This window comes from Panthera pardus, unplaced genomic scaffold (assembly GCF_024362965.1).
Source record: "Panthera pardus isolate Hobbes unplaced genomic scaffold, ASM2436296v1 HiC_scaffold_6, whole genome shotgun sequence".
Classification (NCBI taxonomy): domain Eukaryota; kingdom Metazoa; phylum Chordata; class Mammalia; order Carnivora; family Felidae; genus Panthera; species Panthera pardus.
Window position 1 is genome coordinate 23,456,876 of NW_026526991.1, and position 144,179 is coordinate 23,601,054.

Below are 144,179 nucleotides of genomic sequence, written 5' to 3' on the forward strand. Positions count from 1 at the left end.
CATGGGAAGCAGGAAGCTTGCCACTCAGGTACTCAGAGGATATTTTGTCTTGATAGGACCATCCCTGCTTTTTTCTAGCATCATTCTGAACTTTAGCAAGAATTATGGGGAAATGCTGGCAACAATGAACAGAAAGAAACATCTGTGGGGGCAGTGATTGGGAGTCCCAAGTCCTCCCTTTCCTGGGCAGGTTAGCCATTACAGGAAACAAGGAAGGGTGTGTGTGTGTGTGTGTGTGTGTGTGCGCGCGCGCGTGTAGGGGTGGTGTGGTGGTGGTGTTGGGCACTCCCTCTGATCTCAAACCTCTGAAGAGAAGTAGGAAAGACTCATATTGTATCACTGTATACAAAGCACTGAAGGTACATTTGGAGCTGAGAGACAATATCTTAATAACTGGCACACCTACTATGAGTCATGCCCTGGGTCTGAGGACGGACACTGGGGGTATAATGAGAATCTTGTGAAAAGCAGCCTAGTGACTCACAATTTCTCACTCAGTTCCCAAACCTGGAAAAAAAATTAAGATAAAATCCTCCTGGTAAGGTTGTTGAGAGGATGAACCAAGATATGGTAAAAGATATGGTCTGAGACAGGTTGTTAGTGGATTATTGTTTTCTTAGCTCCTCTGCACCTTGTCGGGGGAGAGAGTATGGAAATGAAATGGGAAGGAAGAGGCCATGAATGTCTTAAGAGAAGGTTATTTCTAGATGTGAGAGGGTATAGCTTCTGACAGATGTTGGGGGTCCAGCTGGCTTTAAGGATCTGGATTTGATAAAAATGAGAAAAGTATTTACTGAAATTATTTTCTGTAATCTAGGAATATGGATCAAGAAATACATATTTAAAATAAAAAAAATTGCAAAACCATATGTATTATGTGTGTATAGTCTGGTTTCTTTCAGCCGAGCCTACTCTCTGCCCTTTAATCTAAAATAAATTTGTTCTCCTGAACAATGGGAGTGGGATTCACCCACATGTATACATCTACACCATGCAACTATGGTGAACAACTATTAAATTCATTCATTCTAGTTCCCTTGAGAGGTCTCCTGTCAATTGAGTTATTTATTTCACCTGGGCTCTTACATTTTCTATAGAGCCATTAATGCCTATCAGTAAATAATAGTGTGTTCTCCATAAATAGTTTGGAATTTCAGACTTCTTGAATTTAGAGTAGGCACCAGGATAAGACATATATTTGTACACTAATGCTTTTTATGAGGACACAGTGTCCTATTTAAGTTGTCAATTGATTCATCCCTCAAGATGTGTCTGGAATTAAAGAGGGCTCTGTTAATTGTTCTTGTTTACCATGGATGTTAGCCACGGTTTGATCTTTAGCTATGGCATTCTCATAACAATTCAATTCATGAATAAAGTATGAACACCTTATCTGAAAGGAGATCTTATGAAGGCATATACACATGAGAAAAAAAAATGTATAGGGCCAGTTTTGAGGATCTCAAAGGAAAGGCAACGTATACTTCCAAATTTTTCATTAGTGTACATTTTTCTAAAAAGAAATGGGGGATTACGTGTGTTTGTCTGTGTAGATGTCTCCAGAGCTTTTTATAAATGTATATGCTGATTTGAATAGTCATTCCCACGAAGTCTCTAAGTGACAGTTTTGTGTCAGTTCCAGAGAAGCACAAGGTCTTATTTTTTGGTAAACAGACCAGCAATCTAATTGTTTCACCTGTATTCAAAGAAATGCAATGAATGCTGCTGGTTTCTTGGTTGCCTTGTAATTTTATGAAATTCAGAAAGAAGATAAATGTGAAGGAGCCAGATTGTGCAAGAGAGACTAAAATAAAAGATTCTAGAACAAGTTAACACAGCCAAGTAGAACAGGTAGTTCAACTTAAAAGTTATATCCTACACATCGTAAATATAGCTAATCTCTCAACATCAAGAGCTACTCTTGTGGACATTCTGACATTCATTTTAATAAGGAACAGGTAGCTCTGATGGTTCAGAGTTAGCATGGAGTACTCTGATGCCTATTAGTTGACTCATGGTTTTTAAATATTTTCAGGTGCTGACTCGAGAGCAGTCCTGGGTCCCTCACTCATAGCCTTGCTTACAACCACTGGAATGATCTTGGGACTTCATTTCCTCATATGTAGAATAGGGGAATTGAAAAGGATGATTTTTTTACTTCTCTTTCTAAAATAATTTATTTCAGGGGCACCTGGGCGGCTCGGTCTGTTAAGTGTCCAACTCCTGATTCCTGCTCAGGTCATGATTTTAGGGTCATGAGATCAAGCCCCATGGCAGGGTCCATGCTGACAGTGCAAAGACTGCTTAGAAGTCTCTCCCTTTTTCTCTGCCCCTCCCTCTCTCTCTTTCAAAATAAATAAATACAATTTAAAATAATTTATTTCATCCTAGAAATCCAGAACCAAAATTGAAAAAGTAAATATAGTACAATTTGAGACTCTCAGGAAGAATAAGGCAAAAGACCCAAGGGAGCAAGGGAATATGTCTAACCTGATAGAAATGGCATAATAGTGATTTTTAAGAAGTCCAACAAAAATTTTCTGACATCTACATTCTTCCAGGAGTGTGGACTGGCACAGCATGCCTGGAAAGGAATTTGGTAATGTATGTGATGAACAATAAAAATGTCCATAAACTTCTGATACTGTCATTCCATGATTAGGAATTTATCCTAGGGCACCTGGGTGGTTCAGTCGGTTGAAAATTGACTCGATTTTGGCTCAGGTCCTAGGGTCATGGGATTGAGCCCCATGTCGGGCTCCATGGTGAATGTGGAGCCTGCTTAAGATTCTCTCTTTCTCTCTCTCCACCTCTCTCTCCTGCTTGTGCTCTCTCTCAAAACAAAAACAAAAAAATTATTCTAACCAAGAACTGGCATAAAAGTCAAGGGCAGAGACGCACATAACATTATTATAAGGGGGGAAACTGGAAAAACAAAGCTACACATCTTATGAAAATACAATGCTTAAAGCATGGTTAATTCAGATGGTGAGACACAGAAGCGATTCTTTGTTATTATGATACATAATGTCTGTCTCTTAACACATAGATGGCTGGGGATGCCAGATAAGTCTTACCTCACTCAACAAATATTTGAGTGTCTACTATGCGCAGATACAATTCTAGGCTCTGGGGATAAGGCAGTCAACAAGAGACACAAATCAACCCCCTGGCCTCCTGGAGCTTCTGTTCTAGTGAGGAAAGATGATCAATCAATCACTATTTTAAAAGCAGGGAAATATGTTGTATATCAGATGATGAAAAGTGCCTTCTGTGGAGAAAGATGGATAAGAGTAGAATGGTCAGTGTCTGGAGGAGGAGGGGACTTATTTTATAGAGGACGGTCCTTGCAGGTCTCACTGATAAGGAGACTTTGAAGCGGAGACCTGAGGCGGTGAGAAGTGAGATATGTAAATATCCAAGAAGAGTGTTCTGAATAGAAGGAACAGCAATTCCAAAGGCTCTGAAGTAGGAGCACATTTGGTACATTCATGAAATGCCACAAGTCAGTGGGGCTGGAGTGGATGAATGACGGACAGGTGATGAGGTTGGAGAGGGGGAGGGAATCCAGGCATGTGGGGCCCTGTGGTTGATTGCAGACCTTGAATTTAATTAAGCAAGCCATTAAGTCATCAGTGTATTTTGAGCCTTTATTTTGTAACCTAATTTGGGGTGATGAATAAGTTGCTTATATATTCTCTACTCCAACATATTCCCAGAATATTTGTGTATCTCTTTCATGTGTTTAATGTTTCTTGGTTAGAAACGTGGCTAATGTTATTAACTTAAAACAAGTAATTTATTTTATATTCTTGACAAGGACTGATGGTGGAAAGAAAGGTAAGGAGGCCTGGCATCAGTGGCCTGAATCTCTGGATCATATGTCTTGGTGCCTGCTTTATGAAAGGCTGTGTGGGGAGAGCCATTCAGTAAAATCACGAGAGATCCTCTTAGACCCCATTCCACTCCACCCTTTTACCATCCTCGTTTCAAACCCAAGGACAGTCTAATCTAGAAGAACAGGGTCTGGGGCATCCCTTTCTGGAGATCTGATTCCGAGAATGGGTTTGGAGATGGGACACCTGAAGGCCATGACCAAGAGGGTCATGTTATGTGGTGCTCACTGAGTTCTGGGCTCTGCTCTCCTGTGCAGACACCACTGTGATCAAGAGCTGCTGGGTGGACCTCCCCCTTAGTCACGCCTTGCACATAGATGGGGGTGACTCTGGTGACAGAGGCAGGTGAGCAAGTGTGTGGGCCAGGGCCAGCCCGAGCCCATCCCCACTCTGGCAAAAACACCTCAGAAGACATGCCCACTTGGTGAGATTCGAATTGTGACTAGAAAGATTGGGCTTTGCTATTTGAACCATGGATTCAGAGTACCAGGGACCATCGGAAAAATGAGAGCATCATTCTGAGCTCTCTATCTCGCCTTCTAAGGAGGCCTCACAATTCCAACAATTGCAACATTTTGTGATTTGAATGTGTAAGACGATCTGGTTTGTCTTAAACTGCCCAAACCCAGATCCCACGAATGGTATCTTCTGTTGTTTAGGGTGATGCTGTTGGTGAAGGCTCTGACCAGGTGGAACTTCAGATGAGAACATGGAGGGAGAGGAAAGGAGAAGAACTGTTTGTCCCCTAATCATAATCTCACTCTTTGCTGGTGCTCCTGTCTCCTGCTTATCCATGACCACTGGCAAGACAGAGATGGGCTCGTTCACTTGCTGAGTGAGTGCAGCATCCTGTTCCACTGGCCAACATATTTATATGCACTTTACACAGACATCACTGTGAGATTTATTGCCAACCAATAACCCTGAAAAGGCCCATGTCTAGTGGCAGACTCAATATCCAGAGCTGTTGGGGGAGGCTGAGTCCTTCTCGAAGGCTACTACTACTGCCCAAGTGGCCTCGAGGTTCCATCAAGTGCCAGAGTTTAAATACAACCATACAAGGAAAGGAGGGGAGAAACTGAGCCAATACATGTCCACCCTTGAAATCATGGGCATGCTGGCAACTTAGACTTATGGCAACTTAGACTACCCCACATGGATAATAGCTGATTGCAGCCCACGGAGACTCTGCAGTAATTAACTAATCTAAGCAAGTGGGTCCATTAAAATCCACTATCTGCTTTTAATGGTACTTGTGAAGATATTTAGAAGTAAATATGTTCTCCAGGATAGAATACTTTGTACGTTGGAAAATTTTCCAAGAACCACTCACTTGAGCTTTTCATAAATTCCTGGATAAATTAATGTTTAAATCCCTGACTCTTGCCTATGGAAATCTGGCTGATGTTTTAAATCCTAACATGGATCTTACCCTGAATCTAGGGAACTTTCCTGCTCTGGATCCCTATGGTAATTCTGTTCATTACATTTTGTTCATTACATTTTATCTTGAATGACTTAGGAATATTTACTCTGCTACAGAATTAAACTCTCCTTCTTGCAGTTCACCCTTAACTATGTATGTGTGTTTACTCTATTTCCCTAACCATACAATATATTTCTTAGGGTGATGTGACCGTCTATTTCTTTATTTCCTTCCATCTTTCTCCTTCCCTCTTTCCCCATTCATTTATTCACAAATATTTGAATACCTACCTAATGTCCTTAAGCATCAGAGACATTACTAAGTTCTGGATAGATATATAGAGGTAAGCAATGGGGTTTAAAGAACAAATTTTGGGGCACCTGAGTGGCTCAGCCAGTTAAGCATCTAACTCTTGGTTTAGGCTCAGGTCATGATCTTACGGTTCATGGGTTTGAGCACCGTGTCAGGCTCTGTGTTGACAGTGGGGAACCTGCTTGGGATTCTCTCTTTCCCTCCCTCTCTGCCCTTCCCCTCCCCTGCTTACATCCTCAATCTCTCTCTCTCTCAAAAATAAATAAACTTAAGAGAATAAAGAAATATTCGGTCATAATAAAATAATTCTAGATACACATATGGTGTCACTGATTTGCACCATGTTCTATTTTTTACAGCATGTAATACACTTACATCATTCTACAACTTTTCTATTTTTAAAGTTTTGGCATTTGTGTACTTGTGAAGTCCTTTTCTTTATTCACAAGTATTCTACAGACTTTCATGATAAAGTCAAATGATAACTTCTATACGTTTAAAAGTTAAACCAGCACCAAAGTTACAACTAAACTGACAAATTTCCCCAAGTCCATTGATATGCAAATGCAGGGAGAATAAGGTTCTCTCTGCCTTGCCCTGGGCAGTTTCCAAGGAAAAGGCAGCATTTATCTTACAGGGGCAGCCCACACATTTTCAGAGCACAAGCTAAAATCCCATTGTGTGGAGGAAATGGAGAGGCAAAAGATAACACAAATAATCTTTATTAGAATTCTCATCGAAAAAAAATACAGAAAACCAGTAAAAAAGAGTATAGGTCAATAGTCAATATTAAAACAGATCAAGGAAAAATGTATGTACAGAAAAAAAGAAAAGTGAAATAGGTCAATCATCAACATTAACATAATTCATTTAGAAAAAAATGAAACTATGAACCCAACCAAGGCATTTAAGCCACATATGGAAAGGAGGTGCAACTTGATATTCTAGAAGAACTCTTTGCTCTCTCAAAGGTTCTGTTTTTGGACCAATGTCCAAAGGGAGGGGTGGGGAGGGGAGGGCAGGGGAAGGGGAGGGGGAGGAGAGTGGGAAGAAAGGGAAGAAAATAGAAAAACAAATCTCATGGGCTTTTTTTGTTGTTGTTGTTCGGACACGCTCAATAATTTGCCAGGTCCTGTATACATTTCTTCATTTAATCCTTACAACAACCTTGCCAGCCGTGTTACTTCTCCCAATCTTAAAGACAAAGAGTGAAAAGACTTGCCCCAGGGCTCCAAGTGGCAGAGAGGAGAACCTGACTCCACCCTGAAGCCCTCCTCCTTCTCCCACAGTGGGTGTTTCCCTACCGGAGCTACACGTGTACATGGAACTGGCCTGGTGGATTTATGGATCTGAGGAGGCGTTGATCTAGCCCATGCAATGTACACCTTTTTGGAGCTTGGGAGTAGAGCAATCTGGACCACATTTCCAAGAGGTCAAGTCTGACTTGACGATTCCTTCTTTGTGTCAGAATAAAGACTGCCACAGGAGAAAGAAGCCATGGGGGGACTGATCACTGCCTACCAGACTGGTGGGCTATTAACAGTTCTCCTAGAACGCATTGGATAATAGGACACGGAGAAAAATGTATGATAAACAGAAATGTGCAAACCCGAATGTGCATGTAAATCGATGATTACGAAGATGAATCAACTCTTGTAACCTAGATTCCTTAGCTGTCAAAAACCTAAGGATAAAGAAACTCAAAGAGACACCAAACATGTAGCAGAGCTATGCACTAAGTCATTTCTCCATCATGTTCACAGCTGCACAGGCTACCGTTTTCTATACTGATGGCCCCTTCTTAGTTGATGATTTTTCACAATGTATTTCATGGCTTCCATCCCTACATGAGACTTTATTACTATCACATAGGAATAAAAAGCCATAAAGCACTAGAGTGAATTTATCTTGGTCGGATGCAAAACTTATTTTCTTCACATGACTTCACAACCATTTCAAAGCTAACCAATCATTTCATGCTACATTAAGGAACATTTTAAACTACACATAAGTGACGGGAAGCACACTTAAATTGTGACATCACAAATTAACAAGAGTTTATCCTTCAACAACATTCTTAGCTACAAGGACCAGGAAACAAGACCAGAGACACTCAGCGACACTCAGCCATTGAATTCACCAAAAACAAAGGACACTGGGAAGAATTCCTGGAGAAAAGCTCATCACTTTGACATCAGACTTGGAAACACATGAGGAAAGACAGAAGACAGACAAATCACTGATACGAACTGAAACCAGGGGATTTATTTTAAGCCGCTTGCTTCACCTTCTTCCCCAGGAAGCTCTCTTCCATGCCCACTGCCAGCTTTCAGACTTTTCATTCTGGGGCAGGTGGAGAGGGGGAAACTTAGCACCTGCTCACACTAAGTCAGCATTAAGCCTTCTACACCTAAATAACAAAACAGAAAGAAAAAAAAAGAGAAAAAAACCCTACAACATACTAAGAGACCACAAGTGCTAACTGCCCATCTACAGACCTTCATGGAGGCTGACACCATCCCCCCACCCACATCTATAGAAGCCAGGGTCTATGCCAGAAACAATCCGGTGCACTAAATCTCCCAGGGATCTAAATACCTCAGGCCCAGAGCCCAAGAACGTTCTTTATGCTGCATTAAAGTGACATTGCTCTCAGAGTTATTAATATATTGATAAGTGACCACACTGAAACCCAATTCTCTGTGACCACTGATAAGTCAATGCCATAAGTTCGCATGGATTTTCCGGCCTTCCAAAAATAAACTCAGAATGCCTATTTACCAACTCCTAAAAGACTGTCCCAGACTAATAAGAACTTCCCTCTGCTTTTTAAAAAAATATCGTATGATTCAAATTCAAATAAAAGAAACAAGAACTTGAGTTCCTCATTAGGAGTAAGGTCTAGGCAAGTTATTTCCACCTGGAGGTTACTGTAATGAAATCTTGGTTTGTGTGAATCACAGGGAGGAGACTGGAAATAGTTAAATGATAGGAAGTGCATACATAAATTCAATTATCATGCATGAAACATGCAAATGATTTAAGCACTGCATCTGAAACTCTACTTTATATTCATTAATCTCAGGTTGCACTTTTGAAGGAGAAAGACATGCTAATTGGGTCCAGATTAATGCACTCCCAAACCTCTCCAATTTGTTTTTAGGTGAGGGTTAAATGATATGTATTAAAATAAACACAGCTGCTCATCTGCCTCCACCTTCCACCTCCCCCACTCCACCTCTACCTCTGCCCCCAGCTGCCTCCCCTCCCCTACCTCACCCACCCAGCTGCTTCCCCTCCCCCACCACACCTCTCTTCCTGTAGGAAAGGGATTACAAAGCCCTAGCATCTTCTTTTTGAAAAGACATGGAAGAACGAGCCTGTCTCTTGGCCTTTTCTATACTTGTCCTTTCTCTACAAGCCACCAAATTCCAGAAAAAGCATCAATGGAACATCAAATCCTGATGACGCCTAACTGTGGCATCCAGAATGTGCACAGATGGGCAAGCGGCCCAGCGTTTCCATGGACAGTGGGTTCTTTCTACAAGCTTGGGCCTGAGTCTCTGGTAGGTACTGAAGGGTAGTTTCAGACTGTCCCGGCATATGCTTGCTTGAAGCCAGAGCTGCTGCAGGTTGACATGGCGATCCTGTGACTCGGTTACGTGGGGAACTAGAGAACTGAGAGAAAGCTTGGGGTTTGGGGCTGCTGTTCTCCAATGTGGCTCACTCGGCTAGCAGAAACTGGCATAAAACAGAGGGCACTCAAAGGTCTTTGGAAAGGATCCCTCGCTTTCCCTTTTCCTCCTCCCTGGCAAAATTATCCTCAAAAGAAGAACATTATTTACATGTTTACTTATTTGTTTGTTTATTTATTTTTCTTTTTTGGAAACATAAGTGGGACACAAAGAAATAACATGTTTTGGGGAAAATCTTATCTTGTGAATAATGATGCTTTTATAGTAAAATATTCTTTTTTTTTTTTTTTTTTTTTTGGTTTCTTGGACCTGGTCTTTAGAAAAATAAAACAAAAGAAGAGGAACTATGGCCTACTGGGAACAGATTCGGGCACAGAGGCCGGATGGAAGGGTCCTCTCTGCAGGAGCAGCCACCATGGAGTTAAACCAGGCACGGGGGGAGAAAAAAAAAGAAGCCTTCAAACTAATTTCACACTGAAAGTGATGTTTAATTTGAATCATGCTCTTCCCAAAGGGAAAAGGTTAGTCTCATCACTGGGCTCATATCCTCCTCCCCCTTCTCCTTTCATATGAATTGAAAATTCAGATTGACCATTAATCATGATGTGACACATTCTTTTTTTCCTGGTCCAAAAATCAAATGAAAGCCTCAGACCACATCTGAGCAGGCATTGGCTGGCCAAACCTCCCAACCTATGGCACAACGGAGAGAAGACAAGAACAAGGGCACGTACACACACAGAGACAGAAATTACTGGACATCCACTCGCAAGCGAGACACACACACATACAGCGGTTAACAGTCGTTGGCTCCGGAGCGCCTCTCCGCCTAAATTGATTTTTGCATATCTGCACATGTAAAATTAGTCATAGTAAATAACAACAAGGACGAGACTGATATTAAATCTGTCAACATCCTGACGAATGCTCTGAGCACTCTTTAGTGAGGAAAGACACTGAGGATAGTCAACGCTCCTAAAAGAGAAAATGATTATACGCTAACCAAACCCTAAGTACAAGCTAAAGATATTCACTTCATGAAGCCATTCCTCAACTAGCCCCTTGGCACTTGCTGGAATTATTCGCAGCACGAGCTCTACTTTCTCATTTTCTGCTGACTCCATGTGGGTAATTTCTTTCTCATGATTAAAAGTGAGCTTGGCAGATCCTTCAAAGCGTGGCTCTAGGTGTGGTGGGGCTCCCGTGCGTCCTTTGTCTAAGGCACGTTGCTAATAATTCATCAGTGGATGGGCAGGCCAGGGGAACAGTCACGCACCTAAAATGATTTTTTTTTTAAGGCAAACTTTATAGATATCTTTACATAAACATATTTTTACATCGAAACGTGCAGCTGACGGATGAAATGAACTGTTTACCTTGGAAAAGAATAGGCAGGCTTTTCTCTCCCAAATAATCACTCCGGCCTTTCTGAATGTCATCCAAAAGCGATTCTGCTTCCTTCGACTTATCCAGCATCTGAGGCAGTGAGATAACCCTCCTAGCACTGGCCTCCTTCCCCGGCCCTTCATTATTAGCCTCCTGGTGGGTGAGATAGAATACAGTGAATGTAATAACCGTACTTCACACAACAGGCTCGCTCTCTCTTTTAAATTGAAAATCCCCTTATTACAAAACAAGGGGTGTTCTTTTTCTCCTACCTTTAAGTAGGACTGCCACATTCATTGCTTTTTACAAAAACGCAGCTGCTTTTTAAGCTACAGATAAATAGAATCTGCTAGGCGGTAATTCGACTCAGTCTGAATGCATTATTTTCTAAGACACTTTGGCGAGGGGCTTTTTATTATAAACTGGAAGGAACAAGGAAAGTCCTTTTCTCTTCTAATTATGAATGTGTTTTGTTCCCTACTATTAACCTACAAGGTCAGATTGATCTTCTTCATCTTCGTCTTCCTCTTCTTTTTCGGCAGTCAGTTCAATAAATCAACATTTTTTTTTTTTTCTGGAAAATTAGAGGGCTGATGATTAAGTCTTCATGAACTCCAATGACAAAAATAAAAATAGCACAAGGGATAAGCAAATGCAAATGCTGGAAGCACAAATAAAGACAATGAAGGGGCCCTCTGATGTCCAAGGTGATGAATCCTGTTTTGACACTAAGTTAACATAAAGGGGATTTACTTGTTAATTTCACTGTAATTAATGTAATTTTAAGAAAATTGAGCTTTCAAAGCATTTGTGTAAAGCTGATCTTAACATATTCATTCACTTAAAAAGGAAGAAGATATAATAAAAGGGTAACGTTTTCACATAGTGTGCCCAAACCTCTCGTGTTTCTTGTTTACTTGTCCATTACGTGGGGTACTTGGTAATTTTATCAGTCATCCCTCACCCCTGGAAGCAACCCGATGAAGAATTAAACAGAAGAGGAAACATCGTGATAAAGCATATTCAATTTGAATTTCTGCTGACATTGCTTTAACTCCAAAGATAAACACTGAGAAAAATGGTGTCTTCTTAATAATATCAAAAGCCAGTCTAGAAACTCCATTAGCCCAGGTGTTGGTTTAATTTTGATCCCCATGTTGATATTTCTGACTATACTATTACAGTAGACCACGGTGGCTATGCTCTATGTCTATATGGATATACTGTCTAGCCAAAGGGAGGAAATCCCACGGGGTATCCGTGGGGTTCCAATTAAGGAAAAATAAATACTGCCGCAACCCCAACAATAAGTGGAGATCGCCAGTATATCACAGAGGCACAGGCAGGTGCCCGCTACTAAATCTATAGATTTAAAGCTGATGCCATCATTTCCCTTCCCTCAGCAGTAATGGAAAGCAAAGTGTGGGAGATGAACTGTGTGTGGCAGAGAGTTTCGGAACAATTTATCCTTGTTTAGATTATTTTGATTTATTTAGATTTATTTCCAATAAGGATGATAGTGGGAATCGAAGGAGACCTGTGCAAACATAAAGATTTTCCTGGAAGAACTCTGGGCTGGGATCACATGCATATTCAAGAGACCTCAGAGAAAGAGAGAGAGAGAGAGCTTGAAATCATCTTTCCATCTAAAGCCATGCTGCTTTTCCTGTGGGGTTCTGTTTGAAATTTTAAAGGGGGCTATTTATTGCAAGTGAGATGCAGTCTGAATTTCCAGAACACCCACTCTAGGAAGAGATATATTTGCAGTGAACGGTGGTGACTGAGCTTTTGAGATTCTACCAGCCTGGTGAAGATTTGAGTCCTTTCTGTCTTCTGATATGCCTGGGAACAAAGGAGGCCCCATCAGGTGGCCAGCCTCAGTTTCAGGGACTACTCCATGCTGTGGCAACAGAAGCAGCCCAGTTTACCTGGAATAAATAACCAAGCTCCTTCCCCGAGAAACAAATTGGAGCGTATTAGTTATCACTGTAAGAGCGAAATTGAATCCTCGGGCATCGACATCTCCATCGAGCCAAGGCCACAATAACAAGCCTGCTTCGGCAATCATACATGTTTATTTTTGTAATATTGATATGTGAGGCAAATAGAAGAAGAAAAGAGACCTTAATTGAAGGAGTTCAATCCTGATTTAGAAACATAGTATTTGGAGAAACAGGTTTTGCTGGGCTACTCACAAAAATACCTTTGCGTCTCTGCCTCCCTCAATCCATTCTTTCACCCCGATAAATCATTAACTCGGACGAACGAACGGCAGATTAGGCGGGGCAGAATGTGAACTTGTGAGGACAGCCTGTAATCGCCATCTTCTGCCGTCTGTAGTACTCTTTTAAGGTAATAAAAATTACCTTATGTGAAAATGATAGAAGCCACTAGAGGCAGAACTCGGCGCCCTTTATCAAACTTTCAAAACAAGTAAGTAGCTGAACAGCAAGCACGAAAAGAAGAATGCGCTGTCGCAGGAGGCACAGTGGGATGGCGTTTCAGCAGCTGGGTCTCCTTTGATTCTCTCTTTGAGAAAAGAAAAAGGAGGAGAAGCCCTGCGAGAGGAGGAAGGAGGCGACAGAGGAGGGGGAAAGAGGAAGAGGAAAGGTCAAAGCCCACTGGGTACGAGTTATTTCCTTCCTTTCCGTGTAAAAACAACTCTCTTCATACAATGGCCCTGCCGCTCAGAAACAAACTCCGTTTCAACGGTCTCACGCCTCACTTTGCGCCCCCCCCCCCCGTAAACCGAGTAGTTAGCCCGTCTTCCCGGGGGGCCTCGGAAGAGCAAGGGTGGTTTTGAGCGATGCAGGCCACACCCAGGAAATAGCAGTTACCCAATAAGGAAGGACTAGTAATTAGTCTCCACCGCACTGCTAATCAGGCCTCTCATCCCCCTTACCCTCTCCACCTGGCAATTCCCCCTTCGTTCCCCAATCGCGCTCCAACTCTAAGACTACCCAGCAAAACAAAACAAGCCATGGCAAATGGAGCCCCGCGCTGCCTCATGCCTTTGTCCCACCACATTCAAGTCACTTTACACTTGCAGTGGAAGGGCTGGACACCGATTTTGTTCTACCTCCAGGTCCCGACGGTAGGAAAGATCTTAGAAACGGGAAACAGGAGGTGCCCACTGTACAATAATCTGAGCCCGCAGGCCGAGCCCCCTCTCTGTTCTGGGAGGGTTCCTGGGCAGAGCAAAGTCTGCAATCCACTGAGACCCTGAGGTCCCCAGGCAGAGCTGAGAAGCCACTTGGTTTTGGAGCTGCTTGGTGTCTTCCAATGCCACACTCAAGTTCGTGTGCACACCTTGGGCACCTCACACGCGCTTGCACGCGTGCACACAGGCATATGCGCACCTACATGAACCACCGTCAGGAGCACCACACAGTTCCATTCAAGCGACTGTCACCCTGGGAAGCCCTCACTCTGCCCCGGCTGGTGGTAAAAACACTGCCCTGCACGGCAAACAGTGGGTAAGTCTGACTTTGCAAAACTGCCCGAATACCTCGTCTTTACTGAACAAAATACCAGCTACCCACACCCAGGCTGTAAAGGGATAACATGAGGACTGTTGTCCCTTTCCAGGTCAACATCTAGTAGCAAGATGGATTGAGTTTCATATGACAAAATAGCAACTTCAAAAAACACCCATTCTTAAACATACTTTGTATCTTTTCTTTCAACTGTCACCAAGTCCATTATTTTTGTTTTGTCAAATGAAAAAAAAAAATAGGCTATATTATGAAGATGAGCTTTTGCATAAGTCTACTCACTTTCTTTTAAGAAAAAAAAAAACACATTGCTGCACGTGAGTGAAAAAAACCAGCCTGTTCTTCATCCTCTTCCCTCTAAACTTATTTTTTTTTAAACTTTTTTTCTGAATAGAGTTGTTTGAAATGATCTCATTTCTATAAAGCCAATTATCTTATGATGATCAAACTTGACAATTAGTGTACAAGCAAACACAGACTCTTAGAAGGGCAACTTCAAAAAGATTTCTTCCTCCTGGTGGCTATTTGCCCATGAACAGAGAGAGGCTCCAGAAAGAGGCTCCAAGCCCCACTGACCACAGGAACTTCCAGCCAAGATTCTAATCACCGCCGCAGAAGGCAGGGCGCAGGCGATGGGTGGGAACAACAGTGTGTGTTGAATTTGGAGGAACGAGGAAACGCTGGTAGCTCCCCAGAATCACAGCACGGAGATGCTCTAAATATGAAAAGTAAGACAAGATTTCTGAACTCCTTGTCAAGGCTTCCTGACATCCAACACTTTTGTGAGGTCAAGAAACGTGTCCCCAGCTTCTGTTCTCTGTTTTCCTTCAGGGAACATGGTGACGAAGGGGGCGGCCCAGCTGCCTTTTAGCGCGTCACACTTGGATGACTCCTGTCCTTACTGGGGGCGGGTGCAGGTTGCTGGTGAAGAGTATGCCCATTGCATTTGGACTCGCAGAAAAAAAAAATCAAAATTTAACACAAAAGAAATTCGCATAGGTTTGCCCCTTTAATATTCTACAGAGTGCCTGTGATATAGTTAAGTTGGAAAAGTTTCACACAATGAAGATTACTGAGGCATAAATCACGTAGGTAAAAACTGTGGTGTAGGACAGGGATGAAATCTACAAGCTAATTACATTCAACAAGGGCTTCCGAAAAGACAACATGCCCACTAACCTTCCCATGCCAATATTTTGTTTTTCAAGGGGCAGTAAGTGCAGAAGTTTGTCACGGTTGTAGATTCCACAGTGTGATCCTTTAGCAAAACCTGAGAAGGGGGAGAAAAGATTAGATGCATGGATTTCTGTGCTGCATGGATGCCAGAGCCAAGATGCAAAGAATAGATAAGTTAGAGATGTGGAGGAACTAAATTTGAAGCCAGCCAGTAAAACGGATTGAACCTTATTACCTCTAGTCACTGAGAAATTCCCGAGACAGTTGGATGCAATTTGAAAAGGTCAGAAAAATATTTCCTGCACAGCATTACTGCTTCATGGTTTAAGGGTGTACATTTGTGAGATGCCAGCTCTAATCATTTTTATTGACTTTGCTTTCCAGAGACAGACAGACAGTCTGGGAGGCAAGACCAATAGATAAGAGAAAGGCAATCTTACAAATGAAAATCTCTTATTTTGTTCTCTCACTTGTGACTGTGAACAATCCCAAATCTTGCCCATTTGAGGACAAATTACACGAACTTCACAGAAGAATGACAGAATGAAAAGAAAATCTAGGGAAATATTGCTGTAACTTTAGAGAGCCTGTCTCTTTTAATTGCTATTTATTTAGCCTCTACTCTATGCTGAGCAAAGGTAAAGGATGCTGCACTCGAATCCAAGTGTGAATACTTAAAATGAAACACCATAAAATATACCAAGGTATGGACATTAATTTACTGTCAGCATTTCCTTTGAGGGATGGCTTCATGAAGAAGGAAATCCACAGGAAATGGTAAAAAGTAAATGGAACATACAAATATAGACTCAGTGAAGGCTCTGTTGGGCTTCGAACCATTCCAAATACAAAGAAACAAAGATTTGTCTTTTTACTTTAAATGTGACTTGTGTGCAATAAGAACCTTTGTTAGCAAATACATTTGCAGGTTGGTTGGTTGGTTGGTTTTGGCATGCAATTAGAAGTCAAAACTGACTTTTTGATATGGAATGGCATGATCCACTCTAACCCTTCAAAGGCTTAATTAACATCTGACTTTTCTGTCTGTGAGGGGCGTGTGTTTTTGAGGCAAACGCAAGACTCTTGACTCTTCTCTTGTTTAGTAGTGAGGCTGAAACTTTTTAATGGCCTACAGACCTAACCGCAGGCTTTCTTACGATGTTCCGGCTCCACAAAGATGGCCTGGCAGCTCACTAGGACTTTTCCATCAGCAAGATGGCTTTTCTTATAGAAAGCCTTCGTCCTGATCCATGCCATGCCTCACAACCTTCAGGAGTTTCAAATTGTATCCTGCAATCAACAACCACCGCTACCAGCAACGGAAAAAGCCACTCACAAAATGGCTTTTCATACTCTCAGGTTCCCCAAAGACAAGTGAAAAGGCCAGTTTTATTAGCTGGACATTTGAATTCTTGGCCGGGAGGATAAAAATATCTATCTTCCAAGTGACTTGTTTTCCTATATTACCTGAATGTCTGGCATTGGTTAGATACAAGCAGTACCGTTTGCTTGGATTTAAAATTATTTTTACCTTGTGCAACATGGTAGATTTAACCACAAAAAGTGTTTACGGACACTTTGTGATGGTACAGAGGCTTCCGGTGAATCACCCTTGAAACTCGAGGTTTCCACATCTTCATTTCATAGCAAAAACACTATCTCACGTGTGTATCTCCTGACCCCCACTACCTAAGTTCTCTATGAGGAAAAATTCTGGACATTTCACCCAAACATTAATGTCATTAATAATAAGAAGAACAATCCTAAAAGTAGTATAACTAGTAAAAATAATAATGATAAAAGAAGTAGTGACCATTAGCTGAGCATTTACTAGGTGTGGGCACCACACACTCAATCTGCACAGCTAACTTAAATTTTTTTCCCCTTCCATATTACCCACGAGGAGCACGAGGCTCAAGGAGATCAAGAAACTCATCTGGGTCAGAAAACTAGAAGGTATTGATGTGGAACTCAACTCCAGGCTTATGTGATGCCAGTCCCTATTATTTGAAGCCTTGTGCTTTGAAGCATGCCCCATGAGCATTACAGGACCCAGGAATGCGACTCCTCGCAGGTCACACAGCATTTCTGGGGCGTTGTTGAACCAAGTTTCATTGCTAATACAGACTGAGTCATGCCCACCAAGTATTTGCTGACAGTCCACAAAATGCAGCCACCTTCCAGAGCTACAGGCTAACAGTTGTTGATAGATAGATCTCTTTCCTGTCCTTATGGAATTTAGTACATGAAGGGAATAAGATACTCAGAGCAGCCTCCTTAATCGCATTGCATGGTTCACCTCCACCTAATAAATTTTGGAGCCTAATTGCACACAAATTGCTTTTCTATTTGAGTTGTCTTTGAATTATGCTCAGAGAAGAGCGAGAAGAGAAAGTTTCTTCTTAGCTGGGGCTGCACTGAGGTCGAATCCTTCTTTGCACACAATCTTAGAAGGGGAGACGTGTGGCTATTTTGTTATAGTCATGGGCAAATAAGTGGCACGAGAAGAAAAGAATGAGGGGTCGCATAGGCTTATTAGCACATCAACTACGGTAGGTCTTTTATCTCATTAGAATGTACTGAACATAGCCAGGTTTCAACAAACTGTTGTTGTACCTTTAACTGACGATCATTTTTTCTAACCAGTTCACCAAATGTATCCCCAGCCCTGGTTCTCCCTGTTCACGGAGACGTGATGACTGTACATGGTGAAATGCTGGTTGCAGTCCTAGCACACGCTGCCCAGGTACCTGTCTACACCTGTCTTCAGTCGGGGCGCTCTGAGCACCCCCCTGTCTGGAGGAGAGCCGCGTTTGCTTGTCCGGCACCCTTGCAGAAGGAGACCTTTCTTCCCACCCTCAAAGGAAACTCTCCTCCTGACACAGCTGTCTTGGAGCTCAAGAGGCATTCACATGAGCCGAGAGGCAAAAGAGCAGCAGCTGAGGTGCCAGAATGAAGTCATTGTGGAGGCCTCCAAGTGAAAGCATTTAGAAAATAGAAATGAAATTAGGCGCAGCAACCGAGAGGTGGAGAGAAGAGCAGGTGAAGAGGGGGCTGGGGCACAAAATGAACTTAAGTCTGGAGTATGAAGCCCCCCCAGTGTTTGATTCTTTGGTTTCCTTAAGTGCTGAGCAGGACAGAGCACAATGCAGAGGTTGGGGAAACGGGGGGGGGGGGGGGGGGGGGGGGGGAGGGGTGCCTTTTCCTTGTGCCTCTGACAGTGCTTGTGGACAAGAGGGGTCTAATTCTTAACCAAGGGAGACATGTAAACTACCCTCCAAAGTGATCTAAGTTTTAATATCTCATGTTGAGAAATCATTTCTTTAGGCCTTGCTTATCTTCCAAAGAAAATGCCTGAAAAAATATTTTTAAGACAGGTTAATTGGTTAATTTCCTATGTTTTTTTTTTTTTTTTTTACAAAATTGCAACCTACTTTCAAAACAAAGTACAACAAAATACAAAAACAAAACACTGTAAAGAAAAAGCTGGAAGAAAACATCAAACTAGCTAATTATATGAAATTCCTCTTTTACCGGATTCTTTCTTTAAGCAGAAACTCAGCTTCAGGCATTAATATTATTAGAATGAACTTTCCAGCAATGATGCTAAGAAGTGATGACACACAATTAAAATATGGTATTTATAGCAGTAAAGCAGTTACACCTCAGATGCCAAGAGAATGAAAACAGCTTTTCCCTTTCTCGTCCCTGGATCAAACATAGTCGTTTAGCAATTCCTAAAAAAAACATTATTAGATTTTTATTTTAATTATTCTTCCAACACTTCAATGTCACAATGTTAAATGCTTTGTGTACCTGGCTGTCCTTCTCGAGAGGATTTTGGTGGCATGCAAACCCAAATGTTATCCCAGTCCATTTTCTTTGAATTATAGGAACCTCCAGAGTATATTCTTTCCTACAGTGGGAGATAGTGTGGCTTAAATTTTTCTGAATAATTTTCAAAATCAAATTTGGAAGTTTTCATGAGAGATGATCCTCCCCGGTGGGTGATATGAAGCATAACCTAAGGGGAAAACATGAAAATAATTAGCATAAGATATATTAGCATATAGATGCCTTTGAAATAATAAACAGCAGAAAACCAAAATGGTTATCCTCAAAAGAAAGTTATGAGAAAATGTGAAATTAATATACACTTCTTGCATGACAACCTCAGCCTGAAAGCCAAACAGAATATTCTCTCATTCAGTGAAGGATGTGATGATCAGGGAGATGGAGAAATTACCCCCAAACCAATTCTCCTGTGCTGTTTGGTTCATTGTCACGACATCACTATTCTCTATTTACCTTTACCCCATGCTACCCTTTCCCTTTTAGGCAGGAAAAAAAAAAAAAGAAAAGAAAAAGAAAAGAAAAGAGAAGAAAAGAAGTGTCTTCCTTTTACTTCCTCTAAGAGAAACCACCAAGCAGACAGATCCAATATTCTTTCTCTTGTTTTTCCCCCTCCTTTGGCTACCCTTCTATCTTTCCCTAGATGGCATAAGAAATGCCAGGCCTGGTAATTCAATTATCAAGAGGACCCAAGGAGCTTTGTGAAAAGGGGGTCAGGACTTTGCGTTTGTTAACCATGGACCAAAACCACCACTGATTATTTTTATTTATTTATTTATTTATTTTTTGAGAGAGTGGGGGAGGGGCGGGCGGGGGGGGGGGGGGGTTGGGGGAAGAGAGAGAATCTTAAGTAGGCTCCACACCCAGCTCAATTTCACAACCGTGAGATCATGACCTGAGCCGAAATCAAGAGTTCGATGCTTAACAGACCGAGCCACCAGGTGACCTGATTAAATTTCAAGTTGGTACAGCCTCTCAAGGTGGTAAGCTTGCACGTTTGGTGTCAGTTGCTTTGAAAGCAACTCTCACTTAAAAATCTGATCTGAGTAACCTTGGAAAAGTTCCTTAAACACAACTAGCTTCATATTTCTCTTTCTAAAAATAGTGATAGTGTTATCTATTTTTCTAGATAGTTGTGACAAGTAGAGGTTAATAATAAATACCTGGAATACAGCAGAGACTCAGTAAAGGTAGCCCTATTCTCTCCTCGATGGCTTTAGTGAAAACTCCATAAATTTTAAATTCTGGGATTTGGTAAGCCTACTTCCCCACCCCCACTTTGCACATATGCAGATGAATGTATGGTCTAAAGAGATTTATTAAGGAGAGATGCCACAAAATATGATGTTTTGTTCTGGATCTACGGGATCCAACCACACCTTAAAGTATCTGATCCGGGTGAATTCCCTGAAGAAGCCCCTTTCTGGACTGTCATAACACAGTCAATGTCCCTACATCTGCACCCCCATCTATATTATTTCAGTTCTTATAGTATTTAGTTATTTTTGAAGGCTTCAGTACAGCATTTAGGACACTAAGAAAGGGTCCTTTGCCAATCATACCATTCGATTTTCTCGATTTGTTTTCAACTTTGAACTTTTGATTGAAGCTAATTACTTAAACATTGTGTGGGTTGGTCTCTTGGTATTTAAAAGGGGAAGGACTCATTCTTTACAAAATATGGAATTCTGTAGAGATTTGAAACTCCAAACTTGGTTTAAGTCACTTCATTCTCTTTCTGTGGAACACAGATCTTGAACTTACCCTTTATTTTCTAATACCTGCTTCTATGTCAACCGCTACATGTCCAGCAAAAAAATACCACTCGATTTCTTGAATGTTTATATTTCCTCATCAATACCTAATGCACTGCTGACACATAGTAATGAGATTGGGATGGAGAAAAACCCTCATGTAAGTTTTTTTTGACAAATATGCTACCTGGTTGAGTTTGTGATAAGCATGTTGCCGAGATCATTTAGCTGCTTTGTGAGAGCACAGATTGTCCTAGACTGTTCTTCTGTTTAGACTTATCTCACTGACCATACATCTTGAGGCAGACATCATTTGCAGGACATTCCTGCTGAATGTCCTTTAATCTTTATCTTTTTTTTTCTCCTCTCAGGCCTACTAGGGACTTAGTTTATTGCCCTTTTAGGGCCAGTTTAAAAAAGAAAATGTTTAGAAAGACAAAGCCCGGTAAATAAACCAAAAGCTAGTTTCCTTTGGCTTTTGGGATTTGAAAATGTTTTGACTGCCTGCACGCTTTCTGGGAATGGCTCCTCTGGCTATGAAGGAAAAGGGCCTGTTTTACAAATCAAATAAATACATATGTATACACAAGGTATTCTCAAGGCTCTACCAGTCACAGGATGGTAAGGTAAAACATGTTCTCTTCTGCAATTTGAAAAGGATTTGAGACTCTACCAATTTGTTCCCAAAGGATATTCTGACTTCTTACAGGACCTTATTTTAATGCTAATGATGTGCAGATGTGTTTGTTCTATGTTGTTTTCAGAGTTTAAAACCTTTCCAGGTGAGTAGCAGGGAATGGGCAGGCCTGTCTTCCTTCCAGCAAACTCTGTACCCTTTTTCTGTTTTGTCGACCCACCCAAATCATTCTCCCCAAAGTTTCTGCTTTCAGAACTTAGAGTTCTGTTAGGGCTTGATAAAATAAAAATAAACCTTCCAAATCAGCCCTTCGTTGGTTATTTTTAAAATTCGGTTGGTAAGCTTTTCTTCATTTGTTTCATATGTGGTCAAAATATTTTCTCTTCATTGCCACCACAGCAAAATAGTCAAAATCTCCAAAATTTACTTTGACGCTAACATTTCCTCAATTAAAAACATAGATGTGAAACATTAAATCTCCCACCAACCCTCAAGTATGTTCTTCGAATATTCTCAATGACTAGGAAAACAAGTCAAAAATAGCACTGTTCGTCTACCCCAGATATAAGCCCTTCGAGGATGAAGACAGCACCCACATTTGGGGTATATCGTGGAAACAGCAATAATTAGTGGATAATAATAATAATGGCTGAGGCATTATCTCCTTTAGCTCTATTTAATCATCTGCCTCCATTACCTGTCTTACCTGGCAGTGACTAAGCACTCACACTGCACCCACAGACAGTCCTTCCTGTTATCTGGAATGTTTTGTCAACTGCTGAACTGTTGTTTCAATAGGAAACTGGCATATTCCCATTTCTCATCCCATCCAACGACACAAATAATTTGTAAACATCCATGCCTCATTTATCTCTCGCTGTAAAGCTGTTAGACATATTTATGTGGAGTCCTGGTAACATTGCAGTATTAGACACATTAATGAACAGACTTGCTCATCCCTAGAATTTTTTCTTCATCGAAATCCATGACCCACGCTCCTGAGATGGCCTTAAGCAGGTAAATGGAAAAATAAACTGTGGCACATCCAGATAATGGAATATTATTCAGTGCTAAAAAGAAATGAGCTACCAAGCCACGAAAAGACATGGAGGGACCTCAAATGCATATTATTAAATGAAAAAAGCCAATCTGAAAGGCTACATACTGTTTGATTCCAACTATATGATGCTTTGGAAAAGGCAAAACTATGGACGTGGAAAGAAAATCAGTGTTTGCCAAAGGTAGGGTGAGGAAAGAGGTGAAGAGGCAGAGCACAGAGGATTTATAGGGTGACAAAACACTCTGTATGATATTACGATGATGGATAGATGTCATTATGCTGTTTGTACAAACCCACAGAATGTACACCACCAAGAGTGAACCCTAAGGTAAGCTATGGATTTGGGTCATTATGATGTGTCAATGTAGGTTCATCCTTGGTTAAAAAAAGAAAACAAGTACCTTTCTAGCAAGTGATGATAACGGGGGAGGCTGTGCATGTGTGGAGCTGGGGGTATATGGGAAGTCTCTGTACCTTCCTTTCAATATTGTTGTAAACCTACAGCTGCTCTAAAAATGTTAAGTCTTTAAAAAAAATGCCATAACCCGTCATACTTCTGGCCTTGTCACATTACAGTCCTGATAAGAAAGCAGATGTTCTTAACTCTATACCCTGATTACCTGCTTGCTTTTCTGTCTGCTGCAAGAGCTTTGGGGGCAGCTGGAAACCAAGGTCTCAGAACCCTTTCCACAGTCACCAACTAGAGACATACAAGAGAGAATGTCTACATTCCTTAAGGTCAGGCTCAATCACTGATTAGTTCAAAAATATTATTTCCAAAATTTGTTCTCTGAAGGTGAGATATGCCTGCAGGTGTTATTAAAAATTGTCTGCAGTACAATTTTTGCACAGATCTCCCATTCATCATTGTGATATGCAATCTGAGAATCAGACTCTGAATCTTAGATCTGTCCTACACTAGCAACGTGATTTGTTTCCTCTGTACTTGCAATGTCAACCACAGAGGGTTGTGGGAAGAAGAAAACACAAAGGGAAGTACCTTATAAAGTGTAAAGTACTCTGTAAATATTGTTAAGTGTTTTTTGGAGAAATGGTTATAATGGTGATGATGATAATGATGATGACGATTGTTACATGAGGACCGGTTGATTTCATAATGTATGAAATGGAAGGTATAAGGAAGCATTCTAGAGAGAGTATGGAGATAAAGTCCTGGAGTGTAATTTAAGAGAAACCTATGATTTTGTTTATCTGACCCTGAACGGAAAAAATCATGAGTTCATCCCAAAGTCCTTGTTTAAAATGGATTTCTCCAAGTTTCTTCCAATGTATTTGAGTATGTTTACAGGTAATGGTTGCCATTATTGGGGTTTGTTACCATGTCCTTAATTTGCTAAATATTTTGCATGAATTATCTCATTCAGTCAGTAGGGGCAAGGAATTGATATTCTACCAAATTAGGTAATATCACGAATGTATAACATATAAATGCATATTATATAAAAGGAATCAATAGAGTTATGTAAGCCCCAAATAAGGCTATTTCATTTTTGAGTGGGATTTCATGGAACTGATAAATTTAAGAGAAGGAATGTAGGAAGACTGACTTGGGTATCTGGACTGACTGAAAGAAGTATCGGAAAAATGAACTGGTAAAATAATGTGGCCGTGTGGATGGACAATAGGAAAGGTTTCAGGGAAATGCATAGGTCATGAACAAAATTCCCAATTCTTATGAGGATATGGTCCCTCTTCCTATGGAACACTGTTCCCCCACTACACAAATTATCCCTAAAAACTGCCATTCTTCTGAAGATTTATTAGTCATTGAATGCTATACACTGTCCACTTCCTGATGACCTATGTGTCTGGAGGTGATTTCACCAATTTGTAGGGGATTTACAATTCTATTTGTCTTCTCCGTTTCTTCTGGCACTCACCGGGGACAAAGCATACACCACCATGGGAGGTCTGTGCTGAGGTACAGAAACCAATCTTTAATCTTAATTTAACCACCCCCAATTGGGCAGACACATTTGTTGCTGAAAGTTCTTTAATATATTTGGAATTCAGATCTAAATTTGAATATTCGATCCCCATTTGTGTCAGTAAGAATGAAACTTGAGTAACCATGAGTAAGCCAAGGTAGAATCCCCAGTACCAATTTTTCCGTTTAGCTTGACAATATGCTTTGGGATTGTTAACACAATATCCTAACTGGCATAGAAACCCAGAGTATTTGTTTACAGCATTTATCATCATTTTTTTTCCCCTTCCACACAAGAGCCAAGTAGGTGGGCAAATCAATGGAGAGAGTAATATAAAATAAGAGAAGTGACTGCCTTTACACATTTCTACTTCTTAGAGTACAAGGGGAATACTTGCACGAAATAGCGTATTTAAGAACAGCACGGAACTAATAGATCATAGTTGCGGGATGATTTTTGCTAAATGAAAGGATGCATAAATTCCTGAGATAACTTATTTTCAAACCCTAAAAGTAGCCTTTGACAACACACGGGGTGTAGAAGAGCAGGCCCAAGGGTTTGAATCTTGGCTCTGGCATGTCAGAGTATTTGTGCTTCAGATTCCCCATCCACAAGCTAGGGAGACAAACAGCCTCCACACAAAAGGTCTGTGAGCACTTGGACCAGTACCTAGCACGTAGCAAGTGACAGGCACGATCATGCCCATCATCACCATTGCTCACGATTACATGTTCGTCATTTCAGAGACAAAAGAAAACCTCCACGTTCTGCTGGCTTTTAGCACAAGGGGAGATTAAATACCATTTCATTATCTCAGCAATAGCCAATTTATTCATTATCATATGTAGAGTGCTTACTATGTGGCAAGCTAGTGCTTGTATTAGACAAAGCAGAAGAATTTCCTCTCCTTGAATCGGGGGGAGGGTAGGCAGTAAAGAAATTAAGAATATAATGTCTGGACTGATGAGTACTCTGGAGAAAACTAAAGTGAGGTAGAGAAATGCAACAGGACATTTAACTCTGTCCCCACGTTCACTGTGTTTGACAAAACAGCTCACTGCGGACCCTGCTTTTCCTCTGAAAGGAATTCTCAAGCTGACATTCTAGGTAACTGCCTCACTGAAATCTCAACCATTTGGCTGCAACAAAAATAATCCAGCATATGAACGCATCCAGATAGACATATGTACGCTGGTTTTCTAAAATGTAATGTGTATGTAATTTCCCGAATGGCTGGTTGTCACATCCATCTGGTCTTATTTCCATAGCACTTGAATGCACCACGAGGATATAAACCCTAAAAGCTAGAAAACAGAATTTAAATACCCAAACACATACGAGGTGTGTTTTCAAAAGCAGCAGACAAGCGAGCACTGTGGTGACTTCATTAACTTCTCAGCCACAGTTGAGAGTAGCTGAGACTAAGCATAAAGGCCACAGAACATAAAAGACATTCCACCGGCAGACCTCATTAAGTGGGCTTAAGACAAGCTTGACGAGCTAATGACAAAAATCTAATTTGGAATTTCTGGACATAAGAACCCAGAAAGAGTCCACATACACCGAAACTCTACCATGCCTTCAGTCTGAAAAGGCAACAACCCAGCATCAATTAGGTCCATGTAGTTCATTGATCAAAGCCCAGGGATGGACGCTGTCCTATTCAACCACACTGAATAGGAAATCGTGTTCTATGTGGTTGTAGGTTTGGGCTCTGGTCCTATTTAAACCACACAGATGTTGTAGGTTCTCAAATTAACAGTGGTCTCCAGGGAGATGCTCATCAGGCTGTATGTACTGAACAACGGCATGGCTGGAATCTAGATACCACACGGTTCAGAAAACAGTTTTGCTATTGTTTTCCTTTTCTCTAAAAGACCTTTCCTATTTCTAAATTCTGTCAGCACCTATGGAGTCTGACCATGTTAGACTGTACTTACTTAAATGCCATGTAGAAATCTCCAGTTGCCCTAGGTGTGTGGATTTCCACTCCAACTACTTTTACATCCCTTGAGCGGAGAAGCACTCACTTTCATGAAATGATAGCACCTGTGTGTGCCCCTCACGGTGGGAAGCGCCTTATAATGATTGTTAACCCCATATTGATCTTATTATGATCAACTCAATTGTATAGACAAGCAAGCTGGAGATTCAAATAATTTGCCCCACCTCTAATTAGTGGAGAACCAATGATCTACACCCAGGTCATCTAATTTCACAGACCATATTTGCATTCCACTACCAATGCAAGGAGGAACTAATATTTGTTGAATGAATAAATGTAACACTTAATATCCTTAAAATTAAAGGAGGCAGAATCTGCCACTTAAACTATATCCTGTTGTAATAGTAGGTATATAATAATGCGGTAGTTATTCAAGGTGAAGTTGTGTCTTATACTCTCTATATTCCTACGGTACCTTTTGCAATACCTCACAAATACAAAGTGTTTATAAGATATTTGTGGAATCAGTGAAATAATGTAACCCAACATAACACATAATAAATGACTGAAATGATTTTCCTTGGGTCATCTTCTGTTTCCTATTACCGGCTCCTTATATGAAGGAAGAATAGGTTTTTCTAACATCTGGCTCCCGGTGCTAATTTCTTAAGAAATCCTTAGACACACACCCATGTTTCGACCTCTGGGCTTTTGGCCAGGCCTAAGGGAGACCCAAATTCCTGGTCCCAGCTTTTCAAAATATGGCTCGCCTCATTTCCATATAAACCCTAGCAGTAACAGTGGAAATAATAATCTTTAACTGTCGTGAACAATGCAATGAGTCAGAATTTCTTAATACATCTTTATCGAGGAGAAACAAATTCCACACCACCTGTCAAAACCTGGATAATGTCCTGGATTTCACAATATACTCATCCCTGGGCCCTATACTTAAATGTAGTAATATTTCATAGGACGTTGCTCTGTTAATATTGCATGGAGAAAACAGCATTACTAGCTTCTTTTTTCCAAACAGTCCACAAAAAGTCTCTGAACGTTTTCTCCTATCTTCATTTCTTCCCTGACCCTCACTGTAGTAAGAGACACTGGGTAGATCCCTTCACATCTCCGCATATCTCATTCATAAAGAAGAATGAAATGTCACTTGTCCTATCTCAGTACTGTGAAGATTATATATGATAATGTGTACAGAATAATTTTTGAGCATGAAATGCTACAGAGCTGTAAGAAATTATTAGAAAAGAAGGAAGGTATATTCATGTACAACATACCTTGAAAAGCCAGATGTTTAATTTCATTCTTTCTATGCAAATGATATGTGCATGTGTATGAACACATACGCATACGTATACACCTGGGACAAAATGCGCTTTTATATATACTGGTGGGAAATTTGAACCACTATACTGCCTAAGACTTTAAGAGTTAATGAATGCCACATTAAGAAAATTTCTCTATCTCTGTTGGTTTTTGATGCAGAGCTACTGTATTTTATAAAATAATTGTATCTATTATTTATAGAGTCAACTTGATGATTGGCATTGAGTTAAGGTGTTTATATACATCATGTGGTTTATTCATCGTAATACCACTTTAAGTAGGTATTATTATCTCTCTGTTGCATATGGGTAAACTAAGGCCCAAAAGAATTAAGAAGTGCCCCAAAGTCACACTGCTAAAGTGACAGAGGCCAAATCTACATTCAGGTCTCCCTATTTACAAAGCGTTGCTTACCAAGTCAAATCCTATTCATCTGAAATTTGCATTAATTCAAGTGTAGCATATGTTATACCTCTCAAAGAGCAAATTCAAATGAATTCTGTCCTTGTAACATGTTAGGGCTCCTTTGACCAAATATAAACTGATAAAAAATATGCAACTTTTTCCAAATATATCTTTAAAAGTTTTTCATGTATCTTCAGAGGGTTTATTACCTCTGGGTCAGGTAATATATAGTATCTTACAATCTCACAATCTTATAACTTATGGAGAGTTATAAAAGGGGTTAATGGCCATGACTTTTACTCATCGGCACCCACAGTTCACTCAAGGTGTACCCTGAGTGCTCCTACTGTGTGCATACCATTTTTCATGTGATAGAAATATGTGAAGGTACAGGGGAAGGCTTAACAAAGAAGCCAAAGATATCCCTCAGGGAGTCTACAGTCTACCCTTTTGAAAAGAAACCAGCATACATGAAGCCGTCAAAGAGTCAAATTAGTCTTTGAATACATTAGCAATACTTAGAAGTAATAAAACTAAATCAAAATTTCTTCAAAGGATTAAGTCTCTCAGCCTTTAACTCAGTCTGACCTGCTTCCCCCACATGCCAATTAGAGTTCAAAGAAAAGATTCATACACTTCATTTACAGATCTATTGAACCTTGGGCACAAGTGATAAATCCTTAATAAGTCAGAAAGATAGCTGTATTTATTCTTAAAATTAACTAATTTGCACACCAAGGTTAAGTGATTTGCCTAAAGACAATTCATTGGAATGTCTGATAAAACTCCGTAACTCTAGTTTACCTTTCACATCACTGACCTGTTTTCCTATTTTAAGGTTACTGTGTAGAAAGGCTAACATTTGCCAACAAAGATGATAGAAAAGATTCTGACACAAGACAAGTTCACATCTACACATAGAGACAAAAAACCCACAACTTTTGGGTTGTGGATATCTAGGAAATCTCTAGGAAATCTCATGGCGAGCAAAGAGTGCCCCAAACATTACTTGGAATAGAAGAGATGGCTGAACTTGGGAGGGAGGATTTTTCTTCTTTTATCTATGCTCTGAAAGAAGACTTATATTTATTTAGCAGTTGCTTTAGTGAACACAGCAGCACAAAGGTAAACGCACCCGACAATCAAACGGGTGGGTGGACTATAATGTCTACATTCATGTCTCCATTTAGGCGATTTTATGAATGAATGTACACACACGTGCATACACACACATTTTGGTTCTTTAACAGTGAACTCCCGAGACTATGCACAGAACATGGGGATACCTTTAACTACTACCTTTAACTACTGGGAAATACAATACTCCCAAGTTCTCAAAAAATAGAGACATTTAAAAAAATAAAGGAATTTTGCACTAAGCATTTTTGAAAAGACGAACGCTAGAATGACAAAGGCAAGACAATGCTGAAGGTGATTTCTCAAAGCACACTGTTAAATTACCATAATGATTATACACATTTTATTTTAAAAATACTGGGATTAGCTTCATTGATTACACAGCAAATAGCAATCATGCTACCATTGGTATTGATACAGAAAATGGAAGACTACCGGCCCAAGCAGGACTAGTCCCCTTTTCCACCGTGATTTAAGCTATTTCAAGCACTTCCTGGTTTCCTGGGCCTTTTAATAGTACTTTAACATTTCTGGGGCCAAAAAGTAATGAGAGCAGAGTCATTTCCACAAATTCCTTATTTTTAGTATAGATTCCATTGTAATTTTGCTGGATCTAAACCTATCTTAGAGAACCCAAGTGACACAAAACTTTGGGAGTAGAAATTAGCATAATTGAAATAATTCAATTTTTGGTAATTATAACTCTCACTTACACCTAAATTAAATATGCCAAACTATAATTATGTTCAAATTTGCATCATGAAAATTATCCCCATTTTGCTCATGGCATCTTAAAATATCTAATAAGGGATCTTAAACTCTTAAGTCTGAGTCAAGAGGCCTTACTTTCGCAGCCTTTGGGAAGAGGAGACTTATTATGTATTAAGCACAGTTATTCAGCCTCTTGGGAAAGGGAGGATGGGTCCATTATTCTTCACAATATGATGTGTAGGATTTGTACTCTAATCTTTGGGTACCTCTAAGTTACGTTGCCATTAAGGAGCGCTGAGTGCCACAGCAGACAGTGAAAGATTAATGCTTTCTTTGGAGAGAAACCTTAAGCAAAGCAGGTCATGCTTTAGGACACAGGTAATGGGAATCAAAGACACAGTAAAAGCTATAATAGTTTAAAACTGGGCACCTGAAAAGAAGTGCCGCTTTGCTATCCATTTTTAAATGATTGAAGATGAGACAACAGGAAGGCAATGAGAACTTACCTTTTAGCACTGCAACCTGCTCATTGCTTCTTAAGAATCGTATGATCAAGTTATTATTAGCAGTGGTTATTTGGGATGCAAAAAGAAAACACCCCCTAAAATGCTACTCACTGTAAGCTGTCTGTTTAACTAACATTCCTACTATTGGATTTCATTAAATTAATCAGTTGATGTGATTAAATTTGCAAGGTGGCTTATTTATCTTCATCTTTGGGACAGTAGGTGGATGTAATCTGGAAATACATTGGTCAAGAAATAGATGAGTCTGGATGAGCAGGGCTGGCACACTACCAAAGCACATGATGAGTTTCTTCACAAAAAAACATATGAATATATTTCCAGTTGAGTCAAATATTCACATTAATACTGGAATAAGGCGGAAGAACCCTGGCTGACATCCCATCTGTTCTTATGAATTAAATTTAGAAATCATATGTAATATAGACATTTCTGTCTGAATATCATACAACCCTGACACATCCAGGCTTTCATTAGAAAGCTCCACGATGTGACTTGAATAACAATCTGTCTTAGCTAATTAGTATTTTCAGTTTAGCATATTCACTTCCAGACATATTGCTGTTTGCACATGGTAATTTAGGTAAACAGATACCATCCACAGCTGCATCAATTAACACTGCTAATCAAAACTGAATTCAGGTAATTAGGCACATTTATGCAAAAAAATGTGTAATTTTGGAGAAAAGCTAGATTCTTCAGTAATACGTCAATAAGTAAAAAATCTCCTTTTGCTTATAAAGATGAAGAATGAGGGGAGAGAAATCATCACTAATATATACATCATGCAGACAGAGTAAAAATTCCTAAATTAAATCTCAAACTTTAATTGGCCTGTATTTTCAGAAATTGGATCATATTTTTCATAACTGTTTCTCTCCATGTTTCCACATAGTGAAGCTGATTCACATCCACCTAAGGGTTTAATCATCATCAAGCAGGACTCAAATGGTTAATGAATTGTCAAGTATTTATGTACTTAGAAGAGATGTTGGTCAAACTTGCTCTTCCGTCTTGCTTAGCATCTCTTAGGGAGGATGCTCTCAGTAGGTCTTGTTTTCTTACACACTTTCATGTTCTCTGCTGCGAAGGACTTGGGCTGCAGTGAGAATCACAATAGCAATTTCTCATTTTCTTGTGAACGCTCTTATGCCACGGAGTCTACACAATCCCCTCTAGCTGCCTTTCATTCATTCCCCAAATGAATATTGCGAATCATTTTTCTGTCTTCCTGTAAACATAAACCAATCTGATAACTTTGATTAGATTTTCTAGTCTGTTCAGAAAAACTAGTTCAGCTGTTGGTAAGTTATCAGTAACCAATTCAGGGTGGGAGGGAATTGGCAGGCTTAGAGTTAGAGCTAAAAGTAAAGGGAAAATTGGGTCATTTTCAAAAGGATTCTATAGTAGATATGGAATCTATCTATCATCTATCTGTCTGTCTTCTATCTATCTATCTATCTATCTATCTATCTATCTATCTACCTACCTACCTACCTTTCTATCTACCTATCTCAATTTCGCCTTCTCTTTTCTAACTTTGAACCTTAGATTTATTTCTTGATGCAGACACCAGGACCTTATAATAAAGTACTGAGTTCAGTGTCCCTAGCTTTATTTTAATGGTAATAGTCGCAATCTAGTTTAACAAACATTTCCTCAGTACCTACTGTGCTTCAGGCAGGCTTCGAGGCCCTGTGGGCGGATACAGAGATGGCTTTAGACCTACCACACTCCTCTGAGCCAAACTCTGAGAGTTCACAGACCAAAAGAATCATCTTTTAAAAAGGGGACCAAATCTCCAGCTGAAAATAATACATCTCCATTCCAAACTTTTAGAACCTTCTATGCTAATTTTGCAAAGGTTTACTTTTTGTTTAACCCGTGATAATTTTTTGTTCTCATAATAAATCAGGAAACAAGAACTAAGATGGGTTTTGCAAGTAGTGTGATGTCTTTCTCTCATATTTCAGTAACCTCACACAACTTGTATTTTATATATATATATAATATACATATATATATTTATATTTATATTTATAGAAGTATGTATATATATTTACATACATACATATATATTTACATACATACATATATGTATATATTTATCAAAAAGATTTTTTCCACATACTTCCTTAAGCTCATTTGGCATAAACGACTGGACAATTCCCTATGGAATAGAAATCTGACAGACTCTGTGCTCATATCTGGTTTCAAGAGCAGGGATTATAAAACATGGAGGCACATTTATCATTGGTTGTCTTCCACCAATGAAAGTGTATGAGGTGAGAAGGGGTACCTCTGACTTCGACTCTGTTAACAGAATTATTTACAAACTTCAAGTGAAAGATATGTAAATACAAACATTTTAAAGACAATTTTTTTTAAAGCCTAACGGCTGACTTTAAATGAACTAAATGATTAATATTTGGGGAGGATAATTTTTAGTCTCCACGAAATGAGCTAAATGAAGTTTATTGCATGAATGTGCCCGTGAATAATCTATGTCATTCTAAAGCACCTCTTCTCTTACTTCCTTAGGAGTGAAGCAGGGGAGAATAAATTCTTTCCCCGTAGTCCCTGCAACTTAGCAAATCCTTTTGTCTGAGGAAAGAGTTTAAATTCATCTAAAACTCCCACGATCACAGTCCCCAAGTTTGTAGCAAAGTGGAATGCGATGGATATGGCAACACCAGCTCTGGCGAAGAAGGCCTTGAAGTATGGTGCCAGCTTTCAACCTAGGCAAATCCTTCTCCACCCCCAGCCTTGGTTACTGGTCCATAAAACATGGCTCACGGACCCACCTCACTGGGTTGGAGGGAATGCCTGGCACGTAGGGGGTGCTCAAATAATGCTTGCTGAAACCCAATACAGAGTAGTCCGTGATGGCCCCAGAAATACTAATGCTAGAGGCATTCTAGTCAGAGTTATTTTATCAAGCAGCTCTCCATGTTCCAGAGTCATATGGAGAGGTGGTGTCAATACAAATAGCATGGAGTGCATCACCAGGCCATGTGCCACCACACTACATTTGGTAGTCTTCCAATTCGCCTGAACACGAATGTTACAAAACTTTCACAATTAGCCGGAAAGTCAGCATCGGAGCGCTTACTGTTTCTAGAGCATCTCTATTATTTTGTCACACAAATCACCAGAAAAAAATCACCTGACCAACATTAGCCGAATTATTTTATGCTAGAAGTACTCTCTGTTAGGGAGAGTAACATCTTGAAAACTGCATACGTGACTCCTTCGTGGTGGACTGTTAGTGATTTTAAAACCCTTGAAAATCCTCGCATTTGCCACTTGTCACGTCTCTTTAGCCCGGCACCATTAAAAATGCTCCCAGTAGGTCTACTGTAAATTTTTGTGGAATTGAATGAAATTGTTGACTCGTCAACAGTACAACATACAATGAGTAAAATGACACCACTGGTCACTCTCTGAACGGTCCCTTTTTTAAACAGAAGGACTCCCCCCCCACCCCAAGAAAATATCAAACGGATTAATTTTGCTTGTTAACAGTAAAGAATGTTATTTTACAGCCACAAGAGAAAATGTCAGGTCTGGGATTAGGTGGATTGGAGGGGAACAGACTGCTAGAAACAAAGGCAACAAAGAAATAAAAATGCCTTCTAAATACACTGAAGCAAAACAAATGACTGGATTTGGGATTTAACAAAATATAATCTTATTTGCCTCTGCTCTTTCAGCACGTCTTTTCCTTGCACTACGACAATATGTATCTCGCCTTCTCGAGCCATGATTTTCTTTTATGGGAAAGATTGCTGGTAATGGATGGCAATGCAGGGATGTTATCAGTAGTTTGGCATATTCGGTTTTTATGTTTAGAGAACGTCGTTCTTACAACACATTTTAATGCCCCTAATTATTTTCATTCAGTTCTGGTAAGAGGTAAAACAAGAAGAATCAAATTAGAGGAGATTATTGAATTATAGCTGAAGAATTAATAGTGCTTATTTTAGAGATTTCGTTTAGCAGTTAATTTTTTTTAGTGAAAATTATCTCTAATAAGAAAGCCAGTATTATCATGGAACAATTAGATTTTTTTTTTTTTTAAGTTTGACAATTGAATGTACCAAAGCCAAAGCTGATAATCTACACTTTATCAGGCAAGGTACAGAACAACATATTTGTTTACAATTTATGGTTGAATACTAGCCCCAAGATTAAGAATTAGGAAATTATCTTTATAACAAACAGATCTTAGCTAAACATATTATTAATCTATGCTGCAAAGTATTAGCCAGCTCTTTGGAGGATGCCAGAGTCACTTTGCTAGCTGAATTATCTGTCACTCTATCACAGGTTTTTCATCTTTGACTTTCTTCATAGGTCTGGAATAGAAGCCTATCTTTCAGGAAAAAATGTTAAAAGAGTACATGAAAAGCTTGTGCAAAAATAAACCATAGCACCTCAGGCTTCTTAATTTTTACACTATAATACTTGGGACTTTTCTACCTTGACACATTCAGAGTGAATGCTTTGATGAAAAGAGAGTAGTAAATTACATATAGAATGAAGAGAACCTGTATTATCATTTTAATAGTCCACAGACACATAAAAGGAAGATGTGTTCACTGTGTGGCGGGACTTAAAACTTAAAATATTCACCGACTGAGTAATAAAAAAATTTAACATGATATGAAAAATGGAAACAGTTTTTTTTTGAAGTGATTATGCATATGCAACTTTTCACAAACGTGTCTGAAAAACTTAACAAAGAAAAATAAAACCAAACCATTTACGGGACTTTGTAAATAACTAGAGTTTGCCCCTCCTATAACATTTTTTAACAATAAAGATGCTGAAAGTATTTATAGACTCAGAGATCACAGGCAATAAAATTCTAGACACTGGGAACAATCAACTTTTACAAACAGCTTCATAAGCCACTGTACCGACAAAGCCCCCATTTTCAGGAGACATCATACAGATTCAACACGGATATAATACGCAGTTTAGGTGATTGCCAGCAGATTAGAATAAAGATGTCACTGTTATTTACTCCTAACCTTTGCAGGATATTCCTAGATTGGTTTTCTATTGAGAGCACGCATTTTCAGTGTGTGGTGATTGCCTTCAGGCTCCCTGCTTTTTCTGAGTGGTGGTTTTCGTGTTTGGATGGGGGAGTGATGCCTGGGACTCTGCCCACGTGCTCCCAATTATCTATACATTATTCCATACTCTCTGCCACTGGGATGCTCTCACCAGAGATCCTTCCAAAGCGGCATCCCATCCAGACGTGCACAAATGAACATTAGAATAGGACGGTTTATTATTATTATTATTATTATTTGAATGACATACGACCTGCTCAATGTTTGCATTTAAATTGGCCAGAATAATTCAGCTCTGGCTTTTAATTTCAGAAGGGTTAATCACCCTAACAAAGGTCAATCAAACTTTAATCTTCAATAAAATTGCCACGGCCCCAATCACCTGCAGGGCATTTATTATATTCCTATTTCCATGAGAAAGAACGCACTGCTTTCATTATGCATCGCTAATCTTCTAACTCTTTACATTAGCACATTTTACCAAAAATATTAATTCCTTTGAAACTCTGTCAAGAGTTCATTTCTACACATCTCAGGAGATAATCCTGTTTAAAAGAACGGGTGCATCAGCTGTGAACTACTTTCCTGGCCTCTTCTAATCCTCATAGACCTTCGCTACTCCAACTGAGTTCTTACAATAGTAAATCTCAATTACACAAAATATTATGGGGGTTTAGGTTAAAACAACATTATATTATTTTAGGAACTTAATCCTCCCTGTTGTCTGTGATTATGCCATTCATCTACTTGCTCCTATCCATACTGTTTACTGCATTCAAAAGTTATTGATTTGGAAGAAGCCAATGTTAACCATATTTGAATAGCAACAGAAGGACTTAAATTCATTAATTCACTCACTCGATAAATATATATTGAGTGCCTAGTGCGTACCAGATTCCAGGAGGAGAGAGATGAAAAGCCGAAGAAAAAAAGAAGAGTCTCTCTCATGAGAATAACATTCTCTTTTGAAAATTACGTCCAAAATACAATAAAACAGTATCTTAAACCTCCACTTTCAGCTTTTCTTGTCATCATTAAATTTTAGTGAAGATTGGAAATGTGTTAAGTCAAATTTCAACCAAAATTTCAACAAACAGGTTTTTTCTATTATTTGAACACTGAACGGCTTTAGAATTCACAGTCCCGTAAATGGCTTATTTTTTAAATTTAAGAATATGAAACTTGATTGCCACATTTTAAAATAAATACGTTCAGAGTAGTTAGTCTCCCATGACTAGGAATAAAGCCATGAGAAAGTTTAACTGGGTTTATTAAAAATATGCATGCTGTGCACTAATTTGTTTCGAAAATGTTATTTCATTATGTTTAAAAACTTCTATCAACACACACAACGAATCGCGTTGGTAAAACACACACACACACACACACACACACACACACACACACACACACAAATTCTTGCTTTATTTTTGCCATGATATAGTGGTCTGGATGAACACAGAGGGAAAGTAAAAGACCTCAGTGTAAGTCCCAATTATACTGGAAATTGATCACCTTGGTATATAGTGGTGGTGTGACAGCATAAATAACCCAAACATCACCTTCTGCGTATTTTTTGAGATACCTTCCTCTCTCTTTGTACTCAGAGGAAGCACACAGGCATGTACACAGAGGCACATGTGCTCCTCCCCATCAATATTCAAGTTCATTAATTAGGAATATGTGCTGGCTATAATTTGGGAAACTCCCCAGAGCCTGAATATTCAATCAGGCAAAGCAAATGACAGTGAAAAGAAAATACAGGTATAACAGTCAATGGCCAGACTGGCATTGAGGAATAGCACATCATTTTAAGAAATACTGGTCTTTCTAAATGTAAAAAGCCCCAATTACTTTGACAAAAGTCAAGAGTTCAGCCTTCCTTCCCCTTGCTTTGAGCATTTCTTGCAACTGAAATAGAACCTCTTCATATTCTATAACTATGCTTGCTTTTTTTCACTCCTATAACTAGGTTGACACAATAGAATAAAGCAGAGCAATGGCTTTTATTGTTGAGCAAAATAAATCCAATACTACACGATATAAATGTTCAATTGATATTTGTTAACAAATTGTTATTCTGAAAACTGATAAAGATTAGACACAACAACAGGCAAAACATTGCTTTATACTCCATTCTCTGTATCAAAAGCCATTTCATTATATTTCTGAATTTCCAGATCTGGGAAAAAAATAACCCCAAAGCTTTCAGAGAATATGCCGTCAATGCTCAAGATGCATATGGATTTTTTTATGAATCATTTTGGTCACAAAACAAAGAAGAGCCCACAAGCCATCAAATGCAAATCTCAGTAAGAAAGCCCAGGTGTAGAATTATGGAAAATGAAACCAAAAACAAAACATACCTTTGGCTGAACAAGTGCACGATTTCTCATCTTGCCCATACAGCTTTGCCATTCCACCTTGAGCAAAAGTCAACTCCGTGTCCCTTGTGATCTTTGTGACAATGCCATCATATCACTGGCAAATTTTTCGATTAAACTTTGCAGATGTGGTAGCAACTTTGTTAATTATGATATTAGCCAGCTGGCGGGTACAATCAGTCAACCGCTGTAAGAAAGCCAGACAAAGAGACATCTAATCATTGCAACCAGAGCAGATAAATTTTGTTCCCTTCTCATACGTGTCACAGATTCTATCCTTTCTGACCCTCTCCTCAGCCATCGACTGTCAAATTTAGATTCTGCGAGCTCCCGGCTTCCCTTTATCCCTGCCTTAGATCTGAAACTCTTGGTTATCAGGAAGACACGCGTCACCAGCTGTCTCGGAGCAGGAAAGCAATCAGGTGAATACTACTTATTATCTTGCATTGCTTTCTGAGGAGTGACAAGATTGATTTGGGACCCAGAATACATTCAGATCTCAGACATGTAGTTCTTAGGGTTTTGAGTTCAAACAGTAGGGTATGTGCAAAGTTGCAACAGAGAGTACTTTAATCCCAATGTTAAGGATATGGGATATTAGAAATTTAAGGAGAATTAAAAAAATCTATCAGAGTTCCTTTTTCAGATGCCTTTGTATTTCCTTTTCCACCTCTGTGCTACCTTGGTAATGTCTACGGACAGACTGTTACCCCGTGGAGCCAGCTTCACAGCGAAGTGGCCTTAAGTCAACCCATTGGAAACAGTATTCTGACATTATGAAATTGTCTCCATCTATCCCCTTTTCGTCAAGAAGAGTACTCTATAAATTCCCATTCCTGGAACTTTTCCTCACAGAAAAGTTGAAATCAAATTTATACACAAAAAGGTGAGAAACTAATTTGGGCATCACAGTTAAGAATAACTTATGCAACTTGAGACTGAGAGACAGACATTTTAACATTCTATTCAAAAATTTTCCTTCAAAAATATCAGTCTACTGAAATCATATAGAAGTGTGTATCTATGGATCCATCAGTTGATAGGTAGATATACACACACATGCATTAAGGAATTTACTGAAATTTAAATGTATATTGGTAGCACACATAATAACATTCCTACAAGATGACGTTACAATATTCTTTAAAGTGCAACATCCAGTTGACCAGTAAAAAGTTTGATCTGCATGGTGAGCCAGTAAATCAATGTAATATTTATTAAGTGATTATTTTTCCCCATTGAAATGTTTAAACATCAGTGAAGTAAAAACAGTTTGCACTGCAGACTTTAAAGAACAGTTACGGGGCACCTGGGCTGCTCGGTCACTTAGGTGTCCGACTTCAGCTCAGGTCATGGTCTCACGGGTTCGTGAGTTTGCGCCCTGCTTCAGACAATCTTAGACTCTCTCTCTGACCCTCCCCACTTCTCAAAAAGAAAGAATAAAAAAAAGAGTACTATACAATACAACAATAAAATTATATTCATCAGCAGACTAGTAGGTCTTTCTGGGATGGAAGAATTTGGTGAAAAATTAAAATGCAATTTTGAGTTGCATTTTAAATAGGAATTTTATACATTTGGTCCCCTAAAGGGACCAAAATGGTTCTCCACCTGTGAAAACTGCAGTTTAGTGTGCGGTATTAAAAATAATGTATGGATGTATCCTAAATTTACATTTTACTTTCACATGCGGATGTTCCAGTAACAGAAAGTCCAAAGTGCCTGCACTTGGTTTATTTAGCACAGAGTGCTGAAAATATAAATGTATCTGGGTGCAATCTAAGATATGTGCCACAGGGCTAAGGTGATGTAGGGATCCCCCAAACTATGAGAAAGATCGGTTCATTCTAGGAAGATAAATCCTACCAGGACAGAGATGAGAGAGGAAAATTGGGCTTCAGGAATTCTCAGAAATTATATCTATGTAAATATCTTTCTGAAAGGAAAATATTTTTTGTCCTTCATGTCTGGGGCTGCAGTTAAGAAATATGGCAGAGTCCATGGAAGCAAAAGAACAAAGGAGTCGGAAATATTAGAGGATGAGGGTGTGTTGCAGCACAATCTCGAGAACAACAACAACAACAACAACAACACAATCTTAGACATGACTTTCGTAATGCTCCATTAGGAAACGAGCTGGGCTTTCACCTTCCCCATCACAGACTCAGTGACCACCATGGGGCGTGACACGTGGTAGTTTCTCAAGAAATACATGTTGATAAAGAATGAATACTTTTGTGGCACACACCATCCTCCTCAAAGCCCAATTTACACATTTTAACAAGTGATGCAAAAAAATCATTCTTTAGGCCTTATGTTACTATATATCAATCGTCATATATACATTCAAAATCGTATCTTTAAAATACCAAAAAAAACAGTCCATACCTACAGAGTTCAAGATACAATTTTTCTTAAGATTCCAAAATAAGTGTTTCAATAGTGCTCACTATCTGCTCCCGTGAAAATAATCCCAACTCAAAGTTAAAATGAGTCAAAAGCTTTTTTGCTCTTTGGCTGAAAATAAGACCTTTTCTTTGGAAATCCAAGAGGATAAAATATACTACTTACACAGAGTTTTTCATCTATAAAAGAAAATGAAAACAATCTAACATTCCCAAAGAGGGAGATTATTAAATCAATTAGGGCAATTACTTGTATGCAGTTATTATGTGAAAATGAAGATGACCAAGAAAACCATCTTCTTATGACTATAGTGAATGAAAAGAGCAAAATAGAGAATTGCACATATACTGATGACTGAGTACATTTGGACAAAGATTGGAAGGAGAGATACCCAAAAAGAAAATATGCGCTCCGCGGGGTTAAAGCGTGTTTTCTTCTTACACAGAAGCTTGTTTTAACACCACTAGAATTGTTAATCTCAACAAGTATGAACAAAAGGCCCCATCTATAAAATGGGAACAACAAGAATAATACCCTCCTGAAAGAGCTTTGGTATTAAATCAGATAATGGGAATAAAACCTTCTGCATCTTTCCTCACCTGCAGTAAACACTTGTTAACATATCTTAGTTATTACCTTTACTATAACCACCATATAAATAATCCTGACACATCTATCTATACCGCATCTTTTATTTTTTTCTATGAAATATCACCAAAAAGTCACTGAATTAAATGATGCAATCTGGGGCACCTGGGTGGCTCAGTCAGTGAAGTGTTCAACTTCGACTCATGTCATGACTCACAGTTCATGGGTTCAAGCCCCACACTGGGCTCTGTGCTAACAGCTCAGAGCCTGGAGCCAGCTTTGGATTCTGTGTCTCCCTCTCTCTCTCTCTCTCTGCCCCTCCCCCATGTGCTCATGCTTGCGCGCTCTCTCTCTCTCTCTCTCTCTCAAAAATAAATGAACATTAGGGGCATCAGTTGGTTAAGTATCCGACTTCAGCTCAGGTGATGATCTCACAGTTTGTGAGTTAGAGCCCCATGTTGGGCTTTGTGCTGACAGCTCAGAGACTGGAGTCTGCTTCAAATTCTGTGTCTCCCTCTGTCTTTGCCCTTCCCCTGCTTGCACTCTGTCTCTCTCTCCCTCAAAATAAATAAACATTAAAAAAAATTTTAATATAAAAAATGAACATTAAAAAAATAAATAAATGATGCAATCTGAAACAAGGAAAACTCACCAGGCACAGAAATATAGACTAGATGATAAAACTGGTTTATAAAATAATTTACAAAATAATGACAACATGTTGATTCAATAATTCTATACGTTACTCAATTCTCACCATGACTGTAGTCACCACCTGTCACCATACACATGAACATAACATTGTATGTCAAATATACATCAATAAAAAACTAATGGCAATAATAATAATGAACAAAGAAATGCGATCAGTTGCAAATTATATTTTGCATAAGACCTCTAAGACCTTTATTATTTTTAGAAGACCAAGAGGTCTTATAAAGACGGCTCCGGTTTCAACTTCTGACATGCCAGTAAAGAAGCAGGACTGCTGGAAAAACTGAAGTGGAAATAGGAGAAACTGACCTGGAGGAATTGACACACCTCCTAGAACCTCAGTGCTCTTCCTTTCATTTTTCCAACGTGGTACCTGCTGATTTCTGTTCCCCAAGGGCACAAATTCCAACTTAGAGCAGAATCAGAGAGCTGCTCTCTCCCTGGGGCACGCCAGTGCCATACCTCCCAATGGGTTATTATACAAATGCATTGCATAGGTATGGACTTCTGCACAGATGGAAACAGTCAGTGAGAACAAGGCAATCTAGACTTGGAAACACTGTCCATGGAGAAGCATGTAGAAGTGGCCACTGTGGATCCACACAGACCACTAAATCCTATTCTGCTACGGGATGCTTTTATTCGTGTCCCATAAACTATCTTCCACTGGCCCTTGAAACTGCCCATCCTAATCCCTCTGATCACCTGAATATGTTTAAATTAAATCTCATACATATATTTATTTCATTTCTGCCTTCTGACCCACTGGATGTAGAATCAAATGCCTAATGCCCCTTCTCTGTTGTGCCATGGTCTCAGGCATCAGACAGCCTGCTTCCATTCCATTCCTGGCTCCCCACTTACTGGCTCTGGGACTTTGGGCAAGTTATGAAATCTCATCAACACTCTTAAAAAAATAACACCACCTTGTAGAGCTATTGTGAAGATTAAATTATACATATCAGTTGCTTAGCACACAGTAGGTATTCAAAAATGCTCTGTCATTACTGAAGTCACAGTGAAATCATTGGGAAACAACACAGCTCAGTAAGGGGAGCAAGAGATCCACAATCAACCTCCTTGGGTGAATTTACATCCTGGTTTTCTTCCTTCGGTGATTACTAACAACAATGAAAACAATAAGAATATTAATAACTTCCTCATGGAGTTATCAGAGTTAAATGACTACTATAAAGTACTTACCACATAGTAAATAATGTAATGTAAATATTATTATTATCCTGCCTATCGTGCCAATTGGTTATTTCTTCCCCTTTGCTTAACTGTTGTAAAAATAAATCATAACTTAGAATGTTTAGACCTGAGGACACATACATTCATATGTGCTTGAAAATATGTACACAAGGGTCCTCAATGCAGCACTATTTCCAGTAGCAAAAGGCTGAGAAAGATCTAAAAAATCACCAAAGATAACTGGTTAAATAAGGTTATATCCATGCTGTGGAGGGCAAAGCAGAAATTATTTCTATGACACATCTTAAGGGAAGGAAGAATTGCACAGAACAGTGTATTGCACGTTATCATTTTGTTTAATAAAGATTTGCACATAATATTTGTATATTTAGAGAATCTCTGAAAAAATACACAAGAAATAGCGAACAGTGATTTCAGTAAGGAATGTGGGGCTTGAGGGACAGGAATGGAAAAGCTCTCTTCACAGTACGGATCTTCCTCGATCTAGGATGGAGTTACGTCTTGACAAACCCATCGCCAATTGAAAATACCGTAAGTCAAAAATGCCTTTAATACACTTCATCTACCAAACATCATAGCTTAGCCTCGCCTACCTTAACTGTGCTCAGAACACTCACACTAGCCTACTGTTGGGTAAAATCACCCAACGCAAAGCTTATTTTATAATAAAGTGTTGAATATCTCATGTAATTTCCTGAATGCTGTACAGGAAGTGAAAAACGGAAAGGCTGTATCGATAGAGAAGAGTTAAGGGTTGTGAGTGTGTCGGCTGTGCACCCTCAGTGGCTGCCTGGGAGCTGCTGGCCAGCATCATGAGAGGGGATTTTACCTTATTTCATTAGCCCAGGAGAAGATAAAAATTCAGAATTCAAAATACTGTTTTTTAACATCAAAGAATTGTAAGCTAAACCACTGTAAGTCAGGGACTGTCTATATATTCTTTGCTACTGTATGAGTTTGTGTTATACATATGTAGCTCTCTTTTAAAAACATTAACAAATTTAACAACTTAAAAAAAGTCATTATCCCTACTTGAATGGGCAGTCTATTTTAGTTTCTTTATAAAAAAGAGACACCCTTCATTTCCCACACTAGTAGGCACAATTCACCAGCTTACGTCTGCCCAGTTGATCTGCAGGACACAGAGTGCTGGTTTTTGGGGGGTTTGTGTGTGTTTGTGTGTGTGTGTGTGTGTGTGTGTGTGTGTGTTTTAAGATTTTACTTTTAAGTAATCTCTATACTCAATGTGGGGCTCAAACTTAGAACCCTGAGATCAAGAGCTGCACACTCCAGTGACTGACAGCCAGGTTCCCCCATAGTGTTGTTTGCACCATAGCATGACCTTTCCCTTCCAACTCTCCTTTCCATGCTATTTTCAATAGCATTTGTTGTAGGAGGGGATTTTCCCCACCCAATAACTGCCAAAATGTTAATATTCTTGCAGCCTCTCCTTTCTCAAAGGATGTCTTCCTTATCAAGGATTTAATTCAGCACATGAGAGACTAACTGCATTCCTACATTCTGGATGATTCTAGAATCATTTCAAGTCAGGAGTAGTCTTCATGTTACAAATGGACAGATGTTTGTCGTCAGGCAGTTCACTCTCAAGGCTAGGTTCCCTAGGTTGCCAGCAGAATGCTCAGAGCTAAGGGTTTCCAATGGGTCACAAGATGCAACATTACATATTCCTGGTATATAATAAATTCTACACTGATAACCTGAAAGTTTGGTATGGGCTTCAAATTTAAGACCGTTCTTGTCTTTTCAAATATGCAGATTTGAGGATTCATTGATAATTATAAATGTTATCTAAACAAACAGCAATTGATACCTTCATAGGAATCTTTCACGTGTCACCTTTTCTCCTTATATGGAACAAATAGTCTTTCCTACTTTCGAAAGGTGCAACTACCAATCACAGATGTTAGCCATCAGAATGCTTGGCTTTGCAATGGGGTGATAGGCAACCGGTGGCCTCTCCTGCCTGTCTGTAAAGCAGCATTGAACTCACAGTGGAAAGATGATGGCTAAACAGGTTAGTTGATACAGTAGACTCAATGGCCAGCACTTGGGAACCCTAATAACGGGTGTTTTCATCAGCAGCAACCTCATTGTCATCATCACTAATTTTAAACACCATTAGATGGCCAATTGCTGCACTAGGATATGAAAAACTGCTGGTTCTCTCCACTTGTGAATTTTTCTTTTCCAGAGTAAATCTTATCCATGAAATGAATACAGGTCCATACAGCGACTGGTAATACTCCTATGTCAGCACTTTTCAGACTTTCATGATCATGACAACCGCTTAGGGATCTTGTTAAAATGTAGATTTTGATTCAGTAGATCTGGGCGGAGCCTATCATGCCACATTTCTGACAGGGTCTGGAGGGACCCTGCTGCTGCTGGCCGCTAGGTACCAGGCTTATGCACACCCTGAACTTTACACAGGGTAAGAACGACATGCTTGGTAATAAACGCAATGAATATTAAACTATATACTTATGTGTGCAACCAAGTAATGTTTCTTTCTTCTTTCTCTCAAGCTTATCTCTCTGCATTTACATTTCTCAGTCTTCAAACAAAATGCAGGTACACAATAAAAGTACAACTAGTTTCCTCTCTATGCTGACTATAGGTGGATACAAGGCAAGAGGAAAAAATCAATGCTATCATTCATAAAGGAAGGGGCGCATTTACCAAAAAAAAATCTTTTAAGTGAAAAGGCAAAGATTTTCACCTTGAGATATTTAAAAGAGTGAGTGATAACTGTTATTTCCTTTCTTACCATAACCCAAGTCAATGTTTATATTCATTCTATTTGACCCAACAACAAAATAAGGTATTAACAAAATCTTTTTTTCTGTGATCTGTGTTGCTTCTCTTGTGTAACTAAATATTTACATCTGTTTCTTAAAACAACTACTTAAGGTAAACAGTTTAATCAGTAAGAATACTGTACCCTCATAAGCTGATATGGTCTAACTCTTAACAATTCTGGAAATATTTGCTAAGCTTTCATTATCATTTCTATTGCCATGAGCTAGTTCCCTTGATATGCTTGAGGATAATGGGTGAAAAAAATAACAGAATTTGAATATGGTAAAGTAATACTTTAAATTTCTAAAACCCAGCATCCAGGCAAGAGCTAACTATGGGTTATATGATCCAACTCAATTTTGTTTTTGTTTTTTCAGGCTTTTGTTGTTGTTGTTGTCGTTTTCCAAAGTGAGATCCTTGGTAAGAAAATATTTACAACAGACCTAAGTACCACACACACTCAAGAATATTTTTGGCGAAAAAAAATGTGTTCATGAAACAATATTTATAACATACAGTGTACTCTGATAATTCTATCCTTTCTCTTACTTTATTTTATTATTATTCGTTTTCAATGCTGGCTATGACCTACTAAGGTGACTTCATAGACCACTCATGGGTCATTCAAACTTCCAAGTTTGAAAATGCAGAAACCTTGACAAACGTCTGAGAGCTGAGGCAGCTTCTCTAGTGGTTTATGGATGCAAGAGATGTCCAGGAACTGTGGCCATGCTGCGACATTCATAGACCAACGGCCTGGTCAGAGAGACCGTACAGGGGCATTTTAGTGGCAGTTAACCACATCTCCACCAATACATTCAGTATAAATGCTTTCTCCCCTCCCTTCTTTGGAGGATAATGTAAGAAAATCGCCTCTGACAATTAGGTAGAATAATGGAGTTTCAGTGACTTATCCAATTACTATTAGGAAGTAATGAGGAAGCAAGTGAAGAATGACTATGGACCAGCACTGATGAATACAAGGAAACGTGCAGGTAGCAATTTAGCATCTTTTAAATAAACTTGAATATAGCGAGCTGCATTGACCTGGGAGTCACATCGGTGATCCAAGTAGACAGTATTCTAAAATAAATTGGAACTTTTAAGTACCGGTCAATCACAAAAAGTGCAGAGAAAATGAGATTTTGGTTTGTGTTTGTCCATTTCATGAGGGAAAAGCCAACCTGTACCTTTCAGAATTTCCAACAGCACAGAATCATTACAGACGGAGAGGGCAGGCATTCTAGTTTCCATTTTATAGAAGGAACACAGGAATCAGGTGTGTGAGATAAGAAGCTCAAGTAAATGAAGTCATGGATCCTAAATGAAGTATGTTGAAGCCACACGTCCATGCCTGGCTACTTGCTCGATCTTTTCTTTCCCATTGAAACACGAGCAAGCAAACAAAGACAAAGCACACCCCAGTTGGTAGCAAGAGAGACAAACAGGCTAGAGGGGAGTATTGCTATCTTTAGTGGGTTTCAAGAGTTGCTCTGCATGAAGAAAGATGGGGTAACCTTTTATATTTCCTCCTGCACAGTTATTCTCAGATTCCATATGGGGAGTACAAAAATAGTGAAGAAAATCTCCCTAGTTCAGAGTTGGGTACCATGCAGAGGCTTAAGTGATACTTTTGAGTGGAAAAGAATTAGCTGAATATTTTTAAAACAGCAATATTTTAGTGATGATCAGAGATGATATTCCTTATATATTTTATCTTTCAATGTTTCTAAGGCAGATGTGTATTCTGACAATTCACTGACAGTTAATGGTCTATTTAAGGTATATATGTTGGGATAAAGATATGTTGAACAGACTAGCAGGGCATATCGCAATATTACTCCTCTCAGAGAAAGACCTTTTCATAACTCTCTCAAGGGCCTCTGGCTCTTAGTAAACATCAGTTTTTTTGCTCTCAGCTGAAATTATTCTGACAGCTTTGACATTACATTATCATTACAAGATCGGGGTATACTTAAAGATAAATGAGGATTCATGGAGAATTAAAAACAGAAAGAATTAATGCCTGTTTCCATAATTTGAGGTTAGAATATCAAAGGTTACTCAGATAAAAATTTGATACTTCTTGTTCACTTAATCACCTTTATACAGGTAAGCAAATGATTCATGTTGTTCCATCAACAGCCCTCCACTTCCTCCTCACACAAAAACACGTACGTCTCATTTCAAAGATGTGCTTAAAAGAAATGATGACATTTTAACATCCCGGAAAGATTTCTTAATGTGGATTAGTTCTAATTCCAACTGATTTTCTCTGTAACTCAGCCTCAGTCACTCTCATTAAAAAAAAAAAAAAAAAAAAAAAAAAAGGAAAAGGAAAAGAAAAAGAGAAAGAAAAAGAAATATTCCCAGCAAGATCTTTCAGTTACATGGTAGATTTTTCTAAGTAGATTGTATGCCTCTCGCTCTTATATGATCTATTAATAAGATATTATGTTACTGTACAATTTACTAAATTGCAAAGATCAGTCATTCTTACTTTCTACGCAAATCTAATCCTACAAAGCACATGCCCGTTCATACACACGTGGTTAAACACTCTCAAGTGTGGTGGTCCTTTACAGAGTGACATAATTAAATCATTTGGGGGACTTTTTCAAGAAAGTTTATTATGGCCCCCCCCCCCAAAAAAAAAAAAGATTCAAAATGAAAAGTGAAATTTGTACCTGAGTTTTAAATGGCAATTTTTATTTGTTTATTTGTATAATTATCCATTTATTTTAAGAGCACCAGTGAAGATGGGAGTTTGGAAGAGGATGCATTAAGAGGAGATGAAACAGATGGAAAACACAGTTAAGATCAAAGAGCCCCATCAATTCATTCGGAGAGTCAGAATCCAGCTGAGCCTTGGAGCCCTGTCTGCATAATAAGAAAGGTTGCCTAAAACATAAGGATTAAACAGATGAGCTGTCTCCTGCAGAGGCGTGGGAGGGAAGCCCCACTGAGACACTTGTAAAGACACTTTGGAAGAGCACACCTGCTCCTCCAGTCAAACATACAGGAGACCAGCCTGACCAAAGATGTTCCACTAATGTACTAGTTTTAAGAAAAAGGAATGTATGTCCTAAGAATGTCTTTTTTTTTATTTGTCAAGGTATTTTCAGTCCAGGAAAAATGACAAATTAATAAGTCGCCTCCATTTTTCCAAGGTGACTTAGCAAGTGCTTACTTTTCGAAGTGGAGAAAAAACAGAATGCATGTTTTCCTAGGTCATGAAACTGTGTTAGGGAGAAGCCTACCTTGTGATCAATTTTTTTTCCAATAAATGGTGCTTTTCTTGAGACAATCTTGAGTAACACTGGTAAATATATGCTAATTCTATTTTCCATTCTCAGGAAATTATCATTTTTAGTAGTATATCCCAATTTTTATGAACACCGTGCCAGGTTATACTCAGAGCTATGCTAAATTACACAATTCAGTTCCATATAGCAAGAATACAGCACAGAAATCAAATGCACTTAAGGCTCTGGGCCCGTGACAAATGGTACATTTATTCTAATGACTTCTCCACAATGTTATGTTGTAGCTACTGATAAGAAATTATTCTGAACATAAATACAATTTTCTTTTAAGAAAGCTAAGCTAAGCACGCTGGGCCTTTAGACCCTACTGGGAAAAGATCGTATGGAGTTATAACATTAGACTTCAAATAAAATTTAAAAACTTTACCTTTGGTATGGATTAACTTTCTCAAGCACAGCATGTAGGGTGATTTAAACACGCAATTAATAGACACAAATATATGGTAAGCATCGGCTTTTGTTTAATTCACCAAAACAAGCAATCCAATTTGCAGTGAGAGCAACAGAGTCTCTCAGGAGTAGAACAAGCTGCAAAATGTCAAGAAGTGGCTTTGTGGGGTTGAAGTGCAGTCTTTGACCTGCTCCCTGGTAGTCTAATTACATTGTCACTCACTCAACCAACCAACCAACCAACCAACCAACCAACATTTTTACAGTGTTGATTACGTGTAAGGCACTGTGAGGGATACAGAGAATTACACACGAACGGTACGTAACAATACCAAACTGAAAGTGTCAAATGTGTGATGTGGGTAAATGCTGTAGAAGCGAAAAACACTGTGGGATGAAGAGCTCAAAGTCTTCATTTAAGAGATGGGATCTCAGGACATGAGGTATGAGGTGAAGAGGAGGGAACTGGTTCTCCGGGGGAAAGTACAGAGATAGAAGGGCCTACACTCCACTTGGAGAGAGAAGACTCACCGTTGCACTTAACTAGCAGATATAGAACCTTATGTGCAAGCTTGAAAAGGAAAGAAAGGTAATTTTGAGGAGTCTTGACTAGCACACAAACTGCTTTCCCCTCAGTCTTTCTCTAGATGTCATCTGCAGAATCACTTGGCTTTCCTATTAAAAACTCACAATCCAGACATTGTGAATCAGAATCTTTGGTGATGAGAACGGAGAAACTGGATTTTTGAACAAATTCACAAGTGTGGATGTTATTTTTCATCTCTTAGAGGTAACGGGAAACCTTTAAAGTATTCAGGAAGAAGTGAACTGAAGGATAGGTTAGAAGGACTTTGGGAAGGGTAGATTGGGAGACAAAAAAAAAAACTCTGGGCAGGAAGTCCAAATCAGAAGTTCTCGTTTTAATCTAGGTATGTGGTAAGAATAAACATCCAAATAAACATCCATATTTCCATTTCTCTCAAAAGCAGAAGCCCTTAATCCCAAATCTCATCAAAATTTCCTACATATTAATATTCCAATATGTTTATTTTTAGTTTTTATTTTGGGAGAGAGAGTGAGAAAAAGACAGAGAATGAGCAAGGGGAGGAGGGGCAGAGAGAGAGAGAGGAAGAGAGAATCCCAAACAGGCTCAATTCTGCCAGCACGGAGCCTGATGCAGGGCTCCACCTCAGAAAACCTGAGATCATGACCTGAGCCGAAATCAAGAGTTAGACACTCAACCGAGTCACCCTGGCATCACAATTATTCCAATATGTTTTTAAGAATGACTTTGAAGTCCAACTCATTTCAGTAAGACATTACTGTCACCTTAAAAAAACTTTTTAGGAGCTCCTGAGTGGGTCAGTCGGTTGAGCTTCTGACTCTTGATTTCGGCTCAGGTCATGATCCCAGGGTTGTGGGATCAAGCCCCATGTGGGGTCCTGTGCTGGACATGAAGCCTGCTTAAGATTCTCTCTCTCTCTCTCTCTCTCTCTCACTTTCTCTCTGACTCTCAAATTAAAAATTATATATATTTAAAATTTTTTTTTTTTAACGTTTATTTATTTTTGAGACAGAGAGAGACAGAGTATGAAGGGGGGAGGGGCAGAGAGAGAAGGAGACACAGAATCGGAAGCAGGCTCCAGGCTCTGAGCCATCAGCCCAGAGCCCGACGCGGGGCTCGAACTCACGGACCGCGAGATCGTGACCTGAGCTGAAGTCGGACGCTTAACCGACTGCGCCACCCAGGCGCCCCAAAAATTATATATATTTTAAAAGTACACTAATCTACTTCTAATAACTACTTTAGTGCCCATTTTCAGAAGTTCTCATTCAAATCTGACTCTTCAGATAAATAAATATTTGTTTCATTAACCCTTAGAGTAGTTATCAAAATCATCCATAAATACTATCATATGGACCAAAAATTAAGACAATAAATAATATTCAGTGCTAGTGAAGGTACTGAGAGGATTATTAATAACGATTTTTGAGAGTTTAAATTTATACACCTATTCAAGGAGCAATTGGTAATGTCTAACAAAAATTTAAATGTCCAACAAAAAAAGTACTTCTGAAAGTCTAGCTTAGAAAAGTATCTCCAGAAGTGTACAAGGATAGATAGTACGTGCACACACACATACACACATGCTTATATAATCATTATTTTACAGAAAAAAGATGGAAATAATTTACAAGAACATCAGGAAGGGAATAGGTATATGAAGGTACATATACATTACAGAAAATGGTGTAGTTACAGCCACAAATTCTGAAAATCTTTGTGTTGTTGAATGATGTTCAAGATAAATAATTTAAAAACCAAATTATAGAAAAGTATGTATTGAATAATCAAATTTTTTATTAATTTTTTTAATGTTTATTATTTTTGAGAGGGAGAGAGAGACAGAGACAGAGAGACAGCAAGCAGGGAAGGGGCAGAAAGAGGGAGACACAGAATCCAAAACAGGCTCCAGATCTGAGCTCTCAGCACAGAGCCCGATGCAGGGCTCGAACTCAGAGACTGCGAGATCATGACCTGAGCCGAAGTCAGACACTCAACCGACTGGGCCACCTTGAATAATCAAATTTTTAATGAAAAATGCAATGTGTGTTAATAAGTGCATTTATGCATGTTTGTTTATAGAAAAAGCTCATTAACAATAGTAGGATTGAAAAATAGTAAAAGAAGGGTTTTCACTCTTTAATTTACACATCTGTATCATTTTTCTTTAACAACAAGCAAAAGTTCTTCTGTAACTTAAAAAAATTAATATTTATCTTTGAAGTAGCTACAAAAATTTACGCAGTATTTGCAAAATCTATTAAGTACTTGCTAAGGATTGTAAATAACTTCTGAAAATAAGTGTCACTTTTGAAGATGGTGTAGAGAGGAAACTGGCTTCCTTTCATTTTGATTAATTAACTCTCAAAATTTAATGGACTTACAGCCTTTAAAAACCATTCAGAAACGTTAACGATTTAAGTATTGACTTCTACTTTACAAAAGCCTTTCTATTTTAATTAATCTATCAATCTTTCCATCTGATGGGGGAAAACTTTATATTCACATCTTTAAAGACCAGAGTCTGATATAAGCAGATCCGCATAATATCAGAGCTTAGAGGCTAAATTGGGTAATTACGCTACTTGATTATTCATTAGATACATTTCATAAACCCACCTTCACTGATTTAGCACTATTAGATACTTGGTTTCCACAAAATATCATAACTTATAGTATATGGAGATGCTGAATATGAACACTTATTTTATATTTAAGTTTAATAGCAATCTGTTTTCAAAACGCTTCCAAAAGATGCTGTTTAAATCACTAACTTCATACTGTGTACAAGGTGGGTTTTCCCTACACCAACATGGTGATTTTTAAAAATTAACATAAAGCTAATTTATGTATTTTTAAAAGTCAAAAAATGTCTTTTAATTCTTAAACATTACAGAAAATTTTTTTTTAAATTTTTTTTTTTTCAACGTTTTTTATTTATTTTTGGGACAGAGAGAGACAGAGCATGAACGGGGAGGGGCAGAGAGAGAGGGAGACACAGAGTCGGAAACAGGCTCCAGGCTCCGAGCCATCAGCCCAGAGCCCGACGCGGGGCTCGAACTCACGGACCGCGAGATCGTGACCTGGCTGAAGTCGGACGCTTAACCGACTGCGCCACCCAGGCGCCCCTACAGAAAATTTTAAACATCATGGAAAAAAAACCCCATAACTTCATTATAAAATTCTCTATAGTTGAATAGAGTTATGTATTTCCCAGATCTCATTTGGCTTTAGTGGAATTCTAGCTCCATTCCAATTCTAAGAAATATGAAAGGAAAAAGAAAATATGAAACAGTTGTGGAGTAAATTAAATCTCATTTTCATATATTTCATAGCACCGACACAAGGCACGTATCCTTTGCTGACTGTATACAGTCAGCTGTATACTTTGTCACAGTGAAAGGAACAACTTTATCAAGCCTATTCAGATAGGAAATAAGGAGAAAACTACTTACTGCAGAGTTTTCTAGAGTTTGATGGCAATTAGCAAGTCCTACAGCTATTATTTTATTTAAAGTACCTTTTTTTAAGTCCTGTTTTACAAACTGTGAGAATACGTAAGTAAACATTAAGTTCTTGAACAAAGTATCCTTTCCATAAATGTAAAATTAGAAAGTTCAGTAAGATAAACAATATAAATGTTCTCTCTAGATGTATGATCAAAGTTATGCTCAGGTTGATAGAGAACATCTAGGAAAGACCAACAATAATTTACCAACAAGGAGCTTATAGAAGAGACAAAACATCTACCTGTGAAACAATTAGAAAATATTTTACAAATGTTTGAGTGTCACTACGTGTGGTACAATCATAGAATAAAAAAGTGAGCTACAAAAACATCCATAATTCCTCTGGTATTTCTCGAATCCTCAGGTATGGTCATTTTTCCTCTTAAGTATGGCAAACATAAAAGCACATATTTTAGAATATGCATTTATTTTCAGCTATACCAGTGCTAGCTGTCCCCCCCTCCCCTCCCAAACTCACCCCAGGTGAGTTTGATCACCTTGTAGCCATGTAAGAATTCCACAAATTAGAGGTAAAAACAGTAAACTTCCATGGCATGTATCAGTAGCTTAACAACATTGTTTACTATGACAATTTTTATTTCTTTCTGCTATCAGAAAATCTTGCTATCAGAAAATCATTTAACAAATGAGCTCCACTATGTGCTGCGTACTATGTTTGATATAATGCTGGATGATGGGAATAGAAGATGAACAAACGGATAAAGGTCCCTAAACAGATATGAATTGGTTTTCCTGGTTTAAAGGTTTTCTTTTTTTTCTTTTCAGAGAAAGTAATTCCATAATCTTCTGTAGCAATGTTTTCCAGGTCCATCATAGCTTTTTGCAACACCTTAAAATACTTAGCCTTTGTTTCTCCTTTCTATTTGCTCTAAAAAACACACTAGGTACCCTTTACATGTGCAAGGCTTATGATATGTGTACGTGGTTTTTTGTTTGTTTGTTTCTAAAATACTTTTTAGGTCACAAGGCAAAAGCTACTGACAAGCAAGGCAGAACAATACAAACGTGTTAACATTCGTTCTAGTTTAGGCCTAACTGTAAAAAGCTTTGAACGCAAAGGAAATTGGTTCAATGTTAAATTTAGGCTACACAAATCATATCAGAAACAGAAACTTCTCCCCACAGACTTCTTAACATTTCCAGTTTAGCCGACATTGATCGAGATTTACTTTTGTCCTGATTTAATTGAAATTGGTCTTCGATATGAATACTATCCCGCAACATATCCATGTGTGCCTGGGGTTAATGTCATAGCTTTAAACTGGAAAATAATTACTATGAACTTTTCTAAAGGTTTCACAAACCAGCACCTCCAAAGTACTGAAATTATCTTAATTCTTCACAGTGGTTGTGCAGCTAAAAAACTTTTGGCTTTTTCTCAAAATACTTCTACTTCATCAGCAACAGATGAATTTATGAACATTATTAATTCAAATGATTTTTTCATTTTTGTAAGCTCCAAGGTTGTCTCACTAAGATCAGCTCTCTCTCTGCGTTCTATAAAATGTAATCAATCTCTATTATGGTCATGAAAATGGTATTTGTCACTTTGCTGAGAAAAAAAAAAAAAAATCAATATATCTTCCAAGGCTGAACAGGCATTTAATGCAATGAATTGAAGACTATTAGAGAAATTTGGCTTGCCAGGAGTTTAGGACGAGATAATAGAAATCCAGAAAATTCACAGAAAGTTGGCCAATGAAATATATACATAGGCCATAGAAATTAATATTTGGGCAGTAGAATAACCTGTCATCTCCAATCCTGATAAGAAAATGGATTTAGATGGGAAATCTCCAAGGGGACACCATTTTAAAAAACAAAAGTGAAATCCATATACCAAGAAAACATTTCTTGAATGTGGCTGATAAGTTCATTCTCTCATTTCCTTATAAAATGTGCCAGATAGAGGAATGCTTTTAGAGTTGCATAAATGTAAAAAACCTTCAAGGTCAGAAACCTCTAAGGATATTGCCACTGGAAATATTTTGGCTCTGAGCTTTTCGGGGCTGTAATCTGTTGCCGTGGTTAACTACAGGGCACAATGGTGTTGTAGAGTTGGAGACTCCAAAGCACATCTTGCCAGTCTCCCCCTCAGAGAGGACCTCTCATCCTGTTCTTCCAGCTTCCTGTTACCTTCAGCAGAAAGGAAGCTTGCCCCTTGACAACGTCCTGTCTGTAGAATAACTCTCTTCTAAATAGAGAGTTCTCTGTCTTGAGCTGAAATCTACTTTTGAAAAAACTGCTACTCTTTGGTTCTAGTCCTATATTTGGAACAACATAAAGTCAGTCTGTCGCCCTTCCTTTGCATCAGCCTTTTATTTTATTTTATTTTTTTTTCAACGTTTTTTATTTGTTTTTGGGACAGAGAGAGACAGAGCATGAACGGGGGAGGGGCAGAGAGAGAGGGAGACACAGAATCGGAAACAGGCTCCAGGCTCCGAGCCATCAGCCCAGAGCCTGACGCGGGGCTCGAACTCACGGACCGCGAGATCGTGACCTGGCTGAAGTCGGACGCTTAACCGACTGCGCCACCCAGGCGCCCCTGCATCAGCCTTTTAGATGCTTGAGGTCAACTATCATTTCCTCTGGCCCTTTTCTTTTCTAGTTCCTTCACCCATTTCTCCTACTACGCTATTCGCTGTGCACATGGTTTCAGAAAATTCACAGTGAATGCAGAAAATTCTTCCCAAGATAGTCCAATTTCTCAGTACGCCTTTTAATCTGTACCACCAAAAATAAACATAAGAAAACAAGTATGTTCAAGAAGCATTAAATCCATCAGAGACCTGATTTACCGTAGTTGGAAACTACAACATAAAAGCGGATTCCTTCTTTCTTTCTCAAGTACCTTCACTGGATTTGTTTTTGGTTGAGTTTATGATCGATCAGAGCAGAAGCACCATGGAGGCAGGAATTCTTGACTCTCTTGTTCACTGCTCCATCTTCAGCACTGAGCACACCTATGCACTCAATAAATACTTGGTGAATAAATGTAGGGATAAAACGGTCATTTAAAGCGGCTAGATCGTTGCTTCTCTGCACTGTTAACAAGCCACGTCATTTCTATTCTATACTCATGGAACTGATTTTAAACATCCAAACATAGGGTTTTGTATCTGCTAAATATTGTCTTGGATTAGATCAAGCCTTTGCAAGAGCTAAAACTATATCCAAATGCATATGCATGAACAAAATGTTACTGTAAACAATGGGCTTTATTATAGCCTATGAGCTTAGTCATTATCATACCCTATAGTTTTCAAGTGCGAAGTAAACACCTCTCTATATGTTAACTAACTTCATTTTTATTCCTGTTGTAAACAGTTACTTCATTACTCTTCAAATGATAGTTATCATTTCCTACCTGAGACACCTTGGCTCATACCATAAGTAAATTCCAGGATCAAGATTCAAATTCAGGTATCTCAAAACCAAGTCCTATGTGTTCTTCACCATTCCATGCTCCCCGTTTTATAAAATTGAAAGATGACGTGAAAGGGAAAATAATGGCAAGGAATTTCTAAAGAGAGACACTTTATCTTCCTGATCAAGAGAAGTATCACTTTTCCAAAGAGTTTATTACAAATTTCTAGTAGAAAATCATTTTTCCTTAAGATATTTCCCTTCTTTGCTCTACAGTCTGTAAGATTAGAGATTAAAATACTAAAAGAAATTTTTAACTTTGAAATTTACATCAAAGTTTGAATTTTCACTCCTATTACTGAAAAAACTGGTAGAGGTAGAAAACAGTAAAACGCTTCAGGAGAGGAGAAACAAGATCCCAGTTCCGGACTCGTGTGAAGAAACTATGTTTCCACAATGGCAAGTGAACTACTAAATGCAATTTCAAAAAATTGTGCATGAAAAAAAATTCAGCGCTTCTTCTTTGATGAAAATAAGCCAAAGGAGACTAGTGGTAAACTGAATTTTTAAAAAAAAAAAATGTTGGCCATTTGGTGGGTGTCACATAGAGTAAACATGCATGACAAATGTTTGTATCACCAGTTTTTCAGGAGTAACTCCCTATGTGATAAAAGATCAAGGCAATTTTGACCAAGGAATTCAAGCAACTGCCAATTTTACAGAAATATTCCCCTCAAACAGGCTAACTAACATTCTACTGAGGCAAACTGGATAATCACTTGTTTGAATAATGGCATTATGACCATACAATGTACCAACCTTTTTAACTATCTTGAAAATTCAATTTCTTATTAAATAAAAGCACAGGATGCTTCATCTTTATTTGCAACAAATCCGTGGATGCTCAATTCATTTCATGACTTGCTCAATTACAAAGTAAATAAGCGACTCGCAGAAATTACTTATTAGATGACAACAATGAAAACCAAAGATCTTATTTTCTTTATGGGCTTAAACTGCCCCTCTCTGGTTTTCATGAATAGGATTTTTCACTGCCAACTATTGTTGGTACTTTCAGTAAATGTTCCTCATAGAAGTTTAACTGTAACTTTCACCAAAATAACAAAGTTGCTTTATTTCTGAGGTCACCAAACAAAGCAAGTTAATTAAAATTATTATTTTTTTGTATTTAACGTGGAAGATCTTGACATCTTGAGAGATAGTTATACTAAGTCTTCTTTAGTATAAACTAAATATGTTTCCTCAATTGTAAGTCTCAGAGTACAAATGTGCTCAGGTTAACTGATCTAACTACGCTAAGTAACTTCCTCAACAAATCTTTGACCCTCTATGTGTCAAACACTATGCTACATCATGGGAAATTGAAGAATTAAGGCACAATCCTTTTCTTCAGGTAGGTACAGTCTAGTGGATAAGACATAAACATGAGCATAAAATTTCAACACAGTGGGATAAAAATAGCATCACAGAGAATTAAGTTCACAGATGTCACCCAGAAATGTGACTATCATACAGCAGGCACTCAACAGATATTTGTTGACTAGATGAACAATTGAATGAATCCCGATTGCACTAGAAACAAACACGGGAGGCACCTACATCAAGGTAGGACACTTGTGCTGCAGACTAGAGTGACAGATGAGGAGATGTTTGACTTTACTTGTATTTGTTTCCAGGATATTCTGACCTCATTCACTATGGGGGCAGGAAGGAGAAAGGGAAAGGGAGCCAGAGAAGATAGAGCCATCTTAACTGTCGATCTAAGACAATTTTATTATAAGATGATTTCTCCTGAATGGCAGGCTCTCAACCTGAACCTTGCAGGAAAGCACAGTCATTTTCATACCGATTACACCGAAGCCCTAAGTTACAAAGTGATGTATTTGGATTTAAGTGGTTGAGAGCAGAACGGGGCCAGCAAGTTCAGCATATAGTTCACTATGTCACATCCCAGAGAACATATTAATGAAAAAGCTTTTTATACTTGAAGGCCGACTTCAACAAATTTTTGTGACAGTAAATTAAAGATTTGACTTTAAGACACCAACAGAATAGAGTAGGTCTAGTATCGGTTGTATACCTGCAACGGTCTTTACAAATAAATTTATAATTACGCCTTCTCAAAGGTCTATCTTTATTCTCTCCTACTAACTAGAATGTGAGTGAGAATTCAAGCAATTACAAAGAAAGCTGGTGAGACAAAGTAATAATGGTCTCCTGGATAAGATCCTATTCAAACGATGAACTTTCTAAGAACTCATTTTTCTACAAAAACTTAAAAAAAAATTAAGCCAATGAGTCGAGGTGTCCTCCACTAATGCCATCTTCCACAATGATAAATCTAGTGAAGAAGACAAGCTGATTCCTGTTTAAATATGTGTCTTCTTTTAAAGCTGACTTAGAATACATTAAGTCTTTCCACCTAAACCTCCAAGATAGCAGTAAAAAATAAAAGCAATGTTGTAAGTCTTGATTATTTAGTCTCTGCCAGCCTACATCCCTGCACCATCAATTTCAGACTTTTATATTTTGCCCCGCTGTCCTTTTGTCATATCCCTGGATTGATTTCTAACTCTGGGTAGTTTAATTAATAGATGTTGTCTATTCCTGCTCCAAAGCTATTCGCTGGTGCTGTAAAAGCTTACACTAACGGGCAGATTGATGCCATTACAAAGGGATGCCTTCGGAAACTCCTACGCTTACACCAACACGTCTCCCTGCCCTAGTTCTCAAGAGAGATGTTAAAAACCTTTACTACTCTTCTCTTGTCCACCTTCAGTTGACTACCTTGCTTCCTACATCCTAAAGGATAAAAGAGCCCGTGAGGTGGCAAGATCTTCATTGTACCAGCTGACAAGCATCCTTAGCTTCTTTCATCCCCTCTTGGAGGAGAAAGGTATACCTTTTTCTTTAAATTTTTTTTAACATTTATTTATTTTTGAGACAGAGAGAGACAGAGCATGAACGGGGGACGGTCAGAGAGAGGGAGACACAGAATCCGAAACAGGCTCCAGGCTCTGAGCTGTCAGCACAGAGCCCGATGCGGGGCTCGAACTCACGGACCGCGAGATCATGACCTGAGCCACCCAGGCGCCCAGGTATGCCTTTTTCTTTCTAAGGTCTCTCCTCCAGGTGGATTAACTTCTTCCACTTCCCCCAGGAGGTGCTCCATTAGGTAATCTGCTTGGCTTCTGTTTCTCTCTTTAATTATCGGTATCTTTCCCTTCAAATGTGCTCAATTCTCTTGCTTTTTCAGAAACCTCCTTTGAGCCTACCACTCCTTGTCGGTAGCATTCTATTCCCCTCTTTTCTTTCAACACCAAATGTGTAGAAAATGTAGACTGCCTACTATTACTCTTAACTTCCTCAGTCACATTTATTTTTCCATCTAGTATAATATGGCTTACATTCCCACTAATTCAATCTTTCTGAGATGACCATAAACTTTCTTATTTCCAACCAAAGGTTGGATGCTTCATCTTTATACTGCTCGGCAGCTTAGTGAAATTTGGCACCAGTAAGACTCCCTTCTGTTCAAAATCCATGTTTTTCTTTTATGCCTTGGTTCCCACGGCATCACTCTTCCCTAAAGTTCCCTTGCTTCTTTCTGTCTCCTTTGGTAGACTCTGTCATCCTATTCATCCTTTATATGTGCAATAGTTTGCCAAGTTTCCATGGGGGCACTCTTCAATGCTTTCAACTCATTCTCCCAGATTAGAGGTGGAAGAGAAAGGTGTTCTACTGTTACATAAATTCTACCTCCTCTGTTCAACCAACATTCACCTGCCTCAAAAGGTATAAATAATAATGAAATAATCACAATTCTTTTTGAGTTCCATGACCTCTGGAGATCGCTACTAGCATTTCTTTTAAGTATTTCAAGCTTAATATTTCTCTCTCTCCCTGTCTCTGGCAAATTACCCCCCTTTTAATACTAATCATAATGGCATTATCATCCATTTCAGTCATCTGAACCAGAACATTTGGTACCGTCCCTAACTCTTCCCTCTCTCTGTTCCATCACATTTGTTGGTCACTAACATTTATCAAACTCAGAAATGTTTATTGAATCCAGCTTCTTTTCTTCATTCTCAACACCATGCATAAAATCAGCTCCTTATTATTTGGAGGGATAGAAAATTATAACATCTTTCTTATCTTTCCCTTCTTGTTTCTCCTTACAGGCAATATGTATATTTTTTCCATGATTGGCATATTTAGCTATCTCAAAAAAAAAAAACCAGTAATAAAAACAGGGTATTTCAAATCATTAGCCCATTTGGAAAACAAAAATGCAATCATGTAGCTTGGTTGGCCATTTTCTGCAAGATTAAAAATTCAGATTCCTTTCCTTTGCATTCAAAGCTCATCACCATCTGGCCTCATCACATTTTTCTAAGTCACTGTTTACCTCTCTTCCTTCATAGGTTCGTATACCCAAAGCCTCACTGTATTGATTTTCTCACTGTAATTGTGGGGAAACTTTGTGGGTATTATTTTCTCCGCCTAGAATGATTTCCCCCATGTCTTCATTCTGCATCCTTTAATAATCAGCTTCAATGTCATCCTTTTAGGTAAAACCTGTCCCAGTTACCCCAGTGGGTAACTGAAACTAAATCTTCACTAATTTTTTGTGTGGCAATTTATCCATTTTCCTGTCACTCTGACTTGACAGTGAAGTCTTTTAGGACAGAGAATTTATTTCACTCCTCTCTGTATCTCCAGAACATAGCACAGTGCCTGGGATATAGGAAGCAGTGAGTACCTATAAAATTGAAATCAGGGAAAGTAACTCACTACTGTTTTCATTTCAATATGTCTATTGTGTTAAATACATAGGCTACTTTCACAAATTAGGTAAAGAGGTCATAAAGGAAGTAGATTTTTAAGTCATTTTATAAAGCTATATTAATGAGATAAATTTGGACAGTTGACAAGAGAGCTTGATAACTAACACATTCTTGTCTATTATATAAAATCTTGGGTGGTCGTGCATGTTTATATTTTTCAGTCTATCTATCTGACATATATTAAGAATATAATGTATCATAGGGGCGCCTGGGTAGCTCAGTTGGTTAAGCATCCGACTTTTGATTTCGGCTCGGGTCATGGTCTCACGGTTCATGAGTTTAAGCCCAGCACCAGGCTCTGTGCTGACAGCGCAAAGCCTGCTTGGGATCCTCTCTCTCCCTCTCTCTCTGCCCCTCCCTAGCTTGTGTGCACTTTCTCTCTCTCTCAAAATAAATAAATAAAAAGAGAATATAATGTACCATTACATGAACTTACAATAGCTTAATGGCTACTTTTATTAAGATAAATGGTTTTCAATAAGAAAATGACTTCATACATATAGAAGTCACTAAATATTTTACATGATCCATAGCTTCCTATTTTAAATGTATTGTGTATTTATCCTCTTGGCGATGTATCAGAAAATAAACTACTTTTCAGATACTTAAATCTGACCATATTTTCTTTCCATCCTATTGGACAGTTATCAAACTTTGATTTTTTTTTTTGCAATAAGAATTATTTAAGTAGAAGTTTTCCTAAAGTTGAAGTTTTCCTAAAGTTGTTTTAAACACTCCGTCGTGGCAGTGGTATTAAAACTTACATCCACCTCTGAAATTTCTCTTTGGATTATATTGAGAGCTCTAGAAGAATAAAAATAAAAGTGATTTTAGTAAAACAGAAGCCACCTGTGAATTATCCACTCCCTTGTGAACGTGCAACCACAACTACATACGCCTTGTCGGTTAATGGAAAAGAATGAGAGAGTTAGTAATGCATGGTGTTGGCACCACATGTATTTATGGTTTTCATGAAAGAGACCATTTGCAATTCACAGTAAAAAGCCTGATGTATTTATTACTGCCAAAGACAAGTGTTGCTCTCAGTTAGTTTTCACTGTAAACCTTTTCAGTCTTTGTTGTCATATCCAAGCATCTGCTGCACCACAGTAGAAGAAATCTGAACACAGTCCTATGCAGCTGTCAAGTTCTGTGTAAATTTTTGTCAAAACCCAAGTTCTTTGCAAGCGGTCGTTCATTTGAGATTTGTGTTCCTCGCCGATTACCTAGGTATTCTTAACTCCAAACTGTTTCTATGCTCACTTGTGATCCCAGAGCATAATAATAGGAGTTAAGTATTACTATTTTTCTAATTGACTACCTGAAGGGAAACCATCACGTTGATTTTGCCTCTGACACCTCTGAATAATTTGCACATACATGACAACCAAATTTCACCCATTTCAAGTATAGATCCTAGAAAGAAATGAGAACCTCGCATTTTCTAAGTAAAATCTTTCATAGGCCATCAACAGCAAAGTGAAATAATAGTGAACACACCATGAAAATAAAAATGAGAGGCTCTCAAACAGGGGTGACAAGGTTTCCAGGAAGGTAATCCTTCTTCTATTATTTCCTTTACCACTTCCTTCTCCAATCATAGAGAACAAGTCTAAGAGTCATTTTCCATGTTTCCAAAGGGTAGAACTCAGTACAGCAATAAGTGAAAGGAAATCACTCATTTTCCTCATCCTCATATCCTGGATATAAAACAAATTGAAGTCTGAAACCATACGTATTAGGATGAAAATAAATAGAAAAATAAATATAAGTGACCCATTTTAGCACATGTAATTTTTTTCTAAGAACATTTTTCTTCATGTTTCTAAAAAAGGCATACAATACTCAGAGTCCTCCTTTATTGGTAACGCAAAAGCCAAAGACAAAAGCTGAGGTTTTATGATATCACACCCATTACACATGTAGGCTATTGGGCTAATAATACTTTTAGGCTGATATTTTAATATTATGATGGAAATGCTAAGATAAAATAGGAAGTGTATTTTAGGAAACGTACTCATTAAAGTCTGGATTAAACCTAGCCATTAAAGTGTGTGTGTCTTTGCATTCTTAATCAGGTGTTTACATCTTCTTTCAGTTGGCTTGAGATTTAATAAAGTTTAATAAGACAGAGCCATAATAATAAACGATTAACAAGATCCACATTTCTTGCTCAGCTTAAGAAAATTCCTGTAAGCCCTTGAAAAACAACTATAAGCTCTGCAACTGTCTATTTGTGGTTTTAAAGAACTCTGAGAGTGGACAGCCAATAAAATGGGTTCAGAAGGCTCAATTTGCATGGAAAAAGGCACGTAGCTGGCTTTCAGTAAGCTGTAGACAAGAAAGAATAGAACAGAAAGAAGAGATTAGGTGGGATGAGTGAAGAAAACAAAGCAAGAGAAAGTAGGCTGAGATCAAATCTGTGTGTGATGGGAGCTACCACTTGAAACTCGAGCAAGGGAGTGACATATTTAATACAGAAGTCAGCAAGTAGGACTCTGAGGACTGCAATGACTTTTATAGAAGGGAAAGAAGGTGAAGGAGTAAGCAAAGCGTCTTAGCAGCCCAGTGACAAGAAACACAAAGACCATCATGCACCTCCTGAAATAGTCTACCCTCGTATAACTGTCTTTATGCACCAAAGAATGTGGCTCACTTATATGACATTGATATTAATTTCAAATGATTAGGGATATATTTACTCTCCATTATTCATCTGAACCTGACATCACAGTCCACAGGTCAGAATTCACAGCTCTTTGGGGTGTGTGCGGAGAGGGACATCGTTTCACATTGACCCAAGGTATCAGCGTTGAATACTTGAACTAGTCACCAACTAGGTTCACATAAACATTTGAATGTCTAGGTTTAAAATTAGAAGGTCTTTAAAAATTTAGAGGTTAAAATTAGAAGATGTGGCATCGCTAGATCTATATTCTTAGATAACAACACATTACTCTGATTTTCGGACAGGGCATGCCTTCTCCACTTTGCCACCGTCCCCACTATTCTGTATCATTACTCTGCTTGAGCCCCCTTCAATATTAATGTGACCTGCCTGGCTCATTTGAGTTCACAATCTTGGATCTAGATCTTCCAAATGGATTTATATTTTGAGAGAATTTTCCCAAATGGTTTCCCCAGCCATGTAAATTACTAATAAAGAAAACCTATCTTCATATACAGACTATCACTTACAAGACCTTTCATAATACAATCCACACAGTCACCCAAGAACTAGGCAAGGTATATATTTCCACCATTTTACAGATGAAAGAAAGGAAACTGTAACAGATCAAGAGAGACATCTAAGCTGACCCCTGGTAAGTGTCTGACTTGGCACCAGTTCTCAGGGCTTTCGTCCCCTGGTAATTGGTCTTCCCACTCCTGTGAGCTCCCAGGGCTAGACCCCAAATTCTTATATCCTGGGCTTTAGCCAACAGGTCTACCATATTATGACATCCAGGCCTATCACTCACATCTGCCCAACATTTTCCCCCACTCTATCTTATTCCTGGACTCCAAACTCTGCCCAATATTAGCCTCTATTTACTCCTGGCTAGCTTCAATAGATCCTGCAGTTCCCAACTGAAACCTCACTTGGCTATATCTCTCCTTGTTAGTTACGCCCATTGTGCCTCTACTTACCCTGTTGTCACATGCTTAACACCACATGAATATCTGTTTCCCTGTCTGAGCCATAAGTGCTACAGAATGGGGAATAAGTGTTTCTCATTTACTGCAGTGTCTCCATCCCTAGAATAACAGTACTGGCATGTGAAGGCATGATGTCAAGGTTTTGGTTTTGGTTTTAAAAATAGTGTTTTAATTGTGTCAGTCTACCTTAAATGAATAGCGACTGACATTTATTGAGTTCTTACTATCAAACTTTTTCGGATGTTCAGATGTCTTAATTCATATCAGAGTTGTAGGATTCAGGATGGGGACACAGTGTATGTTTGTTCACAAATAAGATACTGGGATTTATTCTTGCCACTTTCTTGTTGTACACGGGGATATGCTACCTTCATCCTTTAGCTGACATTGACCATCGTCGTGACACTCCTTGCCAATGACCCTTAAATTCTATGTGGCCCCATCCAATGTCTAGTTCATAGCTAAGCTTTGTCAGGCAGCCAATGTAACTCACTTGGGCAATTTTTCCTGCTCTTCAACATTATCTTTTTTATTTGTTGGCCATGTCTAGTTTGCCAATTAGCAGTGCATGGTTATAGTTTTTATTCTTTGAAGTGTTTATTTGTTGGGGCACCTGGGTGGCTCAGCCAGTTGAGTGTCTAATTCTTAATTTCAGCTCTGGTCATGATCTTGTGAGATCAAGGCCCACATTGGGCTCTGCACTGAGCGTGGAGCTTGTTTGGGGTTCTCTCTCTCTCTTTCTCTCTCTCTCTCTGCCCCTCCTCAGCTCATGCTTGCTCTCTCTCAAAATAAATAGACATTTTAAAAAAAGTGTTTATTTATTGTACCATTCTTTTTCTCTGGAATTATTTTTTTTTAAGTATTTTAAAACATTTTCTAATCTCCTTACAGATTGCTTACTTACTTTCATTTTCTAAAACAAAAGCCCTTATTTTGTCAAGGCTCCCATAGCTAATATTGAGTAAGCATAAGCTTACTTTTTCTTTTTCTTAATCAAAAGCTATCTTAGGTATGCCTTGTCTCCTAGATCCTTGAGGCAAGGCTGAAGTCCTATTTTATATTTAGGAGCCCATTAACTACTGATGAATTTTATCATGGGGGAATAAGGAAATAAAAATCATCACAGATGCTGAGTTTTTGAAACTAGAAGGAAACTCCTGACAGTCAGTATGGCAAAGACAGTAGGGAGATGTTGGAAAGCATAAATAAAATTTTGCTTTTAACCACTCTGACTTTTAGCTACGGTCCACACACAAGAAATGTGATGTGGAGAAGCAGAGAAACAATATGAAATAATCCATTAAGACACTAATTCCACTGGGAGACCAAATATGAGTCCCAATCAATGAAAAGAGTTCAAAGAAATCACATTGTATAAAAATACTGTTGTAAGTATTTACCGTTACTAAACTTTTTAAAGTAGGCTCCACGCCCAAAGTGGGGCTTGAACTCATGACCCTGAGATCAAGAGTCACGTGCTCCACCAAGTGAGCCGTCAGGCACCCCACCATTACTAACTTTTAAACTCTTATTTACTTTTCCGGCTCTAGGCTGTATGTCACCTATTCTGTGGAGCATTTTCTGACTCCACTGCCTGAGTTTGTCACTTCTACATTCACAGGCCAATCAGTCCCTTCATTCATTATGGCCAGTGCTGCAATGTCCTAAATCTACCTCTGTATCCTGTGCCTCCCCACCAGGCTGGAAACTGTTTGAAGGTGGAACCAAGTTGCCACAATTGTTTCTTCACCATCTAGCTATCTCTCACAAGACCTGGCACTTAGTGGGTAGTCCATAAATGAATGATTAGTATATAAATGATTATATTATATTTCAATAATGGATTAGATACCAAAGCAGGGCATTGCTTAAGAACAAGAATGGAGCTCCATCTGAATTTCAGGGGACTAAGGTCACCAATGTAATGGTCAGCAAAGGGCCCACTATAAGTGCAAACAAGAATCCCTGTATTCTGTCATCGTTTTTACCTCCATGGAATGCAGAGAAAGTTCTACATTAACATAACACTGGTGACACAGTGATTGCTGCAAACAGATCCTCTAACCTAGCTTCTCTTCCTTGAAGTTAAAACCCAATTAAGATTAACCATACCAACACTTCTGCCTGTAGATGCTGCATTCCTAACAGCAGGGATTCGCCTGGAGGGCTGGGCCAGGAATCAGGCGAAAACAGTTTTGTCTCGAGATCTGAGATATGATGTTGCTAAATAAAAATCAAAAATAGAGACTCTGACATTTTCTGTTTATTAAGCCTTTTTTCTCTCATCTTTACGGCAGACACTTCTACAGATGGATATGGAGATAGGCACCTGCTACGGATCCTGTTCTCCCTTGGGAAATATGCATTTGCTATTTTTCATGGCCATTCTATTTGAAAATCTGCTTTCAGGAATGCTGAAAAGTGGAATCCACTAAGCTAACTTGCTCTGCCCAGCACAGCACTTGTCATCGTGGGGGCTAACCAGTTTGCTTTGCTGCTTTGTGTTATCATGGTCCTTTTAATTTCTTTAACCTACTTGGATGCAGCGTGAGAGAATATTATTAATCAACACCACCATGAGCCCGCCCTCTGGAGAGAGAATGATATACCAGTGACACAGTGGTATCTCCATTATATCAAGTAAGCTAATTTACAGTGCTCTACGTTTTCTTGGTTCTGTAGGTTCTGAGATGATAGGCCTTCCAACAATAGACATATCTCATACAAAATTAATTTGGTTTGTGAAGGTCTATTGTTAAGACATGCTTTTGAACTTTGATGAGATAAAAAACACAAAAAATAGGGGCCAAAAAAAATTAAAATGGCTTTTAATTTTATTTTCAACCTGGATAATTTCATGTTTGTTGAATCTAATAATAAATAATTGAGTTTGTGTTTTGTACGTCTTTTTTAATTTTATTTTTCCAGTAGTGCATTTTTATTATATTTTACAAAAGTATCAATCCACAATAGATTACAAATTAAGAGGGGGGTAAAAAAAAAGGGGGTCCTTTTTGAAAATTAAAGCACTCAGAATGGCAGTGTGGCATAGTGTGCAGGATGAGGCTGACCTGGATGGGATTCCACCTACAGTGGTGGGGACGTTACTGAACCCCTATGTGACCCAACTGCCTCATGTACAAAATGCACCTAATCCTGCCTCTATCTCAGGATCCTTGGGAAAATCCAGAAAACAATGGTTTGGTGTCAGAGAGATTTCAGTCTCCTCAACTGTAAAATGGACCTAATAGCAATGTCCCTAAATTGTTGTAAGCATTAGATAATTGGGTAAGATTTGTACCTCGGTGCCTATTTGGTATCTACAAAAATCCAGAGTTAATTGTTATTATCGAACGTATCTGCACATAGTAGCTACTCAATAAATATTAGCTTTTATTTATTATTTTCTCACTTGTGTAGAGGATCCTGAAAATGTTAAGCTTCGTGGCTTTAGTTCAAACTTCTGAGTGACGTGGGGCATCATAGCTTGACCATGCCACATATTCTATAGAACGATCTGGATCCTTTGAGAAGCTGTTTGTGGACCTAGCCCATCCGTGTGGGCCCTTCTTTACCAGTGGACATGTCTCTTCTAAGATTTTCACTGAGAACGTTCTCCCCTGGACCATCCTGATTCAGTGATAAAAAAAAAAAAATACACAAAAGACCACAGAGGGCAAATGACAGTGATAAAAGAATGCACAGAAGAGCGATTTCAGGTAATGAGGGAAAATGTCAAACAAAGGTAATTCGATCTCTTCTTTCACAAATTACTAAACATAATGCGTTTCTTCATGTCCTCTATTAAAAAAAAAATTGCTTGACGAGGTAGTTCTGATGGATAAAGGGAAGACCTAAAAAGTTCTACGCTACTTTTGAGTTTAGTGAACACATTGATTTGATTTTTACAACCCAATGGCAAATCCTTTTATTACCACTTCACTGACAAGCTGAGGCTGAGAATTAAATAGTTTTCCAAGCATATTTTGGGGGTGAAGGCACACCTTAACTTGAACCCAGCCCTTCAAACTCTCAAATATAGGCATGAAAAATACCGGTGAAGTACTGTTATATATAGAGAGAGAATATTTTAGGAGAATGTCTCAGCATAATAGTTTGACATGCAAACAACTTTAGATCACGAACACGGGCCTTTGTGAGAGAAATACAATGGGCAACCAAGAATAAATATATGGATGGGGTGTGTACAGAAAAAAAATGTACATATCCAAAAATAAAGGAGAGTATTAGGAAAAAAAATGTTCAAAGGGCTATAGCTTGTGGTCTAAAGCATAACTAGATTCAAAACCCAGAGTCACAATTGTGAAAAAAAAAAAAAAAAAAAATGGAAAAGCTGACAGATATTCCTAAATGGCCCCAGGCTTGGAGAGGCAGCCTTTGAGGATGTCAGACAACCCCCAGGAGAGCCCCAGCAGGCACCTTCCACAGCAGAACTAACCTCACCTCTTGGCCTAGTTAACCATTCCTACTCTGGGGAGATCTCCAGAAGGACCAGGAGAAATCACACTGGCGAATACATTTCTCCAGCTGCTGCTGGATGACTGCGATCTCATCAGCTTAGTATTTGATCTTTGATAAGAGGGCCGTGACCTTTACAAGGGCAACACCTCAAATGTTCTCCGTCATCTAGACCTTTGTGTGGATAAATCTCAGGTCCTTGCTTGGAAGGAGGTTTTACCAGTAATGGCAAGAAGAGAGGCAGAGTACTGGGCCTTCAAAGGGGGTAAAGACAGAATGCACCTTCACAACAAAAAGCTGACAGTTCTGAAGGCCTTTTCACAATGCTGGCTAAGACCATCATTCTTTGACGAATGCAGCATATAGGAAAGTTGTGTATTTGGGGGTATGTGTGTGTCTGCATAGACATGAAATAAGTAATGGCAACACTAAAGATCATTGCTAACGTTTATTGACCTCCTACCATATGCCAAGCACCGTGCTTTACGCTCATTATTCCCTGTAATCTTTACAGCAACCCAATGGAGGTGAGTACGATTACTTTCCTCATTTTATAGCTGAAAAGCAGGGTTAGAAACCGCTTATACAGCTACTAAGCAGTACAGCAGGAATTCAAATCAGTCAGTCCAGTTCCTGTGTAACCATTACATTTATGCACTACACGTAAGCTGCAATATTTTCATGATATGACACAGACACGTGCACACACACACACACCAATCAACATTCTAGACCCTGCAGCAGAGAGGTCAGACCCCCCCCCATCCACTGATTTTTTTTAATCTCTTCACTTTGCACATGTCAAGTAGACAAAAATTAGACAAAGAAGTAAAAAAAAAAAATGCAGGAGTTTATCTTCAGAAAAGTTGGGAAACAAAGAGGGAAAGAGGGAAAATGGAAGGGTGTCAGTCTTTAGGTGTGGAGCATGTGTCAAAGTAGAAATGGGAAACGAAGACCTTTCTGTGTCCCCGAAAAACCGAAAGTAAGAAGGGAACCTTCTAGAGCTTGAAGGAATTGCTTTAACTTCAACAAAAATGTACAGATTTGATGGGGCTTTCTGCGAAATTCTGACAATGATCATCTAAAATCCCTGGGTAGAAAAATGTGCCCAGTATCAAGGAGTTACAGTAATTTACAATTCACAGATCTGTTACCAGTCCACCTATTTCATATCTCTGTGTGTCTCTATTCTGTGCTTTTCAGCCTCAAATAGGAGTGTCTGGGATATGTGACGGTGTTGGAGAAGGGGGGGTAAAATAGTACCTGGCATACAGCAGAAGCTCAATAAATGTTCTTCGAGTGACTCATGAAAGGGAAAACACAGCACACTCATCTAAAATATCAGATTCACTCAACAGTAAGCAAATTAAAACTTTCTTTTAAGTAAAACAATCATGACATATAATGAAACAGAGTGTAAAATGTCAGTGAATTTCTAAGCTAAAGCCCAAAGCTTCAAATTAAAAAACGGACCTGCCTTTGTACCTGTTTAGGGTAACACCCATCCCCCAGACCCTTAGAGGAGTCCTTGTGGTCACCTTTCCACCAGTTTTATTACTTGGCTAAAAAACGTGTACAAGAAGTACATGCATGTGACTATGTGTGTGCACGTATTCAACCTGGATCACGGCCATTGCCTTTCAGATTTAAAAATGAATCCATTTAAAGGAACTGTTCCATTTAAAGGAACTTTATGTCATGTTAGAGAGAAATGGTACATCATTCCTTTCAGCTTATTAAGATAGTATAGTGGGCCCCTGAGAACCATAGTAGCTGAAGGGTAACTGCCTCCTCCCCTCACTCACCATGACCATTATGCTTTGATTCGCATTTCATGCAATTATTTGAACGATAAACAAAAGGAGGACATTTTATTCTCCAGCATTTTTCACTTAACAAATTGGAAAAGAAATATACACACAAAAATTATCCCCTACCCTTGTACCCCTTGCCCCCAACCATGACCATCCTGGGAAAGAGTCGTGAAACCAGAAAGCACTAAGCGAACAATGTGAGACGTCATGATGTTGGGCCTCCAGAAGGCCATATAGTGCAGTGGAGTTTAGCCGGGTCAAGCGCCTGAAAGGATATGACCATATCCACAGCATTACCGCTTCAGTCAAGCAAAGTACATGGTAACTTTGAAATATTTTGAACTTATTGATCCTGAACTCTCTTTTAGAAAGTAAGTGGGTATCTGAAATTCCTCATGGACCCCCAAGGGACATTTATAAATAGAAAATCTTTGCCAAGTTGAAGTCAAATTGGCTGAAGAATTTGTCTAACTGCTCAAGTAGAAGGGACTTCACATTCTTGAAAAGATTCCACGGATAGTCATGGTATGGGCATCCATGGCCTGTCATCTATCTTTCTTCCTTTCTTTCTTTCTTTCTTTCTTTCACTAAAAGTTCAAAGACAAAGTTATTGCATTTTTCCACTGCACCTTCTATTAACTTTTGATCCCGTTTGGTGAGAAATGGCCATACGATGGTCATAGAACATAAAACAAACTAGGGATCTACTCCGTGGTAAGATGGTGTGTGTAAAGGCTCTGACTCCAGTGAAAGAGGCTCTGTTAAATTTATTTCAATATATGGCATGTGGGCACCAGGTGGGGAATATGTTGATTCATTCATAAAATGAGCCATAGCATTATTGCAGTAATCTAACACATCTCAGAACTTTAGTCTTCCCGCCTTAACTGTATGTTACGTTCATCCCTCCTAGACAATTCAGTATAGTGCTCATAAGCTTCCTTAAAATGCAAACTGATATTATTCATCCCAATTTTGTCACTCGCAAGGAAATCCCCTCCAGTGACACAACTCTACAGTCTGCTGCTGCTCAGACAGAAGGCTGACGCCTCTCCTCACTCTGTCGGCTCCCTAAGCTCTCATTTGGGAGAACTTGAGAAAAAGGCACCCCGCATGGCAGAGAGACGGGTCAAAAGGTCAAGGATCAATACAGTGATGGCTTTAGCATATTTGCTTGATTAAGTGAGCTTCATAAAACATTTAAGGAGGTGTATACTTACCACTTACGAAACAGTAATCAAATTAACAAAACATAGTGAAATAAATGCTCACGTTCTTCTTCTAATAGAAGAAAACAACAACATGTAAAATGTACTGTTTGAGGAACTTCCCGTATACCTATGTTTTATGGGAATTTTCACCCTGCATATGTAGCTTCCTCTAACCCAGGAGTTACTATTAAAACTATTTGGAATTCTTCCATTGCTTTGTATTTAGACAGTGGTAGGGAGCAGCCCAATAACATGCTGGGTGAAGGTGGACACCCATTTGGGTTGACAAAATCCACCACAGTTATCCTGGAAAGTGAAATTTCTGCCTCCTATAATCAGGAGTTGCCGGGCATTTGATCAAATACTCCAGACATTTGGTCCCCAACCTTCTTTTCGTCTCTCTCCCCCAACTGGCAAACAAGACAATTTAGATCAGAAGAACCCACAGAAACAAAGTGTGTACTTTAATACAGAAATGCTTTTACCTGCCTTGCCTGCTGTGAACGAAATGGGCTGGGCTTTCAAAACGTTAGTCAGCTTAACGCCCAGTTGGTGGCACTGGGAAAATGTGGCTGTGCAGTCTTATTGCTGTTTCGGTTCTTTAACTGCCAACTGGAATACAATAGAGGAGTCGAAGGGAAACAAAAGAGAGATGGATCCAGAAAGAACCCGAAGAATGACAACAAAATAAGCAAAGAAAATGATAATGAGTTAGAGACATTGTGCTCGCCAAAGTTAGCATCCCAGACTATTTTCACATTGAAGATAATTATGTTTCCATTAATTGCCACTTTTCCCCTGAAAAATTCATGATATTTTACCAACTACAAATTATCTAGTGGAAATTCATCTTTGCAACATTTTAAGAGAAGTCATACAATGTGCTTAACCTAAAGAGAGAAGGGCTACAATCATGTTGCTCAGATATGGGTAAGATATATTTTACACATAGAAGGGGATTTTGGTATAGCCATAATGGGCACTGATGTTGAAAACACTAATATTTTTGAACTACAAAGAGAGCACCTGGCCACTCTGATGGATTACAGGATAGGTATCAAAAAAAGAGGACTAGATATTTGAGTATCCTCATATTGTATCCACAGGCACCTGGAACTTTCCACATGCCCAGCTCCTCCATCATCTCTCCATTGTCTTTTGTACTTTTTTTTCTTCTCAGGCGGATGCTGAAGTATGGCAATAGCAAACAGGAGGCTGGCACTTACCACAAAATCTCCATTTCCCATTTTAGCTTTAGATTACTTCCAAGTATGCCACTGTTTTTGGTTTGTTCACATTTAAAAATTCACACATCAAAAGTGAAACCTCACCAAAGGTCAGTAAAATAGTATGCCTTTGCCCCCCATCAGAACTATAATATACACAATTTATTTTTATTGAAGTATGTTGTGTGATATACTGAGTTACAATTTTCCAAGCTGAAAAGGATAGAAAAACAGTAACGATAATGTAATTTACACATAAATAAAATACATTAAATAGCCTGGCTTTTAATGCCTGAAATTGGTCGCAGTTTAGATAGTGTATATTAAGCTTTATATTACAGATTTCTGTGTCAAATTGACAAATGCGAACTTTCTTGGGGCTGGGATAATGATAAATAAAATCAAATGTAATCTCGTTTTATGGGACATGATAAAACCTTACCTCATCAGATGGGACATCCAGATTATCGCATTTTCCCTGTTATTTTATTAATAATGCAGCAGCAGGCCTTTTAACAGATAGTTCTTCTTATAGAACATTGTCTTTCTGGGTAGTCAGAGTCAGAGTATTAACCAGGTGATCCAAAGTTAGAATACGAATTACACACCAATTTCTGTTGTTGTTTCAGCCAGCCTGCAAGTTCAGGAAAAGGATAAGGAATTAAGAATTTTCCACTGGACAGCAGAAAGAAAAGCTTAATATTAATATAATTCTATGCATTACTATGAACTCACCAGCATTTTATATTTTAACTTTCTTATGATCAGTTCTTGATCCCACAAAGTATTAAAACTTAAATTGTATCTATGCCCAGACACAGCAAAGTGGTAATTTGGCCATTTTCTACTTTAGGACATGAATTATCTTTCTTGATCATCTACTCTGTTCAAATTCATTATAAAAATGACCAATTTGCCACCCCACTTCACATGTGGAAGACAATACTACAGAATGTGGGTCCCAGGATAGGGCAACCACATGCTACCTGGGGACAGATGTGCATGATAGAGCGTGTATGAGTAACTTAAATTTTCCAATTATTCTTCAGTGTATAAAACAATTGCTATACTCTCAATTATGAGTTCCACAAACACACACTGGGAAGCACGAGCCATTAGCATATGTCATTTTCCACTGGCAGAAGCCAACTCACAATAAATCTCTTACCTTGTAGAGAGATGGAACAGCACAGGGCTCATAATAGGATGAGTGATGCATGAAATGTTCTTCAGCTCACTTCCCCTGGGATTTATCCTTCCAAACCTAGGAACACGGTCTGCCTGCAAGGATGGAATGCTAAGCAATGCAGGAAAACAACCAATGCGTTATGTCGAGCTTTTCAACTTTTCAAAATCTAGGAGAAACTGTAAAACAAATAAACAAGTAAGCAAGTATGTGTCTAAAAATCATGGCACATATTTTTAAGTGTGATTGTATAAATAATATGCTTTTTCTTAGAAGGTGAAGGACTATTGCAGTCTTGGTTATAGGTTTAAGAGCGAGACTGTTTTATGTTGTACAGGAAATCACTGGGTCTTAATTATAGACAAAATGTTGGTCAAATAGTCGTTTTTTTTTTTTTTCAAAAGCACGCAAAGGAATAAAGAAAAAAGTAAATCTAAGAAAAATATATGAGAAAAATTTTATATGCTCACATTCAATTTCCTCATTTAATTAAAAAAAAAACTGTCACAAAGTTTTTTAAAGGCACATAGTTTCAAATCAGACTTGTTTCCAGTCTAAATTTAGCCTCCGTTCCTGTGTCATATTTCTTCAGGCATGAGAAGGAAAATCAATGCCCCTACTCACCTTTGGAAGAATTTCACTGCCAAGTCTCCATGGTTCTATGGGATCCAATAATCCGTGGCTCAATATTGATTTTTCTATGACACCTGTAGAAACAGCCTCTCCTTCCTTTCTAACAAAATATAGCAACAAAAATCGTGTAGTCTCTGAATGAATTAAACAGAGCTATTAAGCACAACTTCATCCTTCAAGGAAATGTGGTTTATATTTTCTAAACAATGTTACATCTTCTTGACGTTTCTGAGACATTTAACAACTTTTTAAAGATAATGAGAACACGTATTTCTAAAGATAATGTGAACATAATTTTTCTTAGGTCTCTTGTGGCTAACTCCTATATTACAAATAGCATTTATTTTTCCCAGCAAATAGACAAGTGGTAAAAAACAAACTGAAAAACTTCAGTTCTCAGTTTTAAAATATCTCCAAAATCAAAACCCTTTTTGAAGATGAAAAACCACCTCTTTAAAATCTAAAGTTTTGATAAAATAGAGGACAACCCTTTTGAGCAGCAAGTAGAGTATATCACATCCTAGGAGAGAGAGTAGGTTAAACTTGGGGTGTATTTCGTGGCATTAAAAGGGTCTGAGGAACAGCCAAGAGCCACCATCCATCCTGTTTTCCTTGAAAAACATAAATGCAAAAACCAAACCAAAACAAAACAAAATCGGAGAAGTCACGGTTCTAGCATTCTTCACACACCTGATTTAAACCTCAAAGGTATGTGTTTCCCCCTGGGCAGACCTCCTTGGGCATGTCTGAATATATTCCCCGCAGCCATTGTGCACGCTGACTATAGCTGGCAACCCACTTGTCACTCTCTCCATCAGCCTGAGAATCTGCAAAATAAAAATGCAGTGTTAAAAAAAAATCCCTTTTACATTTGCTTTTCCCAGTAAAATCCCAGAGAAGGAAACACAAAGCAGGTTGTTTCTCACAATATATGTGACATCTTGGTTAAAAGTGACACGGCCATGTTGCACCCTGACAGGTTTAGTGTTAAGATCTGACAGATATAAGCCTGCAAGAACAACCCTCCTGCCACATATATTTAAGCTCATGTTAAACCCTTGATTTGATAGTCCCTTGATTAGCTTGAGCAACAGTGAGTGCTCCTGCCTTTCAAGTTCATTATAAATTATGCGATTCCTCACATTACTGTCAATTTAAGTTCCTGTTTTACTAAAATGCAGGCATTTAAACACTCATCAAACCTGTGCACATGTTTGAGTTAAAGAATTAGATCAATCCAAACTCCAGCTCAAGGGAGAAGTTCCATTGTTTATCAGGCCATGTCTACACTGGCTGAGCAAAGCGCTCTGTTCAGAAGGAGAAGCGCCTTTGGCAGCTAGAGTCTACATAGCTGACCCATGGATGCTCCGGTGGAGCTTCTTCACCTGATTACACAAGTGCAGTGAAATCACTAAGCATCCGATGAAAATGACCCATGATGACAAAAAAGCATGGCGTGATTGTTGTGCTAATTTATTTACATGGCACTCATTTAGAATATGATTCAAAGAGCCTATTAAAAAAATAAGAATGCTTATATTTCTTAGGCATGATGAATATGGGCATTGAAATAGTTGATGACTCAACATTTGATTGGACCCAACTTGAACTCTTCCCAAACAAGACAGTGGTGGCATGATTTTAAAATGCAACCTTTTTTCCTAAAAGGTCTAGGTTAAGCTTTCACTTCTGATTTTCTATTTATGGGGAAAAACCTTCAGACTTCAAGTAATTAAAAAGTTGACTTAGATCTCCCAGAAAAATGGGCCAAAACAGTAACTCATATTTTGCAGGAAATATTTTAGAGACTTCCAACCTGCACCACACCAAGATTTAGCAACCACTGTGGGTACGTTCTATTCTGGGGATAGTTCAATGCCCTCGTATCATCTTGAATGTTAAGATCTTTTCACCAATTTTTAAAATAAAAAGAAGTTTAGCAGAAATGTTCAACCAGCAGCTATGAAATTATAGGTTTCCCCCTCCATCTACCCAAACACACTCCACCCTGTGAAATAATAGATACAACACTAATCACCTTTGGAATTTTGCCAGGCTTCCCCCATGGATGAACTAGCAGAGTTGGACCAAATTGCCTTGAAGGAATAAAGCCTCTCTTACCTCCATGGAAGGCTTGTCACGGACCATCCATTCCAACTCTTTGAAGAAAGCAGGAGGGAAGATTTAAATGTGCGGAAGTCTATCCAGACTATAATCTATGAGCTACACTTTATTTCTATCAATATCACCTCAAAATACATTTGCTATGTCAAACTCTAAACCCTGGTTGGTTTCCCTAATCCCTTGGATTTTGCAGGCAGCATTATCACCCATTTTTGCCACTCCCATTTTCAAGATAGTGGCCAGTCTGTCTCTGTTTGATAATCGTTCAATTTATATGCTAAATCCCCTTTTGCTGGGAGCAAAATTCCACCTTCGGACTGAGTCATGGCAACAGGTTAGTTGATTGACCTTACAAATTAACACTCAAATTCTAAAACTAAAATAAATCTAGGTGATCTAAAAATTACTTTATTTAGCAAAGTGCATCTAAGATGAATCAAATCTACTGTGTCCTTTTCCTATATGAAAGCCCTAAGAATGTCTAAATATAAAACCACTGTCTGTATCTTGGTCGCACACTGAGTACCTCATAAGGACATATAAAGCAAACATCCTTCTGGTACTTAGTATATGCTGGGCACTGTTCTACATGCCTTATATACATGGTCTCATTGAATCCCCATGACTACCCTATAAGGCAAGTACTGTTATCATTCTTTTACAGATAAGAACACAGAGTCAAAGAGGCAAGGAGGGACTTGCCCTGGATCACATGGTTAGAAAGTGGTGGGGCTAGGATTTGAATCCAGAGAGTCTGGCTCCAGAGTCTATGCTTTTACTTGGCTGCTCTTCTCCTTGCCCAGCCATGCTAGCCAAACTGATGTCATTATGGACAGGGATTTATATCAAACGGTGATTCCTTTAAATTGGTACTTTCTTTCCTATATGCGTGGAATTAATTTGCCTGGAACTAAAAGCTTCATTCTATGAACTGCTCTGGCCCCTTGGCTCATTTTCTGCTTCTTCTTCACAGGCATTTTGTTCCATATTGAGCCATTATCTCCTTCTATCTTAAGTTAGATGTAGTCAGAAGCAAAATCAGTTCTCACTGATCATCATTTCAGGATACGCTTTACTCCTTAATTTGTTTTTTAATGTTTATTTATTTGTTTTGAGAGAGAGAGAGAGCATAAGCAGGAGAGAGACAGAGAGAGGGAGAGAGAGGATCCCAAGCAGGGTCCACACTGACAGCACAGAGACCGACCCGGGGCTCGATCTCACAAATTGTGACATCAGGACCTGAGCAGAAATCAAGAGTCAGAAGCTCAACCAACTGAGCCATCCAGGCCCCCCACCATTTACTCCTTTGAAACTTAAATTCTGGAAGATGCTTACTGAATGTGGAAAATAACAAATAAGGAATAAAATGCTAGTATAAAAATTGTTAATTAAATAGGGGCTTTGAATAGAGCATGTACCTAATTGTTGCCTCATGGAATCAGGCCTCCTCAGGTCAAATCCTGATGCTACAAGTTGGGCAGGTAGTTTTTTCCATGACTTAGATTCCTCATCTATAAAATGGGAATAAAAATAGTACTACTGCTTAGAGTTATGAGGATTAAAAAAACTAATCCACGTAAAATGATTCAACCAAGCACTCAATAAACACATGTCATTGCTTTTATTACATCTAGTTTGTGGCTGCAACTAAGCCTATAACCTTCAGCGGCCACCAAGCACTAACAATCAAAAGTTTTGTCATTTGGGTTTGCAAGTCTTAACATGGATTTTAGGAAAATCAGTTGTAGTCACAGGAAACCCTTTCAGCCTAGGGACAATTTGGCTTTAAAAATTCACTGTGACAGATCCCACAAATAATTTTATTCCCCTTTATGTTGCAAGAGCTCAGGCAAATCACAGAATATGACAGAACTACTCAAAAAGTCATCAGAGCTAACAATGTTGTCAGACACTTACCTCAAAAGCCAGGAATAGATTTTTCTATATAGTAAAGTTCTAAGTAACATAAAAGGATTGCTTGCTTAATTATTTGTTTTTTATAACACAATCCAGATTTCTGCCCAGAGTTGCTGAAGTGAAATTGATCTGGACAGACCTGGACAGCAGGGATGCAATTTTAACAATTGTGCACTTCAACAGTAGTAAAACTATCCACATATTCAGCTTGTCTGTTTCTTTCTTCGCTCCTTTACCTTCTCTATATTCTAAAAGCTTAGGCTTATGGTTAAGTCCCAACTCTTTGAGGGCACATGGGTGATTTACAAATGGGTGCTCAGGAACCTGAAATAGACATTTCCATTGCAAAGAGAGGGTAACACAAGTATTAGAGGAAAATGACTCACTGAGTACCCACCTGCACTGAGCTATTTGGTAAGTGTTATACAAAGCAGAAAGAACAGATTAAAACTTTTCTTCTTTTTGGTTCTAAAATGGACACTGTCACCAGAGAGAGAGTGAGAAGCCTGGAGGCCCAGCAGAAGAACCAGAGAGAAGCTATTCTGGGTAAAGCTCAAACTTCTGCCTGTAGACTCCCAGGATGCACAGAACTACCTTTTTGTGGTTCAGGTACCGTGGGACTTGGGAACCACTTGAGGAGAAGAATCTTTAACTCATGTCCCAGTACCTCAGAGATGGCATATTCCATGGCGATCCAGAGGGGAAGGAAGTACTAATGTCTAGTGTAGCATCCCCGTCAAGATTTAAATTTTTGAATAGAGAGGTCAATGTGCAGCCTCGTCTGGCATAAAGAAAGTAGACAGAAAATGGAATGGTGAAAGAAAGCCCACAAGATCTCCATTTTTAATCCTACATCTGTGCCCATGAAAGCTTACTGCCATCAACATTCAGAAGGCATGGACTCCTAAACTCCCCAGGGCAGCTGACTTTCATTCTGAAATGAGATTTTAACAATAATTAGCCTCTGGTTCTGTAGATGAGCGAGGTGTGTTCCAGAAATACTCATCTGCCTATAGTATTATCAAGTGAGGGATGATAATCCCTGCCTATAGTATTATCAAGTGAGGGATTAGAACTCATGGAGGTAGAAGAAGGTGGTTAAAGTGTTAGAGAAGAAGTACATTTCCTGATAGTAATTCAGTTAGAAGGGAAATGGAGGGCCAGGAAATGCACGGCGACTTTTACTGGCAAGAGATGCCAGCATCCTCCACTAGGAATTATCTACGCGGACAACAAGGGAATGAAGAGGAAATGCTCTGCTCAGCCCTTTGCCACCAAGAGGATGTGGAGAATAGGGGACGATTTGGAGCCTAACAGCACGATCTGGTCTCTCACTTGAGATGATGAGCCATCCATAGCAAAGGAAACAGACCATTTCAGCAACTTTGTGGGAAGGGTATCCATTCCATGCTCAGGCTTTCTGTCTGCGGGCATCAAGTCACCTGAGCACAGTACCAGGCACAAAATTATTATTTTCTTCCAGCAGTCTTATTGCCACATGTTTGGGTCTTATTTAAGGCTGTTAAAATCCTTCAACCTGAGTGATTTATAAAGGATTCTACTTATTTAAAAAAAAAGATTCTACTTATTTCATAACAAACGCAAATGCCAATAAATGACATTGATTCCCCAACGCCAATCGCTAAACGCCAAATGGAAAGTTAACAAAAGAAAAAGAAAAAAATCAGATTTATGAGTGGTCCTCACTGGCCACTCCGCAGACCTGCTGTCACTTCTCATTATCTGTTTTTAAGATTCCCCACACAAATTCAACCCAGGTGATTTGACTCTTAACAAAATGAATGTGAATTAATTCTGATCATAAATTTTAATGAGACAACACTTCAGATGCTCTCAGACATTCCAAATGCAAAACTTATCTTTTTCTGTGGTAAAACTGGAAATTCTTTTCTTAGGAAACCTTTATTGTTTCAACTCGGCCGATTTGACATAATGAGCCAATTTGCATATCAGTAAGGTCAGAGGGGACAGAACTGGAATTTCATGCTTCCTGATTCTTTACCTCCACTCCATAGTCACATATTTCTCATTCCCTTTTGTTCACAAGTTTTATAATTTCACAGAATTACAAGTCATACAGCCTGACACGAGGCTTGATCTTGCCATTATGCTTGATTGTTCAAAATTACACTAGTCTCAGAATGTTGACAGAATTCCTTCCAATATTTTCTCTGCTGGTTTATTAAGTGGCAGTGTCATACTTAAAGAAATGATCATTTCTGGGGCCACTTGTTCAATTCTTTGAAGACTGACATCACATTAAAAAAATGTTACCCCCAATCTTCGACTATTCTCTGTATCCTCAGTATTTTTGACATGTCAGAAATAATTATAAGTGGCTTAATAACATGGGAGACATTTCTCTTTAACATTCCAGAATGGATGCGTGCAAGATGGCTTTGTTATCAGCTTTGTTCTCGTTGGAAATATGCATTCAGCATCAGCAATATCTCATGAAAAAGCAGAGGTCTGCCCTAATGTTTTAGATTTCTATTTCTCTGAATCCAGCCCCACTTCCCAGGCACTATTTGTTCCTTATAGATAATTATTAATGGCAAAGGCCCTTCTTCCTTAGAGGTGTCCCTCACCTTCTCGCGCCACTTTTCATAAAAGCAGTGACTTTACTCTATCACTTAATATCAGGGCAGCTTGTTTAAAAACATTCTGATTAGAATGGGGGGTAAGCAGGAGCTTTTTTTCAGAGTTCTCTCTCTGATTTCACACTCTTTCCTTGGAATGGGGCACTGCCTGTTCTTTTCATCAAAGGCTGAAAATCTATTTTGTATCCAAGGTGAATGGAGAATGCCCACACCTATATTTCCTTTTAAAGCTTACTATTCTCATATATGTTAAAAAAAGAAAGGAAGAAAGAAAGAAGAAAGAAAGAAAGAAAGAAAGAAAGAAAGAAAGAAAGAAAGAAAAAAGAAAGAAAAAAGAAAGAAAAAAGGAAAGCTAACAAAGGTGCCTGTTCTTGGTTGTATTGTAGGATGAATAAAGTCATCTGCCTCCAAAATGGTGTATCCTATGCACTTCTTCAAGTGGATGGAAAGCAATCTAATACTGGGAACATTATCCCTTTTCACTGATAATCAGGATCACAACAAATTTCCTGAATCTCTGATTTGTTGGTTGATATTAGCTACACTGACAAGCTCTTGAAAGAAACTCAGCCAGATGGGCTTACAAGTAGAGAGGCCCACGGCCAGCTGACACCTCCTGATGTAAATTCTGGGAGACTGGTTTCCAAGATGGCTGTAGATTGATGGACAAAGTTCTTGACTTGGACAGATGGAACTGGATTTCTTCTCTACCACTTATTATTAGCCATGTGTCTTTGAACAAACCACCAACGCTCCCTGAGGCTTATTTTATATAATAAATTTGACAATGTATGTGACAGTGAAAGCAATATATAGCATAATAAAATGGGATACAAATGCTGGGCATTATTTTTTCTCAAATAACGACCTACAACTAATGAGGAAATATGTCAAGATGGACATCAAACAGAAATCTAGGGGAAAAATCCATATAAAACAATGGCATGTTTATTCAGCACTGATAACAGGGCTTTTTTCTAAAGAAATATTACCATTACTTAAAATTTAATCTTATGTATATATCATCTATACAGGTGACCAATTTTCAAGAAATGACAATGCAGTAAACTATTTGAAACTACATACAGAGTAGACATAAATTAACACGTCTTAATAATTCAGGAGGCATTTCATTGTCTTACTACACCTAGGGGTCATAATTATGATTATCAGTGGCTAATTTCCTAGAGAAATGGATGGAATCCAAATGACTCTACGTTACAACTGAGAATAAATCCTAGGCATTAATCCCTGCTACCTATTTGGGATACTACTACAGGTCTCTATTTAAAAAAAAAAAAAAGTAGCATTACCTCAATAATTCTAAATTATCTGACCTCAGCTTATTAGTGATTTGTATTCTCTCTAGGGCGATGTGAACCACGACAGAAAGGTACACAGTGAAACATATCACCAAGCATATTGCCCAACATGATGACTTTTGGGTGGCACTGAAGGCCAGGAGTTCTACTTCTCTGAATCGGATGTACCAGGTTTGGAAAGAACAGCAGGAAGTAACTGCAGGGCTGGGAGAGAAGGTGGAAATAATAAGCTCGGTCCTGACTAATTGATAGGACTGTCAGAAAGATGAAATGAGTTAAAATTTGAAGAAGACGTTGCAAGTTATATGGCACTAGACAAGTGTAAGATAGTATTGTAATTATTACTCTCAATAGTCTTGCTCAGTTTATGATGGATGTTATATATAGATTGAAAGAGAAGAGTTCTTTTTCAAACGATGGCATGTTTATTCCTCCATCATCCAGTTCTTGCTTTCTCAGCTCAACTCTCAGCCAACATGAGTGACATGTATAGTCTATTCTTGTTTTCTTCTGTTTTTGTCATAGTTTGACACAGTTGGAATAGATGGGAAGATCTTGCAGTGAACAGAGCCGCAAGTGAATTTGGAAATTTTAAAAATAGCTGTCTCTGAATGGTAAGGTATAAAGGTTTCTGTACGTAGAAGGGGAAAGAAACTTCTTGTTAATAAGGCCAAAAGCATGTAGCAATTATTGCAGGATAGTAGAATGTTCTGAAAGTTCAGTGTTTGCACACTGTATCTGTTAGGGTGCCATTGTCACAAAAGGCAGATTCATGTCATGATGATTTCCACTCTGAGCTTAGCCATCTGAATTGCCTCTTTGAAATAAACAAATCTGCACATGTGCATGGGCATGCGTGTGCAGGCATGGGTCCTTATGGTTGAATAATTATAAACACACAGTTATACAAAAATATGCCACAGGAAGAACCCAGGACACATTTGGCAGAGTGCTATAAAACTCTACAAAGCGATCAACAATCACCCAAAAATCAATTGAAAGTACAACTAGATTAATTAAAGTTGGCGCTCATTTCTCCACACAGAAAGGGCTGTTTTCACCTCCTTAATTTCTAATGCAAGTATATTTGGAACGGCTATAAGCACAGCACACAGCTTAAAGGGGGCAGTGGAGAAAAGTATAAAGTGGTTGTGTAATGGGCACTCCTTTCCTAAATAGAATGAGGGAGCTTTAAATCAGCCAGCATGGAATGGTCACTAGATAGATAGATAGATAGATAGATAGACAGAAAGAGATAAAAAGCAACTAGTAGAAACATAGCCCCAGGTAGGTTTCAAACACACAAACAAAAGTGTATGTATGATAAAGTGTAAAAAGAAGATGAAGCTCAATCTGTTAATGGATGTCCTGTCTGGGAAGGGAAGTAGAATTAGGGAGGGGGGAGCAGGAGGAGGAGAGGGAGCTCCTTTTGCCTCTTAAAATTTCACTGTGATTATTATTATTTTTTGTAATTAATTTTTAAAGAAACATAAGTTTAAAGAAATACAAGTTATGGCACCTATACTCAAGGAATGTTGAATGTAATTACAGGTCTTTTGTAATTGAGCCTACCACTATCTTTATTGCTCACTGAGATCTGTAGAGTAGATATTCTTAACCGATGTAAATAGCATCTTTTTGGCATATGACCACTTATCTGTTACAAGTACTTCCAAAGCTCTACCCAAGACACTATGCCCATGATAACCTCAAATGTAAGGAGTCAAAAATACTAGTAAATCCATCATGCTCCTCAGCCCACATTCACAGGCAAAAGGGTTTTCCTTCTTGTTTTTAATGTGACAGATTACAGCGCTAAAGAAAAAACCACACCATACTTGTTAAAATCCTATCCATACATGCTTACCATAAAACACTCCCACGATCAGCTGTTGCAGAACACGGGCTCAGGTGGAAGCACACACCACTTTCGCCACTGACCATGGCCTTGTTCTTTATACCATTATCAGTGCATTTAAGCCAGCATCTTTGGAAATAGGAGAGTGCAAGGAACTAAGTCTTAAAGATTGGGTCTGACACTTTGTCTGCAACAGGATCAGCTTGACTTACCAGTTGGCATATAGAGCCTTAATCATTCATTCATTTGTTTGAAAATATGCCTGGGGGTGCCTGCAAGGCTCAGTCCTTTGAGCTTCAGACTTGAGCTCAGGGCGTGATCTCATGGTTTCTGGTTCAAGCCCCACATCGGGCTCTCCATTGTCAGCATGCGGAGCCTGCTTTGGATCCTCTGTTCTTCTCTCTCTCTGTGCCTCCCTGCTCATGCTCTCTCTCTCTCTCAAAAATAAATAAACACTTGAAAGAAAGAAAGAAAGAAAGAAAGAAAGAAAGAAAGAAGAGAAGCACAAAGAAAAGAAAAGAGAAAAGAAGAGAAAAGAAGAGAAAAGAAGAGAAAAGAAAAGAAAAGAAAAGAAAAGAAAAGAAAAGAAAAGAAAAGAATAAAAAGATGCCTGTATCATGAAGCAGGCATTTGGTCATGGTGAAAGTGTGTGATAAATTATCATCCCTGCACTTCCCTCAAGAAACTTGCAACTGTACAAGCAATAACTTCAGATATAGAAAAGATCTTAAAAAGTATTAATCTTTTGTAATCTTTGAAGAATTCACGTATTTGTCTCTGATTATAAAATTTTACTCACTAAGGAAGGAAGCATTAATTTTCATGTCCATGACTTTAAAAATCAAAATAAAAGAGTTCCGAGTTAAATGAGGAGTTGGCAAAGTATGACAGGGGGCCAAATCCAGCCTGCCACCTGTTTGTGTACATAATTTCTTTGGGACACAGTCATGCTCATCTGTTTATGTATTATCTGTGCCTGCTTTTGAGCTACAAGAGAAGAGGTGAGCAGACACAAGAGAGAATGTATTAAGTGAAATCAGAAGGTGTACTTAAAAAAAACAAAGTATCTATTTGTCTTCCATTTTGGCATGTTCTCTTTGGAAATCTATTTCTGTAGGATATTCTAAGAGTGATTTCTTAAGGAATGTGTGTGTTCCCTCTCTGATTCTAGGAAGAACAAAAAGAGATAGTGAATAAACAGTACTGTAAAACACAGGAAGAAGGAATATAAACTAGAAATGGAGGGACTTTACAAACAACGTTTTTAAATCTGAACTTGGCCACCACTTTATTCGCACCTATATAGGTCAAGTGCTGAAATTTGAATGTGTGTAGGTGGGCCTAGAAGAAAAGACTTGAATTAAGTGATTAGGAAAATAATGGAGCTTATTTAACCAGTCTTTGAAAATGTTTATAATATTGGGAGAACTGCCCCCAATTCCTGAATGTCTCTTCCTGAAGAGAATCTGTCCAAAAAAAAAAAAAAAAAAAAATTGCTTAAGCTAAATTTTTGCAAAACATTTGCATGGAGGGAGCTACATAGTGTGCTGCCAAAGATGCTCCAATTTAATTATGCCCAGCAAGTTGGCTAGCTTGTTTGGCACTTCATTAACAAAAAATAAACCTCACTCTTTTTCCTGAGAAAATAGCATTTATAGTATTTTTGGGGACAGCAAAGTTCAGTGTGCTACTTCTTGGTATGAAAAAAAGTGTATGTGGATAAATAAAGCTTTAAAATTTTTCCTCTGGCATGGTAACTGACTATCCTGTAAAATCAATGTTTTAGACATGTGAGTGAATGAAGGTCATATAAAATTTATCTTTAAATGTTTTAAAAATCACAGAGAAGCAATGTCACAAAGCAGTAAGAGCCTAGATCTGGAAACTGAGAAAACAGATTCCTGTGACCCTTCTAAACGAACGGGGGTGTTCCATGCAAGCCAATAACTTAGTCTTTTTCTTTCTTTCTTTTCTTTTCTTTTCTTTTTTTTTTTGGGGGGGGGGGGGAGGGGGGGAGCGGTGGGGGGAGAGGAAGAGGGAGAGGGAGAAAGAGAATCTTAAGGGAGCATGGAGCCCCACATGGGGCTGAGCCGATTGAACCACCCAGGTGCCCCAACTTCATCTTTTTCAATTTCAGCTTGTTTGGCAGTAAAATGTAGGTAAAGTGTGGATGTTGGGAGAGAAGGTAAAATAAAGATACTTGTATATTTGTGACTTAGGTTACTGCTCGCTAAAGAATGAAAGGTAAAATTAAATTAAAGGTAAATTATATACATATAACTCCTTACATGAAGAGCTCCCTGACTCGAAATCAGCAGAGGAAGAGAGATCTTTCCAATACTTACCAAGTTCTCATCCAAAGAAGTCAGTCTGAATTCAGCTGAAAGAAATCAGTTGCTAACAAGTTGTTCACAACAGTCAATCAACTGTAGAGCTCACACAAACACAAACTAGAATATGATGTAGCTCATGCCATGACTGGAATATGCTCAGGGCATGGGTAAGGATAGTTGAGGTGGAGGGTGAGAAAACACACAAAAGAAAGATTCTTAGAAGAGATGACACATTTGTGTTTAGTAAAAGAGACCTAGGAGTGGGCCAGGACAGAGGACAGAGAAGTGACTTAAAGGCAAATGAGACAGAAAAAGCCAAGAAATGATAGGGTTCATAGGCAGAATTCCCAGCTGTTGTCTGTGCCTGGAAAGCAAAGTTTAAAACAGGAAATTGTTAGAGATAAGATGAGCGGGGCAGGATGTAGTGTTTTTTAGGCTAGAATTTAAGTTGGGACTATTTTGGATTTTATCCAGCAGGGTAGGAAAACACACCCGTGTTTCAAGCTTGCAAGAGGCAGGTCTGCCTTGGGATGAATATGTCAGGGGGACTTGATGGTGATAAGGTTGATGGAAGAAAGGCCATTTAAATAATGCAGATGCCCAAGAAAAAGAGAAATCATAGCCAAATAGCAGCCGTTCTGAACTATACCAGTGGTAGTAATGATGGGCATTACAGACGAATGCAAGAAGTATTTACGATGGAAGACGAGCCAGTCCTGGCAATGGGTTGGACACGGAAGATAACGACAGTGGTGAAAAGGAAACCAAGAATGAGTCTCAGGGGTCTAGTCCAGGTGAATGCGTGGACGCGGTTCCACAATATGATGTAGAATGAGCACAGAATGAGAGACCAGGTTAAGGGGGGCCATGATAAGATCAGTTTACACATTAAACTGGAGAGTGCCTGATGGATACAGCAGACAGTTGTATATTTGAAAAAAAAAAAAAGGTATTTGAACTACAAATAAAATTGTGAGTAACTGCAAATCTTGAAAGTCGAAGAGAATACGGGAGGGGAGCAATGGGCTGAGGAAGAACCCTGGGGAAGAAGGAGGAAGAAGAGACAGTCACAAAAGAGACGGGGAAGGAACAACCAGAGAAACTTTAATAAGGAGAGAGTGATCCATCAGTCCAAATGTGCAGAGAGATCCAGGAAAGGCTCAAAACACCCACTTGGTTGAGCAATTTAGGAACCATGAGTTCAGTTGTGAACTGAGAGCAGGTGCCAGATGCCGGGGACTGCAAAGTGGAGACAAGGAAATGCACAAAATACATATACATCAAATTTTCGAGTGGTTAGAATGAGATGGGGAGAGAGATATTGGAATGAAGATGGACAGGAACCAGGACAAGGGGAGGAAACTTAAAACAGGAGAAACACAGGGATACACTTGAACTAATGAACTGTGCTGTGCTAAAGAATGAAACTGCTAACCCAGCCCTGAACTGCTGTTCTGAACTGCTAACCCAGCCCACAGCAAACTCAGCCGTGGCTCCATCAGTGGCTGTTCCACCCTCCTATCCTCTTTTACTTACGCTTTCTATTATACCACATTCCCAGCTGAGAAACCTCTTGGGCAATTTGCCCTGCTCCCAGGATTTAAAAAAACCAAACCTCTTTAACTCCTATTTAAGCCCTGTCATTACCAGAGCGCTTATATGGTACTTTGTCATAATGCTGTTGAGACAGATGTGCAGGTACCTTATGAGATATCACACATGAAATCTGATTTGTTGGTGGATGGCAATTATATGTGCAGTTAGCCTTCTACAGCACAGAAATTCCTACACTGGAAAGGGACAGCACAGCATAGTTAAAAGAGGGTCATCTGGGTATGAATAGATGTGAGCTTTTCCTGGCTCTGTCACTACGTAGGCCTGTGACCTTCTAAACAAACTCCTTCTCCAAGTTCAGCCTCTCTTGTAACTTTGAACTGAGGTGCTTCCACTCAATGGTTTCCTCTTCTAGAATTTCCAGCCAAAAGACAACTATGACCGACACTTCCGTTATATTTTGTAAGATTTAGGAAATTAAATCAAAATATGGTTTCTAGATACTGAAGCAAATATTGAGCAGTACTGAGGTCATAAAATTACGGCATACTTCTTGGGAGAGAAACACCTACTGACAATAATTAGAACAGAGAGCTACACACATAGCCTTTTCTTTTTCCAAATGAAAAGCTCATTTGAATCTCACAATATTTTTCTTCCCTTTCAAAGTCCAGTAACAAGTGTTTGATGACAAATCAAAGCAGGATTGTTCCAGTCACAGTACACATGCCAGTGTCTCCAAAAGCAAAGTCAGAATGACAGTTTCTGGAGACAAATGATTCATTTCTGTTTCTGCTCTATTCACTAGAAGAACATAACTACAGTCAAGATTCAGTCTGAGGTTCAGTAATACAAAGACAGCAGTTTCTCTGTAGTGTCTCCCTAGACAATGGGGAATAAAATGATCTCAAAGAACTCTAGTGGGTGGGGACTAGGAAATTAAAAAAATGCTTTTAGTTTAATATAAATTTAACTAATACATATTTTGTGATCCTGGAGATAAAATGGAGTAAGTCATAGTGCAAAGAAATAATCTTATTCCCTTTCTTCTTCTTTCCAGAGACAGAAGAAAAAAAAAAAAAAAACACAAAAACATAACAATAGGTATGCCTGGTCCTTTTTCTAGGATTTGCTGGGATCCTGTCTATCTTTGGACTTGCTCTATCCATCATTTCTCCATCAGAGAAGAAGCAAGACCTTCAAACTATTAGTCCCTTTCCATCCTTTACTGTTTCGGAGCCCTCCTTCTTTGATGTTGGGTTTTGTGGATGTAATTGTTATTCTGTTTGATTATATCCTCCGTCACTACCACGTTACCCTCGTTTTTACACGGTGTCCTCGGTGTTAGTCCTGGGCTTGGTGATCCCTCACCTGGATGACTGTGGCCTCTTTCAGCAGGTCCTCTGATTTCTCAACTTAAGACTCTTCATCTGCCTTTGTGCCGCTTCCAGACGTCCTGAATAAGCCTACTGTCAATACACAGCAGAACCACCAGGGCTGTTTCCCATGCTTTTCCATGGACCTCATGTCTCCCAATTGCTCCTTAGGTTTCCACATTGGCATTTCATCTGGGAGGTTTCCCCAGCCTCACAGCCCACATGGGCACCTCACCCTGCCCTATCTGCTTTGCCTCCGCACGCTTTCCAGCCTGCATATTCTTCTCCACCCTTTCCAGTCTGCCATATTCTTCTCCAGCATGTCATCTTGATGCCTACGTCGTCCAGCCGTGTCTCTTCCATTTCTCAGCCTTCTCCCAGAGTGTGCCCTCATTTGTGATGATGCCTTCTCCATACTTCCCTCAGCAACGCCTGGCTCTAGCTTTCTGTCAGGACTCTGCTTTTGCTGGCAAAATCTGGAGAGCAAACGTGCCTTAGTAGCAATTTCTCAAACACACACTATTCTTTAGGCCATCCCTTTTTAACCCTAAAATCACCCTATTTGCATATTCCATGTCTTCGTGACTTTAGTAGTATTTTCTCACTCCGAATCGTTGTTATATTTATATTTTCTTTATTAGACTTTAAACTCCCCGAGTATAGGAATTATATAGCTCTAAAGCAACCTTTTGAGGATTGTCCAGTCACCACTTAAAAATGATTTTAATAGTGACAATAAGATAGAAAGTATTATGCGAATTTCCCTGTTTTTCCACGAGGACATAAATGAACAAATCGTCTCGGTAACCCCAGAGCTTGGCTCTATCAGCTCCCCAGTGGGCCTTGAAAGCACTAAGCCTGTTTCTTACCTTGCTTTCTGTCCTGTGGAGCTAATCCAACCACAGACTTGCCTTTGAAGTCAACTGGAACATCATGCATGGGTGAGCTCCAGAGAGCACACAAAAGCAAAAAAAGAAAACTGACATGTTATTCTTAACCAAAGGGACTGTGCTATTTCCGTGTTTCCGTACACACTTAGGCATCCCACAGATTTCAAGAGCCTGCAGATGAAGTAGGAGAAGAAGCTGAAGTTAGCAGGGTCTTGTGAATGGGGAATGGGCAGGAGATGAAGCACAACAGAATCAAAGTTTTAAATTCCTAGGAAATAATTCTCTTTTTTTCTTTATCAAGAGCCATACAAATCACAAATATAAAATTCTTCAAGGCTATAAAACTCCTCCTTGAGAATGTCAAACTCTTCTGGAAATGGCATCCACTCTTCATCTAAGGCATAACAATTGCCTCGTAGGCTAGTATCCAATTCCATGCAACAGCCATTTATCCAGAATCGTTACTGAAAAGGAACTGTGCTCATCAAGATGAGAGCATCATCACTATCTTCAAGAAGAAAAATATAAAGCAGTTCTCATAGCATATAGCTCTCCACGGCCACTTACAAAGAACACTCTCAAACAGCAACAGTCTGCAATGCAGCAACATGGTGAAATATAAAATACAGCTTTAATACTGCTTCTCATAGTCAAGGGCTTAAAACTAGAAGATGTTTAGAAATGAACTAAACTTATTATGTACATACCTTTTGACCCTGCAAGTCCTTTCTTAAAAAGAAATTCTACGGAAATAAAAGAACCAACAAGAGGCCCCACTACTTAGCACCAATGTGTATTTTGGAGTGGATTTACTTTACCTCTCTCAGCCTCAGTGTGGTAATTTGTAAACCATGAATAATAACAGTATTTGCCTTATAGCCCCTATGGGTCTGATGCCTGGCATGTGGGAAATGTTCAAGAAGTGTTAGTAAGGTGAGTATTAGAATCCCTATTTTGCAGAGGAAAAAAACTGTTTCAAAGATGCTAACCAATTGGTCCAAAGTAATAGCAAAGTTTGGATTTGAATCTAATTTGGTTTGATTCCAAAGACTATCTCCTCCCTGCCTCAAAGGTTGCTGCTTAATTTAGGGCCCTAGAGTGAACAACAACAGGAGACATCAACTGAGAAAATGCTCCAACTGCCATCTGGATGATCCTTTAAGGAGGTCTGAGTTCTTATCACCCTGTCTTCAAAGTGTGTGCTCAGATATTAGAATATTAGACTTTTGAAAAACATCCGAGACCCTCAAATCACAGGACATTAAGCTCAAACATAACAATGACATGACCAGTTGAGGTAGCCTAAAAAATGAACACGAACCTGAAAAGCTAACGGTCAATTATTGACAAGATATGGATTCACCATAGGTGTGAGAAAAATGCTCTGTGCTCCTGGCCATTGACACAGCACTGTAATATTGATTTCATATTTAAATATTTCAAGATGAAGCACAGGAATTTGTATTTGCCATCAGAAGCATTATTAATCAAAATACTCTGGGGTAAAGACTTGGATGACAAAAAGCAAATTATACCAATGTTAAGTTGTCATGTATGAACACCCTCGAGAGGTGCCAGAAAGGTGTCATCCCCAGAAAGAGCAAACAAGGAAAGGATGTCTACACTGAACCATACTTAGAGGTAAATCAAATTTTAAGAAGACAGTGGACATTATGATCTAGGAAGCGAAACTGAGAATAGATGAATCCATAATTCAACAAAAACTTGATCTCTTTGTTTCTAAACGCTGTCTTTCATCCCTTCTGATTCACAGATTTAACCATATATTGTGTTCCCCAATACAGAATGCTTTTGCCTTCTCAAGTTTTTTTGTTGGTTTCATTTTTTCTTCAAATGGTGTGAGTCTAAATGTGTAGTTTTTTTTTAATGTTTATTTTATTTTTGAGACAGAGAGAGACAGAGCATGAGCGGGGGAGGGGCAGAGGGAGGGAGAGAGAGAGAGAGAGACAGACAGACAGAATCCAACTCAGGCTCCAAGCCGTCAGCACAGAGCCTGACGAGGGGCTCGAACTCCTCAACTGCGAGATCGTGACCTGAGCCGAAGTTGAACACTCAACCAACTGAGCTGCCCAGGCATCCCTAATGTATAGTTTTAAAGGTAGAGATTGATAGGAGGTGTCTAAGTTTATAAACTTCATGTTCCAAATCACCTGCTGGGGGAGGTAGGAAAGATATAACTGAAGAATTTCTCAGACATACTTTCTTTACATTTCATGGAGCCTGAAAATGTCTTCTGCAAATGTCTATCAAAAATGAAATACAGCTTAGAGTAGACAGCAGTGAAAGGACTTCCTTATTTGGGGACACCAAAGGCATTCACAAGTCACAGAGAGAAGGTGCATAATGTCTTTGCTCTCTTTATCTGTTTAGACGGATGGTGGATCCTGCTTCTCAAAGACACTGAGAACCCAGAGCTGCCACTTTTTAGACAGGAAGCTGCTCTCTATTTTCTGAGTGGGGATCATTAAGTATCCTTCTGTCTGAGTCTCCCTATGATGCATCTAGTACAAGTCCATTCATAATAGGAGACTCGGGAGAATGAGTCCTTTGCTGCACCCTCCCCCTGGTCCCTTAATATGAGGGGATCTGTCCTCCTGGTTTATCAAATGCTATATACACTGTCCACAGGCGATGTCTCCTAGGACTGGGGTGCTCATTTGTCTCCAATTCTTCCCTTCCCTGAGAAGAGAGGGCAGAAATGCTCAAGGCTCTTTTCTCTATGTCTATAAACTCCACAAGATCAAAAGTAAGAATAATTGGATTATTACTGGGCTTTTCAATATGGAGGTCTTAACATAACTAAGGGCAACAACTTCAAGGTTTGTAAATTAAAGTTTAACAATTTTTTGGCTAGCTGATCTTTGGCTGCCCTGGTAAATGGCAAGTACCTACATCCGAAGTTGCTTTTCCTTAAAATCCTCAAATTTTATAATTGTAGTAAGAACGAATAAGGAACAAATCTGAAAGCTCTTTGCTTAATGTTAGGTGTTGCTTGGCCCAGTGTTTTCAGCCATGTGGGTGAGTGGTGTAATATTTCTGCCAGGGAACAAAGTCCGGGCAGGGCTTTACACACCTAAGGATACTGTTAAATACAGCTTTGAAAAATTTTCCATTGCCTAGAATATGTTCAGTCTGTCTTCTCAAGACAGCAAGGAAGTTGAAGTATTTCAAAAAACGTTTCAATTTTCATTTGGGTCCAAATTTTAAAAAACTATCATGACGTACAATTGAGGCAATGGTAAATAAACTCCACCCTCATCCACACACACACACATTGTTTATTATAAACCTTCAATAAAGTATTTGTAAGTTTTGGACAGTTCATAACTAACCCTGTGACATGGTTAATTTTTTTTAAGTCTTCTTGAAATGAAATCTTTTCGCTGATGAAATAAATTGAAAATTGTAAAATCCATTTTCAAGAACTAGCTTTTATTCTGAACGTACTCATTACTGTTCTCACAACAAACAGTCTGAAACAATGTTGTGAGCCAAAAAGCTACATTTGATTGTTAATACTGCTTTCTACCTGTGAGGGAATAGCTTCTCTCTTCACAGAACTGAAGTATGATTGCTAAAAGTAATTTTATTATATTATCCAATTAATTATTGAAAGTTCTTTTTCTCTCTCCAATTATATGATAGTTGATGAGGGAAACATCATATTTTTGCCTGTTGTAAAATCCTCAGTGCCTTTAGCAACACTGGTCAGACAAGATAATTAAGGGGGAAAAAAGCCAACTGAATAATTGAGTAAATAAATGATTTGAAGTCTCTCCCAATTTATGACAATAATCATGATTACTAAGTAAAAACAATACCATTTTAGTTAGAAAGGTCTCACACTGTACCAACTTCAATTCAGCTTAGAATGAAAACAATAAAGCCCCCAAACTACACAGAAATTCTGAACTCTTTAAAATATTATATTCTGTGGTAAAGATGAGAAATTCTTTGTCCTATGTACTAACATCTCTTATTATACTTACCCAGCCAAAAAAATAAATACTATCGAAGAGATAATTGACGGAAGGAAGTTTAAAATATTCATAAATATCAGAAATCCAATGAGTAACAGTGAATTGAAGCAGGTTAGTCTGGATCACACTGCACTACACTGAATTAGCAGAATTAAAGTACAATGAAGACTAAGTTCTGGATTCAAATCTTTCCAGCACTTTGAAAGCACCAGGATTAAAAAAATAGACCTTAGTCTTTAAGATGATATACTGCCTGTTTAGACAGACAATCCTTTTCTTATGCCATTTTCCTACTAGTCAAAGCTATTTCTCTGGACTGATTATAAGCACAGCATCTGATGGGAAGCAATGGGTATTTCCTGTTTCCATTAAGTAAGTACCCACTTCCTAGGTGACTTTCTCATCACTGGAAAGTTATACCATTTTTGTCATTTATTAAAAAATTAAAATTAAAAGCAGCTAAAGTGAAACTATTTTTGTAAATGTCACCAAAGGGAATTTATTTTAAAGATCAACAGCCTCATCATGCCTAAAAATGGAAGAGTATCATTCATGCGTCACAGCCTTTCACATGTTACGTCCACAGTGAGCCAACAAACCGGAGGACTCAAGGAACTTAAAAAAAGATCTTTTGACCAAAATGAGTTTTTAATTTTGCATTGTTAAAATACCTTCGTTTCGTTTGGACATTCAAATTGATAGACCACGTCCCCCAATTTGCATGACAAGAATCTGGGAGGGAGCCAAAGGTTTTATTTTTGCAGTGACAAAACAAACAGTCAATTCAGAGAAAACAGAGTCTTCAACCAACTCAACGGATTATGACTGCATGGAGAAAATTGGCTGATTAAATATTTCCCTCTCCAACTGCATGTGGTGTGTTCTTATGGCAAATCACAGGGGCTAAATATTGTTCGCCATTGTGCACCCAGGTGGCAGCGAGATACCAACAATTACACACTATAGCTAAGTGCCAAGGTTCATGCCTGAAATTAGTGTCAAAATGAAAGGACCATGGAAAGTCAGGGTTAAGGGGGAGACGAGCTCATCCTCAGCATTTTACTGACATCAATACGGCTTGTGATAAGCACTTGGAGCACATTTTCGTTTTTGGAACTCTCATGGGCTGTTCAACTGCTACTATTACAAATACAGACTGTGGAAATATTCCTTGTTTCCTAAAAGCAGGATGTAGCTCAAAGCCTCATGGAGAAAGCTTTATCCTCACTTACCTCAACTGGCAAGTAGGGATTTCCAAAGAATGGGGCTGCTTCAACAGAGTACTCCCATAAAAGTAGAGGGTACACACAGGCTATCATGTTCCCTGGTTCAAGGTGCAGCCTTTCTACCTTACTTTACCCAGGGAGATTAATACACGGTACAGATACATTATGTATTAGTGATCCATCCTTGAAGTAAGCCCTACAACTCATAACTACGTATACAAGCCATGGCTCTTATAGTGAGTCCATAAAATAACTCCATAGCAAAGGTCACGCATAGTAGTTGCTTTAAGAAATATCTACCTGGATTTTCCTATGAAATAAAATTTCTACCTTAAGCACTTGATTTGAGAACCCACACAAAATACAGACATATATATTTTTCTAGAGATTTCAAGGCTATGCTTTTGAATACAATGGAGGAAAAACATAAATAAAATTAATCACAAGAGTTGCTTGTTGGTAGAGGGGACATTGCATTAGGATTTTGAATACCGAACTTAGCTTTTATTGAAAAAAAAAATCTGACATAAAGTATTAACCAATAAAACTTTATGATGGTTAAGAGGAAGTCTCTTGGGGGGGGGGGGGTAAGGTGGCCAGCAATTTCTGTGATACTAAATAATGTCCCAAGGGATAGAGAAATAATCATACACAGCATAAAATAACACAACCAACTTAGAGTCCCCTGTACCGTGGGCCTGAATAGTGATGATAAGCATACACAAACATAACACAATTGCCCTTGCTCTTAGAAACACCAGAAAGTTCATTCCATATATAAAGTATTAATGTTGATAAGAGGGACAGTTTATTCCTGGAAAAGGCAAAAACATACATGCAAGTGTGTATCTTTCATGATTTTGCATATCTATGCATTCCTTAATGGGCTCTCTGACACCAATTAAGTATTTAAAGATCTTTCAAGGCCTGGGGCTATCAATTTAGGAATATTATTTTCTCTTTCCCTGCTAACTTTCCTCCTATTGTCAGTCTCTCCTTCCTTTGTGCTGCTCTTCTCCCCTTCCCAGCCTCAAATGTACACTAACTGCATATTCTATACCAGGCACTGTGCTAGACTGGGGGGCTCTTGTTTCCAAGCTTTCCAGTCCTTTTCCTCTTCTATTTTCTTCTCTTATTTTACTGTTGGTTCCCTGAACTCTTTGCTAACACGTCAGCTGGGCACATGTACAAATACTAAAGCAGCCAGGACATAGGAAACACGTGAAATGTTACCTAGCCTCATCTCTCTTTAGTTGTTGCAAATGCCATGTGTCAAATGATCAATGCAGATGAAACAACTTTAGGATTTCGTTTCTAAGACACACTTCGTTGGCACCGTGGGCTTTGACCCAGACGCAGAAGGATGGGAAGTGTTGGGAAAGCAGTGGCAAAAGTGTTTCGGGGCAGCAATGGTGGGAGGAAACACAAGGCAAACTTCACGGAGGCAATGAGCAGACCGGTCTTCCGGGTTAGCAAATTCCTCTTTTGAAATCTGTAAATAATGCAGTTGGAAAGAAAGACTGAAGCCAAATAGTGAGAGGTCTAAAGAAGGTTTGAAATTCAAATGTTTTATGCTATTGGTTCTGGGGAATCCATAGATGCAAAGGGAAATAACATAATGAATGTATCAAGTGACTACGTGCTCCTATTCTAAGGGCAGAGGCTTGCCTGTTCTAGCCACTGCTTTATTCTAAACATGTTGAGCAGGCCTAGGACATCATCAAAGCTCGATAACATCGGTTGAATGACTGGAAGGATGAATAGAATCTGAAACGGTTGGATTTTAAGTCATCTCAGCTGCTTGCAAGCTCTGTGACCTCGAGGGAGTTAACTTCTCAAAACCTCAGTTTCCTCTTCTACAAGCAAGGATAGTGACACTACCTTTCTCATAATGTAATTGAAGGATTAAACAAGAATACAAAAGTAAAGGATTTAGTACCTTGACTGGCATATAGAAAATAAATGTTAACCATTAATAATTAGAATTAGAGGTCCCTGAACATAGTATGAGCAGCATTAGAAGGAAGCAAATGTAACAAACCCATTTAGTATTTGCTGCATCATGGGCCTAGCTACTGAGGGGGGAAGGATGCATTTGGACACTTCTAAATACGCATCGACAAGATAACTTCTTAAAACATATTCTGACTGCTTTGCCAATATATTCTTCTAAATTGGTATATATGCAGAGAATATATTTTAAGCCATTTAAAGAACAGATCATTGAAGAACAAGTTCCAAAATGTTATGGATTGTGATGTGATTAGCTGATAGGGTATGACTAACTGGCGAGACTCCTATAATCTGCAAAACCAGGCAAATAATGACTGTTGAATTAATGGTGAATATTAAATTAAGAGCCACAAGAATAGTGTCTGGCACAAGGCAGGCACTGAATAAATGTTTATGGAATGAATGAATGAATATTTTCTAAATCCTTATGGGAGAACATTTTAAAAATAATTTATTTGGTTTCCCGGTTTCAAATTTCTAGCAAATCAAATTCGTCTTCAAACATATTCTGAAAATCCAGTATTGTTGAAGATGCCTGCAGTAAACTATGTTAAAACCCTTGAGATTTTGATAATTAACTGTACACCATATGTTCCTGACCACGGTGTGCCTGCTACCTTGTCTTTCTTTCTCTAAGGAAATTCTTAGCCTTATGGTATATTTCAGTCTGCAGTTGAACTGTGAATTCAATCGTCAGAAAAATACAGGAATTTCAAAGATTTATAGATCACAAGTACATTGTGCTTAAATAATGCCAGGCAACATTAAGAACATAAATTATGGCTCAGAGATGTTATTAAAAATGTAAAACAGTTCTGTTCACTATAGGGTGTAGGATCATAAAGTCTACCAACTTTAGAGAGTCTCAGGGATTATGATTCTATACGAGCCATCTCTTGATGAAAAAAAAATTATAAATACCATTAAGCAAGCTACAATTTTCACATTTTAAAATCTGAACAAATTTTTTAATGCTTCGATTAATTATTAGTGAGTGAGAGAGTGTGTAATTAAGATTTTTAGCATAGCTTGTATTTTCTTAAATCATTCTGGTACTCTTTAAACAAAAGAATCTGACTGATGGTAATGTAAATTAAAATCTGCTGTTGGATCACAGAAGTGATTAAACACAACATACCAGTAGATAAAACTTTACAATGTATCCTTGCCAACATCTCAGAAGAGTAACCTAGAGTGACACCTTCACTAGCTATCCAAGAGGGTCCCACCCCTGCCAGTTTTTCTCATACTAAGTTTCCTAGATGATGCTCAGTGAAAATCTGAGGCTTGCCACTTGGTGGAAAATAAGGTAAGGTAGCTTGAAGGAAAGATTTTATTGAATTATGCAAGTAACTTGCTACCACTGGGAAACTCTAGATCCCAATATGAGGCCCTTGCACAACATCCCAAAGGCAACTCAAATCTTTCAGCACTCGATACACAATTTCTAATGAAATAAGCTTCTCCCGCCCAAACACAGACGAATAGGTCACACAAATAGCTTCAAAGTCAATATAACTGTCTAGATGACAGATAAGAATAATGGCATACCAAAAAAGACAAAACCCAGAATTATAGTAGGCAGAAAGAAACTAAGAGTAACTAATTTCTCCGCAACACTGGTATCTGGAAGGCAGTATGAAGTGCAAAAAGAAAGCAAACTTGGGGAAATCTGGTAAACATATTAAGAGAGGAGAATAAGCAGATAGTAGAGCTTAATTTTGCTTCTATAAAAAATTGCATGGATGGCATGTTAACTCGGCAATAATGTAATATTCTAACTGTAAATATTCACTACAATCAAGTTAAATTGCATACAAATTTTTCTAATTAGTGTTTAGAACAACGCAGTTTGGAAGCTAATGGCTTTGTGTAACTTGCACAGAAAAACCGATTTAAGATTTTTATTCTGAGTTACGTGAAAATTGATCTAACATGTCACAACTCCAGTTCCCAAAAGATTTGATTCTTTAAAAGCTACGTGATTAACTTGACTTGTGTCTACATCTCCTGAAAGAATTGAGGTGCTAAGGTGTTCCTGGTAACATTAGCTGGAATTACAGTAAGTTTACATACATGCATTTACCTGTTCAATATAGACAGATATAATGACTGCATATTTACATACATATATTTGATACTAGTCTGTTTTTAAATTTTAAAAGTACCTGACATCTGGGAGATGCCAAGTCAATTTTGTGATAGCGCATAATATTTATTCTGTCTTCTCAGCCTTCTCCTGACTTGTCTCATTGTTTTCCCTCTTTATACCACAAACTATCATTTGTCATATTCCTCCCTTTAAGATACACCTAATTCTTGTAAGGAAGTACAAAATAAAATAGGAGGAATCTGGAAATACTCACTGTTTTATCTCAAGAGTTCAATGCGGTTGCTTCAGCTGAGATAAATGCATGAAGACTTTTCTGAAATAACTTTTACATAAGGATAGAATGATTTCTACATAAGAAACAATTACCAGCCAACATTATTATCACCAGAAAATTGTAAGCTAGAATGAGCAATAAAAACATTGTATTTGGAATGAGATATTAGAGAATAGCTATTAAAATATTTTACTCAATTTCTATTATTCCTTAAAATGAAAGTCATCAAAATGTCATTATAGGCCTTTTCCCCAGATTCTTCAGAGATGGAATTTAATCATTTCAGGAAATTGAGCGCTATCCAACATTCACTTAAATCCTTTGAAATAACAGCAAAGCAAAGCACGATGTAAAATTTATAAGACATTTTATATTAAAATATGTTCACATACACACAGAGATACATACCACATACTGGGAAACATTTGCCTTCAGATACCTAGAATTAAACATTTCTCGTGAAATTAGCCACTCATATAAAGTATTACCTTCAAGAAGACCTGAAGTGAGAAACCCAAGTTAAGGAGCCCCAATTGGGCTTTGCAAAACCCAAGTCTTCATAAAGCACTAAAAAAAAAAAAATACCTCCAAAAATCCAGTTTTTGAAAATGACTTCCAGCCGCAGTGGTTACCTGTCCCACAGAGCACAGAACTTTTAACTGCTACTCAACGAAAAAGAGCTGAACAGTTGAAGAAGCTCAATTAACACCAATAAAGGCGTCCTTATGCCTTCTTTCTGAAAACTAGTGCTCTTTGAGGAATTTTCAGGCTGACAGAAGACCTTCGACATCACCTAATCCCTGTGCTTATTTACCAGTCCTAGGAATAAAATCTACATAAAATAAAGATCGTTCTTATTGATCCCCCAAAGGATAATGTCCTCTAAAAACCAAAAACCTGCTGTTTTTCAAGGCTGACAGGAAACATACGAAGTACCTGATTGCATTTTGCTAACAAAAGCTGGACAACCCTTAGAAAATGACTAACGATAAAATTCCCTAATACTCTCTTCTTTAAACCTCTTATGGCTAGAAAGAATGGCGCAAATCTTAGTTTTATTCAGAAAGCGGCTTTCTAATGCTACTGGCAAGAAGTACATGAAATGGCTTGAAAATCGCACTCTAAAAAATGTTTAATTTTTTACCTTCCCATTGGAGGAGGATGCCACTTCTTATGGAACTCATTTTTCCTGAAGATACTCAGCGCTGGCTGATTTAGGATAAAAACCATTAGCACGTTACTATTAAAAGAAAAAACCACCCTACAAAGCTGCAATCTCTCAGAGGGAAGCGGACGGCGCTTATAAGCAATAAGTGCCTGGTTCTGGTAGCTGTTTTGTCAGCATCATCTTATTAGCGGACTGTATGCTCCCTGCAGCATCAATTAAGCACTTTTTAAGGGAGCGGGAAATGCAGGAGGGCTCATCTGCTAAGCACGGCTGTATACTCCACAACCCCTTAATCAGCGCGGCTCCTTTCTTAACAAGGTTCTAGAATGCAAGCACATCCAGGGACCATTAAGTAGCACACAAGCAGAACATCCCTGGGAGTCGCCAGTATTGGATACAACTTTCCCTCAAAGAACCAGCCCGAGACTGAAGGCAGCAGAGCCGCACCACATCTGCCCATTTATGCCTCAGCGCTGGGCGCTTGCAGAGCGGAGGCCCACCCCATCCCCATCAGGGACTCCGCCTGACTTCCGAGGGCCCCCCGGCCGAATCCAGGCATCCGGAGAGGGCCTGTGTCTCAGGCAGCCCCAGCTGGGGAGAAAGTGAGGACACGGAAGGTTTGCCCTCTCATCCCCAATCCGCCTAAAGTGGTATCACCGAGTCACAAGTGAAATGCTAATGCACAAGAAAATACGTGCCAATTTCCTCCACTTTGCTCCAAGTTTCAGAGGCCCCTCCGCAATAAAAGATAGCTGTTTGCGGAGGCTGCCTTGTTCCATACCATTAACTCAGAACAAAACATATTTTTAGTGGGACAGCGGTGTTTACTTGTAAGAACTGATGAATTGTTCGGCACCATTTATCACTTACAGACAAAGACATTCAGCCACAATTTTGGACATAAATCAAGGTGCATGCTCCTCAATAAAAAAAAGAAAAGAAAAGAAAAGAAAAAGAAAGGAAAGAAAGAAAGAAAGAAAGAAAGAAAGAAAGAAAGAAAGAAAGAAAGAAAGAAAGAGAAAAGACTGCCTAAGTCCCCAAAACCACAGAGATTGAGGTCAGACTGGCCATAGCAACCAAGAACAGGACTTGGGTCTCCAGAAGGACCTAGCAACCGATAAATGAGTTCAGATCTCTTTTCATCTCCACTGGTGTGAAAGCCAAAATTAAAAAGATTAGATCACCCTGCACCCATTACAAAAGGCGCCACAATGAAAAAGTCATTTCCAGCCTTTGAATCACATCAAATAAATAACATTCATCCTTGCTATAATGAACAACTTTCAAAGTAAATTGAATCTCCATAGTACTGCTTTCCCCGGCTGCACAGTATTTACATAACAATATATCACAGGAAGCTCAGAATGGGTCTTGTAAATGGGGAACTCAGATAAAAAGCATCTTTAGCCCCGATTACTGTATACTCAGACTGCTTTTCAGTCCCCTTCATTTAAACAATGTGTTGTATCAAGAACATAAACAATGTTTTTAAATTGTGGGAAATGAAAGTTTTCAGTACATTTTTAAATGTCTGGACTCACCCCTTCTGTGGGGCACTGAGAATGTAGAAATCACTTAACCTCCTAAATCCATGCCCGGGATTCATTTTTGTGACAAAGAATTCTCATCTATGGGTACACTTGCTTCTTTGTTCGTGCCAGCAGTTTTTCACCCTAAAAATCTCCTGAATTTTTATATATTACTTAAGATGAAAGCACCCTCTTGCATATTTTTTAGCATGTGGTTCATTCATTATTTGTCATTTCCTCGAAAGTGTAAGGTATCCTCCACTGCCAGAACAATTATGTCCATCAAGTTTTAGCAATGCCTCCACACAATATATTCCTCTTCTATAGCTAGTTTTGACAAAATGTCTCCAGGTCATTAAAAAAAAAATTTTAAGGACTAATATCCCCCAATACTTAGGTTTCCATAAACTATTGTACAATTCATACATTTCAAATGGAGTATGTTCCATTAAGACAGTTAAATCCACCTTAAAAATATACCAGCTATATCTTATCTTTTTTGTGTCAGCTCACGTAGACATTACTATTTGAACTCCACAGGGAATCTCATTAATTTTTAAAACTCTCTGACCTCAGTACAGTTGAGTATAAAAATAATTTCAAATTAAGAATGAAAGAGCATCACTTGAATTCTACACGGCCATATGCTCTACGTTGCACAAAACATTGCTAACTATCATCAAACAGAATTTTTTCCAGATACAAATTTAAACAGCATGATAAATGTCAGCAGACAGACATAAAAAGCAGCTCACCCGTCCGCCCAGCCCTGCTCATGCCTCACCTCCAACGATTCTCGTAACACAAAGCCCTGAGAACACAGGTTTGCAGGCAAGTGACAGCACAGATGATACCCTCGCGAAAATATTTTCCTACTGAGACTCGCTTTCTATCTCAACGTCTCTCTCAGCCACAAGCGTGCAAACATGCAAGAATCGGGGCGTACACGCTTTCTTACCTAAAACTTGTCCAAAGGGCGGTCCTTGGGTCCTTGTCATTGTTGTCACCTCCGGTGCCCCCTCTCGCCATCCTGGAAATTGGCTTCACTGTGTTTATCATTCTGTGCCTCAGTTACAGCTGTGGCACTCATCTGCCTGCATAGAACCTATGAGGGGAAATAAGGGAGGGAGAGAGAGAGGAAGAGAGTAAGAGAGAGGGAGGGAGTGGATGTGTGTGTGTGCTTGTGTGTGTGTGTGTATGTGTGTGTGTGAGAGAGAGAGAGAGAGAGAGAGAGAGAGAGAGAGAGGGAAAGGGAGAGAGAGACTGCTGACTTGAGACTAAGAACCTAAAACCTCCAGCCACGACAAGCCTGAATAAAAATGATCAAAGCTCTGTCCTTCATCAAGAGAGTAGACAGATATTTTTTTTCTCCTCCACTGAAAAGTGGAACTGTCATTGGGGATTCTCACCAGGAAAGCGCAGACAGAGGCAGACCTTCTCCAGAGTGTCAGTGCTGCCCAGCAGTCCGTGCAGAATACAGGTACCTATTGTTCCAGAGACAGATATGTAGCCAGCCAGTCAGACTCTGACAGATCTCAGCAAACCAGTGAGCCTGCCTTCATTTTAACTCCTTATTTACTAGCGCTTTTTGGTCAAATGCAAAAGGTCTTCTCATCACCCAGGAGAAATAAATGGAGATGATTCGGATGAACTCATGGCAGGAAGTAATGCTGTATCTTTTTACAAAGAGGGACTTTTCACTACTGTTATTGAAATGCTGAATTTGATGCAAATATCTTATTTTGTTGGGAGGAAATGAAACATTAGATTAAACCAGGACGACCTAGCCAGTAGAAGAAAATCTTGACATCCAAGATGAATAGCACAGCCAATTTTCAAAGGAAGGCAGAAACTGGGGTTATTCACAGCACCCTGAATATAAATATATATACTTCAGAACATGAGTGGTGTTACCTTAGCCAAAAGGTTCCAACCTTTTGCACAGGGGTGTGGCACATTGACTACATCCCGCTCAAAAACCTAACCTGGTAGACCTCTGTTTTCCTAGGGGCTGGAGGGTTTTGAACTCTCTCTTTCTAGACTTTACTGCTTTCTCAAACACCCCCCCCCCAAAAAAAAAACCATCTGCCTTCCCCAAACCTCACCAGTATTTAAATTATTAGTATTTAAATTATGTCTAAGGCAGTAACACAAAATTAAGGAAGCTCAGAGAAAAATAACTTGTTCTAAATTTTCCCTGATGAATTCTGAGATCCAGAGGGTATATTTGATTGTTTAAATTCTTGGACCTTCCTGGATTACAGTGGGTTTCTAATTTTCACCTTTGTGTATTAATGAACTAATTTTCTCCTAAGGAGTGGTAGAAGGCAAAATGCTTTGCATCTGATTGTCTGGAACTATTAGAAGGCAGAGCATAGAAAAACAAAAGAAAAAGAAAAAAAAGAAAAAGTAGTTTCTCATTGAATTAAAATAAGAGATGGACTTATTCTCCACCCCCCCACCCCAACCCGCAAAAGACTCAATGTACAAGCACTTTAGACTTTTTTTCTAGAATGAACGCCAATTTCATTAATTGTTACCATATAACCAAGAAACGTGGTGCATATTCTGATTTTGTAGGTGTGCTGCAGAGTCTATAAAATGGTTATGAAATTCCTTTGTAAAACCCACACTCAAGCATCACTTTACAAAGCCAGAGGGTAAATGCTCTGCGCAATAGGGGGAGGTTTAACTATGCATGGCTGTCAATAGTAATGAGATATGCAGTTTATGTCTATGCATTGCCCAATTGTTTCTTCTAAATATGTAGGGTTTGTTTTATTTATTAAAAAATAAAATCCTAATCAGAGATTGCATCATGATGTTTCAAAACTCCATTTAAAAAAAGAAAGAAAAAAGACTTAGAAAACACAGTTCCCTCCTTTTTCTTGCCCTAAATCCCAGAATTCTGAAATCAGTTCAAGTCATGCCAATTTAAAAAGAACTCTGTGCAATTAATATAGGCTTTAGAAACTCTTTTAGAAGTTAAAATTGCCTGATTCAGTGACTTCTGAAAGTCTACTTTGTGTTTTGTACTCAGGGCGAGCTGCTATTATGTTCAGAAGGGAAAGGATGTCAAATGACTACCCAAACAGGGAAAAAAGTATCCAAGGTTTCTTATGAAGCTCACCTTTACCTATGACCAGCAACAAGGCAAGAATTCTTGTAGCTTGTTTTTTTCTAAGTGGATAAACGGATTTTTTTTTTCAAATCTATTTTAAAGAACATGCATATCTTTGTAAGCTTAAGGGATAACCTAATTTATCATGACTATCTGAATAGCAAAATAGCGGAAGCCCATTCAGTGAAAGAAAGGAGGATGGATTATGGGTCCACATATAGAACGAGCTGGATCACAGCAGAGGTGACAGCTCCCAGGCAAGGCCCCCATGACTGCCTCTAAGGCTGCAGTTTAAAAGGAGCATCTAAGCTCTCACTCCTGAGCATGTGATAAGACTTAGGTGTAAGTACATTTAATTAGAGCATTACCCAGGCCCCATCCAGATGTCATTATCTTTTACAGTAGTTTTTTTTTTTCCTTTGATCTTTCTGTCCAACTTCTGTTGTCTTCAGAAAACCAAGCTTAGTGTGCCAAACAGATTTTAAATATTCAGCTCTTAACATGTCTGAATACAGACAGTTCTCACAGTCGGGGTCCATTATTTTCTGGAGGCATATGAAGAGGGTTATCAACATTAATGAGACTCATGTGCACATGTAAATAAAAAACAGAGGATACACTCCAGCAAAGTGTATGTGTGCGTGTGCATGTGTGCGTGTGTGCGTGTGTGTGTGTGTGTGTGTGTGTGTGTGTGTGGATACTGGTATCTGTATAAGGTATACGTTTTTTTGTTGTTGTCTCATGAATTAGAGGAAAAGATCATTTTTTTTCTCAACAAACTTTGTTTTTGTGACATCCCTACCAGGATGTCTTTGTCCCTAGAATACCCCTGAAGCCTATGACACAGTCCCAAGTTTATAGTTCACACTTCAGTCCCCAATTTGCCAAATAATTCATGTCAAGCAGAAGTCCAAGATAAAGTGCCAACTATTTCTTGAAAGAAAAAAAAAACTGTTTCATGTGCTAGGTTTTTAAGGAATAAACACATGAGGTTAGGGGCACCACTCATTAATAGTAGCAAGGGGGAGGCTAATCCCCCTGGTACTCCGCTGGGCATTTATCTCTTTTCATCTACAACGCTTGAACTGAGGGATGTGAAGCTAGATTTTCCAGGAGAAATGTGAAAGGAAAACAGAATAGCTTCTTTATATTAAAGAATATTCCAATTTTTATAATTTCCCCCCCAGGCCTTGCTAGAGACACCTACAGTTACTCATTCACACAATAAACCTCACACTGTTAAAACTTCTAAGAGACACTCCGGGAACATTGCAGGTAACCCGATTCCAGTAAAGTTAAAAATAGTCTCTGCACAAAATTAAACATTATCTAAGTTCTCCACACAGTTATTAAATACATAGAAGATCACCTGTGTGTATGATCTATAAATGCCTTCAGTTACATATTAAAATTCTAATTAAAACTTTTTGTCTTATCTCAGTTGGCCGATTTGAGATCAGAAAGTAAATTTCAGAGTGAAAGCTCATATGGAATTGAGATTTCTGATGGTTGCAAAGTTGGAAGTGAATGGCAGCGTTACAAAGTATTTCTAACGGAGAGAAAATAATACCAAACTACGAACAACTTCCAAGACCCCCTTTAGACCACGGGTATTCAGTGTCATGAAGGCATTCCCTGGTGACTTATCCCACAGAATCTGACTTTCTTGAGAGTTGGAGAGAGACAGACATGAGAGGTGAAATTTCTGTGGGGTGTGAGTAAAATATTAACCATGATTACATTCCAGCCTGAAACCTTAAAAATGTGATTGTGAAAACTGGGTAATTAGAAAATATATCATAAAATATAAGAGCTAAAGGTTTCAATATTTAAGATCCAGGATGGGGTAAAGGCTAGTTGGGTTTAATCCACTAAATTAAACACTACTTCTGAGAGCACTGCTCTGAAAAGGCAACGAAAACGTAACGGAAAGGATCAGGGACTACTTTACATCACCCAAACACCTGCAATATTTAATGTTTACCCATTGGATAATTAACGGAGGGAAAGATGCACACTGATCCCTAACAAGCCCCTCACTGCAGTACAATAATGTATATACTTCACAGAGTCCACCTGACCAACTTACTGACATACAGTTTAAACTAATTAAATATTTGATTTCAGAAAAACTCAGTGAAATATTTTACTCTTCAGTTAGTAAGCCGTCAGATATTTTGAGGTAACAGTGAAGTATTTTGCCTTCCTTAGTTTACAATAGCTGCTGGAAGTCAACTCTGAGAGCCCACAGAGAACAGAATGTTACTATTTTGCATAGTAACAAAGGATAAGAATTTGCATTGTTGCACGTGTAAGTGAAACAATGTGTTCTCCATGTTTCCATAAATGTCCTCCTAAGTGGTCTCAGACTTAAGCACAATGAAAAAAAAAGTAATATGGAGCTGATTGATGAGAGTTGATACTCAACACAAAAGCATTTCATAGAAGTTGGGAAACTCCCAGAAGGGAATTACGCAGAAAAGTTGGTAAAGATTTCCCTGTACAGCATTTAAAAAAAAAATCACAGAATATTCCAGGATATGACCATTTCCTTCAAGAATTACAATTTGAAAGTTTTTGTTAACAGACACATGTTGTCCTGTATCCCATCCTTTGAGTGAGTTAGGATGTACCTGCCTTCTCCTACAGTGGTTTCCAGGCTTCACAGGGACTGGGAGAGTGGCCTGATCCATGATAAAAGTCAGGATAAAACATGATTTATTAATATAGCAAAGTCATTATAATCCTGAGCTAAAATGTTAGTGGACCTTTCCCTAGCTACTGCTGTTTAAGAAAGTCTTTAAAAACCAATTTAATTTCCTTCCACCCAGTCAAGTTTTCTCCACAGATAATTGGTTTTCATTATGTGCACAAAAAGCATCAGTGTAGTCAATATGTATGAGGCATTTAAATATTTTCAAATGAAAGTATGCATGTACTTATGTTTGGGCACCCAAACACATACTTCCATTTGATTCTGTATCATTGACCATTAACATTCTCCTAATATGAGACTGTAAAGGTTACACAAACAGCTGAGTTAGTCATTAGTGGTAGTAGAAGTTCAATAAAGTTAGTCATATTCTTTCATTTTAAACAAGTATATCACTATAAAGTAATGTCTTCTCCCTGTTAATTGTGCTGAATTTTTGCATGCTCACAACCAAAATACTTGTGTTTTCATTTTCAAAGCCTTAATCATTTCACTGGGGGGGGGGGGGGGGGAGAAAAAAACACTAATTTTGTCCTAATCATCATTTACACAACAGCCCTTTTAGGATTTATAGAACTTGTCTCAGTATATTATTATCATCAAAAGTGTGTTTGAGATGCTAGTGCAGAATCACTAATTGTTCATAAGTACCTTGAAACATTAGATTAGCAATGTTTATAATTGTCTAAATACGGCATGACGACAGGAAATCAATTACCATGCACATCAATCTTTGACATTTCAATGCATTGTAACTGTGGTAAAGTTGCCATAAACTAACTAATTAACTAACTAAATAAATAAATTAATTAATTAATTTAAAAAAGCCATAGTTTCTATTGCCTGAAAACCTAACTAATGAAGCAGTATTCAGTTGTAAACACCGGAAAAATAAGCATAGTAGCATATGCAATGCTGAAACTGGTCTACTTACTTGAATATTCGTCTTCCTCTCAGTCAAGACTGTTACTGAATTTGCAGACTTTTGTGTTTGAGAATTTTTCAGCGTCCTCTTGACCTCATCGTCCCTCCTCCACAGGTGACCTATTATCAAATAAAAAGCTTCCTATTTGAACAACCATACAACTATCTTTTGAGAGTCACTTAACTTCTGAGAACTGTCGAGACACCCTGAAACTTCCTCCATGACACAGGTGTCTGTTGCTGTCCGCCCGTCAGATCAGATTCATCAGTTGTCTCCGTAGCTGCGGTTTCCTGCATTTTCTTCCTCCTGGGGGTCCAGGGTGCTGAAGTGAGAATGGCTTCCCCCTCATATTTATTGGCTTTTTGATTGGAAGGAGAGGGTTAGCTATTTTGTTTTTTCAATTCAAAATCACAGACAGACATAGTTTCCTAAGTTGAATTTGGGTTTGAGATTTGCTCCATTTCTGAACGAAAAACAAATCAAAATCAAACGCAGAGCAGAACAATTCGGTGTGCCTGATTCCATCAAATCACTGTGATTTAAAAGAAAAAGACAATCAAATGAGAAAAGAAAGGAAACATTCTAAGCAAATTAGTTTCTTCGCTCAGTCCCACACTATCCCCTTAAACCCCTGACCTCTCTGCAGACCACGTCTTCCTCCTGTTGAATAGTAACTATTTCTGAATAGACGGCACTTAATGAAGCTAAGGTCAGGCTACTTTGAGTTGGCATTTGCAGTGATAACAAATCAGAAACGATAGCATCATACAGATTTATGAATTTTTTACCCCTGCAGTCACAAACATCAGACGTTTACTTTATAAAGAGAGCTTTTAGATCCTTCCTGCAGTTTCCATAGTGATTTCATTTTTTTCCTTTTATCACAGATTGGCTGAAGAGCTGCTACCCTTTGTGCGTTAAAAGGCTTGTGCTACCAACTGTCGATATAAAAGGTAGCTGAGGCAGAGACGCAATATATACTGCCAAAAATAATTGAAACAGAGACATGTTGGTGAAAGGTTCCAGAAGCATTTTTTTTTCCTTCTGTATCAATGTGAAAGTGCAGAAGAAAATAATTTTGACTGAATTCTCGTAATTACTTTGAGTTAAATGTAGTAGTATTTTACGCTGTGTACCGTACTTATATTAAAACACTCATCATGCAAAACATAATCCTTTCATAAAAGGGTTTAATATAGCTTACACTGTTCCAAGTGTCTGGGCTTGTTCAACATAAAAGTTCATTATGAAAACATTCTTACTTCAGTTACTTTAGTTTCAGCTGCAATGTTTATTTCAGTGTTTATTCTCTTCTTATCTCTCAGCTGATTCTATTTTTTTTTTCTGTTAGAAAAAAAAAAAGGGCACCGCATTTTTAAATTAATCCAGACTGTCCACACAAAACAGTAAAAACTTGTGGAAGAAACACACGCATGTCTGCCTAGCACTTCATGAAGTGAGGGTTCAGTCCTTAATTTAGTTCTGTGTTGTTTTAGGTACTTCTCCCTATGAACACCGAGCATTTAAATGAATGTTAACTGTTATACTGATTTTTCTTCCAACTCTCATGTTATTTAATAATCTTGGCACCTGAATAATCCTAGTCATAGGTTGCTATAATCCTAAGAGAAATGTCTGTACTCTAACAACTTATTAAGTATATTGAATTCTTGTCACGATGCTGTAGATGTTTTACAAGTAAACTTTTAGCTCTGAATGTGTTTTTTAAGATTGTGACAAAAATAACACCGTTGCCAATTACCGCTAAAGTTCATGTTCTATTTATATATAATAAGCTATTAAAATGGTAATAAGCATAAAAATAATTGTCATTTTAGAAAAAGGACACTTCTATGAAAGTACTTAAGATATAATATATTCTTATATATTTCATAATGAAGTCTTTGAGTTTCTAGAAGATATATAGATCTATGGGCCTTACCCTACGGTTATTACAACACATATTTTATCCCAGCCTCATGCTATTTTTTTTTAATTTCCAAAGAACATATAGCCTAAATAGGCTAGCTATTTCTGAATTTTTATTCAGTGTGAACAAAATTATGTGCCATAATAAGATTTCTTCTTCTCCTTTTCATCTCACTTTCATCAGAGAAAATAAGCTGTAAAGTGGATTTTGAAAGAGAAAAATATAAATTGATGTATATGGTAAAAATTCCAAGAGATGGTGGGGTGGGTAGACATGGTAAATGGACGGCTATTTTAGTTAAGCTCTTTGAGGGTCAAGGAATGGAGACTCTCTTGACTTAACGTATCTTGGCCAAGGTCACGGTTAAGCATGAGAAGACACAAAGTAATAATTAATATGTAACTCTCAAACCAATCTTCGGATTCATTCTTCCGAACTTCACAGAGACTAAAACAGGAGTCAAGGCAGCACTAGAGATCTTGTCAGCTAGAATTTACAGATTCAGTTACGGAACAAAACCTTTTCCTTTTCTTTTTTTTTTTTTTTTGGTGCTTTTATTTCTTTTTCTTTTTCTTTCTTTCTTTCCTTCTTTCTTTCCTTCTTGAAGTATAGCTGACACAAGGTTACATGAGTTTCAGGTGTACAACATGGTGATCCAACAACTCTATACATTCTGTTGTGCTCACTACAAGTGTAGGTACCATCTGTCACCATACGACACTACAATATCATTGACTGTATTCCCTATGCTGTGCCTCTAATCTCTGTGACTTACTCATTTCATAACTGGAAGCCTGTACCTCCTACTCCCCTTTACCCATTTCACCCACCCCCACTCCCTTCTCTCTGGCAACCATCGGTTGGTTCTCTGTACCTATGGGTCTGTTTCTGCTTTTTGTTTGTCTGTTAAACAAATGCTTTTAAAACACCTCACATACCAGACGCTTTGGTAGATGTATCTTCACTTGTGGACAAGAGACATTATCCTTGCCTTCGTGGAGCTTCTAGTCTGGGGAGGAGGTAGGTAGAAAAAAAAAGGAGAGAGCAAATATATGTAATTGTGTTAAAGAAAATTATAGTGCCTCTGAGAAGGATCTTTGTAATCTGAAACCTAAAGAACGAAGCTACCGCACACAGGCTGTGTGGAAGGAGTTCCAGATACAGAGAGATCATGCCATGATCACTGCATGTTTGAATAAGTCAAAGAAGCCCGCTATGAATGCAGCAGGGTGAGCAAGGGTGATGGTGGCTTATGAGTTGTTTAGACAGGGAACAGACTGTGGCTGGAAGTCAATTTAGATCTAAACATAAAGGAGTATCATTGAAGGGTTTTAAGCAAACAAGCGATAGTATCAAATTCTATTTTTTAAGATCATTCTGGATGCCTTGTGTAAAATAGACTAGAGCAAGATAAATGTAGAAACAAGGAAACAAATTAGGAGATTACTACAGAGACCCAGAAAAGAGATGCTGATGGCCTGGACTAGGGAGAAACGTCAGCATGAGAAGATGAAGACAGATTTGAGTAGATAGCGGAGGGACAACTGTCGGCATGTGATGATGGATAGGCTGTGGCTGGTGAGTCAGAGGAGCAGCCAACAATTCCTAGTCGTTGCAAATGGGGAATACAAAGGAAGGGAAATCTTTGATGGGGTGGGAAGAACAAAAGTTCAGTTCTGGACATGTTAGATTTTAGACACCTACACGTACGTTGAAGACATGGTCTTGGTTGGGAACATAAATTTGTGAGTCAGATTATAGATAGTATTTAAAGACTATTTTATTCTCTTCCAGGAAAAAAGAATCACTTGGGAAAAGTCTGCACAGAAAGAACCCAAGTCCTGAGCTAGAGATCTGAGACATGTCAGTATATAAAATTATGGCAAAAGGAGGAATTGGAAAATAACCAAAGAGGTAGGGAAAAAAACCCAAAGAGACTGTGGTGCCTCAGAAGCTAAGAAAAGAGGCTATTTCAGAAAGGAGGATTGGTCAACTGTGCAGACTATTGCTAAGAGGTCAAGTAAGGCAAGAATATAAAAAGTATTTTGGATCAAGTGTTCATTGGTGACATTACGGATTGTTGGAGGCAGAAGCTACACTGGAATGAATTAAGGGATGACTAGGAGGTAAGGAAGTGGAGATCTCATATTTAGGCAAATCTCTAAGAAGCTGGGTCATAAAAGAAAGTATACGGTACAGTAGTGGTTGGGGAGGAGATGAAGTCAAGGGAGCTTTCCTTCGTTTTTTCAATACCTAAGATTCTGGAGCATGTTAACAGTGATGAGATTAATCCATTCAATAAAGAAGTGTTTATTGATTGAGGAGAAAGAGAATGAGGGAAGAACTCAAGTCTTTGACAAAGCCAAGAAGGGATGAGATTTAGAGCATCAGTTGAAGGATTGCCCTTTTTTAGGAAAAGAGAAATTTCCACCATTATAACAGGAGAGAAGAAAGAGAAGATGGGTGAAGAAGTAGATAGGTGTGTAGATTTGGTGGTAAGGAGGGCAAGGCAAGTTCTTGACCGACCAAGAACTTCTATGTTCTAACTGAAGTGTGAGTCCAGGTGATCAGTTAAGAGCAAAGAGAGAAGAGATGATGTTGAAATTTAAAAATAAAGTAAAAATATGTCCTCTTATGTTAAAAAATTATTCATAACAATTGTTAAAGACAGTAGGGAAGACTTTCTTTGAGAGGGACCACCACAATGAGGTTTCGCATGGGGGAGAAAGATCAGCTTGCCTCAGAACACAACAAGGACACGTGGGAATTTATAGCCAATGAACAGAGGGGTGGTCAGTGGATGGAAAATTACTAACAGGAAACATCAAGGGTAAAGAGGATTCTGGCTAAACCAACTTGATAGGATTTTTGTTGAAGGCAGGTCAACATGATACGATATCAAGAGTGGGGCGGTTGGGGGGGGGGAGATGAGGAATTTGATCAGATATTGAGGATGATCAGATACCAAGGGTGATAGATTTTCACTGAATGACTCAGTAGGATTCTTGCTAAAATTAGACTAAATGAATCAAGGACAGAGCCCAAGGGGGGCCTACTCACAAAAGGGCCTGGAGGAGCTTGGTCATGGAGACAGTCTATCAGTGATGGGTTAAAAAGATGAGTTTACTAGATAAATATAGAAGGGTTGTCAGGCAAGTTTGAGATTTATGATCTTGAATTTCAAATGAAGCAAAATTCTGAATGCATATTTGATTGTTTTTTTTTCCCCAGTGAGCTTGATACACTTGATTTGAAAAGGTACCAGCTTAGGTCTTTGCCAAGAAAAAAAAGGCCAAAGAGAATTAGATACAATGAACTGGGAGCATTTGCTAGGCCATGGTTATGTTAATGGACTATGGAATCCTATTTTGGGAAGGAGGGAGAAGGAGACTTCTCTCTCTTCTCAGGAATGAGAATGGTTAGGGTACATGAATTTAGGACCTGATAAGGTTGAAACTGAATGAAGAACTGAGATGAATGGATGAGAATGGAAGTGTGAAAATGAGATAGTTGGGGCGCCTGGGTGGCTCAGTCGGTTAAGCATCCTACTTCGGCTCAGGCCATGATCTCGCGGTCCGTGAGTTCGAGCCCCACATCAGGCTCTGTGCTGACAGCTCAGAGCCTGGAGCCTGTTTCAGATTCTGTGTCTCCCTCTCCCTCTGACCCTCCCCCGTTCATGCTGTCTCTCCCTGTCTCAAAAATAAATAAACGTTTAAAAAAAATAAAAAAAGAAAAAAAGAAAATGAGATAGTTGAAGCTGAGATATCAGAGGTAGTGTAGTCTCCATCAAGGCCAAGGGTAATGGCCATAAGAGTACATAACTGAGACTGAGCGTAGAAATAGATCACTGGCAACAAGGAAGTTTAAGGGCCTGAGAGGTATGCGTATGGGGTCAAGGACTGGGTTGCTTTTCTGGAACATGGTAAACACTTCCTGAATAAAGGACTCTTGGTAGAGAATAATGTGTTCTAGAAAGAACGTTCTTAGCAGAGACTTTTCAACCAGATGGGAAGGGTGATAAACATCACTTAGGAGGAAAGTAAAAGGCCCAAAAATGTAGAGAAGAATCTATGTATGCTTACTAGTGAATGGTAGAAATGAGATACCTGAGTTCTCAAGTAATAGGAAATGTGTCACAAATAATAAATGTACCTTCCAACACAGAGATATCAATGAGCAACATTTAGACAATCAATTGAAATAGAAAATTCAACAAAAAAGGCAAGTATAATTCTGAAGTATTCCTGATGATTGACATGATAGCACTCATGATTATGAAAAGGTATACTTTGCCTAAAATAAATAAGCTTAATGGAAGAAGTGGAAGTAAAATACAATATGTCAAGAAAGAGGATGCCAGTAGAGAACTGTATGAACCTGCAGGTAGAAAGGACTTGGATAAAAATGGAAGAGGAAAGGAACAGGGGGATTCATGCCACTGGGGTATCTTGTATATTTCCCTACTGGAAAAGACAATTTATAAAATAAATAACTACAGAAGAAAGACATGATGATGATAAGTAACTCCAATGATGAGTAATCCCAACATCCAATGATGATGATGAGTACCTCCTCGTTCCTTTTATCTAATTATCTCTGGTGGTTTTTTTCTTGGCAAAGACCCATGCTGGTACCTTCTCAGATCAAGTGGATCAGGTTTATCGGGGGGAAAAAATCAAATATACATTCAGAATTTTGCTTCATTTTAACTCCAATAAGTAACTTGTTTAGAAAAGTCTCCTTCTATTCCAAGCAGAACAATCTGATAGCTCCTAGTCAACCTTCAGGACAATTTCACTTCTCACATGATGCAGTAAGCAATGATCAGTGCAGATTCCCTAAGCTTCACTCCGATTTAAGGAAGCATTAAATTCTTAACGCATTAAAAGTACTAAATTCTTTCAAAACAAAGTGTATTGAGATGCTATTAAACATTTTACTGGAAACCAAAAGTGAAACCTAAGTACCAAAGATAATGTTTTGAGGGTTAAAATGTTGGGATCCTAGCAAGACCATTCCCACTTCTTTTGGTTTATAATAGCCACAGAAGAGAAATGTGCACTCTATGTATGCGGATTTCAGAAAGCTTGAGGAAATACAGAGGCTGGGGTGGGTGCTCGTGGTGTCTGTGCTCCAGGAGGACCACAAAAGGGAAGATGTCTCCAGGACGATGAGAAATTCTTAGGACCGCAGTTTTGAAAAAGGAAGAAGAGAAGGAGAGGAAGTGGAGAGGAGGAAGAAGAAGAAAAAGAGGAAGAGGAACAGGAGGAGAAGGAAGAAAAAGGAGAAGGGGCGAGGGAAAACAAAGAAAAGTTGAAGAAAGTAGCACTGCTTGACAGTATATGCTTTCAAAGTGCATGATTGAGGGGCGCCTGGGTGGCTCAGTCGGTTAAGCGTCCGACTTCGGCTCAGGTCATGATCTTGCGGTTTGTGAGTTCAAGCCCCGCGTCGGGCTCTGTGCTGACAGCTCAGAGCCTGGAGCCTGTTTCAGATTCTGTGTCTCCCTCTCTTTCTCTGACCCTCCCCCATTCATGCTCTGTCTCTCTCTGTCTCAAAAATAAATAAACGTTAAAAAAAAAATCAAAGTGCATGATTGAATAAAGGCATATATAAATGACACGAGGACAAAGAGCTATAAGATACAGTCAGGAGGAAAAAGGCCTGATTGAGTTAAGGTGTGTGAAAAGTGTAAAAAACCAAACAGGCTTCTTAACCTGGTTAACCTGTTTTTTTGAGGAACAACAAGAAAGGGATCAATTCACTACTTGAGGCAAAATGGAGTCATTCGTTCATGCAGTTATCCAACAAGCTCTTCTGGAGTCCCCATTGTGCACTAGGTACAAAGATAAAGTTGGAAAGCACACACCTCGCCCTCAAATAAAAACAACAAAATTTTAAAATAATAGTTACTAATAAATGAGTGCTTACCATGAGACAGGGCACTGTTGTAAGCAACTTCCATGCATTATAGAATGAATCCTATTAGCAATTCCGTGAGTAGGTACTGATATTATTTCCACTTTACACATGAGGATTCTGATGTGTAGAGAGGGTAACTAAATGTTCAATATCACACAATTTATATAGAAAGGGTAAGGTTTAAATTCAAGGTATCAGCCTGAGAATTCATAAATCTATCAGAAAATCTTCAGGCCAGGTATGTTTTGGAATTCAGGGTTTTTTTGTACTTCAGGAATATCAGACAATGTACACACATTTATTTTTTAATTATTTTTAAATGTTTATTTTTGAGAGAGAGAGAGAGAGAGCAGGGGAGGGGCAGAGAGATAGAGACACACACAGTATCTGAAGCAGGCTTAAGGCTGTCAGCACAGAGCCTGACGTGGGGCTCAAACTCACGAACCATGAGATCATGGCCTGACCCAAAGTTGGACACTGAAGCAACTGAGCCACCCAGGTGCCCCCACTTTTATTTCATTATATCCATGTATAGTCTGAGATAGTGCTTATGATAAATTTATTAACAGTTTTGTAGCAAAACATATTAGCATAATACTAAATGGGATAACAAAGATTGCAAACTCCATATATCAGTGCAGGTTAAGATTTATGGTCAAATGAGTTTTAGTATCAGTTTATTGAAAGAAAGGAAAGAAGGAAGGGAGGAAGGAAGGGAGGGAGGGAGAGAGGGAGAGAGAGAGAGGGAGAGAGGGAGAGAGGGAGGAAGGAAGGAAGGAAGGAAGGAAGGAAGGAGGAAAGAAAGAAGCTTGGTTTTTGTTTTTTTCTAATTTTGGAATCATGGATAAAGGGTTGTGGACCTATATACTATATAAATGGCAGAGGGATGAAATTCAAAGTATTTTACAGCTGTATAGATGGGGCACTGGCCAATCAGAATGAGAGACTGGAAACTGGCTTTGGGGTGGGATCCTTAAAAGCCTCCTATGTCAAGAATTAACCTTTTAGTTGCTGTATTTAGAAAAGTCCAAAGAATACTAGAGGTGGGGATTGGGGCTGCCACAAAGACAGTGAATGAGAACACTCCGTGAAAAGGTGACCTTGAAGCAACAGCTTTTTAAAACAAACAAGAGGAAAGATTTCAATTTATTATCAGCCAGTACCTTGGAGACCATAACATTATATCATCTCAGCGTTGGCTGTTACAAATATATATGCAGAGTAATATAGCAAAGAGAAAGAATATCTAATACATGGGAATTGTTATAGGGGACAGAAAGAGGGTCAGAGAAGTTTTTCTTACTACACGTATACTTTAACAATAATAAAAAATGATGGCAAACACCGATTGAGATTTTATATGTGCCAGGTACTATTTTAAACACTTTATATGCATTAATTCATTGAATCCTTACAATAACTCTATAAGGGGGACTACTATCATCCCCCATTCATAGATGAGGAAACTGAGGCACAGAGCAGTTAACAAACTTTTTGCAGGCTAAATGGTCACTAGGTATCAGGGCCAGGTTTAGAACCTAGGCAATCTGACTCCTGAGTCTATGTGCAAAACCACCATAGTATGCACCCTATTGTACGTACAGATTTACATATCACTTCCTCATGCTGCACCAAGGGTTTGAACTTGGGACCAGGTCTCATTCATTTCCATATTCCTTGCACAGTGCGTAGGTTAGAGAAGGTGTACAATAAATAGCTGTTGTTATGACTGCTATTATATGATATAATGCTGGAAAGATTCTGACCAGTTAGAAGAAGTGGAGAAGAGGATTCTAGACGGAGCGCAATGTGGACAAAGGTAGCCTTTGGCAACAACCCCGTTTGTGCTTTCTTTTTCACTACTAAGGAAAACAATCTTCAAGTTGAAAGAGGTATAACTCACAAGGATTTCACACTCAAAACACTTCATGGACCAGTGTATATGAAAATGCTAGGTTACCACAACAGAAAAAATCCTTGGTAAGGATTAGGTGGATTGGACAATGGATGCCCCACCCAAAGGCATTCTAATTCAGATTTTCCAAGCACTAGTTTTGCAGTTTCTGATTTAGAGGGATTGAGAGGTGAGATTATGAAAAATGAACATTTAGGGACTTGGAAAAAAAATTCAAGTCAAGAAAGTGATGAACTGATAGGACCATTTTAGGTCCTCTTAGTGTAAATAGACAAATGGGAAATAATCCAGGATATGGAATGTGGGTAAATGTATTCATACCCAAGAAAAAGGAGAAAAGTTAGATTCCTGAGCCAACAAATCAATGAATCTGACATCAATTTCTGAAGAAAATTCTAATAGAGATGATTGAATAGGTAGGTTATGAGCAATTCACAAAGGAAATGGAAATAATTGGAAATCCCCCTAGATTCTTTAAAAAAAAATGAGTTGTCCTGAATGGAATTTTTTTTTTCTTTGATAAGGGCTTTCCAGGCTACCAGGTCATTGTCTTAAGACCCCTTGTGAACAAGATGGAGAAAACAGAGATAGATATTTTAGCTACAAAACTGTAGTCTGTCCTCTGCCCTGGGCAAGTTCTATAATGAGTATTATGTTGAAGTCAAGGAGTCTAGGCAATGAAGGAATGCTGAGCACTGGGAGCTCATTCAGAGGACACAACCAGGTCAGTACGATAACTTGAAACCACATTAGTATGTAGAGTAATAAGGACATTTGGCCTAGAAAAGACAAGAGTGGGAAGGGGGGAGCAAAATGCTGTCTTTAAAAGCTTTAAGGCATGTTATATGGAAGAAGAATGAGGTATAAACAAACATACTATAGACTACCTTATGGGACAATGACATCCCAGATGCTGGACCCTCGTGGCTGTTGGAAAGATATCTTTCCAGTAAGCGAGGCAGACTCACAATTGTATTCCTTTAGTGAGAGTCTACCCAAGTCTATGACTTTACTAATAAGGAAACTGAGGACTGAAAGAGGTAAGTATTGTCCAATGCCACATAGTACTAGGAGAAAACCTAAGATTCCAAGTTTCTAGTTCTATGGCTTTTCAAAAACATTATGACACCTGGAAGCTAATTTAGCTCCTTCTTCATGGTTCTGGGAACTAGAGAAAGACAGTGGTAATTATCCTACTACATTCTACTATGGTACTTAAAGGCTACAGGGTTCTAAGCAGAAAAAGCCAGAATCTGTACATTTGAACCAATATTTCAGCCTGAAGTGGTATATTCATTGAATGTCATGTAGAAATTGCCTCCTTCCAAAGAATTTAATCTGCTTCATGAGGCAGACTGAATTTGACTTGCTGGTTTATACTAAAAATCTGTTATTTTCTGGTTGATAGTCAAATCTATTAAACTGACAGAACTTTAAACCTAGTATGCAAATACTCTCCAACAATACGTTAACAAAAGTTTGGTGTGCCGGTAAGTAGCAATTTTCAATCACAAAGGCGTGCACATTTTCCTGTCATTTACAGCAGCAACCACCATAGGGGTCACTTTATAAACCACTTAAATACTCAGTACAAAAAAAAAAAAAAAATCTCCGTACGTGTTCCATGTCAGGTAACGCTGACATGAAATATTTCCAAGGGTGCCTTTCCTATGAAATCTCAAATAGCCTGACTCTGTAGGATGAAAAGCAAAATTTCACCTAAGCTGACTTGAGCAGCTCCACTAGTTTCAGAAAAGGAAGGAAATGAAGACTTGGCAGACAACTTTCATAGGACAGGCACTGGCATATCATCTACTCCTCGTAGCAATCTGTAAAACATTTTATTTCTTAAATACACATTTATCTGCATGCTGGGTTACCAAAGAATATTTTGGGTAGTCTATGAAACAGGTATTAATGTTTTAATTTTGCATATAAAGACACCAAGGTTCTAAGTGTAAGCAGTTTTCCCAACATTTCAGCTAATAAGTGGAAGAGCCAGGAATGGAACATAGACCTGTTTATGCCAAAGCTCTGCGTGCTTTTTCTGCTGTACAGGTACCAAAGGGGTCAAAGTGGTACCTTCTATACGATATAAAAATTCAAATTTAAGGAAAATAGATTTAAAAGTTAAAATACTTTTATGCTATTATGATGGTGTCTATATAAATTTCATGTATTTTCAAGGTGTGATTTTTTAAAAATCATTCTATCACTAAGTCAAATCAATAAGAAACAAGTTTTTCTTTTAAACTTTCTAACATTTATTTAATTTTGAGAGACAGAGCATGAGTAGTGGAGGGACAGAGAGAGAGGCAGACACAGAATCTGAAGCAGGTTCCAGGCTCTGCGCTGTCAGCACAGAGCCCGATGCGGGGCTTGAACCCAGGAACCGTGAGATCAAGACCTGAGCGGAAGTCAGATGCTTAACCTACCGAGTCACCCGGGTCCCAACAAGAAAGAGTTTGATATGCAAGGTTCAACAGGGGGTCTAAACCTTTCTTTCTCTATGACCAACTGTGGCTGGGAATAGACTTTAGGAAGGAGGTCTGAAGACCAGAGTTCTTACCGCTGTTCCAATACATATGCTCTCTGGGTAGCAGTTTCTTCACCTGCAAAATGAGAGGCTTTGAACAAATCATTTCTACAGCCCCTTCTGGCTCTAACCTTCTATAATTTTTAATTTCTGCACTTTCTTCTTTCAAAATTCAGAGTAGCTCTATGTGGGGCCATATCAAGCAGGCACTGCAAAGTGGAATAAATATGAGAAATTAAAAATCAAAACCCGAAGCAAACTTCTCATTAGGTTCCAGAAGACAAAGGCCTGATTACAATACATTTAAAAAAAACGTATTTCCCCCTTGCTACCTCAGGCTTTCTGATTTAGTATAGGATCAAGGGTAGAAATAAGAAATATGTGGGAAATTTTGATCTACTTGTAATTCTAATCCAATTATAAGCAGAAAATGCCAAATACATCTTCTAAAACCCATCGTTATATTCCCTGCTCATTTTTATAACTTTTAGAGTTGATATAGTTTTGATGCAAATTCTAGACTCCTGGGTACCTTTCATATTCAACCAACGTAAGAAGTAAATATGCAGAACTTTACAAGATCAAAAATTCTTCCTGAAGGACACTTAATTAGATTCACTTCTTTCCTTTTTTTCCTTTGCTTTACTTCCTATTTTCTAAAAGCAAAATCGGCTTTTCCTGTGGTAAGATAACACAGGTGCCTGATAAATTTAGTGCCCAATAGATACTAAGTATCATTATTAATTCTTTCAATGGATATTTATAAAGTGCCTACTATGTAATAGGTTCTATGATAAGCACTGGGACTAGAATACTATACAAAAGGAGCCATGCTCATGGACCAGACATGAAAACTACCATTGGGCTAGTAGAGGAGACAAGAAAACTGCAAAGGAAAGGCACAGATTCTGTGAGAAAATGTAACAGGGCACCTAGTAAAGGACGCCAGGGAAAGGTTCCCTGAAGAGGAGACGCTTGAATTGAGATCTGACGGATGAGCATTAGTTAAACAAGCAAAAAAAAGGGGGCAAATTTCTGCAGGCAGGGAACGCAGGTGCAAAGGCCCTGAGGTTAGAAAGCACATGCCAAGTTTAAGGGAAGTAAAAAAGATCTTCTGTTCCAAAAAACGTAGTGCAGAGGAATGATGTAAGATAGAACTGGAGAACCAGTAAATGTGGTTGGCTATGTTAAGAAGTTTTGATTTTTTTTATCCTAAGAGGAATGGGAAATGATTTAAGCGTTTTCAGTAATAGAGAGGGCGGAAGAGGAAATGTGATAGATTGTCTTTTCTGAATTTATTATTATAATTTTGATAGTATTTCTGAAAATTCCATTGAAGATTTTTTCCTCTTATTTCCAAATCACATAGTTTAGGGTGAGTTTTCTATTAGAACCTCTCCAATTAGACATGACACTCCAAATAAAACTAATCATATGGTGGGCTTGGATTTAATTCTACACTGATGGTACTGATTGAACCATATGTTCATTTTATACAGCCATAAACACTTTTTGACTAATAGACTCAGAAACCGTTGGGTTATCAAACACTGACAGCTTAAGGTATTATTATTTCTAGTTGTGTTATGAATTTTCCTAAGAAAAACACAAAAAATTAAAATTTTAACTTAAAATTAGATTAAAATTAAAATTTTTAAATTTTTAAATAAAATTTTAATTTAAAATTAGATGTTTAGGGGTGCCTGGGTGGCTCAGTCAGTTGGTGTCCAATTTCAGCTCAGGTCATGATCTCACATTCGTGGGTTCGAACCCTGTGTTGGGCTCTGTGCTGACAGCTCAGAGCCTGGAGCCTGCTTTGGATGCTGTGTCTCCCTCTCTCTCTGCCCCTCCCTTCACTCATGCGCTCTCTCTCTCTCTCTCTCTCTCTCTTTCTCAATAGTAAATTAACATTAAAAACTTAAAAAAAAAATTAGATGTTTAATCATTTAGACCTTAGGGACCATTAGTTCCTATTTTTTTTTAAATAAAGGCTGAAATATAAATTTTATAAGGTAAAAGCTGGCTTTATTTATTTAATCATTTTTGAAAAGAATCACTAGTAAGTAATGTATTGATCATTAAAATTGGTTGAAAGAAAAGAGATCAGAATAACTGATCATTTATCATATATATTATATACTAATATATTAATTAATATAACATGTAATATATAACATTAATTATCATAAATTTTTATTACTAATAAATACAAAATTAATAATAATGCATAGTACATTATAGTACATTACAATATTTCATGATAAATTATTCATTTTATTAAATGAAAACATTGTTGTCAATGTAGTTTATGTGAGATGTGGCTATTTCTGATCAAAACAAAAAGGCATGGTGGAAGTACTTAACCAAGTGTTTGGGTTAAGACTATTGAGACAAATATTTCTAGTAAGGTGGTATAAAGTTAGTATTTTCACTTCATCCTGTTGGAAATTCCCCTCCCTCAAAGAGTTTGGGTGAAAGTAAATAAGACATTTAAGCTCTATTTCTTATGAGATTAGGAGACAGCTGACCTTAAATCAGAAAATGGATCTATAAATCTACACGGCCAACAGCAGTGTAGATCATACGGAGTTACCTACAGGGGGACAAAGCTGCAGGAATCAGAAGGAACTATTATTCTTTCTCAAACAAAGGTTAAAACCTGACTACTTGCTCTGCTACCACCAAAGTGATGTATACCAGCTAGAGACGGGACTTGCCCTAGATCTGATTGGCTTCTGAAAAGCGAAGGAAGAAAAACATAGAAAAGCCAACTTTTTCAAGAAGTGGGTTATGAAAGAAGGGAGAGACGAAAGTTTACATCATGAACCACCCCAGAGTCGGCTTTCGCTATTAGCTGGTGAGACTTGAAGGCTAAACAAGGTGCTACACCACCACCTGGGTCAAAAAGAAAATTCCTACTCAACACAAGCATGGTTTTGGGTCTTCCCTGCCCACACAGAGAAGCCTCCAACAAACCATGGATTCAAAAAAAATTTTTTTTCTGCTTTAAGATGAGCAATCAAAAAAAAAACAAAAACCAGGTAATATTTCAATCAAGAAAATAAGATAAGGAATCACAACGCAATGCTAGGTGAAGAACACTCACCAGAAACAATCTTGAAAATAGTTCAGTGGAGCAGATGAAAACTTTGACTAATATTCAACTCTGAGTTAAGTACTATTACTACTACTGCAATTGCTTCTATGAAGCAAGAATGCAACCCAGAGTACATGACCCCAGGGAAGATAAAGTCAGGAAACAGGAGACAGAACAGGAACTCCCAGAGATCTGGGAAAACAAAACAAAACAAAACAAAAAACAAAAACAAACAAACAAACAAAAAAGAAATGAAGGTGAAATTGGTAGGAGCGTTAGAGACTACAGACACCGCTGAAACACAGTAAGAGCAACAAACAGCATAAATAAGAAAAGTCAGAAAATTAAATGGAAGAATGTGAAGGAAGAAAGGAAGGGTGTGAAGGAGGAGAGGGGAGAGAGGGAAGGGAAAAAGGAAAGGAGGAAAGAGAGAAAAGAAGGAACTCAAGAGGAGTTATGAACAGGCAAAAAATCCAACATACACATAAGTGGAGTCTCAGAAAAAGAAAACCAAAATAATGAAATAGAATAAATGTTAAAATATATAAAGACAAATTTCCAAAAATAACAAAAGAACTAATCTTCCTATTGGGAAGGTACATTATTACCAGAAAAAAAATAACTCCATATGCTTAATACTAACAAGTTATTAGAATACAAACATGAACACTGTGGTTCTCCAGTCAAAATAGTAAAGTAACTTATAATAAAATTTAAAAATCTGGTTGCCTTAAACTTCTCCAAAGCAACACACAACCTTCAAAATCTTAAGAATAGACAATGTCACCCTATAACCTAAAGCTAGACAAAATGCCAGTCAAGTATAAAGAAAACCAAAAGTTTAAAATGTTATTCAGAGAATATTTCACACAAGAACGTTGTGAAGAATCTACTAGAAAATAAACTTAAGCAGACTCATACATAAATAGAAAAATCTTTGACAAAAGACCACTAGCGAAAACTGAATCTATTTAAGTGCAGGATTCAGATGAAAACAAATATGAGGACTGTGTTTATAAAAGAGATCATCAGGGCACCTGGGTGGCCCAGTTGGTTGAGCATCTGACTCTTGATCTCGGCTCAGGTCATGATTTCAGGATTTGTAAGATTGAGTCCTGAGTTGGGCTCTGGGCTGACAGTGCTGAGCCTGCTTGGGATTCTCTCTCTCTCTGCCCCTCCCCCACTCATTCTCTCCCCCTCTCTCTGTCTCTCTCTCAAAATAAATAAATAAACTTAAAAAAAAAAATCTTACCTGATCTCCATGGAACATAACAGAGCCAGAAAACAATATCACCCACAACCCTGGAAAACTAGAAGCTCTCTGTCAACCACCTGTTGAGTCAAAGAACATGTTTATAAATAAAAATTGCAGAATACTTAAAAACTGACAAAAAAAATACCTCTACATATAAGAACCTGTATGATTAAGCCAAAACAGCAGTCATTAGTGAAATCAGACTTAAATATTTATATTATATAAATATATATTTATATATATTTATATTAATTATGAATTAATTAATTTATTTCTATTAATAATAATTATTATTAATAAATAATTTATTATTAATTTATAAAGTAATTAGAATTAATTTAAAATATTTACAATATTTAATTACAAATTTAATTAAAAATTAAATAAAAATTAAAAATATTTAAAATAATTTAAAAATATATATAATTATATAATTATAATTATATATAATTGATTATAAATTTATTATAAATTAATTAATTATAATTAAAATTAATTTATAAAAATCTATTATTGATAAATTATTATTTACTAATTATTATTAATTATTATTAATAATATAATATATAAAATATATAAATTATAAAATATATAATTGTATAAATATATTTATATTGATAAATAAAAATGAAATAAACTAATTGAGCATTCTTATGAAAATACAGATTAAGAAAAACATGAGGGGGCCACCTGGGTGGCTCAGTTGGTTAAGAATCCAACTTTGGCTCAGGTCATGATCTCACTGCCAGTGAGTTCAAGCCCTGCGTCCAGCTCTGGGCTGACAGCTCACAGCCTGGAGCCTGCTTTAGATTCTGTGTCTCCCTCTCTCTCTTCCTCTCCCCTGCTCTCTCTCTCTTTTTCTCTCAAAAATAAATAAACATTAAAAAATTTAAAGGAAGATAAACATGAGGAATCAGAAGATGACTATTAAAACAAAAGTTAGTAAATTAGAATACAGAGGATATGGAGATCTCACAAATAAATACAAAAGATGGTCTTTAAAATGCAACAAACACATCCACATACAATACTACAAATTACTAACTAATACAATCAAGAAAATGACATAAACACAGAGAATAAGAAATAATTACAGACAGAGAGGAAATTTAAGTAATTATATTGTATGACTCAGATCAACAACTTTGCAAATTAACTTGAAAATCTGATTGAGATGCATAACTTCCTAAGAAAGTATACCTTGGCAAAAGTAACTTCAGAAGAGAGAGAAAATCAGGGGCACTTGGGAGGCTCACTCGGTTAAGCGTCTAACCTCAGCTCAGGTCATGGTCTCAAGGTTTGTGAATTTGAGCCCTGCATTGGGTGGTCTGCTTTCAGCGTAGAGCCTGCTTCAGATTCTCTGTCCCCCTCTCTCTCTGTCCCTCCCATGTTCACACTCTCTCTTTCTCTCTCAAAAATCAATGAACATTTAAAAAGAGAGAGAGAGAAAATCTAAACTGATCAATTAGTATAGAATATGTATAGAATATGTATTCAATATGTATAGAATACATAAAAACAATTGTTAAATACTTTCATCTCCTCACTAAGAAAAGCCCAAGGCTCACTTGGTTCATAGGAGAAGTTCTAACAAACCTTTAAAGAATAGCTAATTCTCATGCTATTTCAAACTGTTCAAGATCACAGAAGAGAGAATAAAGCATCCAATATTTTTAATGTAATATAAAAACACTGAGGCAGAACCCCAAAAAAGTTTGCACAGAAAGAAAACTACAAACCAATAAGATGAATATAAGTTAAGAAATCCCATATAAAATACTATTATAGAGAATCAGTAAGCATATTCAAAACAGTATACTATGACCAACTAGGGTTTATTTAGGAATGTAGGATTGATTCTTTCTTTGGAAATCCATTACTATAATTCACCCTGTTAGTAAGATCTAAAGATAAAAATCATAATTATAACCAAACATGCTAAAATAAGTGTATGAAACAATTCAACATCTGTTCTTGAGAGATAGTCAGTAAAACAGAAACACTTGGAAAAAATGTATTAATATAGTCTCCTTGTTTCCACCTTTGGCCCTCCCTACTGGTAGTCTCTTCTTCATAAATTGACCACAGTGATTTTTTTTAAGGTTTATTTATTTTTGAGAGAGAGACAGAGACAGAGAGAGACAGAGAAAGAGAGCAAGCGGGGGTGGGGCAGAGAGAGAGGGAGATAGAGGATCCCAATCAGGCTCTGCACTGTCAGCCCAGAGCTGGACGCGGGGCTCAAAATCCCTATGAGATCATGACTTGAGCTGAAGTCGGGTGATTAACCGACTGAGCCACCCAGAAGCCCCCACAGTGATGGGTTTTAAATGGAAGTAAAATCACATTCTTCCTCTGCTGAAGCCCCTCTATTGTTTCTTCAACTCACGCAGAGTAAAAGCCGGGTCATCACAATTGCCACAGGCCCTGCATGATCTGCCCACTGCCTCTCCAGCATCATTTCCTGCCACTCTCTTGCTCACTGTTCAGTCAATACTGGCCTCTGTTTCTTCTTGGACACACTAGGTACATCTCTGCTTCGGGCCCTTTGTACCTGCTACTTCCTTTGCCTCAGAAAGTCTTAGCGTACAAAACTGTATGGTTCTTTCCCTGTCTTCAATTTCTTTTCCTCCCTTTTTTCTCAAATGTCAATTTAGTGAGGACTTTCCTGATCTAAACATTTGCCCTCTCGCAGTATATCCCTCTTGCTTGGTTTTTTCCCCATAGCATTTATCATTTTCCATCAACATATATGACTGGCTTGTGTTCTTTCTTTTTTATTGTCTGATCCCATTAGAATGTTCTAGAAATATCCATTAGATATTTTTTGCCTATTCTGTTTTCCGTTTTATTCATTAAGGCCTGGTATATAATAAACACCTACTGTATGTCTGTCAAATGAATACATTGATAGTCTATAATGCAAAAGTACAAAAATGTTCTTTATATATAGTTATAGATAAATGTCTAAGGATATATTTTAAGTGAAAAATGTAAAATGAAGTAGGGTATGTAAAATATGCTACTATTTTGTGTAGAAGCAGAAGGAAGAGTGGGAGAGAAGAAGGAGGAGGCCACTGAGGAGGGGAGGGGGAGATAAAATAGGTCCCTATTTGTACAGACAAAAACTATTTCTAGTAGTTTACACAAGACACTGGTAAGACTTAATGCCTTTGACGAGGACAACTAGGTTGGGTGAGGAACAGAGATCTGGAGGGGGACACTACTCATAATATCACCTTTTGTTTCTTTTGAATGGAATGTATGAGCTTATTTCAAAAATACCTTTTTCAAAACTAAATACATACTTTAAATGACCAAATACTATAGACAGAAAGACTTTAATGCCCATTAAACACACACACACACACACACACACACACACACACACACACACACACTACAAAAATACATTAAAATGAGTGAAATAACATCTTGCCTTTTCCAAATTCTGGAGTAGGAGAAAATAACCCCAGCAGATACTTGTATATATTTCAATATTTCAAGGTAGTTGTAGTAGACTTACAAGTTTTAGGTTATTTTGTCTATATTTATCTTGTCTTGTCTTTGTTTGATTTTGTCTTATTTCTCTGCTCCCCCTCTTATGGTATACCCTTGACTTTGACTTCGAGAAACTGCTCTTCACCGTGTGCTTCAGACTGAGAGATGAGCATGTGATGCAGGCTAGGCCAATTAGTGTATTCCAACCTTCTCACCACAGTTACGGGTTCACATCTGGACTCTTAACCAACTGGGGATAATCAATGACAAGACCCAAGCCCAGAAATTTTGGTTGATCTATTTAGGAAGCCGACCTTTTCTTATACTGGTCAGATGTTGCAAGTCTGAAATGGACAGGAGTTGCTAAATGGACCTGAGAATATACTCAACCAAAGAAAGCACAGTGAGACCTAGACCAAACCCTGCCTAAAGGTAGATAGCTCTACTCATGGACTTTTTAGCTCATACTGGCTAACACATTTCCTTTTTCCTTATGCCAGTTTGAATAAGGTTATATGTCACTCATAATGAGGAATCTTGACCCATAGAATGGCCGTTACTCTCCTGACCCATAAACACTAGAATACTGAAATACTAAGAAGCTAGAACTCTTGCTCAACGTCACAATGCTGAAATTGTTAAAACCAAGAATTGAACTCAGGATTAACTGGCTCCAAAGCTTTCCTTCTTCTTACAACACTTTGATGGTGAATCTCAGGAGAGGGAGAGAAAGACAAAGAGTGAGAGACAGAGACAGAGGCAGAAGGAGAGACTGAGAGAGAAGAGACAATATTGTAGGGAAACAATATCACATATAAGAAAAAAAATCATTAAACAATGGGGCAAAAATTCTCTGAACAAAGCTGATATAAGCATGAATTGGAATAGACACACAAGGTTAAAGACCTTAAAGACCCAGGGTTAGGGGCACCTGGGTGGCTTGGTCAGTTAAGCATCCATCTTCAGCTCAGGTCATGATCTTGAGGTTTGTGGGTTTGAGCCCCACATCGGGCTCTGTGCTGACAGCTCAGAGCCTAGAGCCTGCTTCGGATTCTGTATCTCCCTCTCTCTCTGCCCCTTCCCTGCTCATGTCTGTCTGTCTCTCTCTCAAAAATAAATAAACATTTTAAAAAAAAGACCTAAAGATAATTTGTTTCATGCGGCACTCAAACTGCTGAATGTAATTAAAGTACTTTCTAGGTTTTCTCTTATAGAATATGACCAAGGGCTTTTGATTATTGGGGAAAAGGGTGATTTCATTGACTATTTTCTTCATGCTTCTCACTAAGCCCCTGAAGAATAAGAACATAACAGATAAACAAATGAAATAGAGTTAATAATTTAAGTTATAGCTTGTTCTTTACAGCCGGTATTTCTTTTGACATTTTCTAAAAAGGAAAAAAAAGTGAACAAAAAACTTGCCCCAGGATTCCAAGCTGCAGGTGGCATCGAAGGAACTAAAACCAAGAGGTGAGTTCCATCCATCAGCCTCCTGCTGGCCAACAATTTCATCTGATAAGAATTTGTGGAGGAGCGCTGTAAGACACAGTCGTCCCCTTCTTCATACTGTTTTCCCTGGTGGCAATAAAATTGACTTTCTGAAACATATTCTTAGGGCTTTCTATGCTATGAAATGCTAGACAAACAAAGATTTAATACTAATAATTGTTCTCATTATTAGGAAAAAAAATGTGCTTTAGAGAGATGGTTCTCGACCAGGGTAAGTTTTGCCCTCCGGGACACATTTGGCAATGTCTGGAGACATTTTTGGCTGTCACAACTGAGGCTGCTGGTGGTGCTACTGACTGACATCTAGTAGATGGAGGCCAAAGATGTTGCTAAACATTTTATAAATGTACAGGACAGTCTCCCAGCACAGAGCATTTCCGGATCAAAATGTCAAGGGTGCTGAGGTTGCGAAACTGATTCAGAGGCAGTACAGCATTTTGTGCATGTGTGTGTGTGTGTGTGTGTGTGTGTGTGTGTGTGCGTGTAGCCACAGTGATACAACGCCATCCTATGTATATGTGTATGTGTATGTGTGTGTGTATGCAAGTGTGTTGGGGGAGGGGGACTAGCAGAGTCAGAGTATTATCTTCCTCTTCCACCATCCGGGCACCCACTGGGCATCAGCTAGCTTATCCTCGTCAGTGAGTCTGAGGTAAGCAGTTTGCCAATGACGTCATCACCGATGGCAATTTTGGGCTGCCCTTATGGAAAGAACAGCAGATGTTTATGGAGAAAAGATGGTTTCAATAGTACATATAAAATTAGTCTCCAATCTGAGTCATTAAAATATTTCCAGGTGGGCTTTTTGGTTGCTGCAATTTGGGGCAGCCTCTTGTCACCACTTTGGAAGTATCTCATCGCTTCTGTCACATCTCCCGGATATGTTTTTGTCCTACCCCCAATTTCAGCACCTGTTCATCTGACAAGGATGGAAATGACTCTCTCTTTAAGCTTACATTGCTATATACTAATTTCCTGAGACTTTCTGTCTCCCCGTGCATTATGTCTCCACTCATCACCACTAATAGGTAAATAATCTTCCCAACCACCTGTGGCCATACTTCAACACACCTTGAGAGGCTCTTAGAAAATGCATTTTAAATAAACTCATTAGCAAAATACATATAATCAAATAACATGCTTAAAGGAAACGGAAATCCCCCATAAAGAGTGAGTCTCCTATCAAGACTTTCACCTTCTCTCACGAAACTGAAAGGTCCTTCCCATGGATGTGGGCCATCGGGGGCGGGGGGGGGGGTGCTGGGAGAGAGGGGGTGATGGTGCAGAAACTACTCCTCACTGTTGCCGTCCGCACTAAAATTCCATGGGGGGAGATGGCCATGGAAAAGATAAGTTAGCAAATAGTAATTCTGTCCTTGTCAAATCTGCATGTTTTGGCATAGTTCTATATTCTAGTGATAAACATGACTCAGAGTTACTATTTTGAAAAATCAACTATCCAGAAGATGTAGTGAAAAATAAAAACTCCTTTTACCCAGTTCCTGTAGTTTCTCCCCTCTTTAGAGGAAACCACTGTTAACAGTTTATTGTGAATCCTTCCATATTGATTCTATATTCCATTAGTAAATTTTTATTAAGTACCTACTATGTGTTTGGCTGTTAGGGTTATAATAGAAGAGACATCATTGGTGCCTGACATTTTAGTGAAGGAAGGAAACAGAGAAAAGCAACAACTTCAGATTAACATGTAAATAAGATAATTATAAATTGTGATCAGCCCCAGGAAGGAAACAAGACACAGGACTGAAATAGGGGGCCTGCACTAGACAATGGGATCAGAAAATACTCTCAGAGAAACTAAAACCCAAAGGGTAAGAAAGGCAAGTAAAGAATGAGGGAGAAAGTTCTATCTATAACTTTATTTTATTTTCACTTAATATATAATTGATATTTGTCAGGCACCTGGGTGGCTGAGTTGGTTAAGCGTCCAACTTCAGCTCAGGTCATGATCTCACAGTTTATGACTTCGAGCCCCGCATCGGGCTCTGTGCTGACAGCTCAGAACCTGGAGCCTGCTTCGGGTTCTGTGTCTCCTTCTTTCTCTGACTCTGCCCTGCTCCTGCTCTGTCTCTCTCTGTCTCTCAAAAATAAATAATCGTAGGGGCACCTGGGTGGCTCAGTCAGTTGAACTTCCGACTTTGGCTCAGATCATGATCTCACGGTTGGTGGGTTTGAGTCCTGCGTCGGGCCCTGTGCTGACAGCTCAGAGCCTGGAGCCTGCTTCGGATTCTGTGCCTCCCTCTCTCTCTGCCCCACCCCTGCGCACTCTCTCTCTCTCTCTCTCTCTCAAAAATAAATAAACAAAAAAATAAAAAAAAACAAAAAATAAATAAATGTAAAAAATAAAAAATAATAGCTATTTGTTCGTGTTAATTAATAAAGATTTATTCTTTGATTTAATTAATAATCACTGAGAACCTGTCCATGTGCCAATCTTGTTCCCTAAGGATAAAATAATGACCAATATCTTTCTCTTCATTACCTTACAATCTAATGGTAGAGTTTTGACCCATCTGATTAATTTTAATGGCTGCACACTATTCCATAGTATAGTACGCTAATATTTAGTTATGCTCCTATGGATGGACATGTTGGTTGTTTCTGGTTTTTCACTATTACAATCGGTACTCCTGGAAACATCTTTGCTCATATATGGCTGAGTATATTTTTGTAGAATATTTTCTAAGATTGCATTTGCTATGTGACAGCACAATTATTAATGTGTCATTCATAGAATCCTCACAATCGTGCTTTAAAGTATGTGAGGTTCTTTTCCCCATTTTATAAACGTGGAAACCACAGATATGTTGAGAAACTTATCAAAGACTTCAAGATGGTAAGTGGCAGACTCTAGACATAAAACCAGGGTCTGACTCTAGGATCTGCTATAGCCCCTCCCAAGGGATAGTATCCATGATTTTGTTTTCTGGTTACAAAAAAAAAAAATGACATGTGTTTATTATTTAGAATTTGAGAAATATACATAAAATTTTAAGATTTTTTTTAGGCTGTGCCACTAACTTATAATCAAAATATATTTTGTCACTGTATCAAGTCAGGAAGTTAAAAGCAATGTGATTGTGAAAGATTCTGATTAGCAGACTCTACAAGAAGATCCTATAAAAATATTCCTAAAGAGTTTATATATTCCAGTCCTCCGCCATCTTGACCATTTCCTGGGAAGAGACTGGTTTAACATGGAACCCCACAAGTTCCTTGCAATGAATGAGTAGCCAGGGTTTCTGCCGTCACTACAACGGGTTTCCCAGCTGCTCCAGTCGGAGACTGAAGCTTGCTTAATACTCTGCAGGAAGCAAAGCAGGCCAAAAGATGGTCCATAGAATGCTGCTAGAAGTCCGTACCCCAAATCCTCAGATTCCAGGCCATCCCCTGGATTAATCTGTCTCTGTGTTAGTTTCCTCATGTAAAATGGGATAAATATTAGAACTGACTCCATAAGTTGTTAGCAATAATTATGAAGAGTCTATTAATGTCTTTGAAGCACTTAAGATAATGTCATCAGGGTTAGCACTTAATAACTGTTATTGTATTATGGAGTCATCTCTAGGTCTCTCTATGATTTCTTCCTTCAAGAACTTACTATTGGGCCAGGTACTACCAGTTTTCTATACCGAACAGAATAAAAGTGATATTTTTCTTCTTGCTTTTGCTTCCCTGTGCTCGCCAAGCTGTCTTTACTGAATATGTGTTACTTTCAAAAGTTAGAAAAGCCAATAATTTATTTTTTAATAAAATAAGTTTTCACCAATTCTACTGTTTGAGAGAAAATCAAACGATTAAGCCCAGTTTTTAAAAACAGATAACTGCAAATGTTATTCATGGTGACTTAATTCTTAGTTAACCTCTCTTGACTGTTAGGTATTACCTTCGTGATTGTCATCATCGTGATCACGATCTTTACCACCAAATGCTTTTACTAGGGGTGATGCCTTAAATAAGCAGAGTGATGCCAATGTTAGTCATATCATTTTGACACTCAGTTCCCCCATCTGTCATACGGGGTTAATAACATCTGCTTTATCAATCTCAACACTTCACAAGAGGATAAAATAATACAAAGTATTATAATGCAATAATGAGATTTACATTTAGATATATATTAGGAAATCATTTAATTATAACTCTCATAGTTATACTTTTCATTAGTTTATTCTGACAAGGTAGATAAGAACCCTTAAGCCACTTGCGGAATAAGGAAATGGAGGCACAGAGGATTTGCAATGATTTCTCAGTGCACACATTGGATAGTGGCAGAGACTAAACCAAAACCGAGTGTCCTGATGCCCAATCAGTTCTCAGTGGTCTCCTAGTTCAGCATTTAGCTGCCATAATCCAAAAAAGCCCTCTTCTAGCAACTGACAGCTTCTGTACCTCTACTGATTGCAATCCTACTCCACAGTAAGCCTTGGGACCTTGGGGAATTTTTAGAACCATTTAGAGATGAAGTAAAGTCTCAGTGACCTTTTCAGCCCAATAATGCAAAAAGACAAGCTGAAAAGGTTTAGAAAGCGTGATGAGAAATAAAGCATTGCCTATAACTGTTTACTATCTCCTCAATAATTCTAGTCTTCAACTATCTTTGAAAAGTCAAGGTTCTAAATGTTATGCGGGAAGGCTTCCAAGAGCGTCAGGCTGAAATGTAAAACAGGATATAAAACTGGAGATAGAGACATAAAATAGACAGACTGACAGACACAGATACAAGTGCCGTCTTCATACTGCCTCTTTGAAAAAGATTAGAAGAAAATACACCAAATGTTCATGGTTCGTCATTTCTAAAGTGAGATCGTGAGTGATTTTTTAAATGTTTTTATTACTCTTGGAGGCAGTTTTCAAATTTTCTACAATGAGCATAAATTGCTTGCATGCATGCTGAGAGTAGAAGATGCACAGACAGTAGCATGCGCTGTGGCTGTTTGTCCTGTAAATAGGGGGCAGTGGTGAGGGTTCGGGGAGTGGGCACAGGTCATCCTCCAACTCAAGGCATGTGCCCTGATGGTTTAATCCACAGTTTAGCCTACAGTTTTATCCATCTCCCTGGCTACCTGTCAGATAAACCCAGCCCTAGACAATTCAACCTGTAGTGTGATTCTGGCCAGAGGTATTGGTCCAACGTAAACACGAGGGGTAGTTTTCTGGGGGCTTTGGGGAAAGAAGGTTCAACTGATACAGCCAGGAGTTTTTCTCTTCATCTGCTGGTCTGATATGGAGAAATAAAGCCTAAAACTGTCAAGGCATTCTGCCAGCACGGGAGAGGTGGGCCTCAGGAAAAGCAGACGATAAGGAAAGATGGGAAAGAAACAGGATCTCTAGGACATCGGTGAACAGCTAGACCAAGCCAGCCTGAAACCCGGCATGTGTTTAGACCTTCCAGTTAGAGAAGCCAGCAGATCTTCTTCAGGGTTAAAGTCAGTTCACATTTTCTGTTACTTATATTATAGAGTCGTATATACGGGTACTTGCCACATGTGGACATTTATACAGAGGCACTCTTTTTTATAATTTATGAATAACAATAATTTATAAATAAATAATTTATTAACAGTAACTCTCCAATTGACCTTTCTCATCGATATTTTTTCTTTGAAAAAAATATAGAGCGGTTGAATTAGAGAATCTATTTACACCCCAGATCTAAAACCCCCATACTTCTTTGAAAATTCAAACTGTAATCACATACAATTTTTGAATTTTAGATGTTTCAAACTTGGGTTTCAGGTGTTTCAGGAAGCTATTTGCTTTATGACAAAGTCTTCCAATTTAGAGAAAATCCTGCCAGTTGTGGCTTTATGCATATTTATGATCTTCAAAAGTGGAGAGAATAAACCATAATTCTAGTAAGAGGGATGGAAAACGTAGACAAAACTCATTAGCCTTGTCAGACATTTGATAAATAATTATAAACCAACTGCAGTAAGAGGTATGAATAAAGCCAACCTTTGATCTCTTTGAAAACAACTGTTCCCTCAACAATTTAAAATTTTAATCACACGTAATGTATCTTCAAGTATAGAACACATAAACGTTCCTTCAATTCTGCCCGAATCTGGATCATTTTCCACATGATTGTTAGTTAAAAAGCAGATTCTACTCTGCACCACATTTAAATAATGGGCTAAATAGTTAGCATATAATTTGGGGACTAATCAGCAAAATGTTTATCATACACTAAATGTAATCTTTCCCACATTAACACTGTTGTTAGGCTGTGGAAAGATTAACTACACCAAAGAAATATACTCATTAGCTTTTAATGATCGTAACAGACAGATACCATAGCTTTAAATTGCTTTTCAAAGTCTGGTTTCTATTTTTATAATCAATGTTCTAACTAAACATTCATCATTACGAAGACAAATCCTGTAAGTCATACACATATTTCTGTCTCCCTATGACAGACATTGATTTAGAAAGGAGAGACTAGATCCAACCTCCAGGAAACAGCTGGTCTCCTCAGATAAGGAAATCATTGAACTGGCTTTTAATATTGTAAGAAAAAAGGAGAGAGAAAGAGAGAAGGGGAGACTGTAGGAGCAGACAACAAAAATCTGAACTACCTAGATGAGACAACACAATTTATAATTCACAGAACATAACTTAATTATATTTCTTGAAAGTCTACTTTAAACTATAGGTTATGTCTTCTCCTAAATCAAAACTAGCTTTGCCACTGATAATAGAATGAAACGTTCAGAGAAACTCAGGTGGTATGAAAAGGGTTAAAAGAGGACGCCTGAAATCCTGAGGAAATAAAGCTACGATACCCGACAGGCCACTCTGGAATCTGCAAATAGCAGTGGAAGCTTGAAGAAAGTTTGATGCCCAGGAAAATGTTTTATTGTCCTCTCACACTAACAGATCCCTGTGGCACAATGATTTAATAAATGCAGATACAGGATGTTATCAGAATATCTGCAAATCTCCCCAGGTAACTGATGATGGAACACTATTTGTCCAAATTTCAAAAGTTTTAGAAATGAAGGTATATTTTATTTCAGTTGCTGGGGATGTTCCCCTTTTAAGAAATGAACATAAATCAGATTTCACCTTTTCCTAGTCTACTGGAATCTTCACAGTGTCAACATTAAAAGAAAAACCGTGGGGTGCCCGGATGGCTCAGTAGGCTAAGCTGCCAACTTCAACTCAGGTCATGATCTCATGGCTCGTAAGTTTGAGCCCCACATCTTCGGGCCCTGCAGTTGGTAGCACAGAGCCTGCCTTAGCTTCTCTCTCTCTGCCCCTCCCCCACTCGTACGCACGCTCGCTCTCTTTCTTTCACAATGAATAAACTTTAGAACAATAAATAAAAGAAAGATCATATTATCTCTTCTTTATTTGGGACTAAATGTTGCCTGAAGAAATGAAAACGTACATTAATGAAAGACTATTTCATTTCAAATCACTTCACTTGGCTCTGTTTAAGCGATAGTTTTCCTTGGTTGACTTTTTTTTTTTTTTTTTTTTTTTTTTTTTTTAGAATTAGAAAACTCGGAAGGGACTTCTCTCTCCCAAATCTGTAAAATACTCTGAAGGCTCTGAGAAGGGAGGTGTTCACTGAGCCTATGGAAAGAAGATACTTAGAAACTTCTAATCAGCCGAATGATGACTCTTACCTCTGCACAAACTCCCAGGTACCAGCAAGGAAGAAAGCAGTTGCTCACACTATACTCCATAATGTACATTCTCAGTATACCTTTTGCTTTCTTTCTTTCTTTTTTTCTTTCCTCTTCTTTTCTTTTTTTTTTTTAAAGTAGGCTCCATGCTTGGTGTGGAGCCCAACTCACCACCCTGATATCAAGACTTGAGCTGAGATCAAGAGTCCAGGGAGCCACCCAGGCACCCCTACCTTTTGTTTCTTTGTAACTGAAAGTGACTTTAGGAAATATACTTCTAGGATTACATGAGCCAGTTGCTAATTTTCTATGAATAAACTCCTGCATGGTGGAGTTCACTGGCATAGATAAATACAAACCTGCAGATAATCCCCAAATCCTTGTTTTGGGGCTTAAAATGTATTACATGATTTTAAAAATATATTTAATTTTCTAATTATATTTACCCTACCCTAATAATAAAATGGATTTGCTTTTCCAGGCCACAACAACCTCTGAACCTCTGAACATTTCAATGATGAGGGAAATCACCCTGGTTAAAAATAAATAAAAATATTATATATATTTTAAAAGTATACATTTCAACAAAATAAAATATTAAATGAATATATTAAATACTAAGTGTATATTAAATATAATAAATATATTAAAACAAATATGTGTTTTAATGAGATAAATATTCATTTTAATATATGTTAAAATAAAAAATACATAGAAGACCTCTCTTGGACATTAAAGAAATTTCTTAAAAAAAAAAAGTCTGGAGATAAACAGACCAAAGTTGGAATGGGGGCTTTTATCTTTCTACTCCACCTACCCCAGCATGTGGCTTCAACCTCAAGGTCACACTACTGTGTGATTGCACCAACTTTCACATCAGGTTGCAAGCCTGAAAGAGCACAAGCAGAAGGACAGAGAGGAGGTGGGTCTCCGTTGGATCAACTCCCTTTAAAAAGTCTTCCTGGGATTCCCATGCAATACTTTCTCCTGTATCCCATTGGTTAGACGGTGGTCATAAGGCCAAATGTAGCTGCAAAGCAGCCTAAGGGGTGTAGTCTAAAATCCAGTGACAGCTGCTATTGGGGGTGTTGGTACACACAGGAGGGGGAGAATGGAACAGAAGCTCTACTGTACTACAAATTCTTTAGTTAGCATAGAGTCATCTATACTAGAAAACAGCAATCTGGACCCAGATCATCTGAAAAATCCTGGTTCAGGCCCTTAGGAGCATGGTGCAAGATTCTATGTTCAATTGTTAAGAGCACCAAGTGAATTAATACACGTAAAGCACTTGGAACTCTGCCCAGCACACAGTAAATACTCAACTTATGCTAATTAGCAATAGTTTATTTTGAAGTGTTAGTTTATTCTAAAAGAATGGGTTGTTGCTTCCCAGAATTCTGTTCATCTTAAATTCGGTCTATTTGGTAAGAATCCTCTAAAAGTCCCTTGACATTAAAAATTTGTCAGCTTTTTAAATTCCTTCTGGCAGTAACATTGTGTAATTCTTTGATTGTGTTATCTTTGTTATTGGAGAGATTAGGTAGAGCTCTATCACTCCTTAATGCCCAAAGGTTACATAACATTTGAAAATTACATTTATTTCATGATGCTGGTACTTTTTTTTTTAATGTCAAATACAATTTTTTGTAACTGAGTTTGGGTCTAGTGGGAATAATGCTCATGAAGGCAAAAAAGAGACAGAGGGAGAGACAGAGACAGAGATAGGGAGAGACAGAGAGTCAAGGAAAAATCCTTCAGAAATAAAATGGTTAGCCATTGTTCCAACTTCCAAACTATTCTTAAGAATTTGTGAGCTATTGTCTCAGGTAAGAATAGTTGGGGGTCATCACCTCCTTAGCCCCTGGTTGGTCACTCCCCTCCTTATCGGAAGCAGAGAAAATGACAGGGATTTGCTTAGCACATTTACTGAAGTTGCCTCCCTTTATTTCCCCTCAGCTTCATGAGTTCCTACATGATTCCCATTTCAACAGCGAGAAAGTGAAGCATTCAGGAAGATGAGACAACCAGACTGAAAACTCAAAGTGGTGAGTGGCTAATCCCATGCAGCCTCTTCAAATACATCCTGCCCCTCTTACAACTTTATTGATGCAATTAAACTCCTAAAAATGGATTTGAAAGGGACTGAGCAGCCTCAGAGAGGCACAAAGCCCATGGAAGGTAACCTTATCTTTGACTATAGGATGTGAGTTCTTTATTTTCTGAGAGCCTGGAGAGAACATGTCATCTTAGGTTGTAAAGGGACAGATTAATCTTTCTATGAGCAGAACCAGTTTTTCAATCACTTCGGTGGGCACTGACATCAAACGTCAATATGCACGGAGAGTTTGTTCTGAGGAAGATGAGATTGTTTTGTTTTGGCTCAAGGAAGAGGATTTTATTGCTGCTTTATGTTTGTGTGTGTGCATGAGTGTGCGTGTGTGTGTGCGTGCGGGTGTGTGTGTGTGTGTGTGTGTGTGTGTGTGTGTGGAGGGGTACCAAATGAGGAAAATGGAAGGAGATGGTGGACAGGTTGGCAGGATGTCTGATGCACACTAGCTGAAGGATACACTTTTAAGTGTTACTCATGGGAGGTATAATCAGGTGCAGAAGCTGAAGAGCAGAGTTTCTGAAGGACTGCAAAACTAAGGGCATGAACAGTGCTGCTTTTAGGACATAAATGATGAACATACATTTCTAATCCAATCTCCAGGGGAAAGAAGTCCATTGGTTAGGAAGTGTAGGTTCAAACAGTCTCACATATTCAACAGACTTGTATTGAGGACCCACAATGTGCTATGCCAACTTGGGAGTCATTGCTGCCTGGAATTGGTATTAGGTTCCAAAAAATACTAGACTTGGGAATTTCAGATGTCTGGGTCCAGGATGAGGCACAGTTCTTGCCTCTCAGTACTTATCATGTAGAAGACATTAACAACACCCATGGATTTTTCTATATAAGAGGGCATATCCTTAAATGATATATAGAGATACTAGAATTACACTGATCAGTACAACCAATTATAATTGTTCTAAACAAGTGGGCACATGGGCAGGGAAGATGGAGGTGGTGAACAAGGGTAACTTCAATGTCAACAGAGCTCCCCTACCTTTTGCAATCACAATAAAATTATAACAACACTAATGAATAAATGAACAAATCCTTCCTCTACACTTACAGTGCCAGTCCCTGTTCTAAGTCCTTTGTGTGCCTTAACTCATTAAACCCTCACAACATCCTCATGAATGATGAACCAATAGGCACCTACCATAATAAACCCCACTCTTCAGAGAAGGGCACTTTAACACGGAGTTAACACAAGTTAAGTAATATGTCTAAGGCCAAACAACTAGTAAAGGAGGAGTTGGGATTTGAACCAACTGCAAACAGAATTGGGTTAAATCATATTCCATGTGTGATGGGAGAACCTCATTCCTACTCATCTCTCCAAGAATTTTAGAGACAGGGTAGCAGCTTATAGTTTTCCTCCTCATCTCTGGCTCCAATTTCATGCTTTTGCTCAATTATGGCAATACATGGATTGTCTTACCATCCTCTACATATTGTCTTGTTCTACACTACAGATTTGAACTCTTTTTTCTTAATTTTCATTGTGTGTGTGTG

General features: G+C 38.4%; 1 long non-coding RNA gene across 2 annotated transcripts; it reads right to left on the reverse strand.

The window, feature by feature from the left end:
• Positions 1–8,957: 8,957 nt before the first annotated feature.
• On the reverse strand, positions 8,958–81,228 carry LOC109265379 (uncharacterized). 2 transcript variants are annotated; one of them, XR_008419524.1, is made up of 10 exons: positions 76,853–81,212; positions 76,154–76,262; positions 75,512–75,624; positions 74,786–74,977; positions 73,603–73,729; positions 38,148–38,352; positions 19,202–19,409; positions 15,389–15,479; positions 10,706–10,868; positions 8,958–10,605 (listed from the first exon to the last, which is right to left on the reverse strand). It is a non-coding gene; the product is annotated as an uncharacterized LOC109265379 (long non-coding RNA). The 2 variants fall into 2 exon arrangements; XR_002079154.2 differs by having other exon boundaries at positions 73,603–74,977; positions 76,853–81,228.
• Positions 81,229–144,179: the final 62,951 nt, after the last annotated feature.